Here is a 143032-nt window from a genome sequence, read left to right as displayed (position 1 = left end):
GATCAGGGTGTACAGCCTTACCCAATGCACCCGAAGTGGTCAGTAATTTTAAACCTACATCCGTCGTGCTACCACACACCAGGGCACATAGGGCATCCACGGATACCCCATGTCAATCCACTCTCCCTTCTCCTAGCCCACCATCTACTGACTCTGATAATAATATATGGAGATATACCTATCTCATAGAACTGGAAGGGACCTTGAAAGGTCATCTAGTCCAACCCCCTGCTCAAAGCAGGACCAATCCCCAACTATGTACATCACTCTGTTCCCCACTGACTGGTATCGCAGTACTACATTTGCTAACTGTTCTCAGTTTACCAAAGTAGGTGAAATAATGCTGCTATGGGCAATTTAAAACTCATTAGAAATGGTTGGATGGGAATTAAAAAAGAACATCCAAAAATGGCAAGGCCTCAGAAACTACCTCTGGGAAGGCTGGAACTCGCTGCAGGAAGCTGATGTAGCGGCTCGAATCCAACGCTTGGAACATGCCCTGGGGCTAGGAGACATGGGGGATTATTACAGGGATCTGCGCTTAGCTTAACAGATCGTTTGTTGGGAAATGTTATTCTAACCCTTGAGAATATTACAGAATCCCTTATGAGTGAACTGGTGAACAGTGTAAAGACTATTTTGTGGGGAGAAGCATGTAACCAGGTTCAACAAACCCTCACCAATCATCTTGTAAACCTCTTGCAGGATGCCCGCCGGGGTTTATGGCCATCTGGGTTGGAGGGGACTGATGTAGCAAATCAATTAAAGATGTATTGGTCCTTTAGAGTCACCTGGCAGACAATTTTGGGGGGACTGTACACTGAGCCTGTGTACCCTTACTGTCAGGGGAGTGGCTGAAGGAAAATGGACCTCAGCCATCCTTTTACAAGTGGGGTTCGGGCGTGGGTGCAAATGAAAAAGGTCCCAATAACAAATAACAACACATGGTTTCTAATGGGATCCAAGGTATACTACCCACACATGGGTCTTGCGTGGGTGGGACAGGGAAATACCTGGAAGAGATGGCCACAAGAATCACCAACCCTGCAGTATTCAGAACCCGTACCCCCTCAGCATTGGGTAGAACAGGGAAATAAAATTTGCTGGGCAGGATCGGTCGTGCTTAATGGCCAGGTTTTGGAGGGTGGAAAGTGTGTGGAGCGGGTGGGATTTGGACCAGGAAACTTTTCCTTGCAGCTGGGAAACTCCACTTATCAGATTCATATACCAGCTATGCATCGGCTTAATGTAACAGGACACCCAACAATACCTACTAATTGGACTATGGTGGTACCGGAGCCCACCTGGATGAACTGGGACCATGTGATACAGTTACTCTGGCAACTCCAGGTCAAGCATCGCTGAATGCAGATTTGGGAAGCCAAGGCCCTTCGAGGAATAAATGCATTCCAACTGTCTACTGAACTGACTGCTGATTCTACTTGGACTGATGTTGCCTGTGCCCTTCGGACAGGCCTAATGGACACTCATTCACTTCTTGGTCGTATTACTCATGTTGTAGGAATGTTATTCCTATTAATTTTAGTATTGATCATATTCATGGGTTTTTTTCCTGCAACCTCAATAAGGATTCTTTAAAATACAGCCAGCTCTCCTGGACTCCTTTCCCCCTCGTGTTATTCTCCCAGGGGATCCTGCCCATCAGTTCCTTCAGGGAGTCAAAGTTTGCTTTTCTGAAGTCCAGGGTCCGTATTCTGCTGCTCTCCTTTCTTCCTTGTGTCAGGATCCTGAACTCGACCATCTCATGGTCACTGCCTCCCAGGTTCCCATCCACTTTTGCTTCCCCTACTAATTTTTCCTGGTTTGTGAGTAGCAGTCTGGAAGAGCTCTGCCCCTATTTGGTTCCTCCAGCACTTGCACCAGGAAATTGTCCCCTACACTTTCCAAAAACTTCCTGGATTGTCTGTGTACCGCTGTATTGCTCTCCCAGCAGATATCAGGGTGATTAAAGTCTCCCATGAGAACCAGGGCCTGTTATCTAGTAACTTCTGCTAGTTGCCGGAAGAAAGCCTCATCCACCTCATCCCCCTGGTCTGGTGGTCTATAGCAGACTCCCACCATGACATCACCCTTCTAAACTTAATCCAGAGACTCTCAGGTTTTTCTGCAGTTTCATACTCTGAGCCGTCATATTCCTCTCTTACATACAATGCAACTCCCCCACCTTTTCTGCCCTGTCTGTCCTTCCTGAACAGTTTATATCCATCCATGACAGTACTCCAGTCATGTGAGTTATCCCACCAAGTCTCTGTTATTCCAATCACATCATAGTTCCTTGACTGTGCCAGGACTTCCAGTTCTCCCTGCTTGTTTCCCAGGCTTCTTGCATTTGTGTATAGGCACTTAAGATAACTAGCTGATTGTCCTGCTTTCTCAGTCTGAGACAGGAGTCCTCCCCTCTTGCACTCTCCTGCTCGTGCTTCCTCCTGGTATCCCATTTCCCCACTTACCTCAGGGCTTGTGTGGTATCTAATGCAAAGTCGGTCATGTTGGGTGTCTTCGGAAGCTCATGATGCACTGAGCATTGTTGTTATAGTGATGTTATAGTAATGTTATAGGTTGTAATTTCATGTATGTAGTTATGAGGCTGAAAATGTGTCCTTGTGACTTAAAACAGGCCCAGGCAAAAACTCTCCAAGAACAGAGGGGCAGTTCACGCCTCATCAGGGCATGTATGGGACAAACCCAGCCCAGCCTCAGGAACAAAGGACACTGGCCTAGGCAGCAACAAAGGATCTGTTGGACTCCAGTGAGTCACCCCCCTTCCCTTGGTCAGTGTGGGACTGCAATGAGGTAATGCTCACCTGACTCTGAAGGGAGGGGGGCAAAGCCAAGAGGGAAGAAAGAACATGATAAAAGAGAGAGACATTTTGCCATGCTCTTCCTCTCTCTTCCACCTCCATCTATAGACACCACCACCAAGCGACTGAAGCGCTGATCAAATGGGAGAGCCTGGCTGAAGGGTGACCAGCCAGCCTGTGGTGAGAAGTGTCTAAGTTTGTAAGGGCATTGAAAGTGTTCAGATCAGCTTAGAATGCGTTTTACTTTTATTTTATTTGACCAAATCCGACTTGTTGTGCTTTGACTTATAATCACTTAAAATCTATCTTTGTAGTTAATAAATCTGTTTGTTTATTCTACCTGAAGCAGTGCGTTTGGTTTGAAGTGTGTCAGAGGCTCCCCTTGGGATAACAAGCCTGTTGCATATCAATTTCTTTGTTAAATTGACAAACTCATATAAGCTTACAGCATCCAGCGGGCATAACTGGACACTGCAAGACGGAGGTTCCTAGGGTTGTGTCTGGGACCGCAGATATTGGCTAGTGTCATTTGGTTGCACAATCCACGCAGCTTACATGCCAGAGGCTGTGCGTGAACAGCCCAGGAGTGGGGGTTCTCACAGCAGAGCAGGGTCAGGCTGGCTCCCAGAGTCAAGGATTGGAGTGACCTAGCAGATAATCGGTCCAGCTATCACCAGGGGAACGTCACAGTGGCATACCAAGCAGGGTGTATACGTGGCTTGTTACTCCAAGTGGAGTTCACACTTTAAGCACTGATATTTGTGATTTTAAGTGCGTCTTAAGTGCAGTGGCTAAGAACAGTCAGGAGGAGGTCACAGTTTTGTTATTTTCTGTTTGTTTATTTTGGGTGAGAGAACTAAACACAAGACAGCAGAAAAATGACTATCAGTGAGGCAGCTACAAAACTAGAGCTGGTCAGACAGGAAGTGGCAGAGAAGGAAAAGGACCGTGAGTTTCAAATGTGGCAGCAGGCACAAATGAGGCTCAAAGAAGAGGAGGCTGCTCATAGAAGGGCTATGGAAGAAAAAGAGAGAGAGTGAGAAAAGAAAAAGAGAGAGAGAGAGAGAGAGAGAGAGAAAACATCAGCTGGACCTGCTAGAGAAGCAGAATCAGAGGGCCCCAACCCCAATGACTCCCATCACTCCAGAAATCCACAAATGGGAACACTTATGTCCTGTATACAGTGAAGAGGACGATATTGCTGAATATCTGACTACCTTCGAAAGGCTGTGTGTAATACACGAAATCCCTGATGATAAGAGAGTTCCTATCCTGATTGTGAAATTAACTGGTAAAGCTCGAAATGTATTCAATGGAATGCCTATTGAAGATGCTTTAGGTTATTGTAAATTTAAAGATACTGTTTTGTGAAGTTTTCAGATTACCTCCAAAACATATAGAATTAAATGTAGGAATCTTAAAGGAGATATTGGGATGAGTAATGGGGAATATGTAAACAAAATGAAAGATTTGTTGGGAAAATGGGTGAGGGGTAAAGAGGTGGCAAGTTTTGAGGGAATGTTGGATCTTGTTGCTCAAGAGCATTATAAAATAATAATATAATATATGGAGATATTCCTATCTCCTAGAACTGGAAGGGACCTTGAAAGGTCATTGAGTCTAGTCCCCTGCCTTCACTAGCAGGACCAAGTACTGTTTTTCAATCCCCCCCCCCCGATCCCTAAATGGCCCCCTCAAGGATTGAATTTACAACCCTGGGCTTAGCAGACTAATGCGCAAAACACTGAGCTATCCCTCCCCCCTTCTAGGCATATGTAAAGCTGATGTAAAGCAGTGTCTATGGGACAAAGATGTAAAATCTGTGGATGAGATGGCTTTTTTAGCTGATGCCTTCGATCAGACCCAGGCGTCTATTGAGGGCAGGCCACAAAAAGAGGGGTTTAAAACTGGTGGGAAGGGAGGATCCCATTTTGCCCCTGGGAAGAGAAAGGACCTGGGAGCCTAAACATTCTCCTACCCAAAAACATTCCTCTACTGAAACAACAAGGAGTCTGGTGGCACCTTAAAGACTAACAGATTTATTTGGGCATAAGCTTTCGTGGGTAAAAACCTCACTTCTTCGGATGCATACCCCTGATACTTGATTCCTCTACTGGTAACTCCTATCCCAAATCTCCCGTAAAGCAGAAGAGCCCAAAAGATGCTATCAGTGTAATTCCACTGGTCACCTGAGGAATAAATGCCCTGTGCTAGGAGGAAGCAAGGCAACCAATAGCTCATGTTATTTCTGCTGTCCTCAACACAGAACCCCCACAGGGAATCGAAACCTGACATATTGGTTTTGTGAGATTAGCCTCTGCAGAACCAGCCATGGAGTATGTTAAGGTTGTCTAAATTAATGGCAGGGAATACTTGGGACAGAAGGATACAGGGGCCCAGATCTCTCTAGTTAAGCAGCGTGTGGTCCCAAAAGCCAGTATGCTACCTGGCCAAATGGCAGATTGTGGGGGTGGGCGAAAGCAGATTCCTTGAACCACTAGCTAAAATCCATGTGGGGTGGAAGGTTTGAGAAGTGTTTTGACTGTGGGGGTAATGGAACACCTCCTAGTCGACCTGCTTCTTGGTAATGATTTTTTCCGTGTAGCTCAGGTTAAAGTATTTGCCTGCAGCAGGAGGGAATGTTATGCTGGGACCCCCGAGGGAAAGGGTAAGGTCTCAGGAACTGCTGAGAGAATGGGACAGAGTCTCCTTGATTCTTCTACAGCAGGGGGAAGCCACATGCTTCCAGGTGGGAGGGTGGTTGGTTGAGACCAACTCCTGCACTGCAGCTGGAGGCAACACCACATCAGGAAGGGATGGGGGTGTGATGCCAGCCAGGGAGAGAACTGTCCAGGTTGTTAGCTGCCAGCCGGTCGCAGCTGAACCAGAGATAAAGCCGGCTCTAGGGAGCAGAGAGCAATGTGTCCCAGAGGAGAGCCCAGAGAAGGGGGAGGGGATCTCACAAACCACTGAGGTGGTGAGGATTCCTGTGACTCTGTAACACAGGGAAGCAGGGTGCTTCCAAGTATGGGAGGGGCTGAGACTAGCTCCTTTCCTGCAGAAGGAAACATGCCCTCAGGCGCAGGGGCAGGAGAGGTGTTGCCAGTAATTAAGGAAACTGCCGCAGTTGTTAGCTGGCAGAGTTTTGCAGCTGAACAAGAGATAGAACCCTTCCTAGGGAGCACAGAGAAATGTGTCTTAGGAGGTGGCCCAGAAGAGGAAACTGGGGAAGGAATAGTTGGGGTACAGGAATGTCTCCTCACTAGTCACTTGGGGCAGAATGCCCAGGACACTAAGAGGATGGCTGGGTCAGCATCTGTGCATCCAGGCACTCAGCCTGTGACCCAGGTTTTGAGAAGGAACTGTGTAATTGACCTCCTGGTGGGGAGCAGTCACACAGCTGACAGAGAAAGGGGTGGCGGAGGGTACCCCAATCCAGGTCCCAGTTTGTCAAGATGCTATTTCTGATAAATTTTTGGAACGTAACTGTGTCTCTTTACATTGAGATGCAGCTCCAATGCCTGTGATAACAGAGGAGTTGGGACCAGGAAATTGCAAGGTGGTAGTCTGCCAGAATACAGATGACCCAACTGAGGAGTGGGGGAGGGGGCGTGCATTCCCCAGGCTGGTGAGAGACAGGGAGCAGTTATGAAAAAGCTGCTGGGAAAAGGTGCATCTGATCAGCAGGTAAACACACCTAGCCCAGAGAGCACAGATCACAACCCTCTAGTGCTGGGAGGGGGAAACACAGGGTAACCCCAAAAGGGGAGCTGGATTTCTGCATATGTACACTCCTGGGGTTAGGAGACTGCTCCCCAAAGGGCCAGCCAATGTGCAGGATCCCCCAAACACCTATCTTGCCAGACCCTGAGGCACCAAAATTCCAGAAACATGATTAAAATAAGAACCCACACAGAGGGGAACACTGGAGGGAAAGAAAAGCCAGTGACTGATTACATGGGAGAGAGTCAAAGGACACCATGGGTGATGAACAAACTAAAGTCAAAATACATTATCTGAACAGAGGGTGTGGTATCATAAAGATACTTGTAAACGAACATCTGTGATAAACATTTTGGTATTAATGTTAAGTTTTGGGGATAAGAATTTTGACACAGATGTTAAACCTAATGATAATGCTACTTTGCAATTAATACTTGTAAACAGACTTAAAGCTTACCACAGCGGAGAAACCATAACAAACCTGGTTTACTATGTGAGAGGGAAACTGAGGTATGCTGCCTCATGGCCTTAATGGTTGGATGCCAAGAGAACTATAACACAAACTGCCTTCAAGATCATAGAATCATAGACTCATAGAAGATTAGGGTTGGAAGAGACCTCAGGAGGTCATCTAGTCCAAACCCCTGCTCAAAGCAGGACCAACACCAACTAAATCATCCCAGCCAGGGCTTTGTCAAGCCGGGCCTTAAAAACCTCTAAGGATGGAGATTCCACCACCTCCCTAGGTAACCCATTCCAGTGCTTCACCGCCCTCCTAGTGAAATAGTGTTTCCTAATATCCAACCTAGACCTCCCCCACTGCAACTTGAGACCATTGCTGCTTGTTCTGTCATCTGCCAACACTGAGAACAGCCGAGCTCCATCCTCTTTGGAACCCCCCTTCAGGTAGTTGAAGGCTGATATCAAATCCCCCCTCATTCTTCTCGGCTGCAGACTAAAAAAGCCCAGTTCCCTCAGCCTCTCCTTGTATGTCATGTATCCCTAGGGTGACCAGATGAGAGGAAGAAAATATCGGGACACATGGTGGGGGTCGCCAGCGCAAAAAAAAACACTGCAGTACGAAATATCAGGATGGAACACGGGAGGTCTGGTTATCCTATGTGCCCCAGCCCCCTGATCATTTTCGTTGCCCTCCGTGGAACTCTCTCCAATTTGTCCAGTTCCTTTCTGTAGTGGGGGGCCCCAAAACTGGATGCAGTACTCCAGATGTGGCCTCACCAGTGCTGAATACAGGGGAATAATCACTTCCCTTGATCTCAAGTATCAGGGGGTAGCCGTGTTAGTCTGTATCTACAAAAACAACAAGGAGTCTGGTGGCACCTTAAAGACTAACAGATTTATTTGGGCATAAGCTTTCGTGGGTAAAAACCTCACTTCTTCGGATGCATAGAGTGAAAGTTACAGATGCAGGCATTATATACTGACACGTGGAGAGCAGGGAGTTACTTCGCAAGTGGAGAACCAGTGTTGACAGGGCCAATTCAATCAGGGTGGATGTAGTCCACTCCCAATAATAGATGAGGAGGTGTCAATTCCAGGAGAGGAAAAGCTGCTTCTGTAATGAGCTAGCCACTCCCAGTCCCCATGAAAGCTTATGCCCAAATAAATCTGTTAGTCTTTAAGGTGCCACCAGACTCCTTGTTGTTTTTGTCGATACAGACTAACATGGCTACCCCCGATACTTGACACCATGCAAGGCATTAAATTTAGCCGTATGGAGTGGAAATCCATCAACCTCAATAAAAAACTTGCACAGATACAGACAGACATCATCTTCCTCTCCAAATGCAAACAGATGGACATCATACCAAATGGACTGAAGGTAAAAAATCCATTGCAATCAACATACTACACTGACTATGGTGAGAGACTGCCACACACTCTCAAAGAAACTGAGGAACCACCTGATCAGCATCCTGTACAGCAGACAGGAGAAGATCAAGAATGAGCTCTCAGAACTGGAGACTCTCATACAATACCAGCCTTCCACACAAACTTCCACGTGGCTGGACTTTACAAAAATGAGACAAGCCATTTACAATGCACACTTCACTTCTCTACAGAGGAAAAAGGACAGTAAGCTATCTAAACTCCTACCTGCCACAGGGGGCTACAACAGTGGTACCCTCAACTCATCTAACAACATTGTCAATCTTTCCAACCACACACTTAGCCCAGCAGAAGAGTCTGACCTATCTCGGGGACTCTCTTTCTGTCCCACCATCCCCACGAACACGATACAGTTCTGCGGTGATCTGGAAGCCTACTTTCATCGTCTCTGACTCAAGGAATATTTTCAACGCACCACTGAACAGTGCACTGACCCACAGGAACCCTCCTACCAACACTACAAGAAGAAGAACTCTGCATAGACTCCTCCTGACGGTCGAAATGACAGACTGGACCTCTACATAGAGTGCTTCTGCAGACGTGCACAGGCTGAAATTGTGGACAAATAACATCACTTGTCCCATAACCTTAGCCGTACAGAACGCAATGCCATCCACAGCCTCAGAAACAACTCTGACATTATCATCAAAGGGGCTGACAAAGGAGGTGCTGTAGTCATAATGAACAGGTCGGATTATGAACAGGAGGCTGCCAGGCAACTCTCCAAGACCACATTCTACAGGCCTCTATCCTCTGATCCCACTGAGGAATACCAAAAGAAACTACACCATCTGCTCAAGAAATTCCCAGCTACAGTATGGGAACAAATCTACATGGACACACCCCCAGAACCCCGACCAGGGGTATTCTATCTGCTACCCAAGATCCATAAATCTGGAAATCCTGGACGCCCCATCATCTCAGGCATTGGCACTCTTACAGCAGGATTATCTGGCTATTTGGACTCTCTCCTCAGACCCTACTCTCCCAGCACTCCCAGCTATCTTCGAGACACCACCGACTTCCTGAGGAAACTACAATGCATTGGTGTTCTTCCTGAAAACACCATCCTGGCCACCATGGATGTAGAAGCACTTTACACCAATATTCCACATGAGGATGGACTACAAGCTGTCAGGAACAGTATCCCTGATGAGGCCACAGCACGCCTGAGCTTTGTGACTTTGTCCTCACCCACAACCACTTCAGATTTCGGGACAACTTATACCTTCAAGTCAGTGGTACTGCTATGGGTACCCGCATGGCCCCACAGTATGCCAACATTTTTATGGCTGACTTAGAACAACGCTTCCTCAGCTCTCGTCCCCTAGAGCCCTTCCTCTACTTGCGCTACATTGATGACATCTTCATCATATGGACCCACGGAAAGGAGGCCCTTGAAGAATTCCACTTGGACTTCAACAATTTCCACCCCACGATCAACCTCAGCCTGGACCAGTCCACACAAGAGATCCACTTCCTGGACACTACAGTGCAAATAAGTGATGGTCACATAAACATCACCCTATACCGGAAACCTACAGACCGCTATACGTACCTACATGCCTCCAGCTTCCATCCAAGACACATCACACGATCCATTGTCTACAGCCAAGCCCTAAGATACAACCGAATTTGCTCCAACCCCTCAGACAGAGACAAACACTTACAAGATCTTTATCAAGCATTCGTAAAACTACAATACCCACCTGGGGAAGTGAGGAAACAGATTGACAGAGCAAGACGGGTACCCAGAAATCACCTACTACAGGACAGGCCCAACAAGGATAATAACAGAACACCACTGGCCATCACATACAGCCCCCAGCTAAAACCTCTCCAGCTCATTATCCACGATCTACAAACTATCCTGGAAAATGATCCTGCACTCTCACAGACTTCGGGAGGCAGGCCAGTCCTCGCTTACAGACAACCCCCCAACCTGAAGCAAATACTCACCAGCAACTACACACCACACCACAGAAACACCAACCCAGGAACCAATCCCTGTAGCAAACCTCGTTGCCTACTCTGTCCCCATATCTACTCTGGCGACACCATCAGAGGACCCAACCACATCAGCCACACCATCAAGGGCTCATTCACCTGCACATCCACTAATGTTATATATGCCATCATGTGCCAGCAATGCCCCTCTGCCATGTACATTGGCCAAACCAGACAGTCCCTCCGCAAAAGAATAAATGGACACAAATCGGACATCAGGAATGGTAACATACATAAGCCAAAAACAACAGAGGGTCCTGTGGCACCTTTAAGACTAACAGAAGTATTGGGAGCATAAGCTTTCGTGGGTAAGAACCTCACTTCTTCAGATGCAAGATGCAAGTGAGGTTCTTACCCACGAAAGCTTATGCTCCCAATACTTCTGTTAGCCTTAAAGGTGCCACAGGACCCTCTGTTGCTTTTTACAGATTCAGACTAACATGGCTACCCCTCTGATACATAAGCCAGTAAGTGAACACTTCAATCTCCCTGGTCATTCTATTACAGATTTAAAAGTCACTATCATTGAACAAAAAAACTTCAGAAACAGACTTCAAAGAGAAACAGCAGAACTAAAATTCATTTGCAAATTTAACACCATTAATCTGGGCTTGAATAGGGACTGGGAGTGGCTGGCTCATTACAGAAGCAGCTTTTCCTCTCCTGGAATTGACACCTCCTCATCTATTATTGGGAGTGGACTACATCCACCCTGATCGAATTGGCCCTGTCAACACTGGTTCTCCACTTGCGAAGTAACTCCCTGCTCTCCATGTGTCAGTATATAATGCCTGCATCTGTAACTTTCACTCTATGCATCTGAAGAAGTAAGGTTTTTACCCACGAAAGCTTATGCCCAAATAAATCTGTTAGTCTTTAAGGTGCCACCAGACTCCTTGTTGTTTCCCTTGATCTGCTAGCAATGCTCCTACTAATGCAGCCCAATATGCTGTTAGCCTTCTTGGCAACAAGGGCACACTGCTGACTCATATCCAGCTTCTCATCCACTGTGACCCCTAGGTCCTTTTCTGCAGAACTGCTGCTTAGCCAGTTGGTCCCCAGCCTGTAGCAGTGCATGGGATTCTTCCATCCTAAGTGCAGGACTCTGCACTTGTCCTTCTTGAACCTCATCAGATTTATTTTGGCCCAATCCTCCTATTTGTCTAGGTTACTCTGGACCCTATCCCTACCCTGCAGCATACCTATCTCTCCCCCTAGTTTAGTGTCATCTGTGAACTTGCTGAGGGTGCAATTCATCCCATCATCCAAATCATTAATAAAGATGTTGAACAAAATCAGCACCAGGACGGACCCCTGGGGCACTCACCAGGGCCGTCCTTAGGATTTATGGGGCCCTAAGCAGTATCATTAAACTGGTGCCCCTATGCTCCAGTGAAGGCGGTCCCCAGCCGGCACCGCTGACCCCAGTGTGTTGAGGGGTCACAGCCACCGCTCTCATCCACGGACTCCCAGAACCACCACCCATTGCTGACACACCCTGAGCTTCGTACGCAGCAGACGCTGTGGCAGTGAGTCAAGCCAGGCTTCGCGCTGTCACATGGAGGCTGCATCTTGCCAGAGCCCAGAGCCCTCCTGCAGCCCCAGCCACTCCTGGCTCACCATGAGCATTGTGACAGGAAGTACCAAGCAGTAATAATAACAACAATAATACAAGTGTGTGTGTGCGCGTGCGTGACCGTGTATGTGTGTGTGTGTGACAGAGTGTGTGTGCATGTATGTGTGTGTGAGAGAGACAAAGGGAGAGACTCTGTGTGTGTGTGTATGTGAGACTGTGACAGAGTGTGAGACTGTGTGTGTGTGACAATCTATTTCGGGGGTCTGTGAGAGGCAGAGTGTATGAGAGCCAGTCTGTGTGCGAGAAAGACCGTGTGTGTGTTAGGGAACTGTGAGAGACAGTGAGCGCACTGTCACTTTAAATCCCCCCCCCCCCCGCCCGCACATGGAAGTTTCGCTCCTCCTGTCCTGGCCCCGCCCGCCCCCCAGGCAGTCCGGCTGCAGGGGGGGTCTCGGCGCTGGGCCGGGGCTGCGCCGCTCCGGGCTCCCGAGGCTGGGTCGGACTCGGCAGAGCAGGAGGCTGAAGCCCTCGCCGGCCGGCTGAGGGGGGAAGCCGGCCAGCCCAGTGCGGGGCAGGGGCCAGAGAGGAGAGGCGTCCGGCGAGGCTGCCCTGCGCAGCCGCCTATGCCTAGGGACGGCCCCGAGGGGGATACAGGGCTTAGGGGCTGGGGGGGACAGGGGGTAGAAGTGAATGAGGTGCAGGGATTGGGGAGAAGGGGGCACGTACAGTGCAGGGGTTCGGGGTAGGAGGGAGGTGCAGAGATTAGGGGTGAAGGTGGCACAGTATACGTGTTAGGGCACAGAAGGGGGACAGAGATTGGGAGTGTAGTGGGTGTAGGGATTAGGGGCACAGGAGGGGGAGCAGGGGTAAAGGGGGCACAGTGCAGAGGTTGGGGGGTAGGGAGGGTGGGGAGTTTGGGAAGCCCATGGGGAGCCAGGGGCAATGGGGGGCACCATGCCCATGGGGGCCAAGGGCACCAAAATGCAAGTTCTCCCAGGGTACCATTTTCCCAAAGGCCGGCCCTGCCCAGCTTAGATACAGTTTTTAAACATGAATGTCTTCACCTCAGTTGTTAGATTTCCCCAACAAACAGGCTTTTTTCCCCAGCTCAAAACACCTTCCATTCTGCCCCTAAAACCTCCTTACAACATTGAATCTGGGGCAAACTGTGGAAATTTGCTCTGGAGTTGGGTGAACGGATTGGGGTTGGATGAAGGGTTTGCTGTGGGGTTGGGTGAAGGGTAGAGGGGGAAGGTGAAGTTACTTAGGCCTCAGCCCGCCTGTCCCTCTGTGGTGTGAGGGGGGAGATGCTGCTGTCACACTCCAGTGCGAGTGGGGATGGGGCCACGCTGGATGTCGGTAAGCAGCGTGTCAGGACAAAGCCTCAGGCCTCCATGGTGCAGGGTCATATTGGGGGCAGGGCTTGGGTGGAGAACAGGCATGTGTGGGAAGGCCTGGGCCTGATCCTCCTCATGCTAATGAGGTGCTTAGATACGTGTTCTTCTCTCTGGCCTCCCTTCTGCTGCTAGGCCGGACGGCTGCCCAGCAGCCCCTCATTGACACAGGATCGGTGCCCCTTGCATTCCCTGTCCTCATCGTCACTCTTTGCCTTGTCCTCCTCACAGCACTCTGCACCTGCATGGGGCGGATCCAGCCTCTGGCACGGAATGAAAGGTTTGGGTAGGAAAATAACTCACCCATTCTGACGGTGCTGCTGAGCAGATGGGCGAGAAACCCGAACGGTCCGTCTGCCTGCTCCTGAGCACTGAGCTGCGATTTGTCCCTTTATAGCAGACCTGGCACCTCTGTCCTCACCCAGTTTACCTCAGAACTTCAACTCCCAGCAAGGAAGATTTGCATGTGCAGAAGGAAATAGTCACTGCTTGTGTGTCTTGGGCGGTTTTATTACCCACAATAATATAAAATAGACAGACAGTCCTCCCTCCTTTCTGAGAAATGCCAGATACTCCCAAGATAACAGAGCAGTGAGCCAGGGACTTCTGTTATTGACACTGTCCCAATTGAAAGCATTTCTGAAGAACTGTCCAGGCACCAGAGCAAATAAGGAAACATATGGAAAGCTCAAGCCAAACAGGATGGGAGGAACCTGGGCTCTGTAAGACCTGCAAAGCAATGTCAATAACCCAATGGGCAAGGGCAGGTCGAGAGTCGCTGCTTGTTACCACCTGTCGGCCGGTCAAGTGAAAGGGGGAATGAGCGGTTGGGCCCAGTCCGGTTGCCAGGTACCAGTAGCACAGAACCCATCCCCTGAGCTGGCACTAGCTGAGCCCGGGGGCTGCAGTCCCTGTGCAGAGCCAAGGACTGAACAGGCGCCAGGCTCTGGCCAACCTAGAGGTCGTCCCTCCAGCATTGATGCAGTGTGGCTGGCAGGTGGAGGAGAAGGGGACTTGGTGGGTCTTTGTGCTGTTTTTCCTTTTCTACACAGGAACATGGCGCTATGGGTTCAAACTACAGCAAAGCAATTTAGCAGATATACCTCAGGAAAAACTGCCGAGCTGTAAGAGCAGTAGGACAGTGGAACAGAGGTCTAGGGAGGTTGTGGAAGCTCCTTCACTGGAGGTTTCAAAAGGAGGGTGAAGCCACCTGTCTGAGATGGTTTAGACACAACAAATCCTGCATCTTGGCAAGGGGTTAGACTAGATGACCCTTGTGGTTACGGTGACCTCATGTCCTGATTTTATAGGGACAGTCCCGATATTTGGGGCTTTTTCTTATATGAGCTCCTATTACCCCCACCCCCATCCCGATTTTTCACACTTGCTGTCTGGTCACCCTACTTGCCGTCCCTTCTAACCCTCTGGTTCTATGATTTTAGGACTGAAGGGACTTCTAGGTCATGGAGTCCAGTTCCCGCTGTCGCAGGCAGTCCCCTCATACAGCCCTGCTCATAAATTTATAATGCTCTGGCTTAAAATTAATTAGGTTGTTTGGTCCCACTGCTCCTCTTGGGAGGTTATTCCCAAATCTCATTCCCAGTGCCAAGCGGGTCACACCCACATCCTTCCATGGTGTCCCCAGTGCAGGATGGGGAGTCACGCCAACGTCCTTCCACAGTGTCCCCAGTGCAGGATGGGGAGTCACGCCAACGTCCTTCCACAGTGTCCCCAGTGCTGGGTGGTTCACCCTCATGTCCTTCCATGGTGTCCACAGTGCTAGGTAGGTCATGCTCATGTCCTTCAATGGTATCCCTAGTGCTGGGTGGTTCATACTCACGTCCTTCCACGGTGACACCAGTGCCGGGTGGTTCATGTTCACATCCTTCTACAATGTCCCCAGTGCCAGGTGGGTCACGCTCACAGGACCCGTGTTCCCTCTTCGCCTTCCAAAGGCAGAAATATCCTGGAAACCTCCCATGGCTGATAAGAATGTTACAGGCTCTTTGTGCTGTTAGAACTGATACAGTTACATAGGCTCCCTGATGCTGCGCAGGGGGAGACATGGCAGCTCACTGCCATCGTGCTCTCCTCCCTGGGATGATTGCCTGGCACAGGCCAGTACCAGGGAGGGTGCATGGGACAGCAAAGAGTTGGCATGGGCTCTGTGATAGGAGCTATCACTAGTGAGATGACAGGCACTACTGGGACTTGGAGGATTGGGGCTCAGATTAAAAAAACACGTTCTCCCATGACACTTCAGCCAACTCTTAACTAAGTCTCATTCAGACACTAAATCCACAGTGCTGAGCTACTTGACTTCACAAGGTACTTTTGCTAACTTGAGATCTGGGGTTCATGTGCAATGTGTGAGGGTGTGTGTGACGGGTTCGCTCAAAGAAACCCCCTTGGGACTGTCACCTGATGTGCTGAGATTACCTCTGAGCCCATTTCCCCTGCCAGTTTGGGACTTCAGAACTCTGTCTTATTGAGCCTGACACTCCAGTCTGTTGCAACACAGACCCAGGGTCTGAGCCACACCCCCAAAGCTGCAGACTTTAACCCCAAACTGCTCAGTAGGTCACCTGTCCCCAGCACCCAGACACCCAGTTCCCAATGGGATCCAAACTCCAAATAAATCCATTTTACTCTGTATAAAGCTTATGCAGGGTAAACTCATAAATTGTCCGCCCTCTATAACACTGACAGAGATATGCACAGCTGTTTGCTCCCCCAGGTAATTAATCACTTATTAAGTATAAAATGTAGGATTTAAGTGCTTTCAAGTAATAACAGACAGAACAAAGTAAGTGATCAAGGAAAATAAAACAAAACATGCAAGTCTAAGCCTAATACATTAAGAAACTGAATACAGGTAAATCTCACCCTTAGAGATGTTCCAATAAGCTGCTTTCACAGACTAGACTCCTTCCTAGTCTGGGCCCAATCATTTCCCCTGGTATAGTTCTTGTTAGCTCCAGCTCAGGTGGTAACTCCGGGGATTTCTCATGACAGGCAGCCCCCTTTGTTCTGTTCCACCCCCTTATATATCTTTGGCACAAGGGGGGAATCCTTTGTCTCTCTCTGGGTTCCTACCCCTCCTTCCAAACGGTAATGCACCAGGTCAACAATGGATACCAGTTCAGGTGACATGATCACATGTCACTGTAAGACTTCATTACCCACTTGCTGGCACCCACCTATACAGGAAGGCTTACAAGTAAACCGAGCCATTTACAACCAATTGTCCTGGTTAATTGGAGCCATCAAGATTCTAAACCACCATTAATGGTCCACACTTTGCATAATTTCAATAGGACCTCAGAGTTATATATCATATTTCTAGTTTCAGATACAAGAATGATACATTTATACAAATAGGATGACCACACTCAGTAGATTACAAGCTTTGTAATGATACCTCACAAGAGACCTTTAGCACAAAGCATATTTCAGTTACATTATATTTACACTCATTAGCATATTTCCATGAAACATATGGAGTGCAACGTCACAAGGGGTTTCTCTGGAAGGTAGTGAATAGCCTTTATTTACTGAATAGTATTTATTTACTGGGCTGGTGTTTCCAAAGCTACTTAAGGATATGGATTCCCTGGGAAAACCACCTCTTCAGCGCTGGCTGCCACAAACCCGAACTGTGCCAAAGAATCACTTATTAGCCCAAATATCGTTGCTTCACTTCTGATCCGGTGTCTTTCCCCAGAACCACAGAAGCCTGTGCCTCAGGTCACCTGTCATAGAGACACAAAGCACATAAACCATGAAATCACCAGCACAGACTCCAACGGGACAAGCGGGGCTGGGTGGGAGTGGTCACAGCAATGCCCCGCCCACGGGGCAGGAGGGAGCTATAAATACTGGACCGAGCATCCCTCCAGCCAGCCTGCACCTGCAGCAGCTTCCAGCTCCACCCGTGTCCGTGCAGAGACGGCATGGGTGAGTCTGGGCTCTGGGAGCAGGACAGCAAATGTGCCACTCCACTCTCTGCACTGCTGTATGCACCTGCATGTCCGAAAAAGCTGCTGTTTCCTCTCCTGGCACCTTGCTTTCCTAAGGTGTCTCTGGCCCCTGCTATTTCTGCTCCCAGTGCCGCAACCTCTCCCCAGAACAACACTTCCCATGCCACAGCCTTTGAGTGCCTATGACAGCCGGTGCTCTTGAGGGGAGCTGGGGGAGTTGGGGGCATATTGCTTTATAATCCTTGTACACGAGTCTGGAGTGCCGGAGGGCCCGTTTGACAAAATCCAAATCAATCAGTAACTTGCTGTGTTTCCTGCCCTTCTAGGAAATAGCACAGTGGCATCAACTGGGCAGTGCAGCGATTTAACTGGTGCTCACTGGGCAGGTTGTGTCTAACAAGCTTGTGTCCCGTGCTGTGCCCCTTGCTGTGCATGTGCACGCTGCTCCACCCTGGGGGTGGCCCTTCCTTCCAGGGAAGTCATGAATGGGGAACAGCACCCTCCCCGTATTGGCTTGTGCACTGAGTTGCCCTGTAAAGCCAGTAACACTAACCGTTAATGTGCATCAACCTTTCCTGGCCTAATGAATGGCTCAGAGTAGGTGAACAGTTACAAGAACCTATCCTTGCAACAAAGCCCGATGCCAACTCTGTCCACATATCTATTCAAGTGACATCATCATAGGACCTAATCACATCAGCCATACCATCAGGGGCTCGTTCACCTGCACATCTACCAATGTGATATATGCCATCATGTGCCAGCAATGCCCCTCTGCCATGTACATTGGCCAAACCAGACAGTCTCTACGCAAAAGAATAAATGAACACATATCTGACATCAGGAATCATAATACTCAAAAACCAGTAGGAGAACACTTCAACCTGTCTGGTCACTCAATAACAGACCTGAGGGTGGCAATTTTGCAACAGAAAAGCTTCAAAAACAGACTTCAACAAGAAACTGCTGAACTTGAATTGATATGCAAACTAGATACAATCAACTTAGGCTTGAATAGAGACTGGGAATGGCTGAGCCATTACAAACATTGAATCTATCTCCCCTTGTAAGTATTCTCACACTTCTTATCAACCTGTCTGTACTGGGCTATCTTGATTATCACTTCAAAAGTTTTTTCTCTCACTTAATTGGCCTCTCAGAGTTGGTAAGACAATTCTCACCTTTTCATGCTCTCTGTATGTATATATATATCTCCTCAATGTTCCATTCTTTGCATCCGAAGAAGTGGGCAGTAGCCCACGAAAGCTTCTGCCCAAATAAATTTGTTAGTCTCTATGGTGCCACAAATACTCCTGTTCTTTTTGTGGATACAGACTAACACGGCTGCTACTCTGAAACCTGGCTTTATTTGTGTTCACACAGACAGCACTAAAACATGGAAATAGAAGCTCTGAACTATAATTAAACTGACTAGGAGGAGAACACCACGGTAGCATTAAATACTAAGATACACGTGTTAGTAACTGCATTTAACAGTTGAAGGGAGAGAACACTTCAGCCAGCCTATAATCCATAAAACCAGACAGCTGTCACTGTCCCTGTTAAAATCCCATCAGTTCCTTGCAGGACAGGGATGTGTTCAGCAGTTATGCCAAGGGCCATGACTTCCCCGCTTGTGGTTGTTATGGCTAGTGCTGTGTGTTATGGCTCATGCCAGACGTTTCTTGATGGACACGTGCTGGGCCGTCTGGTGGGGTTTGCCTAATGCTGTCCAGTTCTGTCTATTGAGCTAGGTTCTTAGCCCTCACCCATCCTTGCAGTAGCTAAGCCCCTTTCTGGAAAATACAAACAACCTGCTTTCCTGCAATAGCAATGATGCACTTTGCTGCATAATGGGAACATATATCCTCAATCTGCAATTTGGACTATGCCCAGGTGCATTCTCAACACCAGACTCTGAAAGCCAGCAGCCCTAGTTCCAGTCCATGATGCTGAGAGCCAGGGCAATGCAGAAGAGTTACTCACGTGTAGGACCTTGCAAACTCCCTCTACAGGCTCTGCTTGTAACCACTTGACTTGGTGAGGAAGGTTTGTTCCTGATGCTGTTCGCTTTTGTTCTGGGTTAAGAATTTTTCGCTGTTGTTGGCTCTTGAAGCACTAGTGGATCTGTCCAGTTGGTGAGTCTGGTGTGACTTTGGAGGAGCTGGGTCAGTTGTGATTCTCAGCTCCTTGAAGGGAGGGTTTGTATTTCTAGTGTCATTCCACCTTTTCCTTTTTTCAGATGCCCAGCATCTCCTGCTCCTCACCTGCCTGCTGGCCCTGTCAGCCACCGTTCTCGCCCTGGACATAGAAAACCTGAATATCTTCAATGGAACTTCAGATAAAATTCTGAACCTCAGCCCAGCGGATCCTGTGCCTGGTATGCAATTTATCTCTGCTGTCCTTAAACACTGCTCTTCTGAGGTCCTGGAGGCCCAGACCCTCCAGACAGACAGAACATGAGCAAGAGGGACCAGGTGTTATTGTGTTAGAGAGGGACAAAGCAGTTCAGATCCAGTAAGAACCTCTACAGACCTTCATCCCAACTCAAACCAAACCCCAGCAGTTTGAGATTTGGAAGTTCAGACCATTTCTTCATTCTGCATTCTCTGGCTTCAGCAAAAATTCCAAGAGAGCTTTGTTCTCTGTATTTCTGTCCCATCTAAGGTGACCAGATGTCCCGATTTTATAGGGACAGTCCCGATATTTGGGGCTTTTTCTTGTATAGATGTCTATTACCCCCACCCCCTGTCCCGATTTTTCACACTTGCTGTCTGGTCACCCTAGTCCCATCCAATACCAGGAAGTACCCCAAATCTTTGTGAAAGGAGCTGATCATTTCATGAGTCTTCAGCCCACTTTCAGAGAAACGATGCATAAGATACCCAACGAAAGTGCCCTGCCTTCTGTGGGTCACCCAGCACAAATCATCTGGAGGACCAGGCGTTAGCAATGCCACAGCACAGAGAGGCTCTGCTGGGAACTTTCCCTTCTGGAACCTAACGTTAGGGCTACCTCTGAAGTGGGAGCACGGCAATCACCTGTCTACTTGGCACCCACCAGCCTGAGGGAACCAATTTTCAAATCTGCCTGTGGGATCTGGGTGCCCAATTCTCATTAAAATTCATGGGAACTGCTGCCCAAATTCCTGGGGGACCCTGACAAACTCAGGCTCCAGACACAGCAGAGCAGGTGGGAAGGAAATTCTGACATTTTGCACATTCCTTTTGCCCCGAATGAGAATGAAAAGTCAGAATTTAAAATTTCCTGTAAACCCCTGAAGTCATAATATAAAACTGGGCAATGAAACGATGAGGTAGCCTAGGCTGGTAGCAATGTAATTACAGCATCTTCCGTGGCCACACCTTGCATCCTCCTGCCACCAAAGCAGTGACCGCTGGACAGCCAGAGAACTTTTTGCTCTTTTGATGACTTTCTCTGCCCTGTGCTGATTGGCCATTTGCTCCAACCCCTCCCTCACAATCTCTTCCCCTCAGCTTCACTCCACATCTGCCCCTCTGACCTCTGCTCCCTGCCCAGGGCCCCTAATCTCTTTCCCTTCACATCTCTTTCCATTAACTGAGCCCCTCTGAACTAAATTCACCCGCACAAAACTGTGGCACTACCATGCTGTTTGCTGCCATCCCATTGCACCACTGCTGGTGCTGGTGTGTTCTACACCTTCCCCCATGCTGTGTCTGGCAGGTCTATCTGGATAGTCAGCTCTTCGGGACAGGGACCATCCGCTCTACTCTGTTTGTGTACGGCCCGTACCATTTGGCATGGATTTAGGCACTACAGCAATAATATAATTAATAAATCACTCCAGGTTTCAGCTCTCCAGATTCCTGCACGTGCACAATGGTGATGCCTGTCCATCTTCTGGCATGAATCACTGACACCCCAAACAACTCCACCGGATTCCCACTCATTTCAGGAACCAGTTCAAATAGCAACCCCCATATTTTTGAAATCCTCCATGGATTTACCCTTGATCCCATCCTAGAAATGTTCTCTCTTTATTTCCCTTCCAGCTCTCCCTTCTTCTCCACCAGCGCCCTGCTCCACCCTTCAGACAATCTTCTCACCATCACTGGTGGAAGAGCTTTCTTCTCTTTGCCGCCTGAGGCCTGGATCAGCCGCCCCATCACTGTAGCTCATCAGCTCTCCAGCCATTGCTTTTCTTCCCCTTGAACTCTTCCCTTACCCAGTTTGCTGTTATTTAGCATTTGATTCTGTAAAGCATTTGGAGGTAGAATTTGTCCCAAAGATGCTAAACAGGGAAAAGAAAGCCCTAGTGTTGGAATCACCCCGGTGGGAGGGTGGTCACAATAAACATCAGTTTCTCCACCAGGCTATGAAATAGCAGCTGCTGCAGCTGTTCTCCGATTGTTTCATCTCTGTCTGTATAGCGCACACAGGGCCGTCCTTAGGATTTATGGGGCCCTAAGCAGTATCATTAAACTGGTGCCCGTATGCTCCAGTGAAGGTGGTCCCCAGCCGGCACCGCTGACCCCAGTGTGTTGAGGGGTCACAGCCACCACTCTCATCCACGGACTCCCAGAACCCCCCCCCCATTGCTGACACACCCTGAGCTTTGTACGCAGCAGACGCTGTGGCAGTGAGTCAAGCCAAGTTCTGCGCTGTCACATGGAGGCTGCATCTTGCCAGAGCCCAGGGCCCTCCTGCAGCCCCAGCCACTCCTGGCTCACCATGAGCATTGTGACAGGAAGTACCAAGCAGTAATAATAACAACAATAATACAAGTGTGTGTGTGTGTGTGTGTGTGACAGAGTGTGTGTGCATGTATGTGTGTGTGAGAGAGACAGAGGGAGAGACTGTGTGTGAGACTGACAGAGTGTGTGTTGGGGAGTGTGAGACTGTGTGTGTGTGACAATCTGTTTCGGGGGACTGTGATTTGTGAGAGGCAGAGTGTATGAGGGTGTGAGAGCCAGTCTGTGTGCGAGAAAGACTGTGTGTGTATTAGGGAACTGTGAGAGACAGTGAGCGCACTGTCACTTTAAATCCCCCCACTGCACATGGAAGTGAGGGAGGGTTAGGGTTGGGGAGAAGCCTGCTAGCCCAGTGCGGGGGAGGGGCCAGAGACGAGAGGCTTCCAGCAAGGGTGGTGCCCCAAATTTTCAGGTGCCCTACGCAGCCATGTATGCTGTATATGCCTAGGGACGGCCCTGCTATACTTGATACTGGCTGCCAACTAGACATCGATCGTTGATTACTACCCGTTGAGCCCAACAATATAGCTAGATAGTGACTAACCCTCTTGCAGTAAACTAAGGGGGCAGGTGTGACACTCTGTATCTCAGGGGAACACCTTGCACCCCCATATTCATCCTTATCCAATGCAAAGTTTGTCATGTCGGGTGTCTTCGGAAGGCTCATGATGCACTGAGCATTGTTGTTATAGTGATGTTATAGTAAAGTTATAGGTTGTAATTTCATGTATATAGTTGTGAGGCTGAAAATGTGTCCTCGTGGCTTAAAACAAGCCCTGGCAAAACTCTCCAGGAACAGAGGGGCAAATCACACCCCATCAGGGCATGTATGGGACAAACCCAGCCCAGCCCCACAGGAACAAAGAACACTGGCCTAGGCAGCAACAAAGGATCTGTTGGACTCTCAAGTGAGTCACCCCCCTTCCCTTGGTCAGTTTGGGACTACGATGACGTAATGCTCAACCTGACCCTGAAGTGGGGGAGGGGGGAAGGGCAAAGCCAAGAGGGAAGAAAGAACTTGATAAAAGGAAGAGATGTTTGCCATGCTCTTCCTCTCTCTTCCACTTCCATCTACAGACATCACCACCAAATAACTGAAGCGCTGATCAAAGGGGAGAGCCTGGCTGAAGGGCAACCAGCCAGCTGTGCTGAGAAGCATCTAAGTTTGTAAGGGCACTGAAAGTGTTGAGATCAGCTTCAAATGCGTTTTGCTTTTATTTCATTTGACCAAATCCAACGTGTTGTGCTTTGACTTGTAATCACTTAAAATCTATCATTTGTAGTTAATAAATCTGTTTGTTTATTCTACCTGAAGCAGTGCATTTGGTTTGAAGCGTATCAGAGACTCCCCTTGCGATAACAAGCCTGGTTCATATCAATTTATTTGTTAAACTGATGAACTCATATAAGCTTGCAGCGTCCAGTGGGCATAACTGGACACTGCAAGACAGACGTTCCTAGGGTTGTGTCTGGGACCGCAGATATTGGCTAGTGTCATTCAGTTGATCGATCCAAGCAGCTTACATGCCAGAGGCTATACATGAACAACCCACGAGTGGCAGTTCTCACAGCAGAGCAGGGTAAGGCTGGCTCCCAGAGTCGAGGATTGGAGTGACCTAGCAGATAACCAGTACAGATAACACCAGGAAAATATCACAGTCCAGAGAAAAGCAACAAAAATGATGACCGGTCTAGAAAACATGACCTATGAGGGAAGATTGAAAACATTGGGTTTGTTTAGTATGGAGAAGAGAAGACTGGGGGAGTGTGGGGTGGGGGGGCATAATATCAGTTTTCAAGTACATAAGGAGGAAGGAGTAAATTTGTTCTTGTTAACCTCTTGGGATAGGACAAGCAGCAATGGGCTGAAATTGCAGCAAGGGAAGTTTAGGTTTGACATTAGGAAAAACTTCCTAATAGTCAGGGTGGTTTAGCATTGGAATAAATTGCCTAGGGAGGTTGTGGAATCTCCATCATTGGAGGTTTTTAAGAGTAGGTTGGACAAACACCTGTCAGGGATGGTCTAGATAATACTTAGTCCTTCTGTGAGTGCAGGGGACTGGACTAGACGACCTCTCGAGGTCCCTTCCAGCCCTACGGTTCTATAGGTCATAGCAGAGGCATCTTTGTGGCAGCCTAGGGGACAGGATCCTGGTGTGCTGACTGAACCAGTACTGTTGTCATGGGTATCCATGTGTTAGTGTATCTGTATGTCCTATCGGGTGCTAGTACCAGACCGTCACAGCCATAAACCTGGCCAAGTGCCTTTGCTACTGAACTGAGCCCATAGCCTGTCTTCATGAAGAACATCAAGGTTTGCTGAATCGGCATTGCAGTGTCTCCGCAATGCACCTCCCAGCCAGACACCAGCCTCATCACAAGCTAAGGTAAAGGAGCTTTCTGGGGGAGCTCCGGGTTAAAGTATTGGCAGTTCTTCACTGCAGAACAGTCTCCTCTCCTTAGCCTGGCATGTTCTGAAACATCTGTCAGCTGGTGAGTCCTAACAGCACCTGGTAAAATGCAGCCACCATGTGCTAATGACCAGGGTGAGTGTGGATGGAGGACAGAACACTGGAGAACAATACACGTGGCATATTCTCCGTGTGATTCACCATCCTGTTAGACTAGGGCTGACAGAAATGGAATTGCATCCCATCCACCTGGAGTGGTCCAGTGAATAGTGCTTAACATGGGACAGTGCTTAATAACACAGTATTGGCTAGGCCCACAGCTGGCGCCCTGACGTCAAGACTATTATGGGGAACCCACCATGCCTTTCCTGACGGCTGTACAATCCTACACATACACCTGCCCCACCCCACACGTAATGTCTGCCCGGTTTGTGACAATGCCAGTGATGAATGAGGAGAGGGGACAGAGGGCTGGGGAGAAGTACAGTGTGGTTGAAATTAGGGCTGTCAAACAATTAAAAACAGTAATCGTGTTTAATCGCACTGTGAAACAAGAACAGAATACACCCAGTGAACTTTATTATATCCATTTTGGGATGTTTTTCTACATTTTCAAATATATTAATTTTAATTACAAGGCAGAATACAAAGTGCACAGTGCTCAGTTTCTTTTATTATTTTTGATTACAAATATTTGCACTGTAAAAAAAGATAAAAGAATGTTTAGCATATCTGGCACCTAAATACCTTGCAACACCAGTTACAACAGTGCCATGTGAACTCCAGTTTTCATTTTCAGGTGACATTGTAAATAAGAAGTGGGCAGCATTATCTCCCATAAATGTAAACAAACTTGTTGTCTTAGCAATTGGCTGAACAAGAAGTAGGACTGAGTAGACTTGTGGGCTCTAAAGTTTTACATTGTTTTGTTTTTTGAGTGCAGTTTTGTACAAAAAAAATTTCTACATTTGTAAGTTGTACTTTCATGATAAAGAAATTGCACGACAATACTTGTAAGAGATAAACTGAAAAATATTTTTTGTTTCTTTTTTATAGTGCAAATATTTGTAATAAAAAATAATAATAGAAAGTGAGCACTGTATACTTTGTATTCTGTGTTGTAATTGAAATCACTATATTTGAAAATGTAGAAAAAACATCAAAAATATTTATAATAAATGTAAGGTGGTATTCTGTTTTACAGCGAGATTATAACGGCGATTAATCATGATTATTTTTTTAATTGAGTTAATTTGTTTTGAGTGAATCGCTTGACTTAACTGTGATTAATTGACAGCCCTAATTGAAATACAAAATGTTGCTGTGCTGTATGTGGGAAGGGTTCAGGCCTGGACCCACAAAAGGATGTGGGCGTTGCAACAGCATCACACCGCTTACCTGTTAGGTGCCTAGCAAATCACTGGCACACTCTGTGATCCATGAGCCCATGGTAGGTGCCCAGGTTCCCTGTACACTGCCCGGGGTGAGATGGGCTCCTGAGAAAGGGAGCATGATAGGTGGGAAGCTGCCTAAGCTAGCCAATGGGAGAAGCTGCCCTGAGGGGGTGCTGGGCCCCATCTCTCTCTCAGAGATAGGTCCGGAAGGCCAGGCTGCAGGGAGGCACCCAGCTCTGCTAGTGAATCTCATCTGAGAAACAGCTCCAGAAGGTGGGTGCCTCTCGCAACAAGTTGGCGGGAGGGCAGAGGAAGACACCCTCCCTTGTGAGACTTGGCCCAGCGGTTAGTGAACTCACCCAGCCTGCAACTGGGCCCTGGGTCCAGTCTCTCCTGTCTGATGAGAAGGGGACTGCTCCATGTTGGCTAAATAATGAAAGGGGGGGGGGGGCGGGAAGGAGCACACGAGCACGAGAATGATGCTGCAGCCTGGTGGGAGAGTGAGGACCCTGCTCTAATGACTCTGAGCAGGACCACCGGATCAGGCCCAGTAGGCAAGCACCTCTCCTCCCCACAGGTGTAGTTCACTCTGGGGCTTAGCTGAGTGACAGACCTCCAGACCCCTAGAGGGAGGAAGCAGAGCACAGGTCCAGAGGGAGAAATGGAGACACTCAGGAACTTTTACTGCAAGACCTTGGCTCCTGGGGAGCGAAGGTGCCTGCAGGGTTTGGTGGTGGTGTGAAGTGCATCAGCACCTGCCTTAGACAGCTAAGTGCCTCTGTGACTCCAGCTCTCAGTGCCAGCCCAGTGCAGCTCCATGGGGACAGGAGCCTGGGTGCTCATCGAGTAAAACACAGTATGCAGGCTGTGTCGTGAGCCAGCCCTGCCCAGTGGGCACCGGGAACACCTCTGGCCCAGAGGCCTTTGCAGCTGGGCCCATGCATGAGCCCAGCCCAAGATGTTATTCTGAGAGCAGAGAGGCAGCTGGAACTGCCCTAGGGCTGCAGCGGTGCAGGCAGGGTTCCCGGCGCTGCGTCTCCAGCAAGGCCCGTTTCTGGTGGCTCGGGGGGACACTATGTATTGTAGGTTCCCCCCACTGATGGCTCCGGCTTCTCCTAGCTCCACACACAGCTCACACCCTTGCTGAGGGCCTGTCGGGGATTCTCACTCACCGCAGGTGGTGCTTCCTCCTGGCTGCTCTGGGGAACAGCTCGCTTCCAGATCCGACACATCCCCTTGCCTCCCACAGGCTTCCCAAGTCTGCCCTTCCCCCAGAGCCAGGCCCCCAGGGCCAGGCCCCCAGGGGTCCTGCTCTTTTCCTGGCTTCCCTCCTACCCTCCCTGCAGCCAGTTCTGGAACCAGCTTCCTGGCTTTATTCTAGCCCAGCCCGCACCAGCTCCACCACCCAGTTAGGGGTTGCATCTCCAGCCTGAGCCCCCCCCGTGGCTCCCTAATTGGCCCTTTCTCCTCTCAAAAGGCCTGATCGGAGGGGACTGGTCACACAAAGGGGTTAACAACAAAGGAAGACCCACGATGGACACAAAACTGCCTGAATCCCATTTGTTTAAATGGGATTTGGGTGTCTAAATCCCTGTGGCTACATTGAAAGTCTCAGCCATGGTTCCCAAACACCCCAGAGGCTGGAATTCATTTGCATAAAGTGTTCATCAAACAATTAAAATAAAAAAAAATTAGGAAAAATCAATGTTTGTGAACAGTTTGGGCCAGTCTGATCCCCTTAGCTTCTTACCCTGGGCCTGGCCCCGCTGGTGTAACGGGCTATTCAAGGAGTCAGGCACTAGTCACCATGAGCCAGGGGATCAGAACCTAGTCTTCTGGAACCAAAATATGGGCCAAATCCATCCACTGAGCTGTTTGTTACAAACCGGTCGCCCAGCCCAAGGCCTGCATTCTGTCATGCCAAAACCTAGAGACAGATAGTAACTTTTAACATGGAATCCTTCTCATTGGCACATACCTTAGCACAAACACACCTCGTGCACGCACACACACCCTATGATTACACACATACACACACGCATGCCAGGTTCCTGTTACAAGAGGTCCCCCCCCAGGTAATTCACATCAGCCAAATTTATTGAGAACTTTGTGGAGGGATAAAAATATTTGCACTAGAGCTATACGATTTTATAAACCTATATTCTTTATATATTTTAATAAATGCCTCTCTGACAATCATGCAAAGATAGGTATTTCTGTAAGAAAATAGCTAGATAAAAAAGGAAATGGAAAGCACTAATCCATCTGGTGGGGCTCTCCTGCCCTGGACAGCTGCATGGTCCCTCACACAGCCAGGGAGAAGAGACCCTCTGGCTTTTTAGCCTACTCAGGAATGCAAATCACTCATGACGTGGTACAGTTTTCCCACAATGCCCTGCTTCTATCAGACTAGCCAGACCTGTCCCCTCAGAGTGTGGCATGACCTACAGACCTCTTGCCCAGCACAGGAGACGTCCTAGAAAAAGCTGCTTTGACCTATACTGACTACAGCGAAGGGCGGCAGGGAGACAGTTTGAGCTGAGCTTACAGGGGAAAGAAACAGCTTCCTTTCCTCCTATTGCAACTCTGACAGTGTGTCATTTGCGTCTCAGAAATCCTGTGGCCAGGAGGCTGACTGGCAAGTGCTCACAGCTTTGATGTAGCCTGCGATGGAAAATGGTGTTGAACTAGAATGTGCAAAAGCAGCCAGTATTTGGAGACAAATACATGTCACTGAGTGAAAAGCAAACTGTGCAAAAGGCAGAAGAGAAGGGGGTAGCCCACCAGTCAGACTTGAGCTCAGCTTCTGACCATCCGGCATGGGAGGGATGGGATCTGGGTGGGTGGTGAGCTTATCTGCACAAATACACACGCCAGTGGCAGGAAGCTTCTCTGTTGCATCCTGCCCTGCACAGGAGCAGGAAGTCTAGCATGCGGGCTGCGAGCTTCAGTGGCAACGAGACCGGGAGCAGGGACATGGCTGTTGGAGGAAAGCAGGCCACCTATTCGAACTTCCCAGCAGAACTCAGCCATTTCCTAAAGGTGGCACTAAGGGAAATGAAGCCCAGTTAGGCCTAGGAAACTGCCCCTTCCCATGAATGATGCCTTCAAAGAAACTCAGCTCGGTCTGGCAACCTGCTAAGAAGCAGACATGTAGCTGTCACATTGGGCAGAAGGTTCTTGCCCTTGCTTATTAGGACCTTTACATACAAACAGGACCACTGGGGCTTAAGCATCCATGGGCTGCTTCTTGTTCCCCAGATTCTTCTGTGTGTGACATCACAGTGGTTGCTATGGAGATGATCATGATGTCACACAGAGGGTTCTCACTACTTCTGGGGAATAAACACTAATGAGCCTGCTTTCATGCAAACGTCCCTTGTAGGAGACAGCATGGAGGTGACTTCTAGAGCTGCTGGACTCGCAGAGTGTTATTCAGAGCTCTCAGCTGGTCTGTACGGGGAAGGAATGGGCTTGCACTGCACAGCCTCTGGTTGGTGCATCCGCATTTTCTATGTTCCTCAATGGCTCCTCCACTGAGAGGGAGGAGCTAAGTGAGGTCAGCTGTGCAGGGGCAGATGCAATGCCCTCAGTGGGCTCAACCTGTGAGCTACAAAACCAGAAAGGGACTCTTTTGCCACCTGGAGTCTGATTGTTCAAACCCAGGACTGCCTCTAGCTGGGGTTGCTCTGCAGAGTACTCTCACTGGGGTAATGATACTGTGCGTAGCGTGGGAATTGCTATTGTCAGTTGTACAGGATAGCTGCTTAGGACTAATGCTCACTCGGGTGGAACTTTGTTGCTGAAAATGGCTAGTGGGAAGGGATCGCCGGTCTGAGCCAAGCTGCTCAGAAATCACACAGCGCTTGAGAAGAAGTTCAGGAAAGCCTTCCCCACTGGTCACTGAACGTTTGTTTCAATGGACATTTTTGATGGAGCTAATTAATACATTGGCATTTCAAAGGAGCTGAGTGCCATAGTACTTGAGCACCAGACACAAGAAGCTGAAGAATTCCCCTGTATTCGGCACTGGTGAGACCACACCTGGAGAATTGCATCCAGTTTTGGGCCCCCCACTACAGAAGGGACGTGGACAAATTGGAGAGAGTCCAGCGGAGGGCAACGAAAATGATCAGGGGGCTGGGGCACATGACTTATGAGGGGAGTCTGAAGGAACTGGGCTTGTTTAGTCTGCAGAAGAGTGAGTGGAGATTTGATAGTAGCCTTCAACTACCTGAAGGGGGGTTCCAAAGAGGATGGAGCTCGGCTGTTCTCAGTGGTGGCAGATGACAGAACAAGGAGCAATGGTCTCAAGTTGCAGTGGGGGAGGTCTAGGTTGGATATTAGGAAAAACGATTTCACTAGGAAGGTGGTGAAGCACTGGAATGGGTTACCTAGGGAGGTGGTGGAATCTCCATCCTTAGAGATTTTTAAGGCCCGGCTTGACAAAGCCCTGGCTGGGATGATTTAATGGGGTTGGTCCTGCTCTGAGCAAGGGACTGGACTATATTATCTCCTGAGGTCTCTTCCAAGGGAAGACCCTGAACTCTTTGCTAAAGGGATGCTGAACCAGAGACTGCAGCTGGTGCAGGGCCTGCGCATGGAGATTGACGTGACACAGGGACACCCACAAGAATCACCCATCTTTCTCCAGATGGCATTGGTCATCATCTGACAGAGGCAGGATGCAGAGAAAGTGATGGGAACACCTCAAGGACCTGGACTGTACCCCAAAGTGACACACCCCAAAGGGCGGAAGCTTCTCAGAATTTATCTAAACTACCTTGAACCTAGTGAGTCTGCAAAGTTAGGCTGGATGACTCACAAGAACCAGCTTCCTCAGGAGATTTCTGGTCTTCTTTGCTTTGCTGGGCTGGAGATGCTGTCAGGACAATGCTCCTCTCCATTCTTCAACACCTCTGTTTCGGGGCAGAATGCAGGCTGCCAAGCAAGTGTGGAAAGCCCTCAAAAGGTTTGGTTCAAGTTTTGGGCAAAGGTTCAAGTCAGTCTATTTTATTCAAACTGGTTTCTCCATCTGTGGTGTCCCAGTAGGATAGAAATACCAATCATCTGAATGAGGAATGCTCTCCGGGCACATCTCGAGAAGTCAGTTGTAGGGGGGTAGAAGCTCCATGAGGACCATTGAGGCAGGTCTTTAATCTGGATTGAGGCAAAGGGGTTTTCCATTGTGTTTGTGAGTGATATTTAGTAAGAGACTTTGCGAGACAATGCAGAAGACACTGAGAGTGGAGGTCTGGGTGTGGATAGATGAAAGCTGCTTCTGTCCTTGAAATGGTTTGGCCAGTCTCCAGGCCCCACCTTGTTGCCAAAGCTGGCTGGGAGGGTGAGCTCATCCAGGTCTTCTTGGTTCCTGTTCTTTGCAGTGATGCTGAGAAATCCACTCTGGACATTGTGAGTCTGTGGCCTCACCCACCAGTTTGCTACAGTCACGCTCCTTGCAAGGTGGAGTCCGCAATCAGCAAGGGGGGTTACAAAGAGCAGTCAGCTGCTGTGTCCCTGGACTGGTGTGCAGCACCCTGGGGGAAGGGAGACTGGAAATGGGGCCTTAACCTCCAGCGTGGCCAATGGAGGCTCTTCGAGCCTCTCCCAACAAGGCAAGGGCACTAGCTGAAACAGGGCAGAGAACGGCAACTTGCCCGGTCAGGGGATTTCTGGGAGGGCCTAGCGTCAGGGATCTCCTTGTGCACTGCCATGTACAACTCACAATGAAATGCTGCCTTCCTGCCCCCATCACCCAGCTCACAGGAGAGAGGAGGGGCCCTGCAGTGTCTGTGTGCACATGTCAGGAAGGGACCTGGTGCCTGCTGTATGTGTGCGTAGGCACCTGTGCCAGGTCAGGGCTCTGCAGTGTGTGTGTGCATGTGTGAGCAGTGCAGCACCAGCCCTGTGCTCGCACACACAGCGTGTGTTTCTCACTGCCCTGCTGGGGGAGTGACTGGTCAGGGAGATGCTGCCTGGCCACACCCGGATTAGCAGAGCAGACGGGGGCACTGGAGGATCCTGACATTCAGTCCCTTGAGGAAGGGGAGTTCCTGAGCATATTTACCACTATGGGACACGGCTTCTGTGGCACTGGGACTGTTTCTATCGTCTCTGCTCCTCTCCCACAAGGGCCATTGGGCCACACTCTTCTCTGAGTGCCATGCATGGAGCCCACTGGCCTCACTAGCATAGCACATGTAGGAGAGAACAGAATGTGGCCCACCCGTCCCAAGACCTGGGTAGGTCCCTGAGGGTGGCTCTCAGCTGGTGGCTGGGAGAGGGGGCTCACAGAGGCTACAGGCACCCAGCAAGCTGTGTATGACTGTGGCTTGGGGACACAGACCCACACTAGTTTTAATCTAGCGAGGGTGGGTAACGAGAAGTGAAGCTAACTGGAGTATGGACCCAGCGTCCTGGGAGGGCTTTACTTGGGTGGCTAGCCCATGTCGAAGCCTGTGCTGCCATCATGACTCATGCTAGCTAGACTGACGCTAACAGGGGCGTGCAACCTCTGCTACCCCTTCGCTTGCTGTGTCGACATCCTGTACATCCAGTCTGCCTGGGCAGGGCTCTGGGGCAGCAGCTCATGCTTTGGGAGCAGAGCAGAGCACCCTGCAGAGGGATAGCTCAGTGGTTTGAGCATTGGCCTACTAAACCCAGGGTTGTGAGCTCACTCCTTGAGGGAGCCATTTAGGGATCAGGGCAAAAATCTGTCTGGGAATTGGTCCTGCTTTGAGCAGGGGGTTGGACTAGATACCTCCTGAGGTCCCTTCCAACCCTGATATTCTATGAGCTGCCAGGCCACTGGCTGCCTCGGGGACTGCAAGTTTTGCTCTGGAACTGCTGCAAAATGCTGATTTCACTGGCTCCTCACACTGCTGGGGAGCAGTCTGGGCACACAGCCATGGCCACGGCACTGCACCAATCAGCCACGTCTGGGGCCCAACTGTGCAGGAGCCTTGAGGGGAAAATGTGTGACACCCGGCACGGTGTGGAGAGGGGGGCTCTGCACACATTCAACCCGCGGGAAGCAGCCCAGTGGCTGGGCCTGACTCAGTCAGACCATGGGGAAGCGTTGCCGGCAGCCGTAGGCGGGCCAGGCTGGGTTTGCAGGAGCCTTGCCAAGGAAGCAGGCTGAGTCTGAGGCATGGGGAGGGTGGCTGCAGAAGCTCTGGTGCGGGTCAGCCTTTATTTCCTGTAGGTCGCTGAGGAAAGCGCAGCAAGGGTCCATAATAAGGCGTATCGCATCAGCTTAAGGTGCTAGGTGCGCTGTTGGTACCGAGTAGCAGAGCTGGCTTTGATGGCTGGGGTTTGATGTAAACATTTCTGGTCTGAGTGGGGCGGGAGCTGGAGGGGAATGTGGTGGCTAGTGGGAGTCCTTCATCTGCCTCTGGATCTTCTGCAGCATCTCCTGCATCCTCCGCAACTGAAATGGAAGAAACACACGTGAGGGCCAGCTCCCCGCAGCCCCTTGCCTGGGCACTCAGCATTCTGCTTCGGAGACTGGGACTGCAGCGCTGTGAGCTTCCCCAGGGCAGTGCCAGCTGGGACACAACCGCTGTGCTCCCTTGGGCCAGCCAGTGGGAGTTACACACAGAAGACTCGTCCTCTAGGCAAAGCCATGGGAATACAGAGAACGGGGTTTCTCCTGGGAACTCCAGCGGCAGGAGTTAATTAGAGCAATGCAGCGAGGAAGGAGGGGCTCAGGCCAGGTCTGGCTTTAGCTCATATCTTCAGTCCTGAGCTGGCAGAAGGCAGCAGGTCCCTGGAATGTGCAGAGGACGCCAGCCTTGGGGTGTGCCAGGGCCAGCGAGGGCAGCGAAATGGGCCGGTTAGCACCATGGACAGAGCAAACTCGACCTTCAAAGGATGCAGCTAATTGCTCTGGGGGAAAAGAACCCAAAGCCCAGATCTGCGCAAGGGAGACCCAGGGGGGTGGTAATGGCTGCAGGAGGCCAAAGGGCACAGGACAGCTTTGCACTGTGGATGGAGCTGGACTCTGTTAGCTCCTCCAGTGGGAGGGGAGTGGAAATATGCAAAGCGGGGAGTGTGTCAGGCCCTGCTGCAGGCTGCCTGTGCTGCCACGGAGAGCGGAGAGCGAGGGGACCAGAGCCCAGCACAGCTGCATGGAGAGAGTGCAGCTCTCAGTTCTAGCCAGGCCTCCCACATGCGGCAGTGGCTCTGGTGCAGCCCCTGGCAGGAGACACAGGCCCCGACCCCGGCACTCACCTCTTCGTCCTTCTCCCGAATGAGTTTCTCTGTTTCAGAGTCCGGCACTGCTGGGATAGCTGGGATGGGGAAATCTGTCCCGCTTTCCCGCGTCAGTTTGCTGGGAGGCAAGAAACACACGTGTAGTTAGCACGGCCCCAGTGCGCTGGAGAGGCCAGGCCAGCCGGGCAGGAGGCATTCAGAGTGACGGCACGAGGGCAGTGGAACCGCGGGAGACTGTGCCCCACGAGCCGCACCTTCCAGTCCCTGCGAGACTGTGCACCAGTGGTACCAGCACCAGGGGAACTGGACCGGGCCTCAGGCTCTGGTGCCCTGTGCCTCGTGTCCGTGTTTGCAAAGGGGAAGCGGGGACAGAGCAGCACCATGCTCACAGGTCGGCGTGTCACACCCAACCTGCACTAGGGAACGCGACCCCACAGACAGCAGACAAGGCAGACTCAGGCCGCGGCTGCGAAGGCTCCTCACAGTTGCTCTGGTGTCTGTGCTGTCCATGGTCACACACTGCCGGGCCTGTCCCCTTCTGGGGAGCATGCAGGGCCAGGGCAGCCCACATGCTCATTCACTCTCTGGCCTGAAGGGGAAGTGAGCAGGGCCTGCTCCCTTCTGCAGAACCCCTGCCCTCCAATGGTCATGGTGCACAGGTGACTTCCCATCACCAGGGACAGGCCCACAGTAGGATCTTGCTGGAGAATTGGCAGATCAGAGAAAATCCAAATGCACAGAGGGATGGATTTACCACAGAGCCCAGAGCTGGGGGAGGGGAGTGACAGAACAGGCCAAAGTTCCTAATTCCCCCCGGGGTGGGGCCCACACTCAACACCCAAGCAGCTCCCCTTTGCCACTCAAAGCCCAGCCAAAGCACTAGATATTGGAGACGGGGGAGCCCACTGGTAGGGCCCCAGTGTCTCCTCCCTCTCCTCTCACCTGTGGTGACCTGCAGATATGCACACTCGGTCCGTGAGCACTGGGGCTTCTTTCCGAGAAGTCAAGCCCCAGCAAACCGCACACACAAGAGGGACTGACACTGTGCCCATCACCTTGGTATTTGAGTGTCTTCCAGAGAGGCATTCATGACCTGACTGGCCCTGGGCCCCCTCCCGCTGCTGTGCAGTGCTGAGTTTCAACTGGGGATGGCAGGCTGAAGCAGTGCACCTCAACTTGGAGCAGGACGGGGCGAGATTTCTGGAGGTTCTCGGTCCCGGTGAAAGCGAGTTCCACAGTCCCAGCCTGGCCCCTGAGAAAGCTCTGTCCCCTGCGCAAGTGAGCTACCTCCATGCCACTGGCTGCCAGTGCTGCAGGTTCCACTCCTGCTGCTGAGGGGCCTGCCAGACAGGCTCTGGGGCTACTGCTTGACCCCATTTGGATGTATGGGGATGTTCCATTCCCCACCCGAGAAGGCCCAGGCACACAGGCTCTGTGGTCACATCCAGCTACCCAGAGAGGATGCTAACGCGTCCTCGGATCACGGTGCTCAGGAACAGTCCAGCTGGCAAGTGCAGCCTGGCCACTTCATGGCAGACACTCTCTTAGTCGCTAGCTTTGCATCCATTTATCTCAGGGTCAGTCAGCAGCTAGCCAGAGACCCAGGGCACCTCGCTTTCTGGCCTTTACAAAGGACACACCCAGGCCCTGCTCAGCGGGACAGCTCTTCCGAATGCGCATGCTGTGTCTCATGTAGGGATCAGTCTTCTAATCCCCACCATAAGACTCATCATGAAATGTGCTAGCCCAGAACAACAATCCACCCAAGGCTTTGACTACAGAGCATCACCCTGGGACGCCAGGAACCTGTTCCTCCAGCATTCAGGGAAATTCCACAAGAGCATGAGTGCCACCTTGTGGGGCATCCAGGATTGTTAGGATGTCCCACGAGGTGTCCCTAACACCCACTGGGCCTTGCGTGGCTCTGGGCACTAGGAATAACTGACGGTCCCCGAGCATACTCCCATGGGGAACACACACTGGCCTCCCCTTGTCACTCTGCAGACAGAATGGGCCCATCAGCAACCAGGGGTCCTCTCTCCTGTACAGGCATCTGCGGCGCTTTTGGTGGGTCAGGTACCCTAGCAAGGCCCTTCCCCTCCGTCAGTGGTCAGTGTCCTCTCTCAGCCACTGGCCGACATCCGGACCCATCAGCCACACAGCTTGGGGACCTTGATACTTGCCATCAGACGATCAGTTTGTAAACAGATAAGAACTGCTGTTGAAAGAAGCCCAGGACAAGTAGAATCCAAGACCAGCGCGGGGGCAAGTGCTAGGACTAGAGCCCACCCTGCCATTTGTGCAGCTCACCAGTATAGCAGCAAACTCACTGTACGACAGGCAGCGCTCGCCAAGCAAGCGCTCGCTCCAGGAACTGCTGGATTCCGAACTCGGGTGCAAAACTTCAAAATACATTTCTTTAGGAGGAAACTTTAGGAGCGGCGAACAGCAGAGGCTAACAGCGGGAGTTTGCCTGGGAGTTCGCTTGGGGAGAGCTCACTGAGGCTTTCATCTGCAGGTTTCTCCGAGTAGTTCCTGCAACAGTTGAGGAAGCTCCTAAGAGGACGGTGATGTGGAAGGTGAGTGATCAGCTGTTGTAACCTGCACAGGTTGTGCCATGTTTGTCTTTCTTCCGCAGGACAGAAGCGACTTTGTCTGCACAAAGTGCAAGCTGGTCTCCATATTGGAGGAGAAGGTTCGAGGGCTGGAGAAACAAGTATCAACTCTGCGTTGCATAAGGGAAAATGAAGATTTCCTGGACAGACGTCAGGAGATGCTTCTACGGCCACAATGTTCTGAAGATTCAGAGCAGGCGCAGCAGGGACAGAAGGATTGTGAGGAGGTTTGGCAGCTTGTGACCTCCAGAAGAAGAAAGAGGAGCGTCCATGCACCAGCAATGGAGATACAGGTGAGGAATCGTTTCCATGTTCTCTCTACAGGTGCTAATGCGGAGAGTATACTAGATGGCCCATCTGAGGGAAGGGAGCAGAAGGAGACTCCACCGATTGGAAGGCAAAAGATGCACTGTCCTAGGGATGGGGGTTCCACGACCACCACTCCCAAGAGGAGGAGGAGGGTGGTGGTGGTCGGGGACTCCCTCCTCAGGGGGACTGAGTCATCTATCTGCCGCCCTGACCGGGAAAACCGAGAGGTCTGCTGCTTGCCAGGAGCTAGGATACACGATGTGACGGAGAGACTGCCGAGACTCATCAAGCCCTCGGATCACTACCCCTTCCTGCTTCTCCACGTGGGCACCAATGATACTGCCAAGAATGACCTTGAGCGGATCACTGCAGACTACGTGGCTCTGGGAAGAAGGATAAAGGAGTTTGAGGCGCAAGTGGTGTTCTCGTCCATCCTCCCTGTGCAAGGAAAAGGCCGGGGTAGAGACCGTCGAATCGTGGAAGTCAACGAATGGCTACGCAGGTGGTGTCGGAGAGAAGGCTTTGGATTCTTCGACCATGGGATGGTGTTCCAAGAAGGAGTGCTAGGCAGAGACGGGCTCCACCTAACGAAGAGAGGGAAGAGCATCTTCGCCAGCAGGCTGGCTAACCTAGTGAGGAGGGCTTTAAACTAGGTTCACCGGGGGAAGGAGACCAAAGCCCTGAGGTAAGTGGGGAAATGGGATCCTGGGAGGAAGCACAAGCAGGAGAGCGCAAGAGGGGAGGACTCCTGTCTCATGCTGAGAAAGAGGGACGATCCTTGAGTTATCTTAAGTGCCTATACACAAATGCAAGAAGCCTGGGAAACAAGCAGGGAGAACTGGAAGTCCTGGCACAGTCAGGGAACTATGATGTGATTGGAATAACAGAGACTTGGTGGGATAACTCACATGACTGGAGTACTGTCACGGATGGATATAAACTGTTCAGGAAGGACAGGCAGGGCAGAAAAGGTGGGGGAGTTGCGTTGTATGTAAGAGAGGAGTATGACTGCTCAGAGCTCCGGTATGATACTGCAGAAAAACCTGAGAGTCTCTGGATAAAGTTGAGAAGTGTGAGCAACAAGGGTGATGTCGTGGTTGGAGTCTGCTATAGACCACCAGACCAGGGGGACGAGGTGGACGAGGCTTTCTTCTGGCAACTAGCAGAAGTTGCTAGATCACAGGCCCTGGTTCTCATGGGAGACTTTAATCACTCTGATATCTGCTGGGAGAGCAATACAGCGGTGCACAGGCAATCCAGGAAATTTTTGGAAAGTGTAGGGGACAATTTCCTGGTGCAAGTGCTGGAGGAACCAACTAGGGGCAAAGCTTTTCTTGACCTGCTGCTCACAAACAGGGAAGAACTAGTAGGGGAAGCAAAAGTGGATGGGAACCTGGGAGGCAGTTACCATGAGATGGTCGAGTTCAGGATCCTGACACAAGGAAGAAAGGAGAGCAGCAGAATACGGACCCTGGACTTCAGAAAAGCAGACTTTGACTCCCTCAGGGAACAGATGGGCAGGATCCCCTGGGAGAATAACATGAAGGGCAAAGGGGTCCAGGAGAGCTGGCTGTATTTTAAAGAATCCTTATTGAGGTTGCAGGAACAAACCATCCCGATGTGTAGAAAGAATAGTAAATATGGCAGGCGACCAGCTTGGCTAAACAGTGTAATCCTTGCTGATCTTAAACGCAAAAAAGAGGCTTATAAGGAGTGGAAGATTGGACAAATGACCAGGGAGGAGTATAAAAATATTGCTCAGGCGTGCAGGAGTGAAATCAGGAAGGCCAAATCACACTTGGAGTTGCAGTTAGCAAGAGATGTTAAGAGTAACAAGAAGGGTTTCTTCAGGTATGTTAGCAACAAGAAGAAAATCAAGGAAAGTGTGGGCCCCTTACTGAATGAGGGAGGCAACCTAGTGACCGAGGATGTGGAAAAAGCTAATGTACTCAATGATTTTTTTGCCTCTGTCTTCACGCACAAGGTCAGCTCCCAGATTGCTGCACTGGGCAGTACAGCATGGGGAGAAGGTGGCCAACCCTCTGTGGAGAAAGAAGTGGTGCGGGACTATTTAGAAAAACTGGACGTGCACAAGTCCATGGGGCCGGATGCGCTGCATCCGAGGGTGCTAAAGGAGTTGGCGGGTGAGATTGCAGAGCCATTAGCCATTATTTTTGAAAACTCATGGCGATCGGGGGAGGTCCCAGATGACTGGAAAAAGGCTAATGTAGTGCCCATCTTTAAAAAAGGGAAGAAGGAGGATCCGGGGAACTACAGGCCAGTCAGCCTCACCTCAGTCCCTGGAAAAATCATGGAGCAGGTCCTCAAGGAATCAATTATGAAACATTTAGAGGAGAGGAAAGTGATCAGGAACAGTCAGCATGGATTCACGAAGGGGAAGTCGTGCCTGACTAACCTAATTGCCTTCTATGATGAGATAACTGGCTCTGTGGATGAGGGGAAAGCAGTGGATGTGTTATTTCTTGACTTTAGCAAAGCTTTTGATACTGTCTCCCACAGTATTCTTGCCACCAAGTTAAAGAAGTATGGGCTGGATGAATGGACTGTAAGGTGGATAGAAAGCTGGCTAGATCGTCGGGCTCAACGGGTAGTGATCAATGGCTCCATGTCTAGTTGGCAGCCGGTTTCAAGTGGAGTGCCCCAAGGGTCGGTCCTGGGGCCGGTTTTGTTTAATATCTTTATTAATGATCTGGAGGATGGTGTGGACTGCACTCTCAGCAAGTTTGCAGATGACACTAAACTAGGAGGCGTGGTAGATACACTAGAGGGTAGGGATCGGATACAGAGGGACCTAGACAAATTAGAGGATTGGGCCGAAAAAAACCTGATGAGGTTCAACAAGGACAAGTGCAGAGTCCTGCACTTAGGACGGAAGAATCCCATGCACTGCTACAGACTAGGGACCGAATGGCTAGGTAGCAGTTCTGCTGAAAAGGACCTAGGGGTCACAGTGGACGAGAAGCTGGATATGAGTCAACAGTGTGCTCTTGTTGCCAAGAAGGCTAACGGCATTTTGGGCTGTATAAGTAGGGGCATTGCCAGCAGATCGAGGAACGTGATCATTCCCCTTTATTCGACATTGGTGAGGCCTCATCTGGAATACTGTGTCCAGTTTTGGTCCCCACACTACAAGAAGGATGTGGAAAAATTGGAAAGAGTCCAGCGGAGGGCAACAAAAATGATTAGGGGTCTGGAGCACATGACTTATGAGGAGAGGCTGAGAGAACTGGGATTGTTTAGTCTCCAGAAGAGAAGAATGAGGGGGGATTTGATAGCAGCCTTCAACTACCTGAAGGGGGGTTCCAAAGAGGATGGAGCTCGGCTGTTCTCAGTGGTGGCAGATGACAGAACAAGGAGCAATGGTCTCAAGTTGCAGTGGGGGAGGTCCAGGTTGGATATCAGGAAAAACTATTTCACTAGGAGGGTGGTGAAACACTGGAATGCGTTACCTAGGGAGGTGGTGGAGTCTCCTTCCTTGGAGGTTTTTAAGGCCCGGCTTGACAAAGCCCTGGCTGGGATGATTTAGCTGGGAATTGGTCCTGCTTTGAGCAGGGGGTTGGACTAGATGACCTCTTGAGGTCCCTTCCAACTCTGATATTCTATGATTCTATGATTCTATGAACTCAATTTGTATAAACTTGGCCAGATTGGGACGGTCCCACGCTTCCCATGGGCAAAGGGCCATTTCACAGAAAGTGAGATTCTTGGGTGGGAGAAGAGTCCGGAATAAAACAATGGTGACTCTTGTTACACGAGGCGCAGCTCCTGTGGACAACTGCTCCGGCTGAGCTCAGTGACGAGTGGGTCACCCCGGTGCAGAGGATTAGTGCACGGCCTGTGCACTGCTTCCCTCCCACCTAAACTTATGCCACTTCAGCGCTGCCCATGCCCCGGGCTTGCCCTCTGCCCAGCAGTGAATGCCACCCAACAGCAAACTGCAGACAAAAAGGCAGCATGTGTGCAGAGGAGCGGGAGAGCGCTGGGGCGGAGGGGGTGTCACTCCAGGTAAGAGACTAAACTGGCAGCTGGAATGACCCATTCTGGGTGATGAATCAAAACATGTCTCTTCGCACGCGGTGTTTTGCCACTTGCCCCTGGAGAACGAGGAGTGACTGCTCTCTGGAGTGAGCCTGTGGAGTGCTCGGCATCGGCTGACCCCAGCAGAAGGGGAGAGGCTGTGGCTCTATGGAGCACTGGACTGGTTCACATCCATCCTTGTACTGAGCAAGATTTGCACTTCATACACTGGTGTAAAGATTTTAAGTGTGGTAGCTAAGGAGAATCAGGAGGAGGCTACCGGTTTGTTATTTTCTGTTTGCTTATTTCGGGAAATGGAAGTAGGGACAGAAAAGCAGGGAAATGACTGAAAGCAGTGAAGTCTTTGCAAAGTAGGAGCTTTTTAGACTGCAGGTTGCAGAAAAAGAGAGCGAACACCAGAGACTCTTAGCACCAAAGAAACTGGCCATGGAGGAGAAGGAATGCAAGTGGGAGGAAAGAGAGAGAGATAGAAAACGTGAACTGGACCTGCTAGAAAAGCAGAACCAGAAACCAACAACCCCAACCATTCCCATCACTACAAAAATTCACAATTGGGACCACCTATGGGCTGCATACAAGACCAGCTCCTGCCCTGCAGCTGGAGGCAAGACCATATCAGGAAGAGATGGTGATGTAATGCCTGCCCGGGAGTGAATTGTCCAGGTTGTTAGCTGCCAGCAAGTGGCAGCTGAACCAGAGACGGGAGCATAAAGAAATGTGTCCCAGAAGAGAGCCCAGAGAAGGGGGAGGGGATCTCACAAACCACTGAGGTGGTGAGGATTCCTGTGACTCTGTAACACAGGGAAGCAGGGTGCTTCCAAGTATGGGAGGGGCTGAGACTAGCTCCTTTCCTGCAGAAGGCAACATGCCCTCAGGCGCAGGGGCAGGAGCGGTGTTGTCAGTAATTAAGGAAACTGCCTCAGTTGGTAGCTGGCAGAGTTTTGCAGCTGAACGAGGGATGGATCCCTTCTCGGGGAGCACAGAGAAATGTGTCTTGGAGGGGAATCCAGAGGAGGAAACTGGGGAAGGATCAGTGGGAGTACAGGAATATCTCCTCATTGGTCACTTGGGAGAGGATGCTCAGGACCGAATGGCTGAGTCAGCATCTGATCAGCCTGTGACTCAGGTTTTGAGAAGGAACTGTGTAACTGACCTCCTGGAGGGGAGCAGTCACACAGCTGACTTCTCAGGGACAGAGAAAGGGGTGGCGGAGGGTACCCCAATCCAGGTCCCAGTTTTTCAGAATGCTATTTCTGAAAAGTTTTTGGAAAGTAACTGTGTCTCTTTAAATCAAGATGCAGCTCCAAGGCCTGTGATAACAGAGGAGTTGAGACCAGGAAATTGCCAGGTGGTAGTTTGTGAGAATGCCAATGGCCCAACTGACAGAGAAGGAGGTGAGACACAGAAAGCAGCTGTGGAAAAGGTGAATCTGATCGAAGGGTAAACACACCAAGCCCAGAGAGCACAGATCACAGCCCTCTAGGGGGCAGGGAAGGATTCAGTGGTGGGAGGGGGAAACACAGGGTAACCCCAAAAGGGGAGCTGGATTTTTTCCATATGTACACTCCTGGGGTTGGGAGACCGCTCCCCAAAGGGCCAGCCAATGTGCAGGATCTCCCTAAATCCCTATCTTGCCAGACCCTGAGGTACCAAAATCCCAGAAACATGATTAAAATAAGAACCCAGGCAGAGGGGAACACTGGAGGGAAAGAAAAGCCAGTGACTGATTACATGGGAGAGAGTCAAAGGACACCATGGGTAATGAACAAACCAACCTCAAACCAGACTGTCTGAACAGAGGGCGTGGTATCATAATGATACTTGTAAATGCCCATCGTGATAAAAATGTTGGTATTAATGTTAAATCTTGGGGTAAGAATTTTGATACTGATGTTAAAACTTGTGGTAACGCTAGTTCTCAGTTAATACATGTAAACAGATTTAAAGCTTATCACAATACAGAAACCATAACAAACTTGGCTTGCTGTATGTGAGGGGGAAACTGAGGCACACTGCCTCATGGTCTTGATGGCTGGATGCCAAGAGAACTATGACACAAACTGCCTTCAAGTTAGTCAGGGACTAACCCTCTTACAGTAAACTAAGGGGGGGAGGGAGGTGTGACATTCTGTACCTTGGGGAACACCCTGTATTCCTCATTTTTATATAATTGTGATATTACATATAAAGCATACCTTGTAAGGTATCAGGGGAAAGGTTATGATCTGCTGAAAGTCATTTTTCTATTCATATATGTGTATTATTAATGCACATGAAGTTATGAGAATTGTGCAGTATGGTTGTCACTAAAACATGCTGTAAGTTGGAGAATCAGCCAGATATTAGCTCCCCAGAGGCAACAGCCAGGAAAGTAGCCAGCACCTGGGTGGGTGTCAAACCACCATCAACAGCCATGGTCCAGCAAGGGAGCTACAATGCAATGACTCACCTGCATGAGGCCACACGAGGGGAATTGCTCAACTTTGCCTGGGGACTCAGCAATGCCCCCCAGATATTCCTGGACTTGTGTTCCCCAAGCACATGGACTGAGGGTATAAAACAGAACACAGGAGGCCCATGCTTGGATTTTCTCCTTCACCCACCTACACTGCAAGCAACAAGGACACTCTGAAGCCTCCAACTGAGGGGACTGGCCCAGATTTCAAGGGTGAAATCTGTGTATGATGAACTGCAATATCCAGTGGGGTGAGAAAAACTGCTTAGTCTAGTTGTTGCCCAGTCTAATAGGGTTGAGGGTTTAGACTGCATGCTTATAAATTTTTTTCTTTTGGTAACTAACTCTGACTTTTTGCCTATCACTTAATATCACTTAAAATCTATCTTTTGTAGTCAATAAATTTGATTTACTGTTTATCTTTACCAGTGAGTCTGTATGAAGTGTGTGACAAATCTGCTCTGGTTTTGCAAAGGCTGGTGTCCACTTTCCATTGATGAAGTGGTGAACCAATTAATAAATTTGCATTGCTCAAGCCGGTATATTCCTGAGATACAGTGCTGGGAGCTGGGGGGATTTGGCTCTGGTGCCTTTCTCTGTGTGATTCATGAGTGGCTCTGGGAGCATTCATGCAATCTAGCTGGGTGTGGGGCTCCACATGCTGTTGTGCTGAGTGATCACAGCACCTGGAGGGGTTTGCTGCTTGTCACTAGCAAAGCATTGTGAGACACAGCCCAGCCTGGGGAGAGTTAAGGGGGCACAGTGGTCCCACGGTCCCAAGCTGCACCCCGGGGAACCCATCACAGTTCATACTCTGTACTGTGGCCAAATAAATCTTCCTCTTGCTACCCCATAGCCTACAATTGGGCAGCACAGGGCATGAGGGAAAGCTCTGCTTGGCTACATAGGCCACGTGATATTTTTTGTGTTACCAGATAGGATGACTAATATAACTAGTCATAACCCCAGCACCAACCCCGATACCTGGTATTGACCCTCAGCCTCATTCCTGACTCCGTCCCTGACCCTTAGCTTGACTGCTGACTTGGACCTCAGCTTGTTCTTGACACGGATACTGGCTCTGACACCTTGCTTCAGCTCCCAAGCTGTTGTCACTAGTCCTGCCTACCTCCGCCTTGGATCCTGAGAGTTTGCCTGGACCCCCACATAACGCATGGAGAAGGATAGCCTGGTAGGGACATGGAGGCAGCAGGACACTCCTTATCCGGTGTGACGTTGTGTGTGATGTTGTACCCCATAAGGCTTCAGGGAAATATGTTTGTGAATGTATATATGATATAACTGGAATATGTTTTATGCTACATATGCCATGTAACATATCTATGTAAAGGTTATAATCTACTGAATATATTCATCCTATTTGTATGCATGTGTCATTGTTGTATTCAAAGTTATGAATATTGGCTGGGTACTTGCTTGATTTCTAAGTAGCCTTAGTAAAGCATTTGGTCAGTTTCTTGAGAAAGGAATGTGCAAATTAAGTGCCCAATCAAGAAACACTTAAAGGACAATGAATCTTGGGAGGCTCCAATCCACTTAAGAAGTCTACCTGAGGACGTTCAGGGTAGCATGTAAACAATGGCTGCTGCCTGTAAAGACTGAGTCATTCATGGACATGTGATTAGCCCATGGGACTCCAAAACTCCATGTTGGAGCTGGACTTTGCATAGGAGAGAGGAGGGGGTCTCCACCCACAAGAGAGAGTCTATTTAAGCCCGTGGGAGACCCCTCCATTTTGTCTTCAGCTGGCTCAAGAGAGAGCCTCTCCACCCCCAACGATACCTGAAAGAAACTGGAACAAAGGACAGTAACTATGGACATGACTTATGAGGAGAGGCTGAGGGAACTGGGATTGTTTAGTCTCCAGAAGAGAAGAATGAGGGGGGATTTGATAGCAGCCTTCAACTACCTGAAGGGGGGTTCCAAAGAGGATGGAGCTCAGCTGTTCTCAGTGGTGGCAGATGACAGAACAAGGAGCAATGGTCTCAAGTTGCAGTGGGGGAGGTCCAGGTTGGATATTAGGAAAAACTATTTCACTAGGAGGGTGGTGAAACACTGGAATGCGTTACCTAGGGAGGTGGTGGAATCTCCTTCCTTGGAGGTTTTTAAGGCCCGGCTTGACAAAGCCCTGGCTGGGATGATTTAGTTGGGAATTGGTCCTGCTTTGAGCAGGGGGTTGGACTAGATGACCTCTTGAGGTCCCTTCCAACCCTGATATTCTATGATTCGATGATGTGTTAATCACAGTTAGCAGGGCATTGGAGAGCAGTGCAGTATCCATCCTTTCACACAGAGATGGCGGGGCGAAAGCAAACAAGGGCCGTTGAAAAACTACTGCAAACTGAAGAGAGAAGCCCATGGAATGCTGGGACAGAAAGCAATGCATCATGGGACACTGAGCCTGGACCCATGATGCACTGCAATCCACTTCCACCTTCCCACAGGATCTAGCGGCAGAAGGTGGTGAGCTGAACTGTGAGATAGCTACCTACACTGCTCTCACTATCAATGGTAGTGCCCCAAGTGTGGATGCCCTTTGCCGACAGAGGGAGCATAGTGTGAACATGCAATATTAATTTTCTTATAGCTCTTTTTGATCGTCAACAAAGCTTTTGCTGACAAAATTCTGTAGTGTAGTCAAGGCCTTGAATGCACATCAGCAAACTATCCTGATGCAAAGGAAGAAAAAGGAAGGGACAGAACTGTTTAAACTGTGCCCTTCAGTAGGTGTGCGTGCTCGCCACATGCACAAGTGTTGTAAGTTTTTCCCCCAGCAGTACCCATAGGGGGGGAAGCGCCCCTAGCGACCCCTGGAGTGGTGCCTTCATGGCACGGTATAAGGGGAGCTGCGCACTCCCCCCACCCTCAGTTCCTTCTTGCCAGATAACTCTGACAGAGGGGAAGGAGGGCTGATGTGGACTAGACATGAGTAACACATCTCGAAGAACACCAGTTTCAGAAAAGTGGTGGAATCTCCTTCCTTAGAGGTTTTTAAAGGTCAGGCTTGACACAGCCTTGGCTGGGATGATTTAGTTGGGAATTGGTCCTGCTTTGAGCAGGGGGTTGGATTAGATGACCTCCTGAGGTCCCTTCCAACCCTGATATTCTACGATTCTATGAACTACAGGGGGTGTGAGTAATTGCTGGACTCAGACTAGAAGGGGACTAGTCTGTAAAAGGAAACTTACTGGAACACTCTGAGGGTGAGGTTTTATCTGTATTCAGTTTTATTACTGTATTAGGCTTAGATTTGCGTGTTTTATTTTATTTTACTGGGTAATTCACTTTGTTCTGTCTGCTATTACTTGGAACCACTTAAATCCTACTTTCTGTATTTAACAAAATCGCTTTTTCCTTATTAATTAACCCAGAGTATATATTAATACCTGGGGGGGGGGGGGCAAACAGCTGTGCCTACCTCTCTATCAGTGTTATAGAGGGTGAACAATTTATGAGTTTACCCTGTATAAACTTTATACAAGGTAAAACGGATTTATTTGGGGGTTTGGACCACATTGGGAGTTGAGCATCTGAGTGTTAAAGACAGGAACACTTCTTAAGTTGCTTTCAGTTAAGTCTGCAGCTTTGGGGCACGTTGCTCAGACTCTGGGTCTGTGTTGTTGAGTCAGACACGCCAGTCTGCTCCAATACAGGGTGCTGGAGTCCCAAGCTGGCAGGGAAGGCAGGGGCAGAAGTAGTCTTGGCACATCAGTTGGCAGCCCCCAGGGGGTTTCTGTGATCCAACCTGTCACACCCGGCATGTCCCACCAGGCACTAGACATTCTTGAATGGCTTGACAACCCCCCAGAGGAACTTCCCCCATTGCGAACACAAGTGGTGCAGCTCTCATCTGAGAACCAGGCTCTGCCGGTGCAGGTCACCCAGTTACTGCGAGAGCAGGCCGCCCAGACTTGGAAGGAGAACACTGCGCTCCAAGCACGCGGTGCAGTCGTTCACCTGGACCCCAGACTGACACTCCCCTTCCCAGAACACTTCAACAGAGACTACCAAAACTTCAGCAGGTTCCTAAACCAATGTTATCTGCTCCATCCCCACTGACCAGGTCACAGTAGGACTCATAACTACTCTCCTGTCAAGGACTGGGCTTTGCCTCTACTAGAACGACAGAGCCTGACACTGTCACACTGGGAAACCTTCCTCCAGGCCTTCTCCTCTATTTTTGATTACCCCCATCACGCTCGGTTGGCTGAGGCAGCTCTGCAAAAACTACAGCAAGGGCAGAGACTACTTGCCCCCTCAGCCACCCACTGTAGGTGGCTCCTCTCCAATACAGAGTGGAACAAAGTGGCCTAGCTCTACCAATTCTGGTGAGGATCATGCGAAAAGACCAAAGATGAGCTAGCTCACGTGGAAATGCCGACCCGTCTAGATGACTTAGCTGGCCTCACCATATGCACTGACAAGTTGCACAAGCGAAGTGAAGAAAGGAAGGGGCACTGCGTTGCCTCCTAGCTGATGGTCCCGAGTACCCATCTCCAAGCTGATCCCAGAAACCAAGCAAATTGGTGCAGCCCATTATCACGTGACCCCGAAGGAGAGGGAGCACCACCAAGTATTTCTACTGTGGAGAGTCCAGCCATACTCTTGCCCGCTGTCCCTTGCAGGCTCTCACACAGAAAAAGACAGTAATGACCAAACACAGGCCCGGAGTTGTGTGCCAGCATGGGTGGGCCCTGGGGTATATATCTTGCTGGCTGCCCACATCCTCATCATACTTGAAAATCCAGGTTTTCGTGCACATCCCAGGGAAGCCCCAAACAAATTCCTCACAGCAGCACTCATGGACTCCAGGGCTACGGTCACTTTTATAGACGCCAATATGGCACAAGCCTTGGGCATCCCACTGCAGCAAAAACAGCCCCCAACCTCATAGAGACTATAGATGGCTCACACCTGTCCTGGCCCAGTAACTCGAAACTGTGCCCTTGAAAGTTGTTATCCAGGACCATGAAGAAATCCTATGGTTCAGAATGATTCGCTCGCCCCACTTCCCCATAATTCTCAGCACCTTATGGCTGGCCACTCATGACCTGCATGTCCTTTGGCGTGAGCAGAAAGTCAGTTTCTGCTCTGAATTCAGTCAGCAAGTTTGCCTGAGTGCACCAACAGACAAGTCTTGGCTTCAAGATACACTCCTCCAGGCCAAATCCAGGTCGCCCCAGAGGTGCCCTCAGGCCCAGCGTGTGGCCCAGTTGGGGCCCCAGTGCTTGTTGTGCACAGATTACTGGGCCCTCAACCAGATGAACCATTAGAAACCAGATGAACCATTCCCACTCATCCTGGAATTGTAGGACTGTGTATGATCAGCCCAGATGTTTACCAAGCTCAGCCTGTGAGGCGCCTACAGACTGGTGCGGATCCGTGCAGGGGATGAGTGGAAAACAGCCTCTTGAACCTGGTCTGGCTGCTACAAATGCCATTTGGTTTTACAAATGCTCCAGCAACATTCCAGCACTTTGTGAACAAGGTATTTTGTGACATCCTAGATCACTATGTCTTAGTCTACCTTGATGATCTATTCATCTTGTTGGAGAGCCACGAGTAGTATATTCAACATGTCCAGTCAGTCCTGGATCGATTCTGCTAACAAGATCTATATGCACAGCACCAAGTGCACCTTTGATCAACACTCCGTGGAGTTCTTAGGTTACATCTTGTCCTCTGAGGGCCTCCGAATGGATCCTGGAAAGGTGAATGCTGTTTAGTCCTGGGCAGTCCCCCAGAACATCAAGGAACTGCAACGCTTCCTGGGTTTGCTAATTTTTATAGCCACTTCTTCAGTCCTGGATTCTCAGACTGAATAGCCCCATTGACAGTGCTTCTCTGCAAACACAGCTCCTTCACTTGGTCTCCAGAGACTCAACAGGTGTTCAATCAACTGAAGATGGCCTTCACCAGTGCTTCAAACCTGATCCATTCCAACCACACATGGGCCTTTGTCCTCGAGACTGATGTATCTAATGAAGCAATTGGGTCAACATTTTCACAAAGATATGGGCCCCCAGCAGCAATTGCTCCCCTGTGCCTATTACTCCCAGAAACTCACTCTGGCAGAATAAAATCATTAGATTTTAAATAAGGAACTTCCATCAATCAAGGCTGCCTTTGATGAATGGTACCACTGCCGTGAAGGTGTCTGATACAGGTTTACACAGATCATAAAAACTAAGAGTATCTGCACAGGGCAAAGGTGCTCAGCCAAAGACAGCTTTGATGGGCCCTATTCTTCACAGGCTTTCATTTTACCATCATCTATCACCCAGGAACCCAGACCAAGGCAGCTGACATCCAGTGTTTCATATGTCTCTTTTAATGCCATACCCCTTTGTGCATCAAACACAACCACCTCCCCACCAGTGCAGGTCCAGGGTCATAATGAACACGTGATCCACAAAATACTGGATTCTAAAATGAAACGTGGCTCTTTCAGGTATCTAATTGACTGGGAAGGCTATGGCCCCCGAGGACTGATCCTGGGAGCCAGCATCCCAGCTCCCAACCTCAGGAAGCACCCATAGAGGGCAAGAGGTAATGTAAGGATCAGTGGCACTTGAAGCTGGGCCTGAAGGGCTACCAGGCAACCAACAGCCTCACACGGCCACCTGGTGGCAGCTGTAACCTGGCCACTCCCTGCGACCTGCAATCTGCAGAGATGGCATGCCATGGGAAGTTCTGCCCTAAGTGATCCGACTGATAGTTGTCTGGTGATCCCTGATTGGCTCCTTGATCCTATATAAGCTCATGGGGCGTGCCAAGAAGTATCCAGTTAACAATGTGGATCCTGGCTCACTGCCACAACTGCCCTGCTTCTCTGTTCCTGAACTCTTGGTATTGACCTCAGATCCAACTTGGATTCTGAGTCCTGATCAACCCCTGGAACGCCAACACGTACCCCGATACCTGGTATTGACCTTCAGACGGATTCCTGACTCCATCCCTGACCCTTGGCTTGACAAGGATACCGGCTCTGACCCTTGGCTTCAGTTCTTGGTTCCCAAGTTTCCACCCAGGATCCTGACAGCTCCTTCTAGTAATCCAACTAGTACCATCACATGCTACTGAATCGGTCTGGATCTGGGCTTTGGGCACATGGAGACCCGAATGGGGATGCCTTACTGAATCGGGAAATACACTTTGCAGCATGAACAGCCCCAGTGGACAAGCGGAGGGGGCTGCAGCAGTCTTTGGTTTTAGACTTGAAAGGAATTTTGGTTTCTTCTGTTCACGCCCACTCCACAATTATCTTCAGTTGTTCAGAGGAGCCAATAAAGCAACAAAGGTCTGTATGTATCTGTGGTATCAACCTTCCATCTCCAAGCAGCATTAGGTCTCCTTCAGATTTCAGGGAGGGAAGTGAGGTTGGAATGACTGTGTAGTTTTGGTCTTCTCTGGCACCTGCTCCTGACCCACCTGCTCCTGACCCTGCACCCAATTGTAGCTGGACTTCCTTCTGGTAGAAAAGATTGAGATCACCTCAGGTGTTCCAAGAGCTGCTATTCTGAGAATCAAGGAAGACTCTGACAGAGATGAAACAATTCCCTCCCTTTGAGATGCTCAGGGCCTGGGGTTCATGCACAGCATTGTAGGTCAGGAGACCTGGCTTTTATTCCTGATTGGGAACAGACTCATGGCGTGACTTGGGGCAAGTCACTTTAGCTCCCTTTGTCTCAGCTGCCAAATGGAGATCCAATCCCAAGTGCCGTGTTTGTACAGTCTGAGAGACCCAAGCATGGAGGATGTTATACTGAGCAAGGGCAACTATTCTAGTGCCAGGGCCTCTGCTGGAGTGGATTGGCACAGCTCCACTGCCTACAACGGGGTTACACCAATTTACACCCCCAAAATACATATACATCACCACATGCACACACGATCACTGACACTTTTAGGACCCCAAAGCAACCCCCTGAATCAGTACAGTCCACGTGGAATGACAGAGGCAGGCTTCTCCCTGATCACAATATCGTGTGTGCTGGGCATGGACCTGTCATTTATGCCATGGAAGCCGGCCCAAGAACCAGTGATCCTACCTTTTACACACAAAAAACAGGGGCCACTCGCAGGGATGGGAATGGCTCATTAGCATCACCACTGTTTTACTGCTCAACGGCCTTCCCAAGTGACTGACAAGCCTGTATCTTCCTCACAGGCAGAGCGTCTCAATAGTTCGTACAGATGTATCAGTCCAGGCTGAGGGCTGAAAACAGGCGGCCCCTATCTCTTGTGGCCTGGACACTGAGTGGATGCTAGGACCAGAAGCTTATCACCACATCTGGGATATCAACGGGGTTGGTAATATGGCCTGTTCCAACTCCCAGGGATTTGGGCAGAGGTTGCGAGCCAAAAACACATTAGCAGCATTCACTTGTTTTAGGGGGCTGGACTCCTCTTCCACACCATAATAGAGGCTCAAATTAAACGTGTATCCCAAATTAAAAAACATAGTAAGAGGACCAAAAAAGTGCCATCGTGGCTAAACACGAAAGTAAAAGAGGCGGTTAGAGGCAAAAAGGGCATCCTTTACAAATTGGAAGTGAAAATCCTACCGAGGAAAGTAGAAAGGAGCATAAACTCTGGCAAGTCAAGTGTAAAAGTATAATTAGGCAGGCCAAAAAAATATTGAAGAGCAACTAGCAAAAGACACAAAAGCTAACTGCAAATACATTTTTAAGTGCACCAGAAGCAGGAAGCTGCCAAACAGTCAGTGGGACCACTGGATGATCAAGGTGCTAAAGGAGCACTCAAGGCAGATAAGGTTGTTGGAGAAGCTATATGAATTCTTTGCTTCACTGCAGAGGATGTGAAGGAGGTTCCCACACCTGAGCCATTCTTTTTAGGTGACAAATCTGAGCAACTGTCCCAGATTGAGGTGTCAAGAGAGGAGGTTTTGGAACAAATTGATAAATTAAACAGTAATAAGTCACCAGGACCAGATGGTATCACCCAAGAGTTCTGAAGGAGCTCAAATGCAAAATTGTAGAACCACTAACTGGTATGTAACCTATCGCTTAAATCAGGCTCTGTCCCAAATGACTGGAGGATAGCTAATGTGACATCAATTTTTAAAAAAGGCTCCAGAGGTGATCCTGGCAATCACAGGCTGGTAAGATCTAACTTCAGTACCAGGCAAATTGGTTGAAACTATAGTAAAGAACAGAATTATCAGACACATAGATGAACACGATTTGTTGGGGAAAGAGTCAACACAGGTTTTGTAAAGGGAAATCATGCCTCACCGATCTGCTAGAATTCTTTGAGGGGCTCAACACACATGGAGAAGGGTGATCCAGTGAATATAGTGTACTTGGAGTTTCAGAAAGCCTTTGACAAGTTCCCTCACCAAAGGCTTTTAAGCAAAGTAAGCAGTCATGGGATAAGAGGGAAGGTCCTCTCATGGATCAGTAACTGGTTAAAATAAAGGATAGGAATAAATGGACAGTTCTCAGAATGGAGAGAGGTAAATAGTGGTGTCCCCCAGGTCTCTGACCACTGCTGTTTAACGTATTAGTAAATGATCTGGGTAAAGGGGTAGACAGTAAGGTGGCAAAATTTGCAGATGATACAAAATTACTCAAGATAGTTAAGTCCAAAGCAGACTGCGAAGAACTACAACAGGATCTCACAAAACTGGGTAACTGGCTGACAAAATGGCAGTTGAAATTCAGTGTTTATAAATGCAAAGTAATGTACATTGGAAAACATAATCCCCACTATATATCCAAAATGATGGGATCTAAATTAGCTGTTACCCCGCAAGAAAGAGATCTTGGAGTCACTGTGCATAGTTCTCTGAAAACATCTGTTCAATGTGCAGAGGCAGTCAAAAAAGCTAACAGAATGTTAGGAACCATTAGGAAAGGGATAGATAATAAGACAACAAGGAGTCTGGTGGCACCTTAAAGACTAACAGATTTATTTGGGCATAAGCTTTCGTGAGTAAAAACCTCACTTCTTCGGATGCATAGAGTGAAACTTTCACTCTATGCATCCGAAGAAGTGAGGTTTTTACTCACGAAAGCTTATGCCCAAATAAATCTGTTAGTCTTTAAGGTGCCACCAGACTCCTTGTTGTTTTTGTAGATACAGACTAACACGGCTACCCCCTGATACATAATAAGACAGAAAATATCATAATGCCACTATATAAATACTGCAGGCAGTTCTGTTCGCCCCATGTCAAAAAAAGTTATATTAAAATTGGAAAAGATACAGAGAACAGCAACAAAACTGATTAAGAGTATGGAACAGCTTCCCTATGAGGAGAGATTAGAATGACTGGGACTTTTCAGCTTGGAAAAGAGACGACTAAAGGGGGATATGACAGAGGTCTATAAAATCATGCCTGGTGTGGCAAAAGTGAATAAGGAAGTGTTATTTATGCCTTCACATAACACAAGAACCAGGGGTCACCCAATGAAATTAATAGACAGCAGTTTTAAAACTAACATAAGGAAGCACTTCTTCACACAACACACAGTCAGCCTGTGGAATTTGTTGTTAGGTGATGTTGTGAAGGCCAAAAGCAATATTGTGTTCAAAAAAGAACTAGTTAAATTCATGGTGGATAGACCCATCAATGGCTATTAGCCAAGATGGTCAGGGATGAAACCCCATGCTCTGAGTGTCCCCAGCCTCTGACTGCCAGAAGCTGGGAATGGGTGATGGGATGGATCACTTGATGATTACCTGTTCTGTTCCTTCCCTCTGAAGCACCCGACATTGGCCACTGTCAGGATACTGGGCTAGATGGACCTTTGGTCTGACCCAGTCTGGCCATTCTTATGCTCTTACCCATGTGAAGAAATAGTAGCAATAACCATGTCCAAGAGGAACCCTGTAGGTTCTAGGATGCTCCTCTGTCTTGGGGCTTTCTGTAGCACCTGTCACCACTGCATCTGAGTGCTATATGGAGTCTTTTGCCCCCTCCCTTCTCTGGTTATGGTCTGAAGGCCAGATATGGTGATGAAGTGTTAGCCAGCTGTTAGTGGAAATGTGGCAAAGAGATAGGCACATGTCACGATCTACCATGGAGGCATTGTCCTCAATCGTTCAAGAATGTGTGTGAGAGAGAGCACCTCGGATCCATCAGCCTCATCGTACATGAGCCCTAGGTACCCCACCAGCTGCTGTAGAGGGAATGTGGCTGCCCAGACTGAGTTTGCTACAACTGAGTGGGGAAGGAACTTGTCCTTTTTCAGTCTGGTGTTAAGTGATACTTTCACTGTGGCAGTTTATGGCAGCCACACTCGGAGCTCCCCGAACTCTTCTTATCTCTCTCCTCCCTGAGAGCCTGAACAGCTAATCTGTCCAAAAGCTGCAGGCCTTTACCACCCGAGCCCCAGGGTTGATGCACTTGAAACAGCCCCTCTTGGCTCAATGTTTGGGTGTGTCCTACGACCATACTACTTCACTTGCACATATGGTAGGGCTCCACCCGTACGTCCAAACTAAACTCCTTGGTCGTATGCTGCTACTGGATTCCCTCAAGACAGCAGCTCCCTATTATAATCCTAGAACGAAAGGCCATTGAATGTTGGCTCAGATTCTCAAGTGTAGTTAAGCACCTAATGCCCATTGATTTCAAAGGGAGTTAGTTGATTAACCCCAAGGAAATCAGTTAGGCACCTAAATATCACTGAGGATCTGAGCCACTGGGACTGAATTCTAATCCCTACTCTGGTGTCTGACCATCAGGCCTTTGCTGTACTCCACCTTTAAGCACAGAACTTGGGTATGGCCTGAATTTCCTGCTCTGCCAGTTGTCTGAAGGCTCAGTAATGCAGGAGGCTTAGCTCAGGAGAGGCAGCACCATGCTGGGCTCAGCAGGGTAAGTACCTGTGTCTGCCTTTGGTGGAATGGTCCATCTCCTGGCCACTGTTTAGGGCAGTGGTTCCCCTAAACGCCTCCTGTGTCCACTTGGCCCGGATCCGGGGCTCTGGCCAAGCTGTCTCCAGAGCCATCACGGGGTGCTCACAGACAGCGCATGCTTTAGTAATACTAGGGCTGCACAAGAAGGAATGCCTTCCCAACAGCACTGGTTACTGAGTCCCATTCACAATGCCAGCCCGATAGACTAGTGCGTGCCACTGGTGAGTCTGGGCTGCAGAACCACCATGATTGATGATGATGCACAAGAAAGGAAGAGACCAACTTGACTCTCAGACTCCAGGCAGAGTCTGAAAAGAGACAGTCATAGTAACTGAGCCCTGCTGGATTGGAAATGACTGGGGCACAATAAACCATGGGCCTAGTGTGCCATTTCACATGATCACTTTCCGGAGGAGATATGGACGGAACCAAGACAGCATTTGATACAACAAAATATTTTTTATGAACTAACACAGGTAGAACAGATACACAGGGCCGGCTGCAGCCTGTGACAGCAGATCAGAGCAACACTCCACCAAAGGACAGCCATGAACCAGCGCAAGGGAAGGGACCAGGGGAGAGTTCAGTACTCCAGAAAGCTCCCAGCCTGCTGGTGTCCTTGGGAGACAGCACTGCCTGGTGTCATCTGATGCCGAGGGATCAGCGGGGTCACTCCATAGAGCAGTCGCTGCAGCACAGTCCCAAGGTGGAGGACTCTCTCCTTCTTCCCCAGGGGGATGCCGCAAAACAACGTACACGAAGAGACGAGCTTAGAATGAGCCATTAGAGCTGCCAGTTTAGCCTGCTACCTGGGTGTCACCCTCCACTCAAACTATGGGCAGACAGCTCCTTACGGGACCGACCTGCCCTCGGCTGTGTTATCCTAACTCCGGAGTAGCTCTGCTGAAGCCGCTGGAGTTACACCAGGGTGAGAGGAGAGGCAGCAGTAGAGGCCAGAGCCACAGCTGGTGTAAACTGCAGTCATTCTCTGATTGCAACACGGGTACGGAGCTTTTCCCCAGCAGAGGTTCTGGCCCTACAGCTCAGTGCATACGTGCAGATAGTGAGCAGCAGATACAGGGGCAGAGGGCCTGGCTCTACCCCGCCCTGCGCCCTAGGCCACCACCTACACCTGGGCAAAACGTGATCAGAGGAGAAGCCAGAGCACTGTGTACAGCAGCGAGTGACTCCACAGGGAGCTCTCCCTCCCTCCTGGAGTGCAACTGGAGAGACCTGTGCTCCCAGCCCTGTGCTGGCCCCTTGCTTTCCGGCTGTGCACATGGGGGAGGAATTCACCCTGGCCCTGCAGCCATGTTGTGCCAGCTACACACGGGGTTGGATGTCCCGCCCAGGCAGTACTGCTGGCACAAGCACCTTCCGGGCTCGCTCGGAGCTAATTGTCCTGGTGCCAGGGATAGCCTGGGGCAAAGGGGCTTGTCGGGGTGGGAAGTGGCATGGCTGGGATGTTCCAATGATCTGGCTGGTGCCTGGCTGCTGCAAGGCCCATCTGGCAGGATGCTCTTACCAGCCCCCATCAGCCACAGGAGTGGGTGCTTCAGGCCCCCCCTACTCCCGGGGCTCTGCACAGCGCACAGATGAACGTGACCCATGGTTTTTCTGCACAGCGCCTGTCATCGTGGTTCAGTGTGCAGGGAAGGGTGGCCTCACCTTGCACCCCTGCTGCCCGCACACCGGTATCATGCCACGTTCCTTCCCCAGCAAGGGAACCAGCCCAGCCTTGGGCTAACCCCCAAAGGGCAGAGGCTGTCAGGGATAGATAGTCTCCTCTAGCTCTCGTCCCTGACCTGCCTCTCCCAGGCCCATTCCGGAATGCAGGCACCATGGCTCTGCTCCCCTGGACTTCTGTGTGCAATGCTCAGTGCAGAGGCTGACAGAGGCTGTCGTTGCGGGCTGAAGACCCTGCTTGTGACTCCCAAGGTTCTCAGCAGGGTGGGCACTTGTGCCTGGCTCTGTGCTGCTGCTCCTGTGCCTGCTCCCCCCGTACACCCCAAGGACCTCAGTCCGCTCCCTCCATACCCCCACAGGCCCTGTGCCCGCTCCTTCCCCTGAGCCCGCTCCCTCCATACCCCCACAGGCCCTGTGCCCGCTCCTTCCCCTGAGCCCGCTCCCTCCATACCCCCACAGGCCCTGTGCCCGCTCCTTCCCCTGAGCCCGCTCCCTCCATACCCCCACAGGCCCTGTGCCCGCTCTTTCCCCTGAACCCGCTCCCTCCATACCCCCACAGCCCTGTGCCCGCTCCCCCTGACCCCACAGGCCCTGAGCCTGCTCCACCTGCACCCCCACAGGCCCTGTGCCCACTCCCTCCGTACTTGCGGTTCCTCTCCTTCACCACCATGCGGGTCATGCTTTGGATGCACTGCGCCCGGTAGTTCTCGTAGTGGGTCTCTCGTGTCACGTCCTTGAGGTCCTGCATGTGGGTCTTCACCAGCATGGTGCGCAGCTTCACAAAGTCGCAGTGCGCAGGGTTCTCCACTGCAGGGGAGGGGCCTGGCTTAGATGGGCAGATCTCGGGGCCACCCAGCAGAGCAGGGCCTCCCCCAGGTGGGTGGGGGAGCTGAGGGCTGAGAGAACAAATGGCCCGGCACTGCAGAAAGGCAGAGCACTGCTTTGAATTGACCTGGCTCCATAGCTGCACAAGGGGATGATGAGGGCTGAGGGCCCTGCAGGACCTCGCCCTGGCCTCCCCCAAATCATATGGAGGTGGGGCAGCACCTTAGTGCCCCCGAGCACCCCCACTGAGCTCGCCAGCCATGGCTCTGCCTGCTGAGTCCGTCAGCAGTCCCCGTCCGTGAGCACCACTGCCCTGGGGGTGGGGGTGGACGCAGGAACATGGAGGGGGACGTGGTCCCTGAGCCTCTGAGCTACAAGCCAAACCCGCCTTACCTTCCACGATGCCCCAGGGATACAGTCGCCCACGGACTCGCCTTCCTTTGGCCTCCACAACCGTGTTGCTGCCGATCACAGCGAAAGGGATGCTCTCCTGGAACAGAGCCATGGGGTTATTCCTGGCCACGGCCTCCCCCAGCCCCAGTGCTCTGGGACCCCAGGGTCCATCTGCACTGAAGTGGGGTTTGTCATTCCCCATGTGGGCAGCTTGCTCACTACACTGGTGTAGCTCTGGCTGCCCTGAGAACAATCCCATCGGAGCTCCTATGCACGTACTCGGACGGCCTGTCCACCTGCGGTGACACTACTCTTTTTAGCATGCGAGCTCTGACCCAGCTAGCGCGGGTGCGTTCACCTGAGTGGAGTTACACAGGCAGCTCCAGTGTAGACGCACTGCAGTCCTGCTAACAAGCCTGGTTAATGCATTCCCTGGGATCTCACTAGCCACCACCTAGCACAAAGTTGCCCAGCCTACAACTGGAAGGATACACCGTGTCTCAGCCCTTGCTAAATCCAGCCCCTGGCATGGGAGTGCAAGTAGCTTTCCACTGCTGGCGCTCCTTCCCCTTGAGATCAGACTCAGGGAAGGAGCGGGGCCAGCGGGAGCAGTGAGAGCGGAGATGGGCTGGAAGGGAGAAGCCAGCTGCAAAGGGTCACACAGGGTTGGTAGTACCAGGTATGTCCCACTGAACGGGAGCCAGAGCACCCCAGAGCAATGGCTGGAAAGGACCTGGAGAGCTGCTGCTGGCGAGGAGCGCAAGAGCCATGTAAACTGACGGTTCAAGGGGAGCCGGAGCCGGGCGAGTCTGGGCCCAGACACTGATCTAGCAGCCCCGCAGCAGTGGACTCGCGACAAATCACTGCTGTGTTCATCCTGCTGCAATTCCTGCCAGCTGGGCAGGGAAACAGCATCTTACTGGCCCTCCTGGTCCTTTCTGCCAGCCCGTCACTCAGACGCTCACCTCCCATATTCTCAGTAGCTCGCAGAGCTCGCTGGCAGATCCCCTACTAGCCGCCTGCCCCTCCCTCTGCTCCATACAGCACAGTGTGATGCTGGGGTCCACCATCCGGGCCTGACGTGCCATGCTACAGGCTAGGGCAGCTCGGTACCTCGTGCTGGGCCACCACCCTGGTTCTGTGCCCCCCGAGCTCAGAATGACAGCAATGTGACAGTGGCTGGGCAGGGGGAGCCCAGGGAGGAGGCTGGGAGACGCCATTGCAGGCGTGATCCTGCCCATGCTGGACTCAGTGGCAGGTTTGCTGTCGACGCCGGCGGGAGTGGGAGCAGGAGCTGGCCCAGAGTGCTTTACAGGCCACTCTGGCAAAGGAGCTGTGAACTCAGCTGACACACTCAGCAGTGTGTGTCCAGCTCTCCTCACTGCCAGCAGCTGTCAGCAGCTAGTAACACCGAGTCCCCGTGACCACAGTCTATAATCTTCCCTTCAGGTTTCTTTTAAAAGATTTCTTGTCTCCCTAACCTGGGCACTCTCTCTAGTGCTTTCCCCCCAGGGTTCTTCTAATGCACGCCCTTTGGAAGACCTAGCTGCCTTAGTCCTTTGGTACATGTCCACTCATTCCTTTATCTGCCGCCAGTCGCTCTCCCTCCAAACCCTTTGCTGGTCCTGAATACGGACTGGTATGGTTGCTTCCCCCACACTCTGTATTTTCAGGGTGTCAGATCTCTGAGCAGCCCCTCCTGCAGCCACACTGCCTGATTCGTGCTCCTTGCCTCTTTCCTTTTCAGAGGATCTAGCCTTTAGGGATCCCCCACCCTTCTCCCATGCCTCTGGATTTTAACCCTCCCTCCCATTGCTCCTTACTCACTAGATCAGGTGATTCTCCAGAACTGGCTAATGCCCAGGGGCTGCTGCGTTCTGCACATACCTTGTGGGGTCTAATTCCATTATCTCCTGTTCTTGGTCAGAGCCTCCCTCCCAGTAAACAGATGATCCAGGAAGGTTTCCCTTCCATCTGGACTATAAAGCTGCCCTTCTCAGAGTGTAGAAGCCACTGGGCTGAGGCATGTCTGGCTGCATTTGTCACGCAAGATATACCTGGGGCTTAGCAGGTGACGCTGACCCTGTTCCCTGAGCTGCATTCAGTGGGACAGCCGCTCTCATCTGCTCACCTTCAATGCCTGGTCCTGCAGCTTGAAATCCTCATCTTCATCAGAGTCGCACTCAGGGAACTGGTAGATCCGGATCCCGTAATGTTCGATTTCTTCTCGAATCTGAACAAAGAAACAAGCCCCCAGACTGACGGCCCTGACTTTACAGCACCCTCATTTTAAGGGAGAGAGAGGAATACGTTATGCTCACCTACATGCCAACTACTGTCTGTTCTTCCATCTCACACCGAACAGTAGAATCCAGACACCGGTGGTTCATTTCCTATCGTTTCCAAACAGGCCAGGACCCTGACATGGTACATTGGCCGCTTTCTCCCCAGGGCCAGTTCTGACCATTGCCCCAGGGACCCTCTGGCACACAGGGTGTGGCAGCTGCACTCTCTGCAGCCTGGCCTGTACCTCCCTCCCTCTTCTCACCAATCCTCAGACTCCATGAGGCCAGAGGGACCAGCTCTTGTCCCTTACATCCTCCATTTCAAAGGGGTTGCCTCCTGTTGTCCCTTCCCTTAGTATCCTGTAGGACTCTGCAGCTCCCTCTCTGTCCTGGCCTCTCCCATTCCTGGGATACTGAGGGGGGCACTGGGTACTCTGGGAGGAGCCCTATAGAAATGCCTGTTTAAAACAGGCCTTGGCTACAGTGACCCAATGGGACGGAATCCCCTGAGGTGCAGCAGCACCCGGGGAGTGATGGCGGAGGCTGGGGTGTAGACAGGCTCATTATGCCAGGCCGGTGCCCAGACATGCGCAGGACACCCTGGCTGAGTCCTAGGAAGCACACAGCTGCTCCCCTGGCTGTCAATGGTTAATGGCACTGGTGGGGAATTGTGGCTCCCATTTTTCCAGAGGCAGTGCCAGAGTGAAAGACCCTCGTGTCAGCCAGGGGCGGGGGCGGGAGGAGCAGTCCATTACTTGGGCTGGGGGGAGGGAGGAATTCAGAGGCAGACAGGCCTCCTCTCACCTTGCTTTTCTTGCGCTCCACCTCTGAGGGCGTCAGGGTGTCAGCTTTTGCCAGGATGGGCACAATGTTCACCCGCTGATGGAGAGCTCTCATGAATTCCACATCCAGGGGACGAAGGCTGCCGACAGAGAGCAAAGTTAGCCCTGTAAATTGGGGCAGGACGTTCTCGTAGCTACAGGACTCCGGCAGTGCGAGCGTCCGCCAAGCATTGCCCTGGCAGTGCCAGCTGGGGACTCCACAGTGTGAGCTTCCCCAGCACAGTGCCCAGACAGGACTCCGGCAGTGTGAGCATCCTAGAGTCATTGCCTCCCCACTGCCCGCTGAGCCCCCTGCAATGCAAGCGTTCCCACAGCAGCCTCAGTCCAGACTCCCGCAGCAATGCCGTTAGTGCTTGGCTGGGAGTCCAGCGCTGTGAGCATCACGCCCAGGGCCAGCACTCATTTATTAAGCAGCAAGTCTAGCTCACTAGTGCTGTGTCTAGGACTTGTGGGTAAGGTGATTTTTAGCATTCTCAGGGAAGGAGGGAGGGATCGGCTGTGGATTTCCCATACCCATGTCCAAAGGGTGAGATGAAGTAGAGGCAGCAGTGCACGCGGTTGTCCTGGATGTTCTTCCGGTTCAGGCCGCTCTCATCCCGGAAATATTGCTCAAATTGCTGATCTATGTAATCAGCCACAGGTTTCCAGCTGGGAAGAGAGGGGACAGGGTGGAGAGAGCCAAGTGAGCCCAGTCCCTGGTGCGCCGGCCAGCATGTTAAAAGAACTCCCTGCACTAGGAAATGTAAGACCATCAGCTCAGAATTAGCCTGCTTCCATTGTCCTGCAGGAGCTGCAAGAAGCTGCTGCTCCTCTCCAGCCGGGACCCAGATGTGAGAAGCTATGAGCTTCACTAGTGCTGAAACACAGGGATGGCTGCACCAGAACCCAGGCCAGCATCTGATCTCTGACAGTGCTAATGGCGGAGGGCAATCAGGGGAAATTCTCATCCTCCTCTGTCAGCCTCGCATCCTGAATTAACCTCGCAGGCCTGGGGAACTGTCCTTCATCCAGGCCTCAGCTAAGATAACAGAGCATGTGCAAGAGCACATCATAAAGTGCTGAAAATGTACCAGAGCCGCCCCTCACCTGACAGAAGTGATGTGCCAAATCAGGTGCTTCTGTACCCCACACTAGCACAGTGTGTTACTCATTAGTAATTACACCACAGCTAGAGATCTGGGACTCTGCTATTAGACCCATGTTATGATAGCTGCCTCTTTAGCTCAAGCAGTAGAAGCTCATGCTTCCCCCCTCCCCCCCAACGGTGCTCCCGATGACCCACACACGGGCACAGCACTGTCTATGAGCACTAGCTCACAATCTGCTCCCACAGGCAGGAAGACAAGCCACAGATCCCGCTGCCCCATGTTCTGCTGCTGTCTCACAAATACTTGTGTAGCCCACTGGACAGAGGAGAGTTGTGTCCTCCGGTCCAGGTCAGCCCACGGAGAACAGCAGCTAACGTAGAAGAGGTCTGAGCTATGGAACTAAAGATGATGGGTTCACACCCAGCTGCTAAGCCGGGGGAGCAGTAAATATAGACACGTATAGCTGCTAGGGAGAGGAGCCTGGTGTGACTGTTAGCAGGGGTCTACTGTAAGCTGTGCTATGAGAAGTGAATGGGGACACTGTACTAACATTCATTCTGCTGGGGCAGTTTATTATTTATTGGGTTAATGGGAGCTGACTGTTTGCGGCGGCCTGAGACCGACGGCAGTTGTTGGGGTGGGATTTTGCCTGTGTCCAGGGCAGGAGAGCAGCCTCACTCTCCTTCACACCTGGGGGAGGGGGAGAGAGGGTGCTGGGTGTCTGTCACCAGTTTGAGTCCTGCCCAGTCTGGGGGCTCTGCCCCATGTCCAGCTCCCACAGCCCCACGCACTCCTGTGCTCTGCATTACACTGTAAGCTCTTCAGGGTAGGGCTGTCTCTGACGTGTGTTCAGACAGAGCATAGCACCATTGGGGCCGAGCCCAGCATATCCCTCTGTGCAGCAGGAACCACAGCTGCCTCCCTAGGCATGTGGCAGAGCTGGCCCCGCTGTGACTGGCACAGAGGGGATGGGAAGCAGATCAAACAAACAGAGAAAAAGCCACTCATCTTTTCTGGTAAATTGCTGGGTCGGTCTCATCATCTGTTGGAGTCTGGGTCAGGATTGTTGAACTTTTAAGGTTGGCCATACGGTTTGTCTGATCTGTAGCTGTGTCTGGGGAAAGGCAGTGTTTCCCAGTGGGTAGAGCACTGGACTGGACTGGGACTCTGGAGACTTGGGTTCTAGTCCCAGCTCTGCCACTGGCGGGCTGGTGACCTTGGGCAAGTCACTGCCCTGTGCCTCAGTTTCCCCAGCTGTAAAATGAAGATAAGGACCCTACCCTCTGGAGTGCTGTTTAAGGGTTAGGTGGCATTATTTCCTTTACTTCCTTTGGTTCAAGCTTAAGTGTTTCTCTGCACCACAAGCTAGACTTACTGGCAGAAATGAATCCAGAACAATGGGGTTTGTTAATGGGCGAACCTCACACCACAGGTGGGGTCAGGGCTTGCATGCACACATCCCTAACCCTGGAGCTTTGGCAGATGTAAGAGTTGGAGTGTGCCAGGCTGGCTTTCCAAAGTCATTTTCCTAGCTGAGTCCCTCACATGCTGTGCATGCATTGGGCAGATAAATCACAGGAGCAACAAACAGCCAGGCCAGACCAGACATTTACCCCGCAAGGCAGCCTGAGAAGCCAGGAATTCTGTGCCAGCCATGAACATTGCCACTTTGTTCAGCTCCCTCTCCAGGGTCATCGATAACTGTATTGACAAGCACTGACACCAGGACTGCACTCCGGGATTGACCCCTTTGCACACGATGGCTCAGTTACTACTGCTTTTATGTTCCTCTCTCCAGTCCAGAGTCTGCCCTGCACAGCCACTGAGCACCAGGCTTCCAGGTCATTAGCAGAAAGCCTGATTTGCACCCTGAGCCTCCTCCAGTCTCTGCTGCTCCACCCCAGGAGGATGTGAGCAGTTCAGTGAGGCGGGGCGGGTTTGCGTGCAGCGGCCTGCGCTCATCTAGTACTTGGTATCATTTCTGTTCTCTCCAGGGCCCAGACTGCCCAGTGGGCGTGGCTGCCCGGGCTCCTGCTCATCCTGCCAGGCGAACTGCGGAGCCATGGCCCCTTCCTCTCCCGTGGGACGTACCATTCCGTGTTGTTCACGGCGTCGCCGAATCCTGGGGTGTCCACGATGGTCAGGCGCAGTTTGACCCCCTTCTCCTCAATGTCCACCACGTGTTTGGTGATCTCCACCGTCTGAGTAATGCGCTCTGGAACAGCAACAGAAGCAGTCAGTGGGCTGATCCAGCAGGGGCCGGGGATAGCCGAGCGTGGCTGCACCAGGACGGCGGAGACCCAGATCAGTTAGCTGTGGGGCAGCTGCAGGGCCAGCCTGCACCAGGTACCGGTGAGCACTGGCGCAGCCTGGGGGCAATGCAGAGCTGGGCCTTGCCAGTGAGCATTAGAAGGGATTGTCTCAGCTCCGCAGCACAAAGAGGCAGGGCTGTATGTGGGCAAGACCATGGCCTGGCCTCTTCTCAGCTCCTCCCCTTGCTCTCTGGGGCAATCTGTGCCCCATGGATGCTCAGAGGGGACAGCCCTTGTGCTCTCCTGACTGCAGGCCCCTCAACTGGGCCTGGCCCTTGTGCAGGGGCTGGGGGTGAGAAAGCTCCTGGCTCCCTCTTCCCCCACTGTGCGCCTGTGCCAGGGGCACTTGGAGCACTCCTCTGGTGGTAACGCACGGCGGGCAGGGAGCTGGGAGCACGTTGGGAGGTAGAAAGAGATGAGTGGAGAAGAGGCAGCTGCAGGGCTCCCGAGAGAGAGGAAAAGGGAGTGATGGGAATATCAGTCCCACGGTGATTTCCAGAGGAGTCTGGGCTCTTTACACTCACCAGAGCAGGGCAAAGGCTGAGCAGGAGCCGCTCCCTAGCCATGCCCAAGGCCCCATGCTGCAGTCTGTGCCTACATTAACGCTGCCACACTGCCCCCCTGCCTTGGAGGGAGAACTCGGTGCAGGGAGGGTTGCAGCCCTGGAGCCCGAGCAAAGGCCACACTGGCACTGCTTAGAGATAGCAGCTCCTATGGCTGCAGTGTGGGGACAGTGAACATATGGCCCTGCACTGCAGCAAAGGAGTTGGCCTGCTGTAGACCAACCATATATAAACAGATCTGGTTTGTCCCCGGAGAGCCCCAAACACATTGCTCAGGGCCCTGGCTGACAAGCACTTGGTTCCCGTGCAGCTCCCCAGACCCTGAGAAGGGAAGATCGGTCAGGACCATCCCAGCCCTGCAGGAGCTGACTCCAGGAAATGTGTGAGCCCACCCCCCCACCCCCTGCTCAGCTAATGCAGCGGAGCCCTTTGGATTGTGTAAATGGGCCTGGAGTCATTTCAGCATCTGTGACCTGTTTACAATTCTCAGGCTGTCATTTAACCCTCCCTTTTCAGAGGCTATTCCTGAGTGCTGCGTTCTACTGCTCCAAGCCAAGGCGCGGTGCTAGGCCCACCAGCACCTTGGCACTCTTGGGGCGGGTGGAGTCATTTGGCAGAGATCTTCACTCAGCCTTTGTCATTGGTTGGGCCATCCTGATTATCACTTCTCCTGCTGATAATACCTTAATTAATTACTCTCATTACAGTTGGTATGGCAGCACCCATTTTTTCATGTTCTCTGTGTGTATATATATACACCTTCCTACTGTATTTTCCACTGCATGCATCCGACGAAGTGGGTTTTAGCCCATGAAAGCTTATGCTCAAATAAATTTGTTAGTCTCTAAGGTGCCACAAGGACTCCTCGTTCTTTTTGCTGATACAGACTAACACGGCTACTCCTCTGAAACCTGACACTTTAAGAGCTGTTTCAGACAGCCTTAAAGGGGGTGTCCCCAGGCAGGGCTTCAGCCTTCTCCATACAGGACAAGCTCCAACAGGCCAGAGGGGAGCAATGGATCCCAGAGCCAAGCTGTGCACGAGCAGGGAGGAACGGGGCCAGTGCACTGCCACGGAGGCAGCAGAGCCCCCAATTCCTGTGGGATGGGGGAGAGATATACACAGAGTCCCCTCTGTGCATGGCTGAGGGGTACAATGCTGCCCCCACTTCCCCAATACCAAGGCACTGACCATGCACACAGGACTCTGCCCTGGCCGCTCGGGGCATCTCTCTTGTTCTTTTGGTGGTTTGATTTCCTGTGGGAAGTTTGTAACCACGCGGACTCCAGTCGTCCCCGAGGAGGGGAGTGTGATGTTGCACTCCATATGCTTTATGAAAGTATGTTTATGAATGTGAATATGATGTAACTGGAATACGCTTTATGCAAAAGGTCTTTTGTAAGATATCATTACAAAGCTTATAATCTACTGAGTGTGTCCATCCTATTTGTATGCATGTATCATTCTTGTATCTGAAGCTAGAAATACGAAGTATAACTCTGAGGTCCTATAGTAATTATGCAAAGTGTGGGCCATTAATGGTGGTTTAGAATCTTGATGGTTCCCACTGACTAGGACAATTGGTTGTAGATGGTTTATTTACCTGCAAGCCTTCCTGTGTACGTGTGGGCCAACCCATGGGGAATGAAGAATGAGGTCTCACAGGATCCTGGAATCCATCTAAAATCTGGTGCTTTTCCGTTTAGAAGGAAGGGTGGGAACCCAGAGAGACAAAAGATTCCGGCCTTGTGACAAAGCTATAAAAGGGGGTGGAACAGAACAAAGGGGGGGTGCCAGTCATGAGAAAGCCCCTAGTTTCCACCTAAGCAGCGCCGGCTTTAGGACCTGCGGGGCCTGATTCCAATACCCGGCGGCAGTCCGGGTCTTCGGCGGCACTTAGGTGGCGGGGGGTCCGCTCCGCGTCTTCCGCGGCACTGAAGGACCCACCGCCGCTGAAATGCCCCCAAGGACCTGGAGTGGACCCCCCTCGCCACCAAAATGCCACTGGAGCGGACCGCCGCTGGCTGAGCCTAAGCCGTGGGGCCCTCTTAGCGGTGGGGTCCAATTCCAGGGAATCGGGGGAATTGGCCTAAAGCCGGCCCTGCACCTAAGATGTCTGCTGGAACTATCAAGGACTGTACCAGGGGAAAGGATTGGGCCCAGACTAGGAAGGAGTCTAGTCTGTGAAAGAAGCTTATTGGAACATCTCTGTGGGTGAGATATTACCTGTAATCCGTTTCTTAATGTATTAGGCTTAGACTTGTGTGTTTTTGTTTTATGTTGCTTGGTGACTTACTTTGTTCTGTCTGTTATTACTTGAAACCACTTAAATCCTACTTTTAATACTTAATACAATCACTTTTGTTTATTAATTAACCCAGAGTAGGTGATTAATATCTGGGGGAGCAAACAGCTGTGCATATCTCTCTATCAGAGAAGAGAAGAGTGAGGTGGGATTTGATAGCAGCCTTCAACTACCTGAAGGGGGGTTTCAAAGAGGATGGAGCTCAGCTGTTCTCAGTGGTGGCAGATGACAGAACAAGAAGCAATGGTCTCAAGTTGCAGTGGGGGAGGTCTGGGTTGGATATTAGGAAACACTATTTCACTCGGAGGGTGGTGAAGCACTGGAATGGGTTACCTAGGGAGGTGGTGGAATCTCCATCCTTAAGAGGTTTTTAAGGCCCAGCTTGACAAAGCCTTGGCTGAGATGATTTAGTTGGGAATTGGTCCTGCTTTGAGCAGGGGGTTAGACTAGATGACCTCCTGAGGTCCCTTCCAACCCTGATATTCTATGATTCTATGATCAGTGTTATAGAGGGTGGACAATTTATGAGTTTACCCTTTATAAGCTTTATACAGAGTAAAACGGATTTATTTGGGGTTTGGATCCCATTGGGATCTGGGGGTCTGGGTGCTGGTGATAGGTGACCTGCTGAGCAGTTTTTGGTTAAAATCTGTAGCTTTGGGGGCGTGGACCAGACCTGGGTCTGTGTTGCTGTAGGTTAGTGTGTCTGGCTGAACAAGGCAGGGTTCTGGAGGCCCAAGCTGGCAGTGAAAACGGGCTCAGAGGTAATTTCAGCACATCAGGTGACAGTCCCAAGAGGGTCCCTGTGACTGAACCCATCACAGGGAGCTTTGCACGGAGCTGGGATCAAAGGGAGAGCCCAGAAAGGGCACGGAGCATGGCATTGACACCTGCAGTTCCCCCACCTGGGTGACGGCCAAGCGGAAGTGACAAAGGAGGCTGCAGTTTGGCTGGATCTCAGGTGTTAAGCCCTCTCCTCAGAGGAACAGGATTGGGCCTAGGAGGGGAGAGCTCTCCGGGCCCCTGATCTTCTCCTGGGCTCCAGAAGTGGGAACAAGCCTAATTAGACTTACTCACTCCATTTCTCTGCCAGCTACAGGGTAACTGCTGAACGCCACAGCCGCTACTAAAAGATACCATAGTATACTTGCCAGCAAGTTAAAAAAGTATGGATTGGATGAATAGACTATAAGGTGGATAGAAAGCTGGCTAGATTGTTGAGCTCAATGGGTAGTGATCAACGGCTCAATGTCTAGTTGGCAGCCAGTATCAAGCGGAGTGTCCCAGGGGTCAGTCCTGGGGCCGGTTTTGTCCAACATCTTTATTAATAATCTGGATGATGGGATGGATTGCACCCTCAGCAAGTTCGCAGATGACACTAAGCTGGGAGGAGAGGTAGATCACTGGAGGATAGGGGTAGGGTCCAGAGTGACCTAGACAAATTCGAGGATTGGGCCAAAATAAACCTGATGAGGTCAAGAAGGACAAGTGCAGAGTCCTGCACTTAGGACAAAAGAATCCCATGCACTGGCTGGGGACCGGCTGGCTGAGCAGCAGTTCTGCAGAAAAGGACCTGGGGATTACAGTGGATGAGAAGCTGGATATGAGTCAGCAATGTGCCCTTGTTGCCAAGAAGGCTAACAGCATATTGGGCTGCATTAGTAGAAGCAATGCCAGCAGATCAAGGGAAGTGATTATTCCCCTGTATTCAGCACTGGTGAGGCCACATTTGGAGTATTGCATCCAGTTTTGGGCCCCCCACTAAAGAAAGGATGTGGACAAATTGGAGAGAGTCCAGTGGAGGGCAACAAAAACGATTAGGGGGCTGGAGCACATGACTTATGAGGAGAGGCTGAGGGAACTGGGCTTGTTTAGTCTGCAGAAGAGTGAGGGGGCATTTGATAGCAGCCTTCAACTACCTGAAGGGAGGTTCCAAAGAGGATGGAGCTCGGCTGTTCTCAGTGGTGGAAGTGACAGAACAAGGAGCAACGGTCTCAAGTTGCAGTGGGGGAGGTCTAGGCTGGATATTAGGAAACACTATTTCCCGAGGAGGGTGGTGAAGCACTGGAATGGGTTACCTAGGGAGGTGGTGGAATCTCCATCCTTAGAGGTTTTTAAGGCCCGGCTTGACAAAGCCTTGGCTGAGATGATTTAGTTGGTGTTGGTCCTGATTTGAACAGGGGGTTGGACTAGATACCTCCTGAGGTCTCTTCCAACCCAAATCTTCTATGATTCTATGAATTCCAAACTCACCGGGAATGTTCTCAGCAGGGGTGGCCAGAACGCTATTGATTTGGGGATAACTCAGAAGAGGGAAAGTGGGAACACACGGAGCCATGGGCAGCTGTTGATAGCACTCCCTGCGCAGCACACACCACTGGACTACCGTCACAAAGGGGCCAGGCACCTCGCCACCTCATTAGGTGTCACTGGCATTCGCAAACCCTTGCTCAGCTGCCACCAAACCCTGCAGGTGCCTAAACTCGATGGTTTCCGAGTGGAAGTTCCACACACACTGACATTTCTGCCTCTGGGCATCGCAATGCAGCCCCCTGGCAGGCCTGCAGCACCTGAGCCCCAGTGCGAGCCACGAATGGGGCATTCCTCCACTGCACTCTGCTGCAGGGCCCGATCCCACAGGCGCGTTCACAGCCCACCCAGCTCCACCCAAAGCATCCACGAGAAGCAGAGGAGCAGGTGTTCCCTGCTACCTGCCAGCCCAGCAGGTAGGGCACTCACCTGGGCAGGGAGACGCGCGGGTCTGGTCCCCCTGCTCCAATGGCTCTAATTCTGTACCTACCATGGAACAGCTTCACCAGGAGAGACTGAGGAGCCCAGGGCAGATCAGCCCTTGGCCCCTGGTTAGGGCACTCTCCTGGGAGGTGGCAGATCCCTGTTCACAGGTCTTCTGCTCAGGCCAGGGGAATGCTGCAACCACTGGGCAAGAGGTTAGGAGCTCATGGCAAGCAGAGACAGGCGCCACTCTGCAGTTTGGATTGCATACCACAGACCCTAGAACTCCCTCCGGCGACTGGAGGCCCTTTTCCACCCTAGTGTTGGGAAGGAGGAGGGTGCCGATGCAGGGGTTAGGTCAGACCCAACTCGAGGCCTGAAAACATTGAAGAAGCTTCTGCTGGGAGAGGTTGCTCATTCTCCCCCAGAAGCAGAAGGCCCCACTTTACGGAAGGCTCTTTCTCAGTCAGTGGGCTCCTGGCAGGGACACTCTCTATCTTCAGCCCAGAGACACATGGGGGATTGTGCCAGAAACTAACCATCTGTGACTCTCCGTCCGCTGTGGCCGAGGTGCTGACAAGTGATGGCAGGGCAGCACCGGGGGCTTGGCAGTTAGTCACTCCAACCCAGAGCTGCAGGGATAGTTAGGACTTTAATTGGACTAAATCAGTGGAAGTTAGGAGCCCAGTTACATTACCTTGGAGGATCTGGGCCTCAGTGACTTCCCCAGCAAACAGGTTCCATTATAAATCCAAGGATAGTTTCTCTAACTGCCTCCAGTCCAGGCAGGATCTCAAACCCCATCTGTACTCTGCATACATTCTACCGTATAACAGGGCATGAACCCCATCCGAACCCAGCTGCAGAGCTCAAAGCTGGCTGAATTTAGCTCCTGCTCTAGTCCACAAATCGTGCGGGATTACTCCTGATTTTCCATGGAGGCAATCGTTACACCCAAATATGTGAGCAAGCAATGTTCAGTGTGTTGTTCAGGCTGTTGTGAATATTTGTTACTCGTGAGGTACGATTGGTCATCTGAGCTACCTGATTCTGTTTCTGCTCACTGATTGGATGGCTGAATAATGAACAATCCAAAAGGGCCCATTAGACCATCTAGTCATGTTTCAGACTAATGTATTTACAGGAATGGATGTGCAAGAGAATACTAATTCAAGCTGCGACCTGTGAAGCTTCCAGCACCCACAGACATCTCCATTAAACCTGGGGGAAATTTGTCTAAATGTTGAAATTCACAAAATTACCAAATAAAACCAGGAAAGGTTGGAATGACGTTTTTGTGATTTCCCTGCCCCCTGCCCTTCCCCACCCCAAATGTTTGAACAAGGAGTGAAAATGTTTCAGATTCTGAGGAGATTCTACCCGGCTGCTGCGGATAATCAGCAAGCCCAACAAGGGGCTCTGATTCCTCCTCTGGCCGTGCCTCCATGAGAAGGCTTTTCACAAACGGTGCTATTTACATTGCTGTAGTTAAACTGTAGTTAAACTGGTACAAAGCTCTGTGTGAACACTCTTATTTCCTTTAAAGAGCAGCTATAGCGGTTTGGCTTAAGCCTGTTTCTCAGCGACACAAGCAAGAGGGATGGGGTTGGTACAGCAGACATGTTCTCCTGTGCATGAGGCAAGTGCTCAGGCGGGAGGGGCCTGGGCAGGCTGAAGACTTTCTAAACCCCACCCTTTGTAACTCATCCCTTGGGGGACAGTGATCCTGTGGGTCCACCTTTCCTGCCTCCCAGTCCAAGCAGCTTGTCTCTCTGGCAGCAGAGGGATGAGGGCGGCTCTGCGTGGCACCCATCGGCTCTGCTCCGGCTGGGACACAAGGACTGCCAGACCAGGCCATCTAGCCAGATACTGAGGAAGGATCCCTGCAGTGGACACTTACCATCAGTGATGGTCATTCAAGTGACACACTTCACTCGGGGGTGGGGGGAGAGGAGGGCCTGGGTTTGCTGTCCCCCACCAACCCTGCCTGTGGACAGGACACAGGCCTAGTCCTGCTCACTTGCGGCCGCAGGGAGCCGAGCGGCTGGGAAAGGAGGGGAATGGATATGCGGGACCGTTACCGGGGCGCCACGGGAGATGGCAATAGCTACAGCTGTTCTTTATAAAAATCCTCAGAGACTAAGCCTCTGCTCTCAGCGGGAGAGGAGAGGCTCCTCTCTGGAGGACTCCTCTCTGCTCTCAGCAAGTGGGCGTCAGCACACCAGCTAACTGCAGCGGAGGTGAAAGGAGCCAAGCCTTTGAGAAGCCAGACAAGATCCTCACTGCACTAATCAGAGCAGTAAGCAGGCCTCCTGCTGGATGTTAGAGCAGGAGATGTGCCACCTGCCCAAGGACTAGCACAGTCTGCCTGCGCCCAGAGCAGCTGGAGCCACCCCAGGAACTATGTTCGAGACGATCCCAGTCAGGAAACAGCTGCCCACCCGACCCCGCCTTGAGCTCATCAGCAGGGGGCCTGGAACCGGTCAGCTTGGGCCAGTGAAACCCGGCAGGGAGCACAGACGGAGCCGTCAGCCAACCGGACCTGACGGGGACTAGGACATATGTGGGCCAAACCCACGTGCCAGCGTGAGAGTGCCAAAGCAAAGCTCTCACTAGCGTCAGTGGGAACCGACCCACGCCCACAAGTATGAACTCTACACAATCTCTCCAAATAAACCCCACCCAGAGGGCCTCAGTCAGAGCTCCCCTCGGGGGCGGGGAGGCTTCTCCCAGAAGGCCCCCAGTCAGGACTCCCCCTGGTGGGGGGTGTTTTGCCAGAGGCCCCCAGTCAGTCTCACCCCTCACAGGAAGGTCTCTACAACAGCATCCCACTCCCTCACTGTGTTCTTGAAGCTCCGTCTAAGGAGCAGACGCTTTCGACCAGCTCCAGGGCGTGGATTTCCACCAGCCGGGGATCTTGTCCAGTCACCTGTTTCACTTCACTCCTAAGGCCCCGGCATAAGAACGTCCTCAAAAGAGAGCAGGAAACCCCACCGAAGATCCGTCCCTCTCACCTGAACAGTTCGTCTATGCTGCGTCACCCATAGCTGCCTCCTACCAGGCACTGAGCTCTAGCAAGCCCCACATGTAGTGCTCCCTGCTGAGTGGGCCAGGCTGCTCCTCCCTGCCGATCCCCTGGCTGCTCCCAGCTGGCTGGGACAGGGAAGGTTTTGATCTCTCCTCTTACCTTCTGCACTGAGGAGTTTGCGATCCCTGTACATGTCAGTGAGGAAGAGGCTGTTCACCAGGGTGGATTTCCCCAGGCCAGACTCTCCTGGGGAAAGCAGAAAGACAACAGTTCATGAAGATCAGAAGCAAGGCAAGAGGCTTGGGTTCCTTTGGCCCCTGTTAGGGTCCCAGGGCACGTTCCAAAGAGACAGGATCCGGAGCTGCTGCTCCAGAAACGAAGGCACCACAACCCAGGAAGTGTGACCCCAACCCACAGACCCCATGTGTCCGGAATCCTCTGGGATTTCTGCCTCCTCCCCAAAAGCAGCAGCTGGGCCCTGGCTGGAGCCCAGGCACTCCCAGGATTACAGGGGAGAGGAATAGAAGACGCGCATCTCTTCCACTGTGCTCTGCAGCTGAGTTCCCGGGACATGCTGGGCTCCTGAACACGGGAGTGTGAACCCACCTGCCCAGCGCACGCAGTCTGCACTGCTGGGGTCTCTTCTTCCTTCCTCCTCTGCCCATTTTCACCCAGCGTGCAGGTCAGTTCTGCTCCCGCAGCAGGAGGCACATCCCCCACAGCTGTCCCAGCACACCTGTGCCCGGGGGCCCCTTTGTAGGGCTACTGGGTGAGGCCTCAGGGGTGCCCCTACCTGCCACCATCAGCGTGAAGTCAAACCCCTTCTTCACCGATTTCCGATGGACCTGATTGGGGAGCGTCGCAAACCCCACGTACTCCTTATCATCCTGCAGGGCAGAGGAGGGGGGCATGTGAATCTGGAGTGCCACCCCCATCTCACTCCCCCCTTACCCCTGGGGCATACCCGCCGCTGGGATGGAGAGCAGTCAGCGAGCCCCATTCTACGCCCTGGCCCTTGTCGCCAAAGCCCTAAGCAGGTTAGGGCTCCCTCTGACCTCTGCCCTTGGCAGGGATGCTCCGGTTGAAGGAGTCCAGAGCTCCCGATGGGCAGGGGAAGAGCCTCCGCTGATGACTACAGAGCCCATCTGCTGGGCGTGAAGCAGTGTCTGAATTCCCCAGCTTTGGGGCTTGCCCTCAGATGCGCCTGCTCAGGCTGGCTTTTCCCCGGCCAGCTGTGTACGGGATGCCTGCACCGCTCTCACAGGCCTGAGCAGGCAGACAGCATCGGAGACCGGGGCAGGCGAGGCCGCCCTCCACAGGGGTGAGGGCCAGCACCTGCATTTCACAGGGTACCCGGCCACTGCAGCAGTGCACAGCATCATCCTTGCCACCTAGTAAGGAGAGGCCAGGAGGCAGGGACAGGCCTTTGCACAGGGACTTGGTACACTTTGGAGCCAATCCCGGCACAAGTCGAGTACCCTCAGCTCCAGGGAAGTCCATGCGAGATCTAGGAGCGCCCGGCCCATCGCAGGCCCGGGCTGTCAGGCACAATGGATTTAGGAGCCCATGCGAGCCCTAGCCCCAGTGTGTAGGGGTCTTGATCCCTGGCGTCTCGCACAGCGAACGGGCAGATCCTTCAGCAGATCAGAGCTGTACAAGCCACCTGGCTCCCTGCTCCCCAGTAACCCAGAGGCTGGAGCTCCTCGTCGACTGAGAGGCCTGGCCCGGGATGCACCGTACCTCAGAAGAGTCGTATGGATCAAGCTTGCCCCATGGGCTCCTAGGCCGCGAGGGGCTCAGTGGTGCCGGAGCTGCGATGTGCTGCTGAAAGTCCAGGGGCCGAGGCCGGGAGAAGGGCCTCAGTTCCTTCTCGTCTAGCAGCTCATCGGCAATGGGCTGGGCTACGGTGGAGAACACGCTGGGATCTACGGGCCCCTGGCCATGGGCCCTCTTGCCCTCCTTCAGCTCCACTTTCCTAAAGCTCTCGCCTGAAGGGAACTCCTTCAGGAACTGGGCCAGCTCTGCCTCCTCCGAGTCTTCTTTCAGGAAGCGCTTTATCTGCAGAGAAGGGAGTGCGGGGGGAGGGAGAGTGGTGGGGGAGATCAGGGCAGACAGGGGGAGCGGGGCAGAGAGAGGAGTGTGCTGGTTTATGGAGAGTTAGACATGACGGAGTGAAGGCAGGTGGAACAAGCCCATGCGCTCTGCCCACTAGTCCCATTGCAGGGCTTGTTACCCACATTTGCAGGTTACTTTCAGCTCAGGTGGAACTTTGTAGGCTGGGAGCTGAGCAGCTGTTGTAGATATCTAGTGTCACCAGCCCCAGCCCCACCCCCCGCCGTATGAGTCGTTAATGCAGGCGTGCAAGGAATGTGCTGTTAATAATCACATGCACCAAGAGGGGGGCTGGGAGAGCATGGAGATGGGTCAGGAAAGTGGTAGGATCTTCCTCACGCCCAAAGGGTTCAGGGCTCCCAGAGGTTAGGGCTGGGGACCCATTGGGGAGCGGTGTGGGGATGGCCCAGGCTGGAGGGACATTCCCATGCACCTCGAGATACAGTTCAGACTCTTACTGCTTGTGTCTCAGCCGGCTCCTCAGCATGCTCTGGGAGGCAGGGGCTGGCCCCTTCCCCAGGGACGGCCTGCTCCACTGCACAGGGCTGGGTCTCTTCGGGGTCTCCAGGAGCAGCTGGGCCCCCCTCACACTCTGCTGCCTGATTGCAGCACGTGAGGGGTGAGAGCGTGTGGGGTGGGATGGAGAAAAGGAATCAAAGACAGAAAAGATCAAAGGCAGGGAGAGAAGGCAGCTGGCTGGGGAAACCCCACTGGGGCTTGAGCCAGAACTGCACAGCTCCCTGCGGAGAGAACAGCCGGGCATGTCTGCGAGCCCTGCATGAGCTCTGTACCGGCACTGCCAGAGATCAGTGGAGAGGCAGCACTACCAAAGGAGACCGTCAGGGGCCACAAGTAACTCTGGGTGCTGGGGACAGCTCGGCACTTGCTGCGTCTTCAACACAGCACAACCCATGCACCCCACAGCCGCCCCGCATGCGGCAAGGCAATGGACACTGCAGGCGGTGCTAGCCAGCCCCACACCCCAACTCCTGCTGCCACATTTTGGCTTCCTCCTATCCTGTCATATGGGGCATGGGGCTCCCATCACATCTGAATGTGCCCGTCTGCAATGAGTCTGCCGGTGTTTACACGTAGGTCTGTATATATGGGCATGTGCACATCATGCAGGTGAGCGTCTGCATGTGCACACGAGGATGCCTGTGTCACTGATCGGTAATGGTCAGGGCTGATTTCACCGTGCACGCACAACCCGATAATAAATACCTCCATCGACGCTAATCAAAATTTACAGCTAGGCAAAGTAAGAGAACTGCTGCTTGAGGCCGTATCAGAGTGGATGGAAGGAGATTTACTTGGTATATTTTGACATGGGATGTGGCTAATTTGTGTGTTAATTTGTGCTTTAACTTTCTGAATCTCAACATCTGCTGTCATTAAATAATTAGTCTGATCCCCAGAACTTCCTGCAACTGTGAACATTTAAATATCGAAACCGCTTAAAATTAAACATTGCCATTATCTGCTGCAATTATAAAAACCCAACTGCCCAGCCCAAGAAAGTGGTTAGAAGCAGAAGCAAAACAGGCTGGCCTCACCCTCTGCAGGGTTCTCCAACTTAGCTTTGTCCCCTTTTGCTGAGAAGGCCCAAATAATCCCCCCTCCACCCCACAAAAGGCCTTTCAGCTCCCCTGGGAGATGGCTCTGCAACCTGACCTAGCTCAGTCAGGCTCATCTTGGATTGTTTGGCTGCATGTTCGGGGAGTATGTGGCTCCGTGTGTCTGGCTGCACATGCAAGCGCCTGCGCGTATCTCCCGTGTTCACGCATTCACCGGCATGTGACAGAGCTGCATTATGGATGGTGAACATCACAGCCAGACCAAGGGTTCGTTCCAATTTTTGCTCAGTTTGGGGACCACCCACAGACTTTTGCAGGTCAGGCCCAGGCCCAGGCCTCTCCCCTGCAGTGGTGCAGCTCCCTCTCCTGTGCTGGGAGGCTGGGACCACGGCAGCTGGCAGTTCCTGCTCATCATTTCAGGCACGCTACTCACAGCGCAGGGACCAGGGAGAGCAGCCCAAGGGGCTGGCTCACGTCCTCGCTCCCCGCCTTCCCCAGCAGAGAACAAGTCCTGTTCGCAGGCAGGCAGTGATGGAGAGCCTGCTGTCCTGTAACTGGGGAGCACTAGGAATAGCAGGCATGTCAGAGTGGCTCAGGAAAGGATTAGGTGCTGCTCTTCCCATCCCTAAATGGCTCCCCAGGGCTTAGAGCCCAAGAGGAAATGTTAAGCAGGGGCCTGGTCTGCATGCCTGAGGCACCCACAGGTCCCTAAATGCACCTCAGCGGGAGACAGTGCCTGCAAATACCACAGGAGCCAGCCCTACCTGAGAACGGGGCCCAGCCCGCAGATGGGGCAGCAAGGAGCAGCTATGTCACTTCCTCCCATTCCTGTGCTAGCAGATTTGCCCTTCGCCCTGGAGAGCACAGGCTGTCACTGCTGCGTGTGAAATCCCCGCGAGACTAGAGAATTGCCTTCCTCCCTCGCTGGGGCCCCAGCCCACTGTGTCAGGGGCGGCAGGGGGCACTGCCATTTCATGAGAGTCCTGATACCCACCATGAAACATAGAATCATAGAATCTCAGGGTTGGAAGGTTCCTCAGGAGGTTCTAGTCCAACCCCCTGCTCAAAGCAGGACCAATTCCCAACTAAATCATCCCAGCCAGGGCCTGTCAAGCCGGGCCTTAAAAGCTCTAAGGAAGGAGATTCCACCACGTCCCTAGGTAACCCATTCCAGTGCTTCGCAAGTGCTACTATGGCCATGGCTGAGAACAACGGGAGTCCCCTAGGCTGTGGGAAGCCTCTACGGACATGCCCCGGGCCCTCCCCAGCCCTCTGGCACGCTGCACTGCTCAGTCACTGCCCTAACGTCCAGGGCGCCTCCTCCATCCAATCCACCCCCACCCCACATACACACACAGGAGCTTGCTGCTGACACTTCCCCAGCAGTGGGTCCCCAACCCTGGAGGAGACTGTGCCTGGGCCAGGCCAGGGCATCCCGTTCAGTGAGAGCCGAGTGCTCGGCTCTGCACCCACAGTCTGCCCCTGATGGCAGACTGGGCGCCAGCCTCTACCCAGCCTGGGCATGCAGCTCCCTCTGACAATGGGAGCAGAGGGACAGGCTGCTTGGGAGAGGGGAGGAGCTGGCCAGAGAAGAACACAGCACACACCTGAGCTGTTGCAGGTCAACAAGCTCATGGCTTCTGGCCCAGGAACTGGGTCCCTCTGGCCTCCAGTGACACACTCTCCACAGCCTGTTTACAAGGCATCCCAAGCAAGGAGGGATTCCCTGGAGGGTCACCATGGGAGGCTCTGAGGACAGAGACCTCCAACCTGCGGGCAACAGCCCTGAACCCAGTGCAAAGTAGCTCTGCAGCACCCAAGAGCCCTCCAAAGCATGCAGGAGTCCCCACTCCTCTCTGCTGCCCACGTGAGACCTGAAGGGGGGCCTCAGGCCAGACTGGAAATCCCTCCCAACCTCCACAAGATTTGGGAGCTGGGCAGTCGAGACATATAAGTTCTCTCCCCCTCCCAGCCTGGAGGATCACTTCCTATTGCTGTGTCAGATAGATCATTTTACCAGCCAAGAGCCCAGAGCCAGGCCAGCCATGGCAGGGCCAGCAGAGCTCAGGATGGATGAGCCAGGGCAAGGCACAGAGGGGCCAGCCATGCTGAGGGCCGGTGCAGAGCAGATTGTAAGCAAGACTCAGGTCTGAACCCCACAACCTAGAACAGACACACAGCTGAGTTCTCCTGCTTTGGATCCCAGCTCTGCCCAGATAAGTATGAGCCAGAACCATTCCCCCAAATGCTGAGCTCAGAGATCACAACCCCCAAACCTGACCGAGCAGCTTTTGCCCCAGCAAAGCCAGTGCAGGTGTGGGCTGTCTCTGCCCAAGGAATTCTGCCCACCTGGCTTTGCCCTGAACTGCTGCACCTGTCCTCGGGGTGTGGGGGAGAGTTCTGTGTACCCCCAAACGAACGGAGACACAAACATTTCCCACAGCCCTCCCTGCACTTGCTCTTTACTGGGATGGGAAGCCCAGTAAACGTGCAGCACCCTTCTAGGCCATTTCCCCAGGTCCCACATGGGATCCTGGACTGGATGCATGAAGTCATGGTGGCTGTAGCCCCAGGTTCGCCAGCAAGCTCCTCCACATGGCAGCTGTCCTTTCACAGCCTGGTGTTTTTAAGGGCCAGGGAGTGCTCCCAGCTGCCCTTTGGACTCCTGCCCTATGAGAGACAATGAGATTGACAGCAGCCGAAGCTGGAGGCAATATGTGACTCAATTAACTGGCTGGGCTGCACCAAAACCAAGGTCATGCTGCTTCCCGGGCTCCCCTGCCTTGCTCAGCTGCCTCTCCAGCACCGACTTCCCCTGCAGGGTTCTCAGCACGCCACACCCAACCTGCTGTTCCCATTTCCTCTGCTGTCACCTGAACACCTGTCCCCCCTGCCTCCTAGGCAGCAAGGAGCCATCTCCACAGTGGGCTGGAATTGGGGTCACTGTGGGTCCCCTCCCCCGGCAATCCGGAATCTAGAGTCGAGTTTGCTATTACAAATCAATGCCGTTCATTATGTTTGTGGAACTGCAGCACTTCCCGACCCCCGCCGCCGGCCTCGCTCCCTCTCCACCCTTGTAGAGGTCACCATGCAACACAACAGTGCTTCGCAGCAGCACACACACACACTGCCTCAGTGCTGCAGCACCGCTGCTCTGTCTATCCCACAGCCAGGCGAGCAGGTGCTCCTGGAAAGCCCTGCTCAGCACAGGAACCCCCACTGCCACGCTGTGGGCTCAGGTCCTGGAAGGGAGAGCGAGCAGCTCCGGACAGCAGGCCAGTCTGTGTCAGGTGCTCCTGGGAAGCCCTGCTCAGCACAGGAACCCCCGCTGCCACGCTGTGGGCTCAGGTCCTGGAAGGGTGAGCGAGCAGCTCCGGACAGCAGGCCAGTCTGTGTCAGGCTGGTGCAGCTCACAATAGCCCATCTGGGTGCTAGCGCTGCTAGCTGGGCTGGGCTCTCCGGTCGTCTACACTGCAATAAAAGACCCACGGCCCAGCCACCGCTGGTCTGGGTCAGCTGACTCGGGCTGGGGCTGCAGAGCTGGAAAACTGGCGGGTAAATGTTTGGGCTCAGGCTGGAGCCTGGGCTCTGAGACCCCATGGGGGGCAGGAGTGGAGGGTCCAGCCCAATCCAAATGTCCACATGGCTATTGTGTGCCCCCAGCCCAAGCCTGAGTCAGCTAACCGGGCTCTGAGATTCAGTGCCAGGGGGTTACTGCAGTGTAGACGTACCTTCAGTGGTCACACTCAGCAGCTCTAACCCCTGCTAGGGCTTCCCTGGCTGGGTTCCCGGCTGGCCATGGGAACGAGCCCACAAAGTAAACCCCCAGACAGACACGGCAGGTCCCAGCAGGCTGTGCCGAGGGGGCAGACCCTTCCTGAGCGGGGGCAGGCTAGGAGGGAGGGTGCAGCATGAGAGAGGAACAGGACCAAGGCCCTCGAGGTGGGAGTGGGGAAGAGAATGCAGGGCGAAGTGTCTCTGTGCACAGCATAGCAAACGCCCTGCACAGAGGGCCCCGGTGTGGGGTCAGCCCCCAGGACAGCGTTTAGGGCAGCCTGAGCCATGCACACACACCCCCTCCCGCCACACAGTTGGGGCCCGGGAGGACGTGGCTGGATACTCCACCTGCAGCTCACTCTTCAGCTGGGTGCCGGAGGCCATGTCTGACCCTGGGGATGTCCAAGGGCGAAAGAGGAGGCGAATGGGGACGCGGTGCTGCCGGGGCTCATTAAGAGGGGCCGGGGACGGCCCTGGCAGAGCTCCGCCCTCCCAGGGAAGCTGAGCCTATGGCTATGGAGCAGAGCTCAGGGAGCTGCCACTCCAGAGGAGCGCTCACAGTGGTGCGTGCTGGAGATGCCTGGCGCACGGGGAGGGCAGCTGGCCTGTGGCTCCCAACGTGGCCATTGTGGCTCAGCCACATGCTGCCTGGCTCACTGGCAGGAGCTGATGGGAGCAACTTGCCAGACAGTAACGCACGTCCAGGGCCTCCCAGCCGTTCCAGGGAGCTACAGACACTGCCGGGGGGGGGGGGGGGGGGTCTGAACAGAGGCAAGAAGATATCCTTATCCCCAGTTCAAGATGGGGAGAGCAGGACAGGCAGCCCCACCCCCAGCCCAGGAGAGGGGGCTTTGGGCTCCTTCGCTTTCGCTCTAGCACCACTCTTGGTGGCAGCTGGCGGCCGAGGGGCAGCTCTGCGGGAAGGCTGGAGAAGCGGCAGGGGATGGAGCGGAGCTAAGCCGAGGGCGCTGGGAGAGAACAATCTGGCAGAGTCAATGGAGGCCTGGGCTGGAACATGCAGAGCATTTACCCAGCTGCACAAAGATTAACGGCTGAAGAGTCAAAGCCCAGGAGACAAACCAGAAAACTGGCTGGGGAGCAGGAGCCAAAGGCAGAGCCCCCCTGCTGAAAGCGCTGGCTATGGGGCTCCCGGGCCCTGCTGCTGCGAGCTGCCCCGGCCGTACCAGCACCCAACCGAGAGCCTGCCCTGAACACCGAATTACCCGTTTCATTGTGGGCTCTCCCATGGGCACTCGCTCAGCACCGAAGTATCGAGTATCACGGCACTGGTGATGCTGGGAGACGAGAGCCCAGCGTCACCCTAACTCACAGACGGGGAAGAGACAAAGGGAGCAGGCCACGCAGGGAACCAGTGACAGATCCGGGATTCGCACTCGGGACCTGTCCCTCCAGAGTGCGCTGAGGGATACTGACTGCTCCTGGCTCCCGCTGTCGGCAACTGCAGCTGGCAGAGTCAGCAGCTCTGCAAAGCTGAGCCCAGCTCACTCAAGAGCACACAGATAAATGAGCCTCCCCTCCCCAGTCAGTGGCTACACCCCTTATGCAGGTGGAAGGGAGGTGGCGGCATAGGAGCCCCCCTCCACTGTACACCCCGGGGAATCCCGAGGGGCCAGTTATGCAAAGTGCAGGGCAGCCATAGGCTTGGGCTGAGTTAGCTCTGACTGACAACAGTAGGAGCGAGAGGAGAATCAGGCTGATTTTACAGGACTCTCAAAATGGAGACAGAAAATAGTGATGAAAATGCAACCAAGCTCCAAAGGATCCGGCTGATGAGCTGGCAGATAACGCACTGGGGAGCCCTTGGGACTCAATGGGGACCGCGGGGCGAAGGGCCCCAGGAGACCGCCTCAGAGAGTAGGGTTTGGGGCCTGCGGAGGGGCTCTATAACCATTTGCTTGCTGCCAGAGACAGCCTGGCTGTAAGGCCCATGGGCAGCATACAAAAGCCAAGGGGCTGAGCCTGGTGCTGCAGAGGGGACTTGGGGACACGGTGGGGATGGGGTCCTGAGCCTCTGTTTGCCAGAAGCTGGGAATAGGCGACAGGGGATGGATCACTTGGTGATTCCCTGTTCTGTTCATTCCCTCTGGGGCACCTGGCACTGGCTGCTGTCGGAAGACAGGATACTGGGCTAGATGGACCTTTGGTCTGACCCAGTCTGGCCGTTGTTATGTTCTTCTAACATTCAGGGCCCAGAAGGAGCAGTGAGAATCAGTGGCATTGCCCAGTGTGAACGGAGTCAGCGCACCTGCGTGCAGAGCTAGGCGCTTCCCACCAGACAACATGATAGACTCCAGGGGCAGCAGAGATGCAGATAACTCAGCTCTGTGGGTGTGTCCACACTAGGAAAGGGAGGGGAGTTCTTCCCACCCACTGGCTGGCCGGGGGGGGGGGGGGGGCGGGCCGGGAATCCTAGTGAGGAGAAGGCAGTATGCACACAGTAGGAAGCCTCCGGTTCACCACACTCTGCTAAGACGTGACCACTGCCTTGTCTTCACTAGGACTTTACTAAGTGGGAGTTACCGCAGCTTTTCCCAGAGTGTCCGAGTTATGGGGGCTCCGGTCGGGAAAGAAGAGGGTTCTTTGAGGTGGCAGCAGGGGATGGAGGGAAATGGTTCACTCTAGTGAGGAAACCAGGGGACATACAAACCCCTTCAGGCAAAGAACTCATCCCTAGGGAGAGATCAGTCACGCTCCACCGACATGACAGCTGGGACCAATGTGGCCCCATAGCCATGTGCAGCAAGTTACTTGGGCAAATGACTTTAGCAGAGTCTAGGCGCGTTAGATGGACTCTGTTTCTGGAAAGGATGGAGAGGCCTGGCGCAACAGTTTTTTCCTTCTCCAAAATAGTCTTCTTTACACAGCCGGGTGCCCTCCCAGAGCTGGCACACTCTCAGGAACACACACGTATGGTCCCTCACCCACATGCAAAGGCAGGCCTCTCTACTAACTATACATCCAGCACCACTGAAATGCAGCCATTTCTGGGGTGGAGGGTGGACAGAACAAAGCACAACAGTAGGGGCATGCTGGCCTAGAGTGCCAGGTCACTCCCTGCTCTAACAAACAGGGTGATGGCGTCTTCAGTGTCCATGCAGGGCGGACAGGGCACCTGAGGAAAGCTGAGCTGACTGCTGGGGTCTCACCCTGGTTTGGGGGGGCAAAGTGGGGAGTGGAACACTCCCTCTTACATAGGAAAAAACAATCATCGAATAGCAGGGTTAAAAGGGACCTCAGGAGATCATCTAGTCCAACCTCCTGCTCAAAGCAGGACCAATCCCCAGACAGTTTTTTGCCCCAGATCCCTAAATGGCCCCCTCAAGGATTGAGCTCACAACCCTGGGTTTAGCAGACCAATGCTCAAACCACTGAGCTATCCCTCCAATCAAATGACAATGCTGAGCACTTCCACAATCCCTCCACACCGGGAGCTGACAATACCTTACAAACATTCACCTGCTAAGCCCCCTCCCCCACTGTGGGACAGGATCACTATCCTCATTTCACAAGTGGAGAAACTGAGGTACAGAGTGGGGCAGTGACTGTCACAGAGTCCCCGGGCGATGCTCTGGAACTGCTCCCCCCCAAAGCCAGTCAGGACTTTGGGGAGCCTCCTTTCCCTTGGAGCAGACTGTTTTTAGGGCAAGAAGCTCACACGGCTTCACCTTCTGGGTTTTTCCTTGGAGCATTTAGCATATGCCCCTCCGTGCGCTTCCCACAGCGAGTCCACCCAGGCAGGTCCTGGGGAAGCCAGAGGGCCCTGCACCCCCCACTTTGCAGTCAGACGTGACTTTTAGCCAGCCAGTAAAACAGAGGTTTATTAGATGACAGGAACATGGTCTAAAACAGAGCTTGTAGGTACAGAGAAGGGATCCCCCAGCCAGGTCCATTCTGGGGGGCAGCGAGTCCGACACCCACATCTGCCCTCACTCCCCATCCCCAGCCAGCTCCAAACTGAAACCCCCTCCAGCCCCTCCTCTGCTGAGTTCCTTTCCCAGGCCAGGAGGTCACCTGACCTCTTTGTTCTCCCACATCTTTGCAGGGGGGAAGGGCCTGGCCATTAGTTGCCAGGAGACATTGTGTCAGTGATTTATGCACACTGGCCTTTATCCCACCTCCTAGAGACTTAAGAAATGCATAGGGGAAACTGAGGCACCCACACAGTATTCAGAGGAAACATTAAGAACATTTTCACTTTGTCACAGTGACTCGCCCAAGGTCTCCAGGGAATCAGTGGCAGAGCCGAGTCTAGGAGGAGCACAGTGTCCTGACTCCCAGTCCGGTGACCTCAAGACCATGTTGCCTTTATGAGCCCTATCAGCACAGCAAGGGGTGGGGGTGGGGGCGGGCAGAGCCATGGTCCCAGGCAGCCTGCAGCAGCTGTTTGTAGCGATACCAGAAGCGCCTGCCGTCCCAGCTCCTGAGCTCGCTCCATTTCCAGAGCATAACTAACCCCCGCATCCCTGGCCCTCGGGTCTCCCCTGCGAGGGTTCAGGCCTGCAGCAGAGCAAGCAGCTGGAACATCTCTGCCCAGCCGCCTTGCCAGCAGGAGACGGAGCGAGAGCCACCCTGAAACGTGGGCCCATTCCCTGCAGAGCCAGACCCTTCAGGAGACACAATGCCACCGCACATGGGCAGCCACCAGAGAACTCCTCCGGCTCGCCGACGGGAGCTCATCCACAGCCACTCATCACCAATGAGAACACACACAGCAGTTGGAAAGCCCACTGTCACTGGGCACAGCGCCCCTTTACTCAGACATGACAGTCTCACGGTGCCCAGAGAACGCAGCCAACGCCAGAGCCTACCTGCTTCTGCTGACCCGCTGCCTCCAGGGTCTCTTACCACCAGGGCTGTGTCCTAATGGCAGGGATCCCCTGGCTAATGCCGAGGAGTTCCTGCCTCTCACTGTGCGGGCTTCTGTGCTCGCACTGGATAGAGGGGCAGAGCAGGTTGGAGCAGGGCCGGCTCCAGGGTTTTGGCCGCCCCAAGCAGCCAAAAGAAACCAAAAAAAAGCCGCAATCGCAATCTAAAAAAAGCCGCGACCGCGATCTGCGGCGGCAATTCGGCGGGAGGTCCTTCACTCCCAGGCGGAGTGAGGGACCGTCTGCCGAATACCTGGACCTGCCGCCCCCTCTCCAACCTGCTTGAGAAGCTGGTGCCTGGAGCCGGCCCTGGGTTGGAGACAGCTACCTCTGCTGGCCAGTCCAGCTGGGGCTCTTTCAGACGGGTACTTTCCAGGAGAGTCAGAAATGTCTCCAAATGGTCACTAATAACAACAGCACCATCAAGGGACACAGCTCTTTTCATCCCAAAGCAATTTAGCAACACACACAAATGTAGCAAACTGATACACAAACTCTATATAGATCATGTACAACAGTGGAATGCAGCACCAGTTTAACAGTGCACAGCACCACTATCCACAGGCGAGAGTAGACAGTGAAGAGTAAGACCCAAAGGAAATGGCAGGAGGTATTTTGGTTGGCAGTATGTAACCCTCCAGATTGGTATTTTCATGACAGCAAAGGAAACACCCCTCCTGTTGGGAAGTGTGCCATGGGGTCTCTCATGCCCATCAGTGGGCAGAGCCTTAGTTTCATATCCTGTTCAAAAGCTGGCACTATCTTCTCAGGATCAGACTGGCAGCTGATGAGGAGAGTTGTAGTTCTTTGCCCCCAATGCCCTGGGTCTGAAGGCTCATATATCCCAGTAGATTTCATCCCCTGGGGTAAGCTGGATTTTGTCTCTATTTTGTTAGCAAAGAGCATGGGTGGGACTGCCTTATAAACAAAAGCGCACACTCACTAATTACTGTTATTACAGCCCCAGCAATTTGGGATGATCATACTGCCTCCCATCTCGCTCAGCACGAGGTTTGAATGACAGGGTGTCCCTAGCCACACGTGGTGTCCAGATGTGAATCCAGTAGCATGACAGCCACTGCTGGCTGGAACTAAAACAGCTCTGCTTCATGACTCAAGACAGCTATTTGTTCCAGAGGAACATGAGCAGGGAGAGTGTCTCGCTGCCCTGGCCTCCTGGGAGTACAGGGGCTCCCGGCCCCATGACTCAATCATTTCCCATCTCTCGGTCTCTGGCATGTTGGGGTCTTTTTGCAATGCCCAGCTAAGCCTGTTTGAAACACCATATGTTGTCTCCCTGACCTCATTCGGTGGGCACACCTGGAGGGACACAGGCATACAAGGACAGAGGGGCTCCCTTAGTCCAGTATCTTGCCTGACAGGGATTGATACTGAATGCTTCACTGGAAAGTCCAACTCCCTGCCATGTGCAATACTAGAGCATGGGAGGATATTACTTCCTGCCCCCAGTAATGCCCTGAGGCATTTTATCATAGTTAGGGTCACTGCAGATGCTCGTCTTCTCCATGTGACGGCTGAGCCTTTATTAGACTCACTAGTGACTTGCCTCAACAACGTCCTGCCGCAGCGTTTCACCAGTTAGTTACGCGCCACATTGAAAGCACTTCCTTCCATCGCCTTTTAATCTTAAGGGCTCCCTTTATCTCACACTATGTCAGGGGTGGCCATCCTGGACTCTGGAGCCACATGCGGCTCTTCAGAAGTTAATATGCGGCTCCTTGCATAGGCTGGAGTTACAGGCACCAACTTTCCAGTGTGCTGGGGGGTGCTCACTGCTCAACCCTGGCTCTGCCACGGCCCTGCCCCCACTCCATCCCTTCCCACCCCCTCCCCTGAGCCTGCTGTGCCATCGCTCCTGCCCCTCCTCCCCCCAAGCCTGCACGCCATGAAACAGCTGATCGGGAGGCACAGGGAGGGTGGGGCTGCCTGTGGGCAGGAGGCGCTGGGAGCCGGGGTGGGGGAGCTGATGTGAGGCTGCTGACATATTACTCAAAAAGAACAGGAGTACTTGTGGCACCTTAGAGACTAACAAATTTATTAGAGCATAAGCTTTCGTGGACTACAGCCCACTTCTTCGGATGCATATAGAGTGGAATAAATATTGAGGAGATATATATACACACATACAGAGAGCATAAACAGGTGGGAGTTGTCTTTCCAACTCTGAGAGGCCAATTAAGTACGAGAAAAAAAACTTTTGAAGTGATAATCAAGATAGCCCAGTACAGACAGTGTGATAAGAAGTGTGAGAATACTTACAAGGGGAGATAGATTCAATGTTTGCAATGGCTCAGCCATTCCCAGTCCTTATTCAATCCTGAGTTGATTGTGTCTAGTTTGCATATCAATTCCAGCTCAGTAGTCTCTCGTTGGAGTCTGTTTTTGAAGTTTTTCTGTTGTGAGATAGCCACCTGCAGGTCTGTCATTGAATGACCAGACAGGTTAAAGTGTTCTCCCACTGGTTTTTGAGTATTATGATTCCTGATGTCAGATTTGTGTCCATTAATTCTTTTGCGTAGAGACTGTCCGGTTTGGCCAATGTACATGGCAGAGGGGCATTGCTGGCACATGATGGCATATATCACATTGGTAGATGTGCAGGTGAACGAGCCCCTGATGGTACGGCTGATGTGATTAGGTCCTATGATGATGTCACTTGAATAGATATGTGGACAGAGTTGGCATCAGGCTTTGTTAGTCTCTAAGGTGCCACAAGTACTCCTGTTCTTTTTGTGGATACAGACTAACATGACTGCTACTCTGAAACCTTGACGTATTACTGTGGCTCTTTGGCAATGTACATTGGTAAATTCTGGCTCCTTCTCAGGCTCAGGTTGGCCACCCCTGCACTATGTGATGGGACACATAGAAGCAATTGCCTGGCCTCCACTATGCCAGTCAGCAGCCCCAGTAAGACATTGTGGCCAAAAGGGCTAATGTGATCCTGGGATGTATAAACAGGGGAATCTCGAGTAGGAGCAGAGAGGTTATGTTACCTCTGTATTTGGCACTGGTGTGACTTCCGCTGAAATCTGTGTCTAGCTTAATAAAGGGAAGGTTAAGGGGTGACTTGATCGTAGACTGTAAGTACATCCACGGGGAACAGAAATGTGATACTAGAGGGCTCCTCAACCTAGCAGAGAGAGGTTTAACAGGATCCAATGGCTGAAAGTTGAAGCTAGACAAATTCAGACTGGAAATGAGATGTACGTTTTTAATGGTTGAGAGTAATTACCCATTGGAACAACTTACCAGGGGTCATGGTGGATTCTCCATCTCTGGCCAGTTTTAAATCTGGCTGGTTTTCTAAAAGCTCTGCTGTAGTTCAACCAGGAATTCAGGGCAGGTCTCTGGCCGGTGCTATGCAGGGGTCAGACTAGATGATCACAATGGTCCCTTCTGGTCTTAGAATGTCTGAATCATTGTATTTCACACTTAACCCATTTTTCTTACTCTTCCTGTTCCCCTCGGCTCGCTAATCTCCTTGCCTGATAGTCCCTGCCCTAATACCCACACTCAACCATGTTCATTGTTTGTCTCCGGGTCTCCAATTTCATCTGCATCTTTTCTGAGATAAGAGGACTCTATCCCAGTGGTTCCCAAACTTTAACAACCTGTGAACCTCTTTCACAAAAATGTCAAGTCTCGCAAACCCCCTCCTAAAAATGAATATTTCCAGGGATTTTCTCCTTTACCTGAGTATAAATTATAAAAGCAGTGATCTTGGAAATACACAATTTGTTTTTATGACATGATTATTACACACTATTTATTATTAATTATTATTTATCATTATAGTATTTTTATTACATTATGAAAACGGCAACACTCTTCCAAGATCTCACTTTCGTTGCTTGTATCACTTTGAACAAGCCTGTTATAAGACAAGGTTCCTATGTTTCATCAAGGAGTATCAGATGTGAAACAGCAGGAAAGTATTTAAAAAGTCAACTCAAAGAGTTCCTCCTACACAAGCATTCAGGTCTTGAGCAGTCCAGGCAAACAACGCACGTTACATCAAAGCTTAAACTTGTTCTTCATAATAATTTTAAAAACAATACTAGCTGCCTATTTCATTTTAAAAACAGCAAAAAATATCCACCTCCCTTTCCATTTCTTATAAGAAGTCTTGAAGTTTAAATCTCCTCAGTGTGATAGATAGGCTTGCTTTGATCTGCTTAGCTCTTGGAAATCCAGGGGCTCTGGGCTGCTGGCCTGGTGCTGCCCAGGATTTTTAGGGACAGCTCTGTCTGTCATTAGGGATTTTTTTCCCCAAGAACCCCCTGTAACATTTCGCGAACCCCCCAGGGGTTCCACAATATTCTTGCCAGCAAGTTAAAGAAGTATGGGCTGGATGAATGGACTATAAGGTGGATAGAAAGCTGGCTAGATCGTCGGGCTCAACGGGTAGTGATCAACGGCTCCATGTCTAGTTGGCAGCTGGTTTCAAGTGGAGTGCCCCAGGGGTCGATCCTGGGGCCGGTTTTGTTAAATATCTTCATTAATGATCTGGAGGATGGCGTGGACTGCACTTTCAGCAAGTTTGCAGATGACACTAAACTGGGAGGAGTGATAGATACACTGGAGGGTAGGGACAGGATACAGAGGGACCTAGACAAATTAGAGGATTGGGCCAAAAGAAACCTGATGAGGTTCAACAAGGACAAGTGCAGAGTCCTGCACTTAGAATGGAAGAATCCCATGCACTGTTACAGACTAGGGACGGAATGGCTAGGAAGCAGTTCTGCAGAAAAGGACGTAGGGATTACAGTGGACAAGAAGCTGGATATGAGTCGACAGTGTGCCCTTGTTGCCAAGAAGGCTAACGGCATTTTGGGCTGTATAAGTAGGGGCATTGCCAGCAGATCGAGGGACGTGATCGTTCCCCTTTATGCGACATTGGTGAGGCCTCAGCTGGAGTACTGTGTCCAGTTTTGGGCCCCACACTACAAGAAGGATGTGGAAAAATTGGAAAGAGTCCAGCGGAGGGCAACAAAAATGATTAGGGGGCTGGAGCACATGACTTATGAGGAGAAGCTGAGGGAACTGGGATTGTTTAGTCTGCAGAAGAGAAGAATGAGGGGGGATTTGATAGCTGCTTTCAACTACCTGAAAGGGGGTTCCAAAGAGGATGGATCTAGACTGTTCTCAGTGGTACCTGATGACAGAACAAGGAGTAATGGTCTCAAGTTGCAGTTGGGGAGGTTTAGGTTGGATATTAGGAAAAACTTTTTCACTAGGAGGGTGGTGAAGCACTGGAATGGGTTACCTAGGGAGGTGGTGGAATCTCCTTCCTTAGAGGTTTTTAAGGTCAGGCTTGACAAAGCCCTGGCTGGGATGATTTAGTTGGGAATTGGTCCTGCTTTGAGCAGGGGGTTGGACTAGATGACCTCCTGAAGTCCCTTCCAACCCTGATATTCTATGAACCCCAGTTTGGGAATCACTGCTCTATCCCCACAATGATGTACCCTCAATTCAGATGGCATTCTAATATTTCTACGTTCCCCTCTATTCCTGTTTACAGCCTGCCATCACACACACCCCTGACAGCAGCTAGAATCCAGCTCCCTCTCCCATCACTGGGCCGGCTGGGCAGGGCTAAGCAAGGAAACACAGTTTTGAATTCACATCAGAAAGCATCTTTTTACACAGAGCCTTTTCAGAGCACACTTGCCCTTCAGTAGCCCCTTGGGAGAAACTTGCTCACAATTTTATAAATTCGATTCACCAATTTGATTTTAAGTCTTTCAGAAAGTGTGACAGGTTTCTAACCTGTACAGCACAGCCTTAGAGAAGCCAAGCCGATTACAACACATTCCTCTAGCAGCTTTTTATCCTCTTTAGTGACTTCACTATTTGTCCTGGTACTTAAATATGGCTCCCTGGCCCCTAAATCCTGCACTTTACCTGTAGAGATGTCTACAGTGCTGTCTGCCTGGCAGCCAAGCAGTTATCTAATGCTACATTGCATATTTCTAAAGGGTAGGTCAGACAGTTCCACAGGTAGTTCTGACAGAGCCCCTGGGCTGTAATCCCTTTGGGGCAGGGACTCCATGTTCTGCAAAGTGAAGGCTGTATTTCAGGGCAGCTCTCTGCTCTGTGCTAAGCAGGAGGTCCGGCTATATGATCACAGTGGTCCCTTCTGGCTTTGGAAGGGACTTGAAGAATCTATATACAGTAACTCCTCATTTAAAATCGTCCCACTTAACGTTGTTTCGTTGCTGATCAATCAGGGAACATGCTCATTTAAAGTTGTGCAATGCTCCACTCTTATGTTGTTTGGCTGCCTGCTTTCTTCACAGCTGGCAGCCTCCCTATGCCCTCCTCCCCCAGCACCTTCCCCCTCCTCCGCCCCACCTCCTGCCTGCGGCAATCAGCTGGCTTGGGACGTTTTGGAGGCAGGAGGGAGGGGGGAGGAGCGAGGACTCGGCATGCAGGCTCCCCCTCCCTCCCGAACATGGCAAGCCAGCTGATTGCCCCAGGCAGGAGAGAGCGAAGACTTGGCACGCCTCCCCCCTGCCTCAGTGGCGGATTAATAATTTTGCTGCCCCTAGGCCGGGAAATAATTGCCGCCCTGGCCCCGCCCCGACTCCGTCCTTTTTCCGCCCCCATTCCACCCCCGTCCCCAAAGTCCCCGCCCCAACTCCGCCCCCTCCCTTCCCCTATTGGATCCCTTCCCCCAATTCCCGCCTCTTCCCCCAGCGTGTGACGTTCCCCCTCCTCTCCCCTCCCTCCCTGCCCCACGAAACAACTGGGAGGGGAGAGAAACAGGACGCAGAGGAGGCGGAGGTGAGCTGAAGCAGGGGGGGCGGGGAGGTGAGCTGAAGCAGGGGGGGCGGGGAGGTGAGCTGAAGCAGGGGGGGCGGGGCACGGAGGGGAGCTTCCGCCCCTGAAAATTTGTCAGCCTAGGCAATAATACGGCACTGCCCTGCCTCCAGAACGAATGTGACAATCAACTTAGAAGGAGGGGGGAGGAGCCAGGATGCAGCATGCGAAGTAAAGGGGGAGGAGGTGGGGGGGGGAGAAGGGGTGGGTCAAGGGTGGGGGTTTGGTGGAAGGGATGGAGTGGGCGGGCTGAGGGTTGAGCCCCCCGCCTCTGGTGCTTGCAGAGTAGGGGAAGCTGCCCTGGAACCTAACCTCCCATTAAGTCTTATGGGGAAATTGGATTCGCTTAACATCGTTTCACTTTCACAGTCGCATTTTTCAGGAACAGAACTACAGCATTAAGTGAGGAGTTACTGTACATGGTTAGTCCTGTGGCACCTTTAAGACTAACAGATGTATTGGAGCATAAGCATTCGTAGGTGAATGCCCACTTTGTCGTATGCATATAAAGGTGCCACAGGACTCTCTGTTGCTTTTTACAGATCCAGACTAACACGGCTCCCCCTCTGATACTGTACATGGTTATTAACAATGATGCCACCAAGCCCTGTTGAGTGCTGTGTAATTTTGCAATTCTCCTGTCTCTGACACCTCACCTCCGCCTGTGGGGAGTAACGCCAGGGCTGGTATTTCACCCAACGCTCCATGTGGTGAAGGCCAGTGGAAAGAGAGGATTTCACTTTTCTGCAGTCCTCTTAACCTCTCTGACTGCCACAGCCTTCCGAATTGTGATATCCATCAAAAGTTCATTAGAATTTTACAGCTTTGTCTAGTTGTTCTGCAAGTTTCCTTAGTCTCCACCTTATGTTTTACCAGGGAAACATGATGTTGCTCTCAGACAGGCCTAATTTGGGCTGGATTTCTATGTTTAAAGTGCATTTGCAGTAAACCACAGTAATCCCTTCTAGCCGTACACATCTGCATGAGGCGGAAAGCCAGCTCTGTTCATTTTACCTTTACTACAGAACTACGAAAGCACAAGCTGGATGCAATTCTGCCTCTCCCAACAGTCAGACAAGTTCCAGCAGCAGAACCTTTTGCCTGGTACCACTGTGCATGGCAGAAACCACCAGCTCGAATCCCAGGCTGAGCGCCCAGTGCTGACGCTTTGCAACACCAACTTTCGATTTGCAAATTGCATCGATTTGCTCTGAAAGTCTTTGAGAGTAAACACTGGTCCTACGGGACCTGTTCTGCACTGATTTTTCTAATTGCAGCCACACACTAACGCACTCTACCCTGGCCCATATATACTCTTGCATAAGTTGCATTGGTCTCTGGCCCTGTGCCTTGTCCTGGGCTGGAGGTGCCCTCCGTGGCCTGGCAGATCAGCTACCTCCTACCCGGCCCGGTGTCACTTTGGTCTCAGGAGATTTTGAGGAGAAAGGGACAGCGGCTGAAGGGGCAGCAGCTAAACTCTCCAGGAAACAAACCTCACTTGGAGCCCATCTCCCAGAACAGACCTTCCTCCCTCCAAGAAACGGGTCAACAACTTCCCAACAACAGAATGGGGGACACAAACTAACAGAACTCAACCTCCACTGGTGCCCAATGGCAGCTGGTGCACATGATCATGGCTGAAGGAAGCAGGGTCACCTTTTGCTGCCAGGTTCCCGGCTTGGGTGACTTTGAGTCACAACCAGAATGTTAATGAGCACGAGTCACATGACCCAAGATGACAATGTGTTTCCAGCCCTGGTAACTGCAGAGCAGATCCTATACTGGGATTTCCCTTGAGGCTGTCCCCAGCTCATATTTCTCTGCCTGAAGCTAGTCAAGATCTTTATCAACTGCATATATCCTGCCCCAATCCCTTTGCCATGCTACGTGACAGAAACTCCAGGGCCTCCATGCCTGGGGCAATACATTAATAAAGGCAGGGCACTTCCAGAAGGCTGTCACTGCTTTCTGTGCACTCCCTCCCCTTTTCCAGACCCTTGTGTGACTGGATGGAAGGTGGCGCTGCTCTGCATGTTAGGTACGCACCCCAGGGGAATGGTTATAGTTTGAACTATAGCTTTGATCTGTATTTCTCCTTTAAAGGCTCCCATGCCAGGATGGAGGCTACATGTAGGTGCCCAGACACCATGGTGATGGGCACAATATGAGAAGCTAGATGCATCGCTTCGCAAGGTTGCGCTGATCTCTATATGATCTCTTCCTGGGGTCCCATCCCCAGGTTGGCATGGTTTCTGATAGCACTGGCTGCTGTGCTTGTGTTTCACTCCCCAGGTGGTAGGAACCATCTGTGTCTCTCTCTCCTGTGGTTCACCAGCAACCACGCACCGCATCATAACAGCTCTAACTCAGGAACCAACCCATGCAACAAACCTCGATGCCAACTCTGCCCACATATCTACACCAGCAACACCGTCACAGGATCTAACCAGATCAGCTACATCATCACCGGCTCATTCACCTGCACGTCCACCAATGTTATATATGCCAGCAATGCCCCTCTGCTATGTACATTGGCCAAACTGGACAGTCACTACGCAAGAGGATAAATGGACACAAGTCAGATATCAGGAATGGCTATATACAAAAACCTGTAGGAGAACACTTCAACCTCTCTGGCCACTCAATGGCAGATGTAAAGGTAGCCATCTTACAGCAAAAAAAACTTCAGGACCAGACTCCAAAGAGAAACTCCTGAGCTCCAGTTCATTTGCAAATTTGACACCATCAGATCAGGATTAAACAAAGACTGTGAATGGCTTTCCAACTACAGAAGCAGTTTCTCCTCCCTTGGTGTTCACACCTCAACTGCTAGCAGAGCACCTCACCCTCCCTGATTGAACTAACCTGGTTATCTCCACACTGATTTATACCTGCCTCTGGAGATTTCCATTACTTGCATCTGAAGAAGTGAGGTTCTTACCCAGGAAAGCTTATGCTCCAAATACTTCTGTTAGTCTTAAAGGTGCCACAGGACCCTCTGTTGCTTTTTACAGATTCAGACTAACACAGCTACCCCTCTGATACTTGACTCTCTCCTGTGGCTCGTCACGGGGCGGAGGGGGTGTCACGTCGTGCCCCGCGGGCTGATCTCTGTGACTGTTTCTCTCGCATGGGCCCTGCCCCCGGAGTGTTTCGGGTGAGGACAGACGTGTGTGTGCCATGAGCCTAGCAGGGACGGGAGTCAGTGTGAAAGGTGGCACTGACCTCGGGGTGTGAGTCCCATCCCTGTACTCAGCACGTCTCTCTCCCTGCTCTCTGGGCTGGGCCCAGCTACAGCGTCCATTGCATGGGGCTAGCGCTGATCTGTCCCTGCGTGTTCCTCCGGCCCAGGGTCCCAGCAGGTGGCTGGAGGGGTGGGGGGCTCTGACCTGCACACCGCTGCGGCGGGAGTCCTGACAGGTGAGAAGCTGCCCGCGGCTGCCAGCGGGCCGGGATAGAGCAAGGACCTTGGCCCCTTGTTCTGCTTCGCCTCCAGCTTCTGCGAGCCCAGCCCGGCGCCGGGCGGACCCACACTCACTGGCCGCGCCCCCGCCCGGCTCTAGCCAGGGGACCCCAGCCGGCACTCTCCGCCTCCGAGCAAGCCCGGCCAAGCGGCCCCAGCGCTCCCCGGCCGGGATGGAGCCCGCTGCCGCAGCGCATCCCCACCTGAGCGGTGCCAGGGCAGCGAGCAGCGCCTGGCTCCCGCAAAGGGCACGGGGCGGGTGTGACTGCAGGTAGGACCCCCAGCGCCCTGCCCCGCGCCCCCCGGCCGAGAACCCAGGCTCACCATGGCGCAGCTCCGGCGGCTCCCGGGACCGCGCACAGGCTGCTCCGGCAGGCTAGGAGCGCAGCGCAGGGGAGGGGGGGCACCTTGGCGTTGCTGGCTGCAGTCAGTGGGTCACGTGGCGGGGGGGGGGGGGCGCGCAGCCGGCCCGCAATCGCACCGCCCGGCCCGGCTCTCGCCTTGCGGAGGCGCGGAGGGAGGGGGCGAGCTGCACGGGCGGAGCTGGTCACCCGCACGGCGCGCCCCTACCTGCCTCCTTCCGAGGGCCCCTGGCTCCCCGGCGTCCTGCCCAGAGGTCCGGGGACACGCCAGACTCTGCCCCCGCTTCGGGGGCTCCGGGCGGCGGCGGGAGCCGCTCCTTGGTCGTCCGCACAGGAGGAGCCATCTCTCGTCTGAGCCTCCAGCGGGGTTTTTCAAAAGCAGCAGTTGGCGTGTGGGCGCCTAACCCCCAATGCCAATCAGTGCTGCGCTCGCTCCTGAAACTGGCCTTAGCCCCCACGTCAGGCCGGGCTTGGGAATGTTACCCCGTCTATCAGCCCCCGCCTCCAGCGCCCGCCCGGATTGCTCCAGAGCACCAGTTACTGGGCAGCGCTATGGCGGGGGGTGGGAGGCCATCACAGGGCCCGTTTTGGCCATACGCATGAAAAGGGCCGAGGTGAGATTTTGGAGACAGTCCTCCTGAGCACTTGGGAAATCTCCCAATTAACAATTGTTTAGCAGAGCCCTAAATGTACCCGGCACATTGCAAACCGGGGAGAGCTTCCCGTGGAAGAGAAACCAGCCAAGAGGATGCAGGACAAAGGTTGCTGAGTCAGGTCTCATCTTGGGGTTCCTTAATGTCCCTATTCCACCACAAGAGAGGTCTACTACCCTCAGGTTCTGGGCTCTCTGACCGCACCCTCTGAGTCCAGCCCAAGGCAGCGGCTTTCCCAAAGATCCCTCCGACCACCGGGCTTGGCAGTCCCTGCTTGGGGAAAGAGGTGGTCAGGCCGTCTCCACACAGGATGATGAAATCATTGTTGGAATGCACTAGCCTAGGTAACATGCTCTGCTTTCATGGGTGTTGCCATATATTGCAGAGGAAGGGTGGTCCAGTGGTTAGCACACTAGACCCAGGTCCAATTCCCTGCTCTGCCACAAACATCCTGTGTGACCTTGGGCTAGGTACTTAGTCTATCTGTGCCTCAGTTTCACATCTGTACAATGGGGATCATCCTATGTGGAGATGGCCTGACCTCTTCTTTCCCCAAGCAGTGACTGCCAAGCCCGGTGGTCGGAGGGATCACCCTTTATGGTGCATGATTTCTTGGCTGGATGCAACCAGGTCAGTTCTGGCCCAGCTGAATCATCCAGCCAGATTTCCATGATACAGGGTCAGGCAAAGTGCATGAGCCTGTCACGTCGTCTTCCTGAAATGACCCCAGGCCAGACCAAGATAACCAGTTGTGCTCATCTTAGCCTTTTCTCCCCATGCCATTCCTGACAGATATGAGTGCCCCATCCAGATCCTCAGCAACACTGCTCCGCTTCCTAGGCCACAGTGCTGGTGTGCTCTGGCTCTGAGCTGTGGTGTGGGACTGGAGACTTGGCATTTGGACATTCCCTTCCTGGGCATTGCCCCCTGCGGGTTACTGCTGTGCAGATGGCAGATGGGACACAAAATGGCAGCAGAGACAGGAATGATGGTGGCTGTCACTTGCTCCCAGTCTGACTCACTGAAGCGGGGGCGTTTTTACATTCCTGTGCCAGGGAAGTGGTAGAAGCACAAGCGTCATATCTGCCAAGATGTGTCCAGCAGAACCACTCCTGGAGTGGCCGTTCTGGGAAAGCCTGTGCTCAGTCAGAGAGTCGAGTGTTTCTAACACTCAGGAAGTTTCTGTCCACTCCACCAACAATCAGTTGCCTCTGGACTGATTTCGCCAAGGTAGCAGAGCCAGAATGTGAGGAGACAAAACATACCGCCATCTCTGGTCGAGTTTAATGCAGTTTCATCAATGGAGGAACCGGAGATGCTGGGAGAGTGACAGAATCCAGCCCAGAGCTTCTGGGCGCCTTGCGGGTGGGGATTGTTAATACCTCCCTTCAGGAAGGTGCTCCAGGATGCAGTGCTGGAGCTTTGCTGAGAAAGCTGCCTCTTCTCTAGTTGGAACTTTCGGGTGTTGGGGAGGAGTAGGCCATATCTATGTCCACAAAAACCAGTATGCATCCGAAGAAGTGGGCTGTAGTCCACGAAAGCTTATGCTCTAATAAATTTGTTAGTCTCTAAGGTGCCACAAGTACTCCTGTTCTTTTTGCGGATACAGACTAACATGGCTGATACTCTGAAACACAAAAACCAGTGTTTCTCCACCTTTTTGATACGAGGGACCAGCTTGCTGCCTTCCTAAACTGTGTCAGGGAGATCCCAGGGACCGGCGCCGGGCCATGGACCAGTCATTGAGAAACACTGCGCTAGCCCACAGTGTAATGTAGCCCTTCTGTTCCTCGGTTTCTCCATCCGTAAAAAGAGGACAATGCTATTTGCCACAAGTGAAAGGTGAAGCTAACCGCATGGTAGAGGAGTGGATGAAGAATGGGCTTGTTCTGGTAATGGCTTGAAATGAGGCGAAGGAGTGAAGCTGTGGAACACCCTTTCAGGAGGAGCAGTGGAGACAAAAAACCTAACTGCCTTCAAGCCTGAGCTTGGTAAGTTTATGGAGGGGATGGTATGATAGGACTGCCTACAATGGCATGTTGCCCATTGGCGACTGTCAGTAGCAAATATCCCCATTGGCCAGCGATGTGATGCTAGCTAGGGAGAGCTCTGAGTTACTAGATAATTCTTTTCCAGGTATCCTCCTTTTGGGTCTTGCCCACATGCTCAGGGGCTAACTGATTACTGTATTTGGGGTTCAGGAAGGAATTTTCCCCCAGGTCAGATTGGCAGAGACCCTGGGGATTTTTCACCTTCCTCTGCAGCGTGGGCATGGGTCACTTGCAGATTTAAATTAGTGTCAATGGTGGATTCTCTGTAACTTGAAGTCTTTAAACCGTGATTTGAGGACTTCAGTAACACAGCCAGAGGTTCAGGGTCTATCACAGGAGTGGCCGGGTGAGGTTCTGTGGCTCGCAATGTGCAGAAGGTCAGACGAGATGATCACGATGGTCCCTCCTGGCCTTAAAGTCTAGTGTGTGTGACTGAGACTGGCTGAGTGGCCTTGGACAAAGCACGTAGCCTCTGTGAACTTCAGTTTCCCCTCTGTAAAATGGGGATAATGATATTTCTCTACTTCCTAGCATTTGCCAAGTGCTAGCTATGTGCCCAGTGGTCTCAGGGCCAGGGCAGAGAGTTCTGACTTCCATGCTCGCTCCTCTAGCCCGTGTGGCTAGTTCAGGGCATTATTCTGTCTTTCTTTGCAACCATCCACACAGACCAAATATTGTGCATCCCATTTGTGATAAATGAAGGGGGGGAGGGATAGCTCCCTTTTATGGACACCCAGCCAACCAGTTAGCTGCAAAATCCTTCTTGGTGATTGTTCTCTGCTTGCTTTACCTGTAAAGGGTTAAAAAGTCCCCCAGGTAAAGAAAAGGAAGTGGGCACCTGACCAAAAGAGCCAATGGGAAGGTAGAACTTTTTAAAATTGGGAAAGAAACTTTCCCTTTGTCTGTTGTTCTCTCTGGGCTACAGGGGCACGGAGCAGCAATGCTATAAGCAGGAATGCTGTGTAAGGTTTGAACCAGGTATGAAAAATTATCTTCTATACCTAGAAGGAATCATTGGGACAGGGAATGTTTAGATAGACACAATCAGGTTTATTTCTTTATTTTGGCCCGTGGATCTCCTTTGTGCTAACCCCAGATACTTTTGTTTGCTTGTAACCTTTAAGCTGAACCCCCCAAGAAAGCTAGTTTGGGTGTTTAATTTTTGGAATTGCTCTTTTAAAATCTAGCAAAAGCCTAAGTTCCCGATGTATTTTCTTCCTTTTTGTTTTTAATAAAATTTACCTTTTTTAAGAACAGGATTGGATTTTTGGTGTCCTAAGAGGTTTGTGCACATGTTGTTTAATTAACTGGTGGTAACAGCTAATTTCCTTTGTTTTCTTTCTCAGCTCTTCCCTGGAGTGGGGTGAAAGGGCTTGAGGGTACCCCACACGGAGGAATTCCCAAGTGCTCCTTCCTGGGTCCAAGGTTTTTTTTTTTCCTTTGGGTGGTGGCAGCATTTACCAAGCCAAGGTCAGAGAAAAGCTGTAACCTTGGGAGTTTAATATAAGCCTGGAGTGGCCAGTATTAATTTTTAGAATCCTTGCGGGCCCCCACCTTCTGCACTCGGAGTGCCAGAGTGGGGATTCAGCCTTGACACCATTTGATCAGAAAATAGAAACATTTAAGAAAATGGCTGTAGTTCAGGGGCACTTATACTCACTGGAAACAGGCAGATTTGCTTGGCGAGAACGTTTGCATTGACGTTTGCCCAGCTCCTGCCCCAGCTGAGGCTACAGCATGGGCAGGACCTCCTCGTCTGCAGTGTTGAAGTCTGAGATCTCTGTATGCCCCGCTGGTCACAGCGCCCCTCTAGGGTGAGGGATAAACTCCATTCCACTCTCTGTGCTGCCAGCCCCACCCTGCTGGGCCCCGGGGACAATCGTATTCTTGAACTCAAGGCTCTGCCTGTATCCTTCCAGCGGGAGTTCTCAAGACACAGAGAAGCTCACTGACAAAGTGTGATGAGATGAAGCTAGTCCCTGGCCTGGATCTCATGCACGCACACAGGCTGCAGAGGCAGAGCTCACACATACGCAGGTTCTGGGGTTAGGAGAGGCTGGGAGAGGGAGGAGACTATAGATGTCTAAATCTCTAATCCCCCCCCGAGTGCTTTCTTCCAAGACTCGGCATTACTGAGGATTACCCTCATAAACTCTTCAGGAGATCATCTGCATCTCCGTGTGCCCTTCAGGGGCCAGCAACGCTGCAGTGCTGGATTAACGTTCACACGCCCCTTGGGAGGAGAGGGAAATCTGCTCCTGGACATTAGTGAGATGAGCCTAGCAGCCTCGGCTCAGTGAGGGACAGATATGGGGCCACAAATTCACATACAAAAGCATCAAGCAACCAACAATAAGCCAACCGGCCGGGGCCCTGTGTAAAGTGCAAGGTCTGAGGCAGGTCATGGCTGGATGCAGCTGCTCGGGGTAAGAGAGGGAGCTGCTGCATTGCCTTTAAATAAGGCATTAAAATCCTAAGGGCATCAAAGGCACAGTGTAGGAGGGTGAGACAGAAGGGAGGGAAATGCTTCCAACCAGGAGTCTGTTTCTGCAGCCATTCTGCCCTGGTCTATGAAAGAAGCTAAGCAGGACTGAGCCGGGCCCATGTGGGATTGGAGACTTGCTGGGTGAACTTCTCCCCTGAGTTGGAAACAAGTGATGCTCAATGGAGTGTTAGGGGTGCCGTGCTGCTGCAGGGACCAACTTTCTTCGGAGACTGCTTCTAATTATGAAAGATCCCCAAGAGGCAGGCGCTGACTCTATCGTCCGGTCAAATTCCAATTGGAGTAATTACATCCTGACTAATCCCCGCAGGTTCCCATGCTGCCCTGCAGCCTTTTGCGGTTAAACAGCAGCTGTATTTCACCCCAGAGGTGGCTGCACTTTAGTGGTGGATGTGGTCATTCCCATGTTTAAAGGTATTTTAGGATAAAAGGAAAAATATGTTATGAAAGATCCTCAAATGCAGGCATCAGGCAGACGCTGATGGGCACCTGCACTGCTTGGGACGCTTGGAGCATTCGAGCGCTCAGGAAGGCTACAAGCTAATTCTGGGCATTGCAGGGGGAGATGGGCTGGGAACTTGCAATCACACTGAATGGTTCCCTTGGGCAAGGAAAGAGCCTTCTCCCCTAGGCCCCCAGCCAGAACTGTTCTGGGGGAAGGACTTCCTGCTGGTGAGCCCTCCCCTGAGAGCCCCACCAGAACCCCAAATTGGTTTCCTTCGGTCACAGCTTCCAGGGAATGTAGCCTGTCTGTTTGTTTCCTGGAGGAGGGTAGCTCAGCGAGACTGTCCAAGTCAGGCAGAGTGCAGCACGGTTCCCAGCACCTCCCTGGGGCTCTGTGAGAAGACGGGACTGCTGACGCTAGAGAGTGCTGGCCTGGGCCTCGGGGGACTACAGGAATGTGCTTTCCTTTGGCCAGGCCCATTGCAGAGGAACAGATTTTTGTGCCTGCTCTCTCAGCCCCAGGATGGTGGGGCCCTGGGACGCACCGCCCCACATGCAGAAGGTGTGGGCAGAGGTGCCCAGTTGGCCCCCCAGAAGGGGGCTTGTGCCTGCTGGGGTGTAGTGCATGGGACCTGACTGATCAGTTTAGCCTTCCTAGTAGAGGCAGAAGTGGAGCTGAGCGGGTTGCTCCAATGGCTGGGGGAAGCCCCAGTGCCCTGAACCATTAGGCAGATGCTGCTATATCCAGCTGGCATTTCCTCGGCAGAGTCCCTTCCTAGCAAATGAGAACCAGAGAGTGCTGCCTGCCACTCCGAGCCCAGTGCAGGCACTGGGCATGCTCTGTGGGCTCTCCCGAGGCGAGGGACATTGGTGGTGGCAGGATGCAGAGAGAGATGGGCAGAGACTGACATTTTTAGCAGACTTGCTGATGAAGGGACCTTCCCTTCTCCAGCCGGGGTGCAGTGACCAAGCTCCCCTGTGCCTGGGCCTGGCCCATGGCAAAGGGGTTAGTGAGGACACAGCAGGGAGAATTCTCATGCCGTGTCTTGGGAAGTGGAGCGTCAGCCAGCAGCTAACGGGCTAGAGAGCTATAATTATCTTTGGAGGCTGAGTTATTTTGGGAAGAGGCCATGCTGCTGCCAAGGCTTTTATTCTCCAAACCAAAACAAGACGGAAAGAACCCAACCCGGAATGTCCTATCCAGAGTGCAAGGACCGATTAACCCAGCGCCTGCCTGTGCGCAGCAGGGTCCTGCACAGATTGCTGCATTCCAGGCGGCCATTGTCTTGCTCTAATGCCCAGAGCAGACTAGCTCACTGGCTCTGCCACCGGAGATCGTGGCACACCAAGGTCTGGACAACTCAAACACTGGTCACGCTGCCCGGGGTCACAGCATGTTCTGCAGCACCACATCTGATGCTAAGCGCCTCCTCGTGCCCACGCCCACCAGCGGGGAGCCACCAACGCTCTCCTGTGGTTTACAAGTTGTAAATGTTTCCATGTGGACACAGGACGTGTTTAAAACACCAAACACATCTGTTTTCTTAACCCACAGGGTCCTAGCAAATCGCCAAGGCCAAGATAGTCAAAAGTGCTCACTGTGAGCGTTAGACCATGAGAACCAACGTGTCTGAGAGGAAGTCACAGGGGCGAGGTGCACAGAGGAGGAAAGGTTTCCTCCAGGGGAGCCCGGACTTCCAGGCCAGTGGCAGCTGGGCCAGGTTGGCCCTTGGTCGAGACTGCAGTTTCACTGCACCTTGCCGGTGCTTCCTCCTCCATCCTGTTCCCCATGTGCTCTGCCTTTCTGCCATGTGCTCCTTTCCACATGCCAACCCCACCACGCCGGCTCCTCCCAGAGGACGTTCCTAGGTAGCAGGTCTGAGGTTTATCGGAGAGTTTATTTGCAGATTGGAGCCGTAATGGTCTGTCTGTTAATGTCCACTCCAAACACACTCAGCAATGACTTGATGGACAAGCTGTGGGTTTGTATTCAGAGCTCTCCAGTGCACGGGACTTTGTGAAATGTTCCGTGCAGGAGCTAATGCAGGCTGCCTGTTCCCCAGCCATGGCAGAGCGACAAAGCCCACCAAATGCCTGGGCAAAGGGCATTGGACATTCCTGCCAGCCAGGAAGCCAGGCACTTTAGTCCCACCTCTACTGACGGCTGGTTCTATTTCTGTGCACCTCAGATCCCAGCCTTCCAAGTCAGTCACAGCAATCACCATTTTACAAAGAAGTGAATGGAGACTTGGCTCAAAGTCACTGCAGGCAGAACTGAGAAGCGAAGCCAGGTCACTGATACGGCCACTCTAGGCTCAGGTGCTCATGTGCACTGCCTTATAGTAGCTTGCAGGGCCGGCTCCAGGCACCCAAGCACATGCTTGGGGCGGCACCTGGTAAGGGGCGGCGGGGGGGAGCGCGGCGCGGCATTCCGCGGGGGGGGCGGGCTCTCGGGGCCCGGCGGGGGGGCGGCGCTCCGGGGGTGGGGTTCCGGTGGTGCTCGGCGGGCTCCGGCGGCGCAGAGCTCGGCGGGGGTGGGGGGTTCCGGCGCTCAGCGGGGGGGCGGTGCGGGAGGGCGGTGCTCTGGGGGGGGGGGTTCCGGTGGCGCTCGGCGGGGGGGTGGCGCGGGGAGGGGCAGTGCTCTGGGGGGGGTTCCGGCGGCGCTCGGCGGGGGGGTGGCGTGGGGAGGGGCAGTGCTCTGGGGGGGGTTCTGGCGGCGCTCGGCGGGGGGCGGCGTGGCGCTCGGCGTGGGGCCTTGGGGGGCGGCGCTTTTTTTTGCTGCTTGGGGCAGCAAAAAAGCTAGAGCCGGCCCTGATAGCTTGGCAGTGCCAGATTTATGTGCTTCAGCTAGACTACATCTAACCACTCTACACCACTCCCCACCCAGACCTGAGGATGGAATCCAGGATTCTACTGCTGTCTTGTGTAACCCACTGGAAAGGGGTGTGTCACATCCCTCACTAGTGGCTGGTCCATACAGGGAAGAACAATTTCTCCTGGAGATCCAGTGTTGAGATCTGTGGTGGGGATGTGAACGTTCAGGGTCTAACACCTGATGAGCCGTGTGCACAGTTCCTTACATGGCTGCATGGGATAACATTTGTTTTCCAGTTTCCTTGGGTTTTTAAAGTGGTTTATTTAATCCACACCTTGAGAAGAGTCCCTGAGAATCAGGTTTGATAAGCCACGCCCCTCTATTCCTTATGGTGTGACAGGCTACAGGTGTTCCACAGCCAGTCCCATGGCATGTGCTGGCAGTGCTGATGTCACACATGGGTGGCTGCGAGATCTGCTTGCTTTATCCTCGCTGAGCACCACCTGGGGGGGGCACTATTTTTGGAGATTTCAGTTATTAGAGGCTGTAGTTTTGGTGTCTCTCTTTTCTGCAAGTTCTGAGTGATCAGAGGAACGTTACCATCATCCAAGTGAAGCCATGGGGTTAAAGAAGGGTTCCCAGCCCTCTCCCTGATAAAGAGCCTTCCTAAGTCAGTTGCTGTAAGGAAAGGGGCCAAGTCCTGGCATGAGGGCAAGATGGGTAATGAACTGGGGCTGCATATATAGAGACACCCAGGCCATTTCAGGGGTTGAATCCGGGCCTTTCGGGGTGGGCGGAAGAAATCACACTAGTATTTGTACAAAACAGCAGGCTCTTGCCTTGCCTGGAGCCCGTCGCTCCACGCACCCCTTCCCAATCTGGGGAATTCCACACACTCCCTAGACAAACCTCCACCTGAGCATCTGAAGTTCACAGGAATCCAGTTACACCTCGGGAGCCATTTTATCATTTCTAGGCTAGCCCCAGCACCAGAAGCCTGAGCCACGTGCCCTCCCCACCCCTCCAGTTCCGTATGTCCAGTGCTCACCCGTCCCGCCCCACGTGAGCAGGCCAAGCCTCACCCCAGCGCTGCCCCGCCCTCAGAAGAGTTTACATAATTAATGGGACGTTCAGCTGCCTTACTGCCCAGGGCACCAGCACTGAAGTGGAGCTACTAGGGCTGCAGTCCAGACAGCAGGTCCGAACCGCTCAAGGACACGGCCTGGGTGGGGCTGCAGCCTAGACGGAAACATGGTCACTGCTCTGGCCATGCTGCCACACTCCTTTGTAGCACAAGCTACAGAGAAAGGGCCTCATCCCCAGGAGAGATGAGCTCCCTGAGCTCTGTCTCTCGGGGGGCCCCACATCCACCCAGCTTTGGGGCTCAGGAAACCTCCATGTCTGGGAGGACCCAGAGCACTTAATGGTTGAGGGAACCAGTGTCAACTACAGCAACTGCAAGTCCCTGTCTGGCTGGGCTGGCTTCTTGGGTAATAAGAGAGGCAGCTATGTGGTGTGGGGGGCTAGGCACAGGCTGCCCTGGCTGCCCGAGCCCGAGCTCACTGGCCTTTGGGGCTCAGAGCAGGTGTTCACCCTGATCTTTGCCTGAAGAGAGCTGGCTAGAAAGGCAGTTGGTTTTGTTTGAGATAAGAGCTGGGAGTTCAGGGGCAGCTGCATGTTTCTGGCTCTCCCTGCTCCGATGGAGACGTTAATTTGCCATCTTTGGCTGGAAGTGCACCCAGGGCTGTGCATGTGGAGCATGCTCTACCAGAGAGAACCAAGAGCGGAGGAAGAGGGCTGTCCCAGAGAGCCCTCAGAGTCAGGGCGGTGGAAATGTATGGGCAGGCAGGCAGGCTGTTGGGGATGGCAGGCATGGGCACTAGAGGAGGAGGGCCCCACGCAGTGTGAGCAGAGAAGAGGCCAGTGCTGGATGGACTGAGGGAGTGGGAAGGGGAGTAGAGAAAGGCTTAGCAAATTTACAAAGGGTTTTAAACAATGGATGTGCCGCGGCAAGGCGAGCGGAGATGAAGGCCTGGCAGAGAATTTTAGTCCAGGTGGTGCTGGGGTGATGGCAGCACTGGCAGTGCGGTGGCACAGGGGACTGGCAAATACGGGACCCTCCGAGATGCAGCCTATGGAATGTTCAGCAATAACTGGATGGAAAAGACCTTAATTAGGTCCCATCGAGTCCGTTTTCCAGCTGGTGTCAGACAAAGCAGAACCAGGCCCAGAGCCACAAGTTTACTGGCAACGCTCGGCAGAGAGGAATGAGGAGGGGTCATGAGGATGGCAGGACAGACGGCATGCCTGGGAGTGTGTGACAGCGTGATAGTGATAGTAGATAGTAGAGAGTGCGCCCTGCATTACACCCTAGAGTGCATGACAGTGTGCCTTATAGTGTGTGACAGCGCCCCATGTAGCACGCCCTGTAGTGTGACAGCAGTCCACCCTGTAGTGCATGACAGTGCAGCCTGTAGTGTGTGACAGTGGTCCCTGTACCGCGCCCTGCAGTGTGTGACAGAGTGCCCTGCAGTGCGCCCTGCAGTGTGTGACAGCGTGCCCTGTAGCACACCCTGTAGTGTGCTTGTAGAGTGTAACAGCGCACCCTGTAGTGTGACAGCACGCCCTGCAGTGCGTGACAGCGTGCCCTGTAGAGCACCCTGTAGTGTGCCTGTAGAGAATGGCAGCGCACCCTATAGTGTGACGGCATGCCCTGCAGTGTGTGACAGTATGCTCTGTAGTGTGACAGCGTGCCCTGCAGTGTGTGACAGCGTGCCCTGTAGTGTGCCTGTAGAGAATGGCAGCGCACCCTGTAGTGTGACAGCACACCCTGCAGTGTGCCCTTCAGTGTGTGACAGCATGCCCTGTAGCACATCTTGTAGTGTGACAGCACACCCTGCAGTGTGTGACAGTGCCCCATGTAGCATGCCCTGTAGTGTGACAGCAGTCCACCCTGTAGTTCATGACAGTGCGCCCTGTAGTGTGTGACAGTGTTTCCTGTACCGCGCCCTAAAGTATGTGACAGCACTCCCTACAGTGCGTCCTGTAGTGTATGACAGCATGCCCTGTACTGTGACAGCAAGCCCTGTAACATGACAGCACGCCCTACAGTGCGCCCTGCAGAGTGACAGCACGCCCTGCAGTGTGTGACAGCGTGCCCTGTAGTGTGACAGCATGCCCTACAGTGCACCCTGCAGTGTGACAGCGTGCCCTGTAGTGTGACAGCATGCCCTGCAGTGCTTCCTACAGTGTGTGACAGTGCACCCTGTGGTATGACAGCACGCCCTGCAGTGTGTGACAGCATGCCCTGTAGCGCACCCTGTAGTGTGACAGCATGCCCTGCAGTGTCTAACAGTGCCCCATGTAGCACACCCTGTAGTGTGACACCAGTCTACCCTGCAGTGCACCCTGCAGTGTGTAACAGCGCACCCTGCAGTGTGTGACAGCATGCCCTGTAGTGTGACAGCACGCCCTGCAGTGTGTGACAGTGTGCCCTGTAATGTGACAGCACACCCTACAGTGCGCCCTGCAGTGTGACAGCGTGCCCTGTAGTGTGACAGCATGCCCTGTAGTGTGTGACAGCACGCCCTGCAGTGTGTGACAGTGTGCCCTGTAATGTGACAGCACGCTCTACAGTGCGCCCTGCAGTGTGACAGCGTGCCCTGTAGTGTGACAGCATGCCCTGCAGTGCTTCCTACAGTGTGTGACAGTGCACCCTGTGGTATGACAGCACACCCTGCAGAGTGTGACAGCGCGCCCTGTAGTGTGATAGCACGCCCTGCAGCGCCCTGCAGTGTGAGACAGCGCATCCTGTAGTATGACATCACGCCCTGCAGTGTGTGACAGCGTGCCCTGTTGTGCACCCTGTAGTGTTCCTGTAGAGTATGACAGCACACCCTGTAGTGTGACAGCGCACCCTGCAAAGGGGAAGCAGATCTACGATTAAAGGTGGAAATACGATGAAGGTAGCCAGATTGTGACAGTCACTAGAGCTTCAGTCACGTTCACTAACTCATTCTAAGTGTGCTGACAGCCGGGGTTCGTATGAAGGCCTCACAGCAAAGCCTGTGCTTAAACTCCCCGAATTCCCCCTGGACCCCTCGCTCCCAGAATCTGTTCCCTGCAGAATTAGCTAGCTCTCACTGTCTGTGTTTTTGCTGAGCCAGGGTGAGAGTGTGCGTGTTTGTGTTTCTCTGCACATGTGATACCAGACACAGCTGGGTTCTCCCCTCACTTTCTACAGGGGGAGTGCTGGTGAAACATGCCAGCTGGCAGCCTTAGCATCTAAGCTCTCTATGCAAAGGCTCCTCCATGCTGCCCCACCAGCCTGCCCCAATCCTGAACTAGAGCTCCACATCCAATGAGATGAGAGAACTGTGACCCATTAACTCCTGTCTCTCCTGAGACCGATGACGGGGGTCAACTACTACCAATGGTCATGGTCCATTCTGAGATTTGGGCACCTGTTCTATCCCCAGTTCTCCAGGCAGTTGTTAGTGACAGGAGGGCATGAAGCCCTGTTGCAAATTATATCCAACTCCAAGGATGACAGCTTTGCAAACTGTATCGATACGCTCCTTTAAAATCCTCTGTGTAACAAAATCGTGTCCCAGCATTGGCCCACAGGGCAGATCTTAGAAAGAGCAAATAATTAAAAAGCTAATTAGTGGATAGTTTTGTGAATAACAATGAGGAGCCAAGGGGCACCATTATTCGTTATTCCTGAGCATTTAGACAACCCCAGGGATTACATAAACGCTTGTGAATGCTGGAACTGTCACAGATTTTCGCACACATCGTTCGTAGGGAAATCCACCAGAAAGTGCACTGTTCGGTGTTCTCCTGTTGAAAATGTTTTGTTCATCCAAACAGGGAGCAGAAACAAACCAAGTGTCTGAGGTGACCAACCACACAACACAAACAGCAAGCACCCATTGGGCTGGAAATTATCTGCCCAAACTATTTGGCAAATCTTGCAGAATGGCAAACCTGCCCGAGGCTCAGCCTCAGAACACAAAGGCTGTGCTGTGTTTGTTCTGACCACTTTCCAGAGTGACTGACCAGCCCGAGCCGCTGATGTTCCCGCTCACCATTAGACCTGGAACCACTCTCACTGCCCAGGGGCTTTGGGGCAGCAGCAGATCACATTCCCACACTGTGTGGAAGGCCTCACGCTGCCAGACATTGGGCTCCCCTCCCTGTCTTGGCCACATGCAGCAGTGTCCTCTCGTTCCCATGCAATCCCAGCCCAGCAATGCCAGGCCTGGCTGCCAGGTTGTGTAACCCCCGCCATGCACATCACACAACACACCCTCCTGGGCAGCTGCTCTCCCCCACAGAAGCCCCTCACCTTATGCAGTCCTTCCAGTCCCTAGGAGCAACCCCCTGTTTAGCTGCACCTGTGCAAGGCACACACCCGACTGACACCTGCTGTAGCCAGCCAGCATCTGGTCTATTGGCACTCAACAGTGGCATCTGCTGAGCCAATGCATTGTTACACAGATGCCTACATAGCCCAGAGCACAGAACCCTTCACTGCCCAGGGCAGCCCTTCAGAGGAGACTCCCCGCTGTTGTCAGGGTGACTCAGAGCCTGCCCACCTCTCTCTAACCTAGGGCAGGAAACAGGCTGCCAATGTAGGGTTTCCAGCGCGTAACAAGCCCTGAAAGCCAGCGAGTTGTGTGCACCTTTGAGCTTGGGCAGAAAAGATTCATCCCGCTCTCGTTCCCAGAGCCTTGGCAGGGGCCCTGTGCTGTTCATGCCCCCCATTGTGGGGGATCCAGGGCAGAGATGGTAAGTTTCCCTTCCTCAGTCAGAGGTGAATTCAGTGAAGCCCAGAAGGTGCCCAGACCCCAGGGTACATCTTCCAGGTGCCCAGGCCAGCGAGCATACGTGGCAGCGTTGGCAAAGCAGGGCACTCGCTCTGAGTGTGACAGGGCAGTTTGCTTGTGCTGGAGAGGTTGGGGCCAAGCCAACCCGGATTACGGAATGAGCCCACCAGGCCATTGCCCACAAAGAGCAGAAGGTGGCTGCCGTCAGGGAGGAAGCTCAGGAGACTGTAGTGAGGGAGGGAGGTTTCGGCAGGGAAGATCCTGAGCCCAGGGGAGATGCTCCGGCTAGGAAGGGCTGGGAGTAGCCTGCTAAGGCAAGAAGGACTAGGGTGACCAGATGTCCTGATTTTATAGGGACAGTCCAGATATTTGGAACTTTGGCATGTATAGGTGCCTATTACCCCCCATCCCTGTCCCGATTTTTTACACTTGCTGTCTGGTCACCCTAGGAAGGACACTGACCAGACCAGGGGAGCTTGGGCTGTACCAGGCTGGAGGGAAGATTTCTGTGTTCAGCTCTGAACTTTCATTTAATGTGTCAGACCCTAAAGAGGGCTGTCATGATGGGACTGGAAAAACCCTGTGTGGTGTTTATTTGCGGTGCCAAGAAGGGAAACTCAGGTGAGGGGCTGTGTGCAGGGCGGCTCAGAGGACAGCAGGGGGTGCTGTGAGGTGACAAAAGGGTATGCTGGAGGCCTGAACCATGGAGCTGACAGCAGCTGCCCAGATACCCTGCTCCTTGCCAGGGTGGGTAAATGGGAAGAGTACTGTCCAGGAGAGCTGAGAGGGCCCAGGAACCCACCTGCCCAGCTCTCGTCTCTCACCGGGGAGACCCTGGAGAAGTGGGGCCTGACCAGGCAAGGGGCTACAAGCAGGAGAGAAGTGCCATGCCAAGGGATCTCTTACCTCTTCATCTGGTGACATGGGAGTTTGGCAGAGGAGCCACGTGCAGGGAGGAGAGCGAGGATTTGGAAGCAGGTGGAGAACAAAGCAGGAGGGAAGGAGAGAGACGAATACAGGTTACTGCACCACTCAGCGACATGCACTCCAAAAACACCCAGGCAGCTGCTGACGGATCAAACAGACAGCCAAGGGAAAGCTGTGGGGAAGATGCTATCTGCGGTCACCCCGCATCCTACCCAGCAAGGCAGCCATCCTCCCTTGTCTGAAAGCTCAGCAGACCGGGGGTGTAATGCTGGGTTTAGACACCAGCCAAAATTCACCTGCTGGCTTTTGTAGTAGAAAATTCAGCTTCAGAAGCACCTGATCACACCCTCCATCCCTTGGCTGCAGAGGCCTCATAGATGGAGAAAGATGCCCCAGGGAAGAACCCCAAAAAGATCACAGGCCACAAAAGCTTAAAATCCATCTTTAATGCAGTCTGTGATTCAGGGTTTAGCCATGCATAAGCAAAACACTGTGTTTGTGTAAAGAGTCCTATGGCACCTTATAGACTAACAGACGTATTGGAGCATGAGCTTTCGTGGGCGAATACCCACTTCGTCAGATGCAGGTTCTACAAAAATAGCAACTTGGGATTCTGGTTGCAATTTCTTCGTGAGACGATAACGTGTGGGGCAAGGGAGCCTTAGAGAAAGGGAAACCAACAACCAGGGAGGGAGAGATCTCTGAGCGCTAACCATTAAAACAAAGCAACCCCTGAATCTAAGATTCTGTACGAAATGAGGTGAGACACCAACCTCTCAGCCACCACAGGATGTCAGTGTACATTTCATCGGTGAGATCTGCAATGGAGAGAGAGAGAGGGTGAACTGAATCCTGGATGTGGTGCCATGGAAAACCCTGCACTAATGTAAGCGGGGGAATGGTCCCGCTATTGTGGGGACCTATTCCTGGCTTCTGCACTACCCCGGTGAAGTGGGCTAGCGAAAGGATCTGAGTCTTCGCTCCCACTTCCTTTACCCAGAGGCCTCCCTGCCCTTGAGGACTCCCCTTCCACTCTCCTGTCTGGCAGAGTCCTCGTAAACCCCGACAAGGCTGGGCCAAGGATTCCTGGGGGGCTCGACCCCCAACCCTGCTGTGGTCACCCAGGACAGGGGATAGGGTGTCCCCACTCCGGGGTACTCTCTCTGCACTGGGCACCTCCCTGACCAACTGATCATTGCATACAATTTAAAGCAAATGCGAGTTGTTTAATTAACAATTTAAAAAAAGAATAAGGAAAAATGGGAAAGGTTAAAGGAAAACACATCACCCCGCTCTGTGGCCGGGAACATCACAACCAGTGTCTCTGGAGCGTCAGGGCAGATCACAGGCTGTTCCTTGTAGGTCCCAGGCTCCTTCTCAGGCCCTGGCCGTGCTGCAGAGACGCTGCGGGTTGGACACTTGCTCGGGCGGTGGCCACACGCTCTCAGGCTCTAGGTGGCAGGACCCTTTTTCCCAGCGTCGCCCCTGCCCTGACAGGGTTACAATCCCCCTCCAAGTCTGGCCTGCAAGGCCTCTTGGCTGAGGCGTCTCCCTGCACTGGGCCCACTGCCCAGGGTCCCCCTCCTCTCCCCAGCTGCTCACCGCACCCAGCTCCAGCCCCAGTCCCGGCTCCAGCCCCAGCCCCGGCTCCACTCGGCCTCAGCTCTGCTGCTGCTGCTAGGCTGACCAGACAGCAAGTGTGAAAAATCGGGACAGGGGTGGGGGGTAATAGGAGCCTATATAAGAAAAAGACCCAAAAATCAGGACTGTCCCTATAAAATCGGGACATCTGGTCACCCTAGCTGCTGCTGCTGCTCTGCCTCCAGCTCCCTGGGCTGCTTGTCTGCCCCCCCCCCCCCCCCCGGCTCTGATTGCTGCAGCTCCGCTCCGAGGACAGCTCTGCTCTCTCTGGGCCGTGCTCTGGCTTTGGGGCTGCAGCTCTGCTCCCAGCTCAGCTCGGCCCCTGCTCTCTCCTTAGCTCGGCCCCACTCTGTCTGACCCAAACCATTCCAGTTCACACGGAGGACGGGACCCCCCCTGGCCTCCTGACTCTCTGATTAGCTGCCTGCCCTGTCAATCAGGCTGATCTGGAGCATTGGCCTCTCCCCATTGTTCCTGGGGACTGTCAGTCTCAGGCCCCTGATTTCCCATCGACCCCTCCCCTTTTAGTGCTGGGAGCCGCCAACCAAAACACCCCCACTGAGTGTTAGTAAGTAGGGTTACCATATGTCCGTTTTTTCCCGGACATGTCCGGCTTTTCAGCAATCAAACCCCCGTCTGGGGGGAATTGCCAAAAAGCCGAACATGTCCGGGAAAATGCCGGCCGGGCACTTCCCCTCCCGCGGCGGCTCTGCTCCTCCCCTGACTCTTCAGCTCTGTTTAAGAGCCAAGCGCTACGGGCTTTGGGCAGCCCCCATGCCTCTGGACCCTGCGCCGCCAGAGCCCGGCAGGGGAAGTGCCCGGCCGGGGGCGCAGGGTCTGGAGGCACAGGGGCTGCCCGAAGCCCAAGCGCTACCAGCTTCACGGTTTGCCGAGCAGCCTCCAGACCCTGCGCCCCCGGCTGGGCGCTTCCCCTCCCGGGCTCCAGCTGCGCTGCGGAAGCGCCAGCCGGGGGTGCAGGGTCTGGGGGCTGCCCGGCAAACCGTGAAGCCGGTAGTGGCTCGGGCAGCCCTTTTCGCGTGGCTGGGAGTGGGAGGGAGGAGGGGGCGGAGTTAGGGCGGGGAAGGGGTGGGGTTGGGGCGGGACTAGGGGTGGGGAATGGGCGGGGCCAGGGCCCTATGGAGGGTCCTCTTTTTTTATTTGTCAAATATGGTAACCCTATTAGTAAGGGGATAACAGTCCCCTTACACTAACAAGAGTTCAGTGCTGTCCCAGAGCTCAGTGCAGGGCAAACACAAGCACACACAATCCCTGCTCCACATTCCCTCTCTTTCCTGCCCAGATTAACTGTGCTGCAGTGAGTGGCCAGGCTAAAGAATTGGTAAGGGCCCCCAAATCTCCCGCTCCTGGGTGCACTGGCTGCTGGATGATTTATCCCAAACTCGGCAAAGTTCCTGCCCTTCCCTTAGAGAATTTTTTCACTTGATCAGAGCTGGCTTCTGTCTGGGGGGGCCATCTCAGCAGCAGGTAACAACACATCCTCTTGTTATGTGAAGGGTCGGCAAGCTGTAAAGAAGCTGCCCCGAGCTGACCTCAGATAGATAGGCTGGCGACAGGGCTTTTGGAGTAGCTGCCATGTCACCTTCAGTAAGGGTAGTCTGGTGTTTGAACCACACCATATAGACCGATCCTATGGAGTTTAAAGAACATGAATGCCTTTCTGTAGATGCATTGAACCATCCTATACTCATGAACAGACTTGACGGCTGGAGAATTCTGCAGATTGGTTCCAAAATCTATGGCAATGATCACATTTTCTATTCAATGTAACATATTTAGAGTAATTTCTGTAAAGACCTGTCAAATATCTACCGCACCCTAACACTTTCTTCCCTGCTGACTGTGATAGGACTTTTCTGTAAGGGCGGTGGCTGGCTATGACTCACCCCCGTCCTGCTGATAACAATACCTTCCATTTATCTAGAATCTTTTACCTGCAGATCTCAAAGTGTTTTAAACACATTCATGAATTACACCTCGGAACAACCCCCATGGCACAGAGAGTTTAAGCAAGTTAGGAGGAGAAGCTATGCCTCCTGACTCCAGTCTCCTCTCCTCATCCACTGCTCACCACTGAAATGTGCTCCAGGATCTCAGCTTTGAAGCACATACACTTCATAGCCACATGTGGCTGTGTGCACCTTCCTGGCTGTCACGGAGTCCCTGGGCGATGCTCTGGAACTGCTCCCCACAAAGCCAGTCAGGACTTTGCAGAGCCATCTCTCCCTTGGAGCAGACTGTCTTCAGGGCAAGAAGCTCACACGGCTTCACCTCCTGGGTCTCTCCTGGGAGCATTCAGCATCTGCCCCTCCGTGCGCTTCCCACAGCGAGTCCGCCCAGGCGGAATCTTGGGGAAGCCAGAGGGTTCTGCACCCCCACTTCGCAGTCAGACGTGACTCTCAGCCAGCCAGTAAAACAGAGGTTTATTAGATGACAGGAACACGGTCTAAAACAGAGCTTGTAGGTACAGCGGCAAACGGGACCCCTTGGTCGGGTCCATTATGGGGTTCAGAGAGCCAGACACCCACGTCTGCCCTCACTCCTAGTTCCCAGGTAGCTCCAACTCTCAAACCCCCTCCAGCCCCTCCTTCTCTCGGCTTTGTCTCTTTCCTGGGCCAGGAGGTCACCTGATCTCTTTGTTCACCTTTAGCTATTTCCTTGCAGGGGGGGAAGGGGCCCTGGCCATTTGTTGCCAGGGAGACAGAGTATCAGTGATTTATGCACACTGGCCTTTCCCCACCACCTAGAGACTTAAGAAATGCATAGGGGAAACTGAGGCACCCACACAGTATTCAGAGGAAACATTAAGAACAGTCCCACTTCGTCACACTGGCGCCTGCCCATGTTGCTTCTAGCTCTCACAACCATGAAGAGAACCTCAAAAATGTGAATCAGGAACTGGTGCAGTAGTCACTGCCTCAGTACTGAGCTGAAGGAAACTCTCCGTTCTCTGTCAGCAGTATGGAGCCTGTGATACACCAGAGCAATTCTGAGTCTTTCAGTGGAGGGCAGAGGTGCATGCATAAAAACACACACATGCACACACGACAGCTCACTACTATATATTTTGAAGGACTGATAGAAACAGCCCCAGTAAAACAGCTAAGTAGGGTGGTAAAGTCTTTGGCAAACAGATGCTAAGAGAACACGGATAAAATCCAAATCTGACAAATCAATGAATGGTGGCTCCGAGATTAAGAATCAGTTTCCCCAAGCTTTATAAATCCAAGTTTCAGAGTAACAGCCGTGTTAGTCTGTATCCGCAAAAAGAAGAACAGGAGTACTTGTGGCACCTTAGAGACTAATGCTCTAATAAATTTGTTAGTCTCTAAGGTGCCACAAGTACTCCTGTTCTTCTTTTTATAAATCCAGGCACTCCTGGTCTACTGGCTGTCACTGGAGTCTTCAACAACAGCAGGGATCACTGTTATTCCCTGACTGCAAACACCCTCTCATTCCTGCCTTGGCAAGCCAACAGTTCCCAGACTAGGTAAGCACGGATTGGCCACAATCTTTATTAGCAAATCTTCGCTTTAGTTTTCAAACACCAGCTGGTCTAGTGGTGGGGATCTGCCATTCACACAGACCGAGAGATGTCAGCGTTGAGCAGAGCAGAATGAATGACATCAGCAACTCAGCCTCCTGATCTGGTGGTTCTCCTCCAGTGTTCACAGGTTGTTTGAATGACACACAGTGAAAGACGCTGCAGACTCTCTCATTACCCAACAGCTCTTTGATACTGTCCAGAGTAGGCAGGGCACTGCCAGGGTTGACGCTCTGAGCACAGTGCCATGTACAGAGGAGGAAGTGATGAACTGTGGGAATACTGGCACGGGCCAAAAGAACTGCTTTTTGGTTCTGTGAACAGCTACATAGCTGGGACTCAGGGACTACTTACCTAGGGACCAGTGCAAGCTGAAATGGGGAACACCGTAGTGGCAAGCACTTCTTACTGCACAGTCATAAATAGTGCTGGTCAGAAACAGAACATCCATTCCATTGAAGACTCCAGAACTATCTGGGGAAAACTGATTCTGAATCAGAACAAAAAACCCAAATGCTGAAATTTCCCAGGGAACAAAATTCAAAAAATTGTTGATTTGGAATCAAACCATTTGTTTCAGTAACATCTACTTGTGTTTCAACTTTTATATTGTGTTGAAATAATAATATATGCATTGTGTTATTAAACAAAAATACAATACACCATTAACATTAATATTTTAATATAATATGAAAGTTGAATTGAAACTATAAAGTTAAAATGAAACATTTTGACATTATCTAAACAAAATGATTTAGTTGAAATCAACACGTTCCCATCAAACATTTAAATTTCAACAAAACTGCTTTTTTCAAATTAGCTTTAGCCATGGATGGACAGACTATCAGGGCCAAGATGTAGGCAGTTGGGACTAGTGGTTGGAGATGGAGCCAGAGTTGGGTCTCTTTCCCAGGCCAGGAGGTCACCTGATCTCTGTTCTCCAACACCTTCAGTTGGCACCTTTGCAGGGGAGAGGACCAGGCCATCAGTTGCCAGGAGACAGGGTGTCAGCCATTCTCTGTGCAGACAGCATCACACTGGCCCTCTAAAGCTCTGCAACAATCACACACCCTTATCCCACCACCTAGATACTTAAGAAATGCATAGGGGAAACTGAGGCACCCACACAGTATTCAGAGAAAACATTATGAACTTTCCCACTTCGTCACATTTCTCCCCCCTTCGAGACCGAACTGAGCGAGGTCACTTTAGCCTGGGGAAGTTCGAACCAACCAACGTTCCCATGGATGCCCCAGCACCTCTCCCATTCCTTGGTGGGAGTTACACCAGGCCCTTCCAATTTCACACCCTCCCATAGGTCGGGTGTGCTTGATGGTGCTTGCAGGCTGCATGTGGGAAGGTTTATGCGGCCCGTGTCCTTTTGCCACCCCAATACCCTTGGGGTTTAAACTGGAATTGGGTCTTTTTCCAGCGCTCCAGTTTGGAGGGCTGTGATTCGGGCTCTTTTGGTTAAGAGCCCCCATCTTGACTTTGGCCATCCTCTGACCAGGTGTCTCTGTCACCCGCAGCTCGGCATCAGCCCCTTTCATTTGATGCCGCCACGTCGGAGGAGAGTGGTCAGAATACACAGTAAAGCGCCGCCCAAATAGATACGGCTGCAGCTTTTTAAGGTATGCCATGGCCAGGCATTTCTTCTCTAAAGCCACATAGTGCTGCTCCCGAGGCAGCAGCTTCTTGCTCAGGTACCCACTGGGGTGTCTCTCCCGCTTAGCGTCAGCACCGTGCTCAGCCCTGCATCTGAGGCGTCGGTGAACACTGCAAAAGGCTTGGCAAAGTCTGGGTTTACCAAATTTACCGGGCCCTGGATTAGAGCCTCCTTCAGTACACAGAGAGTCCTCTGGCACTGCTCGGTCCAGACCACCTTGTCTGGCTTACCCCTCTCACATAGCTCAGGGATGGAGGCAGCTAGGGATCTAACGTGGGGTACAAACCTCCGGTAGCACCCCGTCATCCCGATAAAGGCCTGGACTTATTTCTTGGTCTGGGAAACGGGCCAATCTCTGATCATCTCCACCTTGCACTTTTTGGCTTTTACCGTCAGTCCTGCCTCCTTGAGGCAGCCCAGCCCCCTCTTCACCTGGGACACGTGTTCCTCCCCCGTCTGGCTAAAGACACAGATATCATCAATGTATGCCAGGGCCACGTTCTCCATCCCCCTTAGTAACAGACCCACCCGGCGCTGGGAGGTGGCCGACGCCCCCTTGATATCGAAAGGCAGGACCAGGAACTCAAAGAGCCCCAAAGGAGTGGTGAAGGCAGATTTCAACCTGGCATCTGGGCCCACAGGCACCTGCCAGTCGCTCTTGGTGAGATCCGTAGTAGAGAGGTAATGAGCCCCCACCCCAACTTGTCTAGAATCTCACCAGGCCTAGGCATGGGGTAGGTATCAGATACGGTGATGGCATTACGCTTCCGATAGTCCCCACAGAACCAGATCAACCCGTCTTTCTTGGGGACCAGCCCCACAGGTGAGGCCCATGGGCTGTTGAACGGCTGGATCACCTCTAAAGCCAGCATGTCCTTGACCTCTCTTTCCAGGTTCTGGGCTGTTTTCACAGTGACTTTGAATAAGGGACACCTGATGGGAGGAACGGCTCCCATCTCAGGGAAGAGATCCACCAGGGGGTCTTCCCCCTTCTCCTCCCAATCGTCCCTTACCAGGTCCAGGGGTTCCCCTCACTCTCCTCCCATACAGCAGCTCAAAAGGGAAGAACTCTGGGGGTTCCTGGGGCACTTCCTTGTACCGCAGGTGGGGCAGGTACTTCTCCCAGTCCTGCGGATGCTGATTCATCAAAGTCCTCAGCATCATCCTCAGGGTCCCATAAAATCTCTCCACCAGCCCGTTGGACTGAGAGTGATATGCAGAGGCCCAGGTGAACCAGACCCCACATTTCTCCCACAAGCCCCGGAGCAGGGCTGACATGAAATTGGACACCTGGTCTGTAAGGACCTCGCTGGGGACCCCCTCTCTGCTGAAGATGGTCTGCTATGGTGTCTGCCTCGGCGGAGGACAGAGCCACCGCCTCTGGGTACCGGGTGGCGAAATCCATCACCACCAGGATGTATTTCTTCCCCAACTGGGTCGCCTTGCTGAGGGACCCCACTATGTCCACAGCCACCTTCTGGAAAGGTTCCTCTATGGTGGTCAGGGGTCTCAAGGGAGCTTCACTCTTATCCCGGGCCCTCCCCACCCTCTGGCAGGGGTCGCAGGACCTGCAGTTCTGCTGGACGGCGTCACAGACTCTGGGCCAGTAAAAGTTCTGCAGCAGCTGCTGCCTGGGACACTGGATCCCCTGGTGTCCCAAGAGAGGGACATCGTGGGCCAGGTACAATAGCCTGCGGCGATACTTCTGGGGCACCACCAGCTGCCTCCTGATTCCCCACAGTTCTACTTCCCCTTGGGGAGCCCATTCCCAGTACAGGAATCCCTTCTCCCACAGGACTCTGTCCCTGCAGCATTCCCCAAGGGGATTTGCAGAGCTGTGGCCAGCAAGTTCCCTCAGCTTCTCCAAGGAGGGATCCTTCCGCAGCTCGGTCTAGAATTCAGCTGCTGGGGAAGGGAGTGGGACCTGCTCCCTCTCGCTGGCTAGGCCTGGGGTCACAGTCCCGCTGAGCCCTGTCCCTGGTAGCCCCTTCCCTGCTGTGGAATCACTTCCCAGCAGCACGTCTGGACCAGGCAAACCTAGTTGGCAGCCCACCTGCCTTGCCTGTGAGTCCCCCCACTCAGCTGAGGTCTCAGCTCCCACCATGCCCAGCGCTGCCCTGGCTGTCCCAGTGGGGGCAGGCAGCAAAGCTCTCTGCTCTGGTCACAGCATCAGAGCCAGCGTGAGCCCTCGCCCCGGTGTGCAGGGGGGCGGGGAGCATCTCTCCCTCCCACTCAGCCCCAGGGGTCTGGTTACAGGTAGGCAGGTATCCTGATCCTAGCAGCTCCTCTCCCCTGCCAGCCAGGTCATTTGCATTGTCACTGACAATTTCAGTCTCAGACAATTGTTTCCCTGGATTCAAATTCAAATCCTCGGCCATTAATCCTGTCCCAAAGAGACACAGCCAACCCCCAACAGGACCTCACAGCCGATATCCTGGAGAACCCCAACTACCAGGGATCTGGGCCACAGGCAGGGCGAGGAGCTTCATCCTGGGGACCTTCACCCAGGTCTCACAGCTCCTCAGCATCTGGAGAGGCTGTACCACCTGGGGCCTCACAACAGTTCTCTCTGTCCCAAGAGCTCGCCACCCCAGGAATGTCTCCCCATTGACCACCACCTTCTGCTCCCACTGGGGGGTCAGAGGGGCCTGAGCCCAGGAGAGTCCACGCAGACATACAGATTGGGGCCAGGAGTTGAAGCCTGTCCACCACCCCACCCATCTGGCTCACGGCGTCTATGGCCTTGGGACCCAGCAAAGTAGCTAGATACCAGGGCTCTTCCGCAGAGTCCCCCTGGTTCAAATCGCCAGCCTGCTCGAAGGCTGTGCGGTGGGCATCCACCTTCTCCCGCTCCCCCCATTTACCAGGAGCAGCAATTTAGTATCGAGTTTCCCTGCGGAACTGGCAACCCGGGGTCTATCCCCACTCACCCCTGGGAAGTCCCCTATGCCTCTCCGCTCCACCATCGCCAGTTCATGCTGCTGCTGCTTTTCCTGCAGCTCTTTCTTGGGCTCTTGCTGTCTCTCACAGTCCTCTTGCTCCTTCTCACTGTCCTCCAGCCCTCTCAGACTCAGCTCCAATCCCATCTATCTCCGATCCCCTGAGGGGGAACCGGATCTTGAAGACCCCCATCTGGTTGGGGACAGGAGTCTTGGAGATACCTGGCTACCACTCCAGCTGCTCCCAGATTCTCTTGTAGCCCCATCTGGGTCAGGAATCTGCTCCTTAGAGCGGTCATCGTCCTGCAGCTGCACGATTAACTGTGTTTTGGTGAATTTTCCGATGCGTAACCCTCTCTTTTTGCACAGGATCACAATGTCTTTCTTAAGGAGATGGTGCTAGGCCATCACTTCACTGTTCCCAAGTTGTTGTGGACTCACAGGCCTGTGTACTCTCAGCTCCCCATGGTTTCCAGGAAGAACCCCAAGTGTGCCAACCCTTCTCAAGGTAACCACCTCTCTCCCAGGGCCAAGCTGCAGGCTCCTCCGCCCCTGAGACTGCTCACCGCAGTCCCTAGGGGGACCCTGTTACTGCAACAGTCCTTCTCACTGGTCATACACTCCCAGGGCTTAAGCGTAGCTCCTTCGGCCTCTGAAACTGCCCCCTCTGAGCCCTGAGCACGCCTGGTCCTTGTTAATCCCCCTATGCTTTACTGCTCCCCAGTCACTTACTGCAAGAAGCACCATTCACGGGGTGCAGTACATCCCACCACTGCCACCAGTTGTCACAAAGTCACCGGTGCAATGCTCTGGAACTGCTCCATACGAAGCCAGTCAGGAAGCCTGGCTGGGGGAAGCCTCCTCTGTGAGCAGACTGTCTCCAGGGCAAGAAGCTTACACAGCTTCCACCTTCCTGGGTCTGACCTCGGAGCATTCAGCATCCCCTTCTCACACCATGCGCTTCCCACAATGAGTCTGCACAGGCGGGGCTCCTGGGGAAGCCAGGGGGCCCTGCACCCTAACCCCACAGTCAGATTTGACTCTCAGCCAGCCAGTAAAACAGAAGGTTTATTAAATGACAGGAACACAGTCCCAAGCAGAGCATGTAGGTACAACCAGAACTCCTCAATCAAGTCCTTCTGGGGGGTTCAGGGAGCTTAGACCCCAGCTAGGGGTTCCCTGCGTTGCACCACCCAGCCCAAACTGAAACTAAAAACTCCTCCAGCAGCTCTCTCCCCCTCCCCCCAGCTCCTCCTCTCCTTTGTTCCGTCTCCCGGGCAGAAGGTGTTATTTCTCCCAACCGCCCTCCTGGCTCAGGTTACAGCTCAGTTAACTTCCTTCAAGAGAAGTCCCCCATCCCCAGTGCAACCCCCCTGCAACATTTCCAGGTCAAATCTGCCCCACTCCCTGCTCCGCTCCCTGCTCCATCACACCTGAGTCCCAGGGTCATCCTCTGTTTCCCCAGGATACATAGCAATCCCAGCAACTTCTCAGTGTCTGGTAGCTCAAATATGTCCATCTCCCTTGGTTGCTGTAGCCCAACTGAGCTACAGGGTCTACCTTTTATATTTCCTGTTCCTGTCCCGTCCCTCTGCTTCTGGTGTGGTGAGCGTGGCCTTACTGGTTCATAGAATCATAGAATATCAGGGTTGGAGGGGACCTCAGAAGGTCATCTAGTCCAACCCCCTGCCCAAAGCAGGACCAATCACCAACTAAATCATCCCAGCCAGAGCTTTGTCAAGCCTGACCTTAAAACCTCTAAGGAAGGAGATTCCACCATCTCCCTAGGTAACCCATTCCAGTGCTTCACCACCCTCCTAGTGAAATAGTTTTTCCTAATATCCAACCTAGACCTCCCCCATTGGAACTTGAAACCATTGCTCCTTGTTCTGTCATCTGCCACTACTGAGAACAGCCGAGCTCCATCCTTTCATACCCCACTTCAGGTAATTGAAGTCTGCTATCAAATCCCCCCCTCACTCTTCTCTTCTGCAGACTAAATAAGCCCAGTTCCCTCAGCCTCATTTCGTAAGTCATGTGCCCCAGCCCCCTAATCATTTTTACTGCCATCTGCTGGACTCTCTCTAATTTGTCCACATCCTTTCTGTAGTGGGGGGGGGGGGGCAAAACTGGATGCAATACTCCAGATGAGGCCTCACCAATGCTGAATAGAGGGGAATAATTACTTCCCTTGATCTGCTGGCAGTGCTCCTACTAATGCAGCCCACTATGCCATTAGCCTTCTTGGCAACAAGGGCACATTCCTGACTCATATCCAGCTTCTCATCCACTGTAACCCCTAGATCCTTTTCTGCAGCTGGTGTTAAGCCACGCAGCCCACTGAATCCAGCCCAGCTCCATTGCCTTCAATACAATGACACAAATTTACACCAGGTGATGATGGTTCTCAAACTGTGGGGCGGGACCCCAGATAGGGTCGAGCCATCAGCAGATGGGGTCATTGCAATCCCTAATGTGTGGAGGATGCCATTGTGCTCCGCTCAGTGTGACCTCGTGTGCACAGTGTGTGCAAGGTCAAAAATGCATGGAGGATGCCATCCCTCATACGGCCTGACCTCGCATGCACCATACGTGCGAGGTCACTCGCTGTGGAGGACATAAAATGCCATCCTCCGTGCTGTCTGGGGTCCCGGGAGGAAATAATTTATTAAAATGGGGTCATGCTGGCAAAAAGTTTGGGAACCACTGCCCTAGATTTTGCAGAATGCAGCAAAGCACTGCATTGTCTGAGACCCCACATGAATTGTCTGCGATTCTGATGTTTGGATGCATAGTCTCCCCCGATGCACTGGAGGGTCTGCAAAAGCCCTGCAGAACTTTCCAAGGACTGTGTATTCCTTCTGCTCCATCCCTGTGAAGCCTCTTTCAGGCTCATATTCGGGGTGGGGGGATGTGTGGCTATAAGCAGCAATGGAGACCCCGCTCCCAGTATGAGGCTAAGGTTGTTTCTTACAGCAAGCCAAGAGCTTTGCACTCAATCCCATCCAGCCTCAGCGTGAAGCAGTCACAGTGACAGCTGCTACTATAGAAGCAGGACTGAGCACAGCCCTGAAGTGGTCATAGCAGAGTGACAGGACACCAGTCCCAGCCTGCAATGTTCACTCTGAGAGGCCCCAGTAAATTCATGGTCGAAGATTGTTTATACATACCCACAAAGAAAGCACTAAACCTGGGAATTGTTCTTTCTCTGGCTGGCTTGATCATATCTACTGCTTCATCGCTGGGCCCAGCACGCTCTGGCTCATCCTTGTGCGATGGGACAGCAGTGAGTTGCTTGTCTGGTAATACTGGCATGGCCAAGTCTTTGCCTGAGATACCTGAGCCTTCACACACACTATCTGAGACCACGTCTGTCTCCATAGGCAAAGTTCCAGCAGAGAGTGGCTCAGCCGCTGACACTGACGACCCTGGCCACGCGGGAGCCTGGCTGTCTGGCTGGAGTAAGGACCACCATGTTGATTCAGGTCCAAACTTGGCTAAGGCCCTAGGAGGTAAATCCCTGGGGATTAATGTAGTCTGTGGCAGGGGCGAGCCCCTGTGGGTGGCTGCACTCGCAGCCTGGGGTGAGCCCCTGCAGGTTGAGTCAGTCTCTGAGTGGAGTGAGACCCCAAGGAAGGGTTCAGTCTGTGTTGATGCATCCTTTGGGACAGATAAATAGCTGCTAGTGCATTTGGTCTGTGGGTGGAATGAGGTTCTCGGAGTCACTTTGGACTCTGGATGGAGTGAGCCCCTGCGAATCAATTCCATCTCGTGGTGCAGTGCGCACCTGTAGCTTGACTCACTTTCCGGATGGAGAGAGCCCCTGCGGGTCTCTTTGGCGTCGGGATGGGGAGAGCCCCTGCAGGTCCCTTCGGTGTTGGGATGGGGAGAGCCCCTGCAGGTCCCTTTGGTGTCGGGATGGGGAGAGCCCCTGCGGGTCACTTCGGTGTCGGGATAGGGAGAGCCCCTGCGGGTCACTTCGGTCCTTGGCGGAAAGGAGACTGCATAGATGGGTTCAGTCTGGGTCGATTGGTCCTTTGGATTGAGGATGGTTCTGCGAGCACGTTTGGTCTGTGGCTGAGGAGTCTCGTTGCTGGCTGAAGCAGCCTCTGGCTGCGGTGAGCTCCTGGGGATTGATCCTGTCTGCAAGGAGTCGCTCTTTGGGAGGGCAGGAGGCCTGTGAACGTGTCTGCCATCCAGTGTCGATGTTCCATGGTTCCGTTCAGTCTCTGGCAGGTGGCTAGCTCTCTGGTGTGCTTCCACCCTCTGGGCACCGAGGCCCTGCTGCACAGTTACCAGCAAGTGGCTAGCTGTCACCGACAACTTCCCTGGCTGGACCGAACATTTGCCACTTCTCAGTTCCATTACTGTTTGGGGGGAGGTGCTTCGGGGGATCTCGCTCCCCCGCTGCAGTGAGGCGCTTTGAGGGAGATCATGCCCTTGCTGGGGGAAGACACTGCGCAAGAGCTCACTCTCTCGCTGAGGTGCGGCAGTTCGGGGGGGGGGCACTCCCCCTTCGGAGCAGGGTGCCCTGGCAGAGCTCCTGCCCTCGCTGGGATGAAGCACTTAGAGGAGGCTCACTCTCTCGTCGGAGCAGGATGCCTTGGGAAAGTTGTCCTGCTCGCTGGGGCAAGGCGCCTTGGGGGATCTCGCTGCCCCGCTGGGGCGAGGCGCTTCGGGGGATCTCGCTGCCCCGCTGGGGCGAGGCGCTTCGGGGAATTTCGCTGCCCCGCTGGGGTGAGGCGCTTCGGGGGATCTCGCTGCCCCGCTGGGGCGAGGCGCTTCGGGGAATTTCGCTGCCCCGCTGGGGCGAGGCGCTTCGGGGGATCTCGCTGCCCCGCTGGGGCGAGGCGCTTCGGGGAATTTCGCTGCCCCGCTGGGGCGAGGCGCTTCGGGGGGTCTCGCTGCCCTGCTGGGGCGAGGCGCTTCGGGGGATCTCGCTGCCCCGCTGGGGCGAGGCGCTTCGGGGGGGTGCACTTGCTTGTCGGAGCACGATGCCTTGGCAGCGCTCGCTCCCCTGAGGAAGTGAGGTGGTTCGGGGGGGTGCACTCCCTTGTTGGAGCAGGATGCCTTGGAGGAGCCCTCCCCCTTGCTGGGGTGAGGCGCTCCGGGGGAATTTTGCTGCCGGCTGACCTAAACTATACCCTGTCTGAGTAGAATCCATAATCTGTTGCCTTGAAGGCTGGCTGGCCTGCAGGCTGAACAAACACCATCTGTTAAGAAATTCGCATTTTTGACTTCCACAAAAAACTTGTTTTGCTGGGAGCTGTTCAATCATCAGTTCCCTTAGCTATGAGCCAGCCTAGAAATGTCATAAAGAAGTGATGTCATCAATTTCTCTATGACATCAGTCCGGTTGCAGGTCATGTCGGCAGCCATCTTTTTTTATTTTTTTCCTACTTACTTTTTATTAATTTTTTAAAAATATATATAGAAAAACTAACATTATAAAATATACATAAACTTGTCATAATACATCAACTTCTAATATATTAACCATCTGCTACCTAATCTTAGCTATACTTTAAATATTTAATTACATATAAGATGAATGGTTAAAATATGAATCAATTATTTGTATTACACAACTTACAAACAAACAAATTTTGTTTAAAAAAAATCCGACTAGTTAAAGAAAAATTATTTAAAAAGATAAAGACTAGAAGCAAAATTCAGAAGCGGGGGATCCAGATGGAAAGGGAAGGAAATGGGTAGAGAAGAGAGTGAGGTGAGGGGGGACCATGGATTTCATAGGAGCATTCAGATATTTCTAGAAAAGAATCCCATATCTCTGAGAATTTTTGGGGGGTGTTTCTGTTACAGTATACAATTCTTTCCATGGTGGCCAAACTTATGATGTTTGACCCAATAGGGTTGTTCTTATATTCTGGCTCTCACCAGCCGTGGCTATATTGCAGGGTGACGCCAAGTCTTAGATTTCCCCCCTGTAGTGCGCAGCTCTCTCCTGGACAACACAAGTTATATAAAGTCTTTTATTTCTTTAATAGAAATAATATGCACACAACTTGCTCCCCCAAATGGAGTTTCCCAGACACTTCAATTTAAACACACTGGATTATGTCAAAAACAAAAAACCAAGTTTGCTTAACTACAAAGAGATAGATTTTAAGTGAGTACATAAGAACATAAGAACAGCTATACTGGGTCAGACCAATGGTCCATCTAGCCCAGTATCCTGTCTTCCAACAGTGGCCAATGCCAAGTGCCCCAGAGGGAATGAACAGAACAGGCAATCATCAAATGATCCATCCCCTTTTGCCCATTCCCAGCTTCTGGCAAACAGAGGTAGGGACACCATCCCTGCCCATCCTGGCTAATAGCCATTGATGGACCCGTCCTCCATGAACTTATCTAGTTCTTTTTTTAACCCTGTTATAGTCTTGGCCTTCACAACATCCTCTGGCATAGAGTTTCACAGGTTGACTATGCGTTGTGTGAAGAAATACTTCCTTTTGTTTGTTTTAAATCCGCTGCCTATTAATTTCATTTGGTGATCCCTAGTTCTTCCGTTATGAGAAGGAGTAAATAACACTTCCTTCTTTACTTTCTCCACATCAGCCATGATTTTATAGACCTGTATCATATCTCCCCTTAGTCATCTCTTTTCTAAGATGAAAACTCCCAGTTTTATTAATCTTTCCTCATATGGAAGCTGCTCCATACTCCTAATCATTAATAAGTAGGGGCATTGCCAGCAGATCAAGGGACGTGATCGTTCCCCTTTATGCGACATTGGTGAGGCCTCATCTGGAATACTGTGTCCAGTTTTGGGCCCCACACTACAAGAAGGATGTGGAAATATTGGAAAGAGTCCAGCGGAGGGCAACAAAAATGATTAGGGGGCTGGAGCACATGATTTATGAGGAAAGGCTAAGGGAACTGGGATTGTTTAGTCTGCAGAAGAGAAGAATGAGGGGGGATATGATAGCTGCTTTCAACTACCTGAAGGGGGGTTCCAAAGAAGATGGAGCTCGGCTGTTCTCAGTGGTGGCATGACAGAACAAGGAGCAATGGTCTCAAGTTGCAGTGGAGGAGGTTTAGGTTGGATATTAGGAAAAACTATTTCACTGGGAGGGTGGTGAAACACTGGAATGCGTTACCTAGGGAGGTGGTGGAGTCTCCTTCCTTGGAGGTTTTTAAGGCCCGGCTTGACAAAGCCCTGGCTGGGATGATTTAGTTGCGAATTGGTCCTGCTTTGAGCAGGGGGTTGGACTAGATGACCTCCTGAGGTCCCTTCCAACCCTGATATTCTATGATTCTATGATTTTTGTTGCCCTTTTCTGTAACTTTTCCAATTACCAATATAACTTTTCTGAGCTGGGGCGATCACATCTGCCCACAGTATTCAAGATGTGGGCATAACATAGATTTATATAGAGGCAATATGATATTTTCTGTCTTATTATCTATCCCTTTCTTAATGATTCCAAGCATTGTTAGCTTTTTTGACTGCTGCTGCACATTGAGTGGGTGTTTTCAGCGAACTATCCACAATGACTCCAAGATCTTTTTCTTGAGTGGTAACAGCCAATTTAGACTCCATCATTTTATATGTATAGCTGGGATTATGTTTTCCAATGTGCATTACTTTGCATTTATCAACATTGATTTTCACCTGCCATTTTGTAGCCCAGTCACCCAGTTTTGTGAGATCCCTTTGTAACTCTTTGCAGTCTGCTTTGGACTTAAATATCTTGAGTAGTTTTGTATCATCTGTAAATTTTGCCACCTCACTGTTTACCTCCTTTTCCAGATCATTTATGAATATATTGAATAGTGCTGGTCCCAGTACAGACCCCTGGGGACACCACTATTTACCGCTCCCCATTGTGAAAGCTGACCATTTATTCAAAATCTGTCTGGGGATTGGTCCTGCTTTGAGCAGGGGGTTGGACTAGATGACCTCCTGAGGTCCCTTCCAGCCCTGAGATTCTATGATTCTCCCCTGGTTCCTGTCATGCAGACAAAGAGCAGAAGTGCAGACAATGCAATGTAGTGGGGTATTGTTCTAAACCAGCTTGACAACTTGGGATGGAATTGGGTAGTATGTACTGGTTTGATTGTTCACAGTAATGAGTTCCACAGATCCATTTGTGCACCAAAGTCCTGATGGGACTTATGTGTAATTGTGCTAGATGCAGGTGCACTTAGACTCCCAAGTGTTATATTGCAGAATTGTGTTCATTCCCAGCAGAACACCCCATAACCCATGTACATCACGCCCAATCATCCACCGCTGGCAACAGGCCATTGAGTCTGCTCCTCCATGGCCATCAGGGAGGGGCACATCCAAACATTTTTTCTGGACAAACAATTACTTAACTGAATTATTGTCCAATTTACACCATTTCATCCTCCCCATCTATTACCCAGTGGTTCCCAGCAAGCTCCTCCCTTTCTCAGTATTCCCATAGGGCTCATGGGGGGGGGGCACCTTAGTTGCCGTCCCGTTCCAAGGCACCACGGTAAGTATTACACAGGTGCTAACCCCACAGGTTGGAGATGTTATTTTCCAGGCAGAAAGGTATGTCTTTGCAAATGTGGATAAATATGGGCTAGCTTCATCTCCCCCCAGGTTAGCCTTCTGAAGCCATCCCCCACCCATGTCACAAGCTCTCCTGTCTATTGAGTTAACTGCAGGTTCACCTCTGCTGCCCTTTTCCACCACGTTGCAATTGAAACAGCTGCTGTGCTAGTAGTTCATTGATTTGCTGCTTCAATTTTACATTCTGGCTTATCAGTTGCTTAGTACTCAACTGTACCGCAAATTTCATACACCCAACCCTGTGTTTCCTGCTGTCCATAAATCCCTTTTCCAGTAATGATTCCATGTATGTCCCCTCACCCACCAATTAAATTGTTGCTTTAGCCCATTGGTTCTCAACCTAGGGGTCGCGACCCCTCGGGGGGTCGCAACCTGGTTATGTGGGGGGTCACGAGCCCTGACCCCAGCTTGTGGCTGCAAGTTGTGAGCCCCAACCCCTGCACAGGGCTGTGAGCCCCGACTGCGATGCATGGCTGCGAGCCCCGACCCCTGTGTGGAGCTGCGGGGCTACGAGTCCTGACCCGGGAGTGTGGCTGTGAGCCCCGACCCTGGTGCTGGGCTGTGAGCACTGGCCCTGGGCTGTGAGCCCTGACTCCAACCCCTTCACCTGGCTTTGAGCTCTGACCTTGACATGTAGAGGCTGCGAGCCCTGACCCTGGTGCCGGGCTGTGAACCCCGACCCTGACCCCTGCGCCGGATTGTGAGCCCCGACTCTGGCACACGGCTGTGAGCCCCGATCCCAGGCTGTGAGCCCCAATCCCGGCACGCGGCTGTGAGCCATGACCCCGACAGGGAAGCGTGGCTGTGAACCCTGACCACTGTGTGGGGCAAGGAGCCCCGACCCCAACCCTGGCCATGAGCGGGGCCATGAGCTCCAATCAGGCGAGGGGATGCGAACCCTGATTCTGACCCCCCCCAAGGGGGTACGAGCCCCAACTCCGACCCCCCATGGGGCTGCGAGCCCAGACCCCAACCATGGCCAGGAGTGGGGCTGGGAGCCCTGGGCAGGCACGGGGCTGTGATCATAGAATCATAGAATCATAGAATATCAGAGTTGGAAGGGACCTCAAGAGGTCATCTAGTCCAACCCCCTGCTCAAAGCAGGACCAATTCCCAGCTAAATCATCCCAGCCAGGGCTTTGTCAAGCCGGGCCTTAAAAACCTCCAAGGAAGGAGACTCCACCACCTCCCTAGGTAACGCATTCCAGTGTTTCACCACCCTCCTAGTGAAATAGTTTTTCCTGATATCCAACCTGGACCTCCCCCACTGCAACTTGAGACCATTGCTCCTTGTTCTGTCATCTGCCACCACTGAGAACAGCCGAGCTCCATCCTCTTTGGAACCCCCCTTCAGGTAGTTGAAGGCTGCTATCAAATCCCCCCTCATTCTTCTCTTCTGGAGACTAAACAATCCCAGTTCTCTCAGCCTCTCCTCATAAGTCATGTGCTCCAGACCCCTAATCATTTTTGTTGCCCTCCGCTGGACTCTTTCCAATTTTTCCACATCCTTCTTGTAGTGTGGGGACCAAAACTGGACACAGTATTCCAGATGAGGCCTCACCAATGTCGAATAAAGGGGAACGATCACGTTCCTCGATCTGCTGGCAATGCCCCTACTTATACAGCCCAAAATGCCGTTAGCCTTCTTGGCAACAAGAGCACACTGTTGACTCATATCCAGCTTCTTATCCACTGTGACCCCTAGGTCCTTTTCAGCAGAACTGCTACCTAGCCATTCGGTCCCTAGTCTGTAGCAGTGCATGGGATTCTTCCGTCCCAAGTGCAGGACTCTGCACTTGTCCTTGTTGAACCTCATCAGGTTTTTTTCTGCCCAATCCTCTAATTTGTCTAGGTCCCTCTGTATCCGATCCCTACCCTCTAGTGTATCTACCACGCCTCCTAGTTTAGTGTCATCTGCAAACTTGCTGAGAGTGCAGTCCACACCATCCTCCAGATCATTAATAAAGATATTAAACAAAACCGGCCCCAGGACCGACCCTTGGGGCACTCCACTTGAAACCGGCTGCCAACTAGACATGGAGCCATTGATCACTACCCGTTGAGCCCGACGATCTAGCCAGCTTTCTATCCACCTTACAGTCCATTCATCCAGCCCATACTTCTTTAACTTGGTGGCAAGAATACTGTGGGAGACAGTATCAAAAGCTTTGCTAAAGTCAAGAAATAACACATCCACTGCTTTCCCCTCATCCACAGAGCCAGTTATCTCATCATAGAAGGCAATTAGGTTAGTCAGGCACGACTTCCCCTTCGTGAATCCATGCTGACTGTTCCTGATCACTTTCCTCTCCTCTAAATGTTTCATAATTGATTCCTTGAGGACCTGCTCCATGATTTTTCCAGGGACTGAGGTGAGGCTGACTGGCCTGTAGTTCCCCGGATCCTCCTTCTTCCCTTTTTTAAAGATGGGCACTACATTAGCCTTTTTCCAGTCATCTGGGACCTCCCCCGATCGCCATGAGTTTTCAAAAATAATGGCTAATGGCTCTGCAATCTCACCCGCCAACTCCTTTAGCACCCTCGGATGCAGCGCATCCGGCCCCATGGACTTGTGCACGTCCAGTTTTTCTAAATAGTCCCGAACCACTTCTTTCTCCACAGAGGGTTGGTCACCTTCTCCCCATGCTGTACTGCCCAGTGCAGCAATCTGGGAGCTGACCTTGTTCGTGAAGACAGAGGCAAAAAAATCATTGAGTACATTAGCTTTTTCCACATCCTGGGTCACTAGGTTGCCTCCCTCATTCAGTAAGGGGCCCACACTTCCCTTGATTTTCTTCTTGTTGCTAACATACCTGAAGAAACCCTTCTTGTTACTCTTAACATCTCTTGCTAACTGCAACTCCAAGTGTGATTTGGCCTTCCTGATTTCACTCCTGCACGCCTGAGCAATATTTTTATACTCCTCCCTGGTCATTTGTCCAATCTTCCACTCCTTATAAGCCTCTTTTTTGCGTTTAAGATCAGCAAGGATTTCACTGTTTAGCCAAGCTGGTCGCCTGCCATATTTACTATTCTTTCTACACATCGGGATGGTTTGTTCCTGCAACCTCAATAAGGATTCTTTAAAATACAGCCAGCTCTCCTGGACCCCTTTGCCCTTCATGTTATTCTCCCAGGGGATCCTGCCCATCTGTTCCCTGAGGGAGTCAAAGTCTGCTTTTCTGAAGTCCAGGGTCCGTATTCTGCTGCTCTCCTTTCTTCCTTGTGTCAGGATCCTGAACTCGACCATCTCATGGTCACTGCCTCCCAGGTTCCCATCCACTTTTGCTTCCCCTACTAGTTCTTCCCTGTTTGTGAGCAGCAGGTCAAGAAAAGCTTTGCCCCTAGTTGGTTCCTCCAGCACTTGCACCAGGAAATTGTCCCCTACACTTTCCAAAAATTTCCTGGATTGCCTGTGCACCGCTGTATTGCTCTCCCAGCAGATATCAGGGTGATTAAAGTCTCCCATGAGAACCAGGGCCTGTGATCTAGCAACTTCTGCTAGTTGCCAGAAGAAAGCCTCGTCCACCTCATCCCCCTGGTCTGGTGGTCTATAGCAGACTCCAACCACGACATCACCCTTGTTGCTCACACTTCTCAACTTTATCCAGAGACTCTCAGGTTTTTCTGCAGTATCATACCGGAGCTCTGAGCAGTCATACTCCTCTCTTACATACAACGCAACTCCCCCACCTTTTCTGCCCTGCCTGTCCTTCCTGAACAGTTTATATCCATCCATGACCGTACTCCAGTCATGTGAGTTATCCCACCAAGTCTCTGTTATTCCAATCACATCATAGTTCCCTGACTGTGCCAGGACTTCCAGTTCTCCCTGCTTGTTTCCCAGGCTTCTTGCATTTGTGTATAGGCACTTAAGATAACTCAAGGATCGTCCCTCTTTCTCAGCATGAGACAGGAGTCCTCCCCTGTTGCGCTCTCCTGCTTGTGCTTCCTCCCAGGATCCCATTTCCCCACTTACCTCAGGGCTTTGGTCTCCTTCCCCCGGTGAACCTAGTTTAAAGCCCTCCTCACTAGGTTAGCCAGCCTGCTGGCGAAGATGCTCTTCCCTCTCTTCGTTAGGTGGAGCCCGTCTCTGCCTAGCACTCCTTCTTCTTGGAACACCATCCCATGGTCGAAGAATCCAAAGCCTTCTCTCCGACACCACCTGCGTAGCCATTCGTTGACTTCCACGATTCGACGGTCTCTACCCCGGCCTTTTCCTTGCACAGGGAGGATGGACGAGAACACCACTTGCGCCTCAAACTCCTTTATCCTTCTTCCCAGAGCCACGTAGTCTGCAGTGATCCGCTCAAGGTCATTCTTGGCAGTATCATTGGTGCCCACGTGGAGAAGCAGGAAGGGGTAGCGATCCGAGGGCTTGATGAGTCTCGGCAGTCTCTCCGTCACATCGTGTATCCTAGCTCCTGGCAAGCAGCAGACCTCTCGGTTTTCCCGGTCAGGGCGGCAGATAGATGACTCAGTCCCCCTGAGGAGGGAGTCCCCGACCACCACCACCCTCCTCCTCCTCTTGGGAGTGGTGGTCGTGGAACCCCCATCCCTAGGACAGTGCATCTTTTGCCTTCCAATCGGTGGAGTCTCCTTCTGCTCCCTTCCCTCAGATGGGCCATCTAGTCCACTCTCCGCATTAGCACCTGTAGAGAGAACATGGAAACGATTCCTCACCTGTATCTCCATTGCTGGTGCATGGACGCTCCTCTTTCTTCTTCTGGAGGTCACATGCTGCCAAACCTCCTCACAATCCTTCTGTCCCTGCTGCGCCTGCTCTGAATCTTCAGAACATTGCGGCCGTAGAAGCATCTCCTGACGTCTGTCCAGGAAATCTTCATTTTCCCTTATGCAACGCAGAGTCGATACTTGTTTCTCCAGCCCTCGAACCTTCTCCTCCAATATGGAGACCAGCTTGCACTTTGTGCAGACAAAGTCGCTTCTGTCCTGCGGAAGAAAGACAAACATGGCACAACCTGTGCAGGTTACAACAGCTGATCGCTCACCTTCCATATCTCCGTCCTCTTAGGAGCGTCCTCAACTGTTGCAGGAACTACTCGGAGAAACCTGCAGATGAAAGCCTCAGTGCGCTCTCCCTAGGCAAACTCCCGCTGTTAGCCTCTGCTGTTCGCCGCTCAGCTGGTTCGCTGCTGACTGCCCTTATATACCAGTCAGGCCCACTCAAGGCCCAGCTGGAACAAAGCACTCCCAATTCACACTTTTCAAACAAACAAGCAAGCAATCAAGCACACGGTCAAACTGACCAACTGTCCCAGCAGCAGACACTCAGATACTCACCAACACAGCCCCCCTAATGCAGCACTTAGCGTACCTCCTCTCGGACAGCTCCCAGGCAAACTCCCGCTGTTAGCCTCTGCTGTTCGCCGCTCAGCTGGTTCGCTGCTGACTGCCCTTATATACCAGTCAGGCCCACTCAAGGCCCAGCTGGAACAAAGCACTCCCAATTCACACTTTTCAAACAAACAAGCAAGCAATCAAGCACACGGTCAAACTGACCAACTGTCCCAGCAGCAGACACTCAGTCTGACCAACACGCGGGGTTGTGACCCCAACCAGGAGAGGGGCTCTGAGGGGCATCCAGGACCCCCATGAGTCCCGACCCCTGTACTGGGGTTGTCAAGCGGAGCCCGGCCATGCTAAGGGTTATCAGCCGGGAGCTCCGCCAGGCACAATGTTGTTAACCCCCCGCCCTGCCACACACAGGGTTGTCAGCCCCGAAACCCACCACCCGCTGTGAGCCCAGCCAGGCGCTTGGTAGTGAGTCACCATCATCACCATGTGCCGACCTCAGAACCCCAAGCGACTCCAGCGCTGCTCCACCCTGAACTCCACTCCACCTCCAGCCCAGCTCCACCCCCAGCTCCACTGCACCTCCAACTCCACCTCCATCTCCAGCCCAACTCGACCTCCAACTCCATCTCCACCCCCAGCTCACCTCCACCCCCAACTCCACTCCACCTACAGCCCAGCTCCACCTCCACCTCCAACTCCACCTCCACCTCCAGCCCTGCTCCAACACCCCAGCTCCACTTCACCTCCAACTCCACCTCCATCTCCAGCCCAACTCGACCTCCAACTCCACCTCCACCCCCAGCTCACCTCCACCCCCAGCTCCAATCCACCTCCAGCCCAGCTCCATCCCCAACTCCACTCCACCTCCAGTCCAGCTCCACCTCCAGCCCAGCTCCACCCCCAGCTCCACTCCACCCCCAGCTCCACTCCATCTCCAGTCCAGCTCCACCTCCAACTCCACCTCCAGCTCCACTCCACCTCCAGCGCTGCTCCACCTCCAGCTCCACGCCACCTCCAGTGCTGCTCCACCCCCAACTCCACTCCACCTCCAGCCGAGCTCCAACTCCAGCCTAGCTCCACCCCCAGCTCCATTCCACCTCCAACTCCACCTCCACCTCCAGCCCAGCTCCACCCCCAACTCCACTGCACCTCCAGCGCTGCTCCATCCCCAACTCCACTGCACCTCCAGCACTGCTCCATCCCCAGCTCCACTCCATCTCCAGCCCAGCTCGACCTCCAACTCCACCTCCACCTCCACTCCACCTCCACTGCACCTCCAGCCCAGCTCCACCCCCAGCTCCACTGCACCTCCAGCGCTGCTCCACCCCCAACTCCACTCCATCTCCAGCTCACCTCCAGTCCAGCTCCACCTCCAGCCCAGCTCCACCCCCAGCTCCACTCCACCCCCAGCTCCACTCCATCTCCAGCCCAACTCGACCTCCAACTCCACCTCCACCTCCAGTGCTGCTCCACCCCCAACTCCACTGCACCTCCAGCCCAGCTCCACCCCCAACTCCACTCCACCTCCAGCGTTGCTCCACCCCCAACTCCCCTCCACCTTCAGCGCTGCTCCACCCCCAACTCCCCTCCACCTCCAACTTCACTCCACCTCCAGTGCTGCTCCACCCCCAACTCCACTCCACCTCCAGCCAAGCTCCACCTCCAACTCCACTCCACCTCCAGCTCCACTGCACCTCCAGCCCAGCTCCACCCCCAGCTCCACTCCACCTCCACCTCCATTCCACCTCCAGCCCAGCTCCACCCCCAGCTCCACTCCACCACCAGCCCAACTCCACCCCCAAGTCCACTCCACCTCCAGCGCTGCTCCACCCCCAACTCCACTCCACCTCCAGCCCAGCTCCACTGCACCTCCAATGCTGCTCCACCCGAAACTCCACTCCACCTCCAGCGCTGCTCCACCTCCAAAGAAAGGGCACCAAATAGAAGTTTGCCCAGGACACCATTTTTCCTATGGCTGGTCCTGGTACTGAGACAACATTAGAGGTCTTGATTCACAGCTGAACAAGTACTTTATTAATTAACACACAAGTGCAGACACACAAGTGCAAACTTTCTCCTGAAAATAATGGCCACTTGTACTGTTAAAACTGCTAAAAAGCAAAAGTATCTTGAGTCTTACATTAAAGTTGGTTTTACCAGTATCAACACCTCTGGTATTGAAAAACCGCAATGTGTCATTTGCTGTGAAGTTTTGTCTTCTGAATCAATGGAACCATGCAAACTGTAGCGACTTCTTGAAACGAAACATCCTGAGCATAAAAATCAAAGCGTGGATTTTTTCAAACGCAGAGAAGAAACAACAAAGAAGGCCAGGCTTGATGCTGATGGAAGTTTCCGACAGCAAACTTCCTCAGCTCTGGAGGCCTCTTATGTTGTGTAACTATGACTTGCCCGTACCAAAACACCGTGTACAGTAGGTGAGGAGCTTATTCTGCCAGCATGCAAAGATATTGTGGCACTTGTGGTTGGCACTGATACTGCCCCAAAACGGAATATGCTTTCCATGTCTAATGACACTGTGTAACACAGAATATGTGAGATGTCTGAAGATATCAAAAAACAAGTTGTGCACGAAATTAAACATTCTGCTTTCAGTATGTTCAGCCTGCAACTTGATGAAACTACTGATGTTCCTCACTGCGCACGACTGATAGCATTCGTACGGTATGGTAACGCCGAGGATGTCAAGGATGAGTTCTTATTCTGTGAACAACTTGAAACAACCACAACAGCACAGGCCATTTTCAATCAGGTGAATGCCTTTTTCGAAAGCAATGGCATTGAGTGGAAAAATCTTTGTGGTATCTGTACTGATGGTCCTCCAGCAATGATGGGTGCATGGTCTGGCTTTCAGCAGAAAGTAAAGTGTGTCTCACCTAATGTGATTAGTATCAGGGGGTAGCTGTGTCAGTCTGTATCTACAAAAACAACAAGGAGTCTGGTGGCACCTTAAAGACTAACAGATTTATTTGGGCATAAGCTTTCGTGAGTAAAAACCTCACTTCTTCTTGTCACTCATTGTGGAATCCATCATCAAGTCCTAGCTGCAAAGACATTGCCAATATGCCTTAATGCTGTGGTGGATGTTGTTATATGAGCAGTGAACTACATTAAAGCTCATGCTCCGAATAGTCGTCTCTTTCGAGAGCTCTGCAATGAAACGGGTGGCGAATATGAAGTTCTGCTTTTCCACACTCAAGTCCGATGGCTTTCTAGGGGATGCGCATTAAAGCACGTTTTTATACTTCATGACGAGATGGCAGAGTTTTTCCTGCGAAAACAGAAACAAGAGCTGAACAAAATGTTCAGTGACAAGAAATGGCTTCTCTGCTAACAGGGGCTGCTAACAGGGAGTTTCGCAAGGGAGTTCTCCAGGTGAAGGAGGAGCAATACAGCAACCTTTTGGGGACCGTGTGCTGTGGCTGGCAGTTGGAAGCTGTGAGCTTCAAAGGAAGGTTTGAAAGCTAGAAGCCTCTGCTGACAGGGGGCTGCAGACGGGAGTTTGACAGAGGGAGGCTTACGATGGTTAGGAAGACCCGCAACACCTGTGCCAGCACTGCTGCTGTCTCCTCCACCTGTGCCTGTAGCCAGACAGAGTGCCTAAGCATGGATGCCTCTACCCAGATCCTGGTGTGGTTTTGCAAAGACTGTAACTTGCAATTTCCACTTACGGATATCCAGGCTGGGGGGACCATCCAATGTGAAAGGTGCCTGCTGGTGGAATCTCTCAGGCAGCAGGTGAGAGAGCTACAGGAGGAGGTGGCTAGGTTGAGGAGCATCCGTATCCACGAGCAATTCCTCGACAGTGTCCATGTGGAGACAGCTGAGGTAGCTGTCCCAGTACACAGGACTGCTGATACACCACTGGTGGAGGAGGAGATGGCTCAGGGTGGACGCTGGCAGCTGGTTACTTCTGGCAGCAGGCAGTGCTCCACCCTTGCTCCGAACCCTCCTGCCGTGGTTATAGGTAACCGTTATGCTCTTCTTGATACAGGAAAGAAGGAATCACTCCCTACAGTAAAGGAGGAGAAGCCTCGTACCCCTAAGGCTGGAGAGTCTGCTGCCACCACTGCGAATAGGAAACGTAGGGTAGTGGTGGTCGGAGACTCTCTGCTGAGGGGGACGGAGGCGCCCATCTGTCGCCCTGACATTTCATCTCGAGAGGTATGCTGCCTGCCGGGGGCCCGTATCCGAGACGTTACGGAGGCATTGTCGAGGATTATCCGGCCCTCTGACTACTACCCCATGCTACTCATCCATGTGGGCACAAATGATACTGCGCGGTGTGACACTGAGCGGATCAAGAGTGACTACAGGGCTCTGGGAGCACGGGTGAAGGAGTTTGGAGCACAGGTGGTATTCTCTTCAATTCTTCCTGTTAAAGGTAGGGGCCCGGGCAGAGACAGATGCATCATGGAGGTGAATGCCTGGCTGCGAAGATGGTGTCACCAGGAGGGCTTTGGCTTCCTAGACCACGGGATGCTATTCGAGGAAGGACTGCTAGGCAGAGATGGCGTTCACCTTTCGAGGAGAGGGAAGACCCTATTCGGACACAGACTGGCTAACCTAGTGAGGAGGGCTTTAAACTAGGTTCGACGGGGACAGGTGAGCAAAGCCCACAGGTAAGTGGGGAACATGGAGACCGGGGAAATGAGTCGGAAACAAGAGGGAGTGTGGGCTATATTGGCAGAGAGAAAGGAGAGTCAGGAAAAAACTGGGAGGAAAGATCAAACCAGTATTTTAGATGCCTATATACAAATGCGAGAAGTATGGGGAATAAGCAGGAAGAACTGGAAGTGCTAATAAATAAATACAACTATGACATTGTTGGCATCACTGAAACTTGGTGGGATAATACACATGATTGGAATGTTGGTGTGGATGGGTACAGCTTGCTCAGGAAGGATAGACAGGGGAAAAAGGGAGGAGGTGTTGCCTTATATATTAAAAATGTACACACTTGGACAGAGGTAGAGATGGACATAGGAGACGGAAGTGTTGAGAGTCTCTGGGTTAGGCTTAAAGGGGCAAAAAACAAGGGAGATGTCATGCTAGGCGTCTACTACAGGCCACCTAACCAGGTGGAAGAGGTGGATGAGGCTTTTTTCAAGCAACTAACAAAATCATCCAAAGCCCAAGACTTGGTGGTGATGGGGGACTTCAACTATCCGGATATATGTTGGGAAAATAACACAGCGGGGAACAGACTATCCAACAAATTCTTGGACTGCATTGGAGACAACTTTTTATTTCAGAAGGTTGAAAAAGCTACTAGGGGGGAAGCTGTTCTAGACTTGATTTTAACAAATAGGGAGGAACTCGTTGAGAATGTGAAAGTAGAAGGCAGCCTGGGTGAAAGTGATCATGAAATCATAGACTTTGCAATTCTAAAGAAGGGTAGAAGGGAGAACAGCAAAATAGAGACAATGGATTTCAGGAAGGCAGATTTTGGGAAGCTCAGAGAGCTGATAGGTAAGGTCCCATGGGAATCAAGACTGAGGGGAAAAACAACTGAGGAGAGTTGGCAGTTTTTCAAAGGGACACTATTAAGGGCCCAAAAGCAAGCTATTCCGCTGGTTAGGAAAGATAGAAAATGTGGCAAAAGACCACCTTGGCTTAACCACGAGATCTTGCACGATCTAAAAAATAAAAAGGAGTCATATAAAAAATGGAAACTAGGACAGATTACAAAGGATGAATATAGGCAAACAACACAGGAATGCAGGGGCAAGATTAGAAAGGCAAAGGCACAAAATGAGCTCAAACTAGCTACGGGAATAAAAGGAAACAAGAAGACTTTTTATCAATACATTAGAAGCAAGAGGAAGACCAAAGACAGGGTAGGCCCACTGCTTAGTGAAGAGGGAGAAACAGTAACAGGAAACTTGGAAATGGCAGAGATGCTTAATGACTTCTTTGTTTCGGTCTTCACCGAGAAGTCTGAAGGAATGCCTAACATAGTGAATGCTAATGGGAAGGGGGTAGGTTTAGCGGATAAAATAAAAAAAGAACAAGTTAAAAATCACTTAGAAAAGTTAGATGCCTGCAAGTCACCCGGGCCTGATGAAATGCATCCTAGAATACTCAAGGAGCTAATAGAGGAGGTATCTGAGCCTCTAGCTATTATCTTTGGAAAGTCATGGGAGACGGGAGAGATTCCAGAAGACTGGAAAAGGGCAAATATAGTGCCCATCTATAAAAAGGGAACTAAAAACAACCCAGGTAACTACAGACCAGTTAGTTTAACTTCTGTGCCAGGGAAGATAATGGAGCAAGTAATTAAGGAAATCATCTGCCAACACTTGGAAGGTGGTAAGGTGATAGGGAATAGCCAGCATGGATTTGTGAAGAACAAATCATGTCAAACCAATCTGATAGCTTTCTTTGATAGGATAACGAGCCTTGTGGATAAGGGTGAAGCGGTGGATGTGGTATACCTAGACTTTAGTAAGGCATTTGATACGGTCTCGCATGATATTCTTATCGATAAACTAGGCAAATACAAATTAGATGGGGCTACTATAAGGTGGGTGCATAACTGGCTGGATAATCGTACTCAGAGAGTTGTTATTAATGGTTCCCAATCCTGCTGGAAAGGCGTAACGAGTGGGGTACCGCAGGGGTCTGTTTTGGGACCGGCTCTGTTCAATATCTTCATCAACGACTTAGATATTGGCATAGAAAGTACGCTTATTAAGTTTGCGGATGATACCAAACTGGGAGGGATTGCAACTACTTTGGAGGACAGGGTCATAATTCAAAATGATCTGGACAAATTGGAGAAATGGTCTGAGTTAAACAGGATGAAGTTTAACAAAGACAAATGCAAAGTGCTCCACTTAGGAAGGAAAAATCAATTTCACACATACAGAATGGGAAAAGACTGTCTAGGAAGGAGTACGGCAGAAAGGGATCTAGGGGTTATAGTGGACCACAAGCTAAATATGAGTCAACAGTGTGATGCTGTTGCAAAAAAAGCAAACATGATTCTGGGATGCATTAACAGGTGTGTTGTGAGCAAGACACGAGAAGTCATTCTTCCGCTCTACTCTGCTCTGGTTAGGCCTCAGCTGGAGTATTGTGTCCAGTTCTGGGCGCCGCATTTTAAAAAAGATGTGGAGAAACTGGAAAGGGTCCAAAGAAGAGCAACAAGAATGATTAAAGGTCTTGAGAACATGACCTATGAAGGAAGGCTGAAAGAATTGGGTTTGTTTAGTTTGGAAAAGAGAAGACTGAGAGGGGACATGATAGCAGTTTTCAGGTATATAAAAGGGTGTCATAAGGAGGAGGGAGAGAACTTGTTCACCTTAGCCTCTAAGGATAGAACCAGAAACAATGGGTTTAAACTGCAGCAAGGGAGGTCTAGATTGGACATTAGGAAAAAGTTCCTAACTGTCAGGGTGGTTAAACACTGGAACAAATTGCCTAGGGAGGTTGTGGAATCTCCGTCTCTGGAGATATTTAAGGGTAGGTTAGATAAATGTCTACTAGGGATGGT

The 143032-nt window shown here is 52.2% G+C and overlaps 1 protein-coding gene across 2 annotated transcripts; it reads right to left on the bottom strand.

Annotated features, from left to right (window-relative positions):
- Positions 1–33129: 33129 nt before the first annotated feature.
- On the bottom strand, positions 33130–96626 carry SEPTIN4 (septin 4). Of its 2 annotated transcripts, XM_054008583.1 has the most exons (12): positions 96559–96626; positions 75314–75631; positions 74367–74460; positions 73733–73819; positions 64724–64847; positions 62058–62192; positions 61507–61624; positions 60549–60650; positions 58418–58514; positions 57844–58006; positions 34184–34283; positions 33130–33380 (listed from the first exon to the last, which is right to left on the bottom strand). In XM_054008583.1, exons 1-12 carry the CDS (start codon positions 96559–96561, stop codon positions 33321–33323), a joined length of 1401 nt encoding a protein of 466 aa, XP_053864558.1. In that variant the 5' UTR covers positions 96562–96626; the 3' UTR covers positions 33130–33320. The 2 variants fall into 2 exon arrangements, with proteins under 2 accessions (XP_053864558.1, XP_053864560.1); XM_054008585.1 differs by lacking the exons at positions 33130–33380; positions 34184–34283 and adding an exon at positions 55983–56234.
- Positions 96627–143032: the final 46406 nt, after the last annotated feature.

The sequence above is a fragment of the Malaclemys terrapin genome, chromosome 18 (assembly GCF_027887155.1).
Source record: "Malaclemys terrapin pileata isolate rMalTer1 chromosome 18, rMalTer1.hap1, whole genome shotgun sequence".
Taxonomy (NCBI): Eukaryota; Metazoa; Chordata; order Testudines; family Emydidae; genus Malaclemys; species Malaclemys terrapin.
This window is presented reverse-complemented; position numbering and strand designations above follow the sequence as displayed.

What these genes read in the sequence shown, in the direction of transcription:
- SEPTIN4 (XM_054008583.1), bottom strand. An exon ending in CTTCACGCTGATGGTGGCAG is followed by an intron (nt 73,820 to 74,366) that starts GTAGGGGCACCC and finishes TGCTTTCCCCAG; the next exon opens with GAGAGTCTGGCCTGGGGAAA. An exon ending in TCCCTGGGGCATCGTGGAAG is followed by an intron (nt 58,007 to 58,417) that starts GTAAGGCGGGTT and finishes CCTCCCCTGCAG; the next exon opens with TGGAGAACCCTGCGCACTGC.